The following is a 144,179-nucleotide window of genomic DNA, read 5'->3' on the forward strand; positions in this document are numbered from 1 at the left end:
AGGGATTAGAACACCTGTCAGTTTTTATTGTTGTCTTTGCCCTGATAGGGAGATTCACCCTCTCTATTTACTGTTATCATTGAAAATAAAAATGAAAATCCCAGATTTTGGGTTGACATCAGAATGCTAGTTAGAGGAGAAATCTTCTGATGGAGACACCAGTTCTAGTGATCCTGGTGACCACCTGGATTCCCTCACTTTTGAGGTATTTCTTCTTTTTCTTCTTACTTCCTGTTTTGACTATAGGAAAGGAAGTGAAGGGAAATCTCTCCAGTGGGACACAGATGGCAAAAAAGGAAAAAAAAAAACAAAGGGGGTTATAATCCTCTTTTTCTATCCAACATAGAAAACAAAGTTGTCCTTTAGGTACACTTTAACCTCATCACCACCTCCATCCACATCTCCATCATTCATCATCATATTTATAATCATCCTCATCATCACCACCGCCATCAAACTCTTCATCATCCTTACCAGCAGCATCCCCATTTTCATCATCACCTTTGCCCCATCAAATTTCTTATCATCCTTTCCATCATCACCTTCATCCTCATCACTGCCCCATCAAACTTTTCATCAGAACCATCAGTCAGTGAGCCATGTCCTTTGGCTGCCTTTCCCTAGAAAATACACTAGCCAAATGTCTTTATTGTCATCTTCACCACTATCAACAGTAACCATCATTTGTATTTCACAATTTCCTCTTTCTTATCATCATCATCCCCTTCTTCTTCATTAGCTTTAATAATTGTTATCAGCGTCATTACATCTATCATCAGCCTGCTCATCACTGCTATATCTCCTTCATAATCAACATCATCTACTCAATCACCACAACCATCATTATAATGATGAATTATAATGTGAATGATTATAATTATCAACCATTATTTTCATCTTTGTTGTCAACTATCCACTTTCTTATTTTCTTCATCAAAAATCATCCTCCACCCTTATCATCCCTCTTCCTTACTATCGTCTCATCACTCATACCTGTGTGATTATTATTACTAGATTACTAGATCCTCATCATCATGATCATCACTAGACATGTGCGGTCCATTTAGTTCTGAGTCAAAATTCGGACAAAATATTTGTTATTCAGAAATTCGGATTTATCCGAATTTTCAAATTACAATAGTTATGAATTTAAACAAATTCAAAATAATGAAATAACATTTCAGACAAAATTTTAATCAAAAATTAAATCAAATTTGAAAACAAATTTGAAAAACAAACATATTGCTGACTATTGCTGATCCCCATCAAATACTATGGGGCAGGGACGGACTGACCATTTGGAAACTCGGGCACTGCCTGAGGGCCCGGGGTCAGTAGGGGGCCCCATGAGATGCCCCTGGTACCTTTTTCATAGGCTTTTTTCAGTTTGGGCAAGGACACAGGGGCCCCATGATCCCCTATTGCCTGGGGGCCCCATGAGTTGTCAGTCCGCCCCTGCTATGGGGTTTATTTACTAACGCTGGTGCACTCAGAATCTGGTGCAGCTCTGCATGCTAGCCAATTAGCTTCTAACCTCAGCTTCTTCTATTAAGCTTTAGCAATAAAACCTGTAAGCTGATTGATTTCTATGCAGCAGTGCACAAGATTCTGAGTGAACCAGCTTTAGTAAATAAACCTCACGTGTATTAGTGTTAGAATATAGCCGTCTTCCAAAATTTGACTTTCGACAAGAATAGAATAGAAAAGAATAGAATTGAAAATAAAAGAACAGAATAGAATAAAACAGAAAAGAACAGAAAATAAAGGAATAGGATAAACTAAAGCAAAATAGAATAGAATAAAGTAGAATATAAAATAAAGGAATGGAATAGAATAGACACGAATAGAAAAAAAAAGAACATAATAGAAATGAATAGAAAGAATATAGCCTGGTTCCTTGTTGTCTGTATTTGTATGACATTTTCATTTGGACTCATGGCAAAATGTCCCTCTTCTTTGTAAATGTATTTTGAATGTCCTACGTTTGTTACAAACTTTGGAAAATCTATAAAATGTTTGAACAAGAAAGAATATAGCCATCTTCCAAAATTCCAATTTCGAAAAGAAAAGAATAGATTAAAACAGAACAGAATAGAATAGCGAATGAATAGAATAAAATAGAAGTAGAAATAGAATAGAAAATAAAAAGAACAGAATAGAATAAATATAACCGTCTTCCGAAATTCGAATAGACTAGAACAAGCTATTCTTCGCAATGAATTTGGATCATTTTGATATTTTCCATTAGAATTTGATTCAAATACATTGAATCCATTGGCAAAATTTGAATCTGGTCAAAAACTAGTAAAATTAGTAACTTAACAAATGAACCTGAAACTAATAAAAAAATTTTTTCGTTCTGCACATGGGTAATCACCACAATTGTAAGCACTTTATTTATTATAGGTACCTATATAGTGCTGTCAATTTACGCAGCACTTTACATATGTATTGTACATTCACATCAGTCCCTAACCCTCAAGGGGCGTACAATCTAAGGTCCCTAACTCACATTCATACATACACATACTAGGGACAATTTAGACAGGAGCCAATTAACGTACCCACGTCTTTGGAGTGTGGGAGGAAACTGGAGTATCCGGAGGAAACCCATGCAGGCACAGGGAGAACATGCAAACTCCAGGCAGGAGGTGCCATGGTTGGGATCTGAACCAATGACCCTAGTACTGCCAGGCGGAAGTGCTAACCATTTAGCCACTGTGCTGCCCCACTTTGATTCACCATCACTATCATAACCAGCATTATAGTTGGATAAAGATCTCAAATATAATTTCCGAAATCTATAATTTACATTCTGATTATCACAACAAATACATTTGCCTACTAACATCAACTTACCTTTTTCTGGGTTATCTTATATTTGCTATTTAACACGTAAACCCCTTTATCCACGGCGACCAGTCCCACCTTGGACTTGTGGTCACATTTCATTCTGAGTTTCACAGAAGCTCCAGGGAGTTGAATCGCATTGTCTCGATCCCTTTCGCCCGACACTGTCAGCTGTGAAAGAGACCACTTTTTAGACGCCTTGCAATAAATTTACCAAAAGCACTCTCTGGTCACACAATCAATAATATGTTAAAGGAGATAGAAACTCTAATGATCCGGAATAAATAGTGGATAATATATATAAAGTGCTTATTGATACCCAAATAAAGGGCTAATTATGATGTCATAAATAATGGTGGATAATCAAAGAAATGAATAAATAATTATAAACGTCCAAACAAATGGAATTAGCCACTTCCTGTCCGGACACTTTTACCCCCTTCCTGACCAGGGCAATTTTCAGCTTTCAGCGCTATCACACTTTGAATGACAATTGCGCGGTCATGCAATACTGTACCCATATGAATTTTTTACCTTTTTTGAGACAGATAAAGCTTTATTTTGGTGGTATTTATTCACTGCTGGGATTTTTATTTTTTTTTGCTATGTAAATGAAAAAGTCCAAAAATTTTGAAAAAAAGTGGGTTTTTTTTATAATATTTTGCAAATAAATAATATTTCATCATAAACCTTGGCCAAAATTTATTCCGTTATTTTTTTAGTAAAACAAAAAAATCCAAATTAGTTTATAACCAAAAATTATAATTTTTATACATTTTTTTTTTACATTTTTATTTTATTTTTTTTATATTATTATTTTTTATTTTTATTTTTTTTTTACATACTGTCACCCTAGCAGTACAGTGTCACCATGGTGACACTGTACTACTTGTGGGGGGTGATGAAGGTTTTTTTTTTTACACTGATTGCTTTTACACCCATATAGGATGTAAAAGCAATAATTTCTCTCTCTGTCTGCATTCTTGCAGTCATTGAGAAGTACTGAGTGAGCTGTGATTGGTCACAGCTTGTCACATGGTACAAGGCTGTTGTGAATAGCCTTGTACCATGTGACCTCTGTGATCATTCACAGATTTCACACGTAGTAAGCAATGATGTCACAAGTGACATCTTGCTTACTACTTTGCATGTGATCACTGATTGGCCAATCAGTGATCACTTGATTGGGACCTCGTACAGAGGTCCCGTCCAACGATCAGTGTTTCACTGTGTCCGGAGGACACAGCGGGCACCGGATCGCGGTGCTGCGCGCTCCCAGGGAGTGCGCACAGCTAGAAAAGGCGGGTGCCGTTTATGAACGGCAACCCGCCCCTGGACTGCCACCGCCCTGCCGTTTATAGACAGCAGGCGGACAGCAAGTAGTTAAGATAAATAAAAGTTCCAATAAATATCAGTAATCTGGATAAAGATAAATGTTGTTATCCCAGTTGTATGCAATCAAATATTCTGGTGACATGCGGGGTATAGTAAAAATGCACACTCACCAGATGCGCATTTTAAATGCACAGTATGTTAATATGTGGTAATCAGCCAGAGGCCCCCTCTATGGTAGGATGGAATACAACCTGGGACCACCCCAGACTTCGTCTGGGGTGGTAAGATGTCAGCCAGAGGTCCCCTTTAAGGTAAGCTGGAATATGGCCTGATGTGGATCTCCCTCCTCTGGACACTGGGATGGTCACCTGGGTTCCTGAGAAATTAAATGCTCGGTGCAGAGCAAAAAAAATGATGGTGCCCACAGTGTAGTAATTTGGTATTAATATAGGATTTAATGTGCAGAGATTAAAATCCAGAAAAGTATCCGAATGAATAGGAATACATGCAGCTTAAAGCTGCCTAATACCCTGACCAGCTGGTAGGCAAAGATGGCCGCTGGACCTCTGTGATCCGGCGGCGTGATGTCACAGCGTGCAAAAAGTCAACAGTTGCTATAGAAAAGGCAAGAATTTTCTACCGCAGCTAAACACAGCCGCATGTAAAAGCACGTAAACGCTTGTAATCGCAGATGAACTCAGTGTACAAACGCAAGTGATCTCTGTTGACTGCGTCCAGGAGCGATGTACCGCACCTATCTGTACATAGGCGCAGTTAATCGCAGTGAAAAGAAAAAGTCAACAGTTGCTTCAGAAAAGGTAAGAATTTTCTACCGCAGCTAAACGCAGCCGCATGTAAAAGCATGTAAACGCACGTAATTGCAGATGAACGCAATGTACAAATGCAAGTGATCTCTGTGCCAGGAGTGTTGGAATTTCGAAATAAAAAAACATGCATTTACAAGCGGCAGAAAAACTGCTTAGGCCTTAGACACTGATCCGCCCCAAAAACACAACAAAAACGCATAGGCATTTTTACCGCGCTTTCTGAGTATTTTTAACCTCCCTAGCGGTCTGATTATGTCCGTATTTCTGTGCTCAAAGCGGTACATTTTTTTGCATGGAAATATGTATTTTTTTTATTGTAGGCCTGTAATTTTTAGGAATAACTCACTGAAATCTGTCCGAACAAGAGTCTAGTAAACATCCCGGGGATGATAAAATTTAAAACACAAAATCATAAATTATAATATAATAAATAATCATAAAAATAATAATATAATAATAATACATTTAATTCAATAATATATTCAAACCAAAAACACTGAAATGTGAAATATAGCGCCAAGTTCGCACATCACTGAGCAAAGTCGCAGAATCATTTTCAGTGTCTGATGATGAATTTCCCCCACGAATCATTATCACTCAATTCTGCAAGTGGTTCTGATTTACTATCGCTGTTCTCTAGCCGGTCTAAAACCGCTTTTGACCTAAAGGGACGCTTTTTGGACGCCATGGACGTTTCTCAGTTTCCAGGCAGAAAGAACAGTAAAAATGCAGGCAGGGCGCCGGACAAAGCACTCGGGACAAAATGTATGTGAAATGGTTTGATACAGTAATGGTTTACTATGTGATTTTAGTGTATTTAGTGAATGTCAATTTTTGTCATTTTCAGATTTCCCGCCAGTTCCGTCCCCCGTATGTCCCGATGTCGCAGGTGACAGTACCCAGAAGACAGATGTTGGCATCCACCGGAGGACATTACCGGGGACACTGCAGGGGGGACATCGCGGGAGCGCAGGACAAGGTAAGTGCAGAAGAGATCCCGGAGCAACGCTGCAGGGTATTCCCGAGTGTAGCTCGGTGTTATTGCTTGTGGTGCTGAAACTTTACCCCGAGCTACACTCGGGAATACTGCCAGGGGGGCTACAGGACATGTGGCTTCTCAGAGGCGTTTTTGAGGCGCTTTTCAGGCGTTTTCCATTGATTTCAATAGGAAGAGGCGTTTTGGGGGATATGGAGGGTGGGAAGAAGGGTGGGGAAGTGAAAATGTGTTGCAAAGAGAACTTAGGTATTGGGGATGTACCTGTGATGTGTATTTCTGTTTTATTTTTTATTATGATAGAGAACCATGAGGGAGAAAAACGGAAGTAAGAGGATGTGGACAGGAATATGAGGAGGGTGGGAAGAAGGGTGGAGAAGGGAAAATGTGTTGCAAAGGGATCTCAGGTGTTGGGAATGTACCTGTGTTGCACATTTCAATTTTATTTTTTATTATCTCATAGATCTTCTTCTTTGTATCAGAAAAATGTCATAAATAAATAAATAATAATGAAAAAAAAATTGCTCCAAAAACACTTCTCAGAGGCATTTTTGAGGCGCTTTTCAGGCGTTTTCCATTGATTTCAATAGGAAGAGGCGTTTTGGGGGCGTTTTTTTAAACTCCCCAGGAATAGGGTAGTGTATCATTTAGTCAGTGCGGCTAAGTGCTTGATCCCCAAATTTTGGCAAGTCTCAGAGCTACCAAGAGTAAAAGACTGGATACACAGAGTGGAAAATATCTATAGGTTGGAGGAGTTACATCATATTGAGGTGGATACATTAGATACATTTAGGAAAACATGGGAGTATCTGGTTAAATTTGAAAACATCTAAAAAATATCTGGAATTAATTGCAGTCTAGGTGGAATGTATTAGAGGAAGTCTAACTGAGATCCCGAGAGAAAGAAAGGATGTAAGATGGAGGGGTATAGGAATGGATAGAGAACCATGAGGGAGGAAAACGGAAGAGGATGTGGACAGGGATATGGAGGGTGGGAAGAAGGGTGGGGAAGTGAAAATGTGTTGCAAAGGGAACTCAGGTATTGGGGATGTACCTGTGATGTGTATTTCTGTTTTATTTGTTATTATGTCATAGATCTTCTTCTTTGTATCAGAAAAATTTAATAAATAAATAATGAAAAAAAAACCCTCCTCCACAAACGCTTCTCAGGGGCGTTTTTGAAGCGCTTTTCAGGCGTTTTCCATTGATTTCAATAGGAAGAGGCGTTTTTGGGGCATTTTTTTAAACTCCCCAGGAATAAATAAATAATAATGAAAAAAAAATTGCTCCAAAAACAATTCTCAGGGGCATTTTTGATGCGCTTCTCAGGCGTTTTTCATTGATTTCAAGGATATTCACAGGAATATGAGGAGAGTGGGAAGAAAGGTGGAGAAGTGAAAATGTGTTGCAAAGAGAACTTAGGTATTGGGGATGTACCTGTGATGTGTATTTCTGTTTTATTTTTTATTATGTCATAGATCTTCTTTGTATCAGAAAAATGTAATAAATAAATAAATAATGAAAAAAAAAAAACCTGCTCCACAAATGCTTCTCAGGGGCATTTTTGAGGCGCTTTTCAGGTGGTTTCAATTGATTTCAATAGGAAGAGGCGTTTTTGGGGCATTTTTTTTTACTCCTCAGGAATAAATAGATAATGGAAAAAAAAATTGGTTCAAAAACAATTCTCAGGGGCATTTTTGATGCGCTTTTCAGGCGTTTTTCCTTGATTTCAAGGATATTCACAGGAATATGAGGAGGGTGGGAAGAAGGGTGGGGATGTGAAAATGTGTTGCAAAGAGAACTTAGGTATTGGGGATGTACCTGTGATGTGTATTTCCGTTTTATTTTTATTATGTAATAGATGTTCTTCTTTGTATCAGAAAAAAAATGAATAAATAAATAATAATGAAAAAAAAAAACTGCTCCAAAAACGCTTCTCAGAGGAGGTTTTGAGACGCTTTTAAGGCGTTTTTGGGGTGTTTTTTTGAACTCCCTAAACATGCCCCAAAAGATGCTGCAAGCAGGAATATTTACACCGTACCACAAGCGCAACGCCTCAGTCTGAAAACACATAGATATACATTCACATACACAGAGAAGCACTTTTCTTGAGCTTTTCAGGTGCTTTTTTTAACCCAAAAACACTTGACAAACTCCTCAGTGTGAAAGCATACTTAGGTTTCTAAAGGCGGGGGGAGTGGAGGCGGGTCTTTGGATCATATGACCGCTGTGATTGGCTGTCACAGCGGTGACATGATTGGAAAGCTCCTGATCGCAGTATGCATCAGGAGCTTACTAATCACCACTAGCTACCATGCTGAGAGCATGCTGGGAGCGCGCTCTTGGCATGGTAAGTAGTTTTAACAGGGCGCATATTTGCGGCCACTAGGTGTTAAGACCCACCCGCCAAGCATATATGCGGCTGGCTAAGGGCTAAACTTGGGTTTACATTGGCAAATACGTACAGGCGTACCTCGGTTTATGAATGCCTCAGTTAACGTAATTTTTGGTTTACAAATGAAAATCCATTGAAAACAATGCCTCGGTTTATGAACTTTTTTTGCAATATGGATTAATTGGTTTTCAATGCATTTGCAAATTTTTTTTAACCACTTCCTGTCCAGACACTTTTACCCCCTTCCTGTCCAGGGCAATTTTCAGCTTTCAGCGCTATCACACTTTGCATGACAATTGCGCGGTCATGCAATACTGTACCCATATGAATTTTTTACCATTTTTTTGAGACAGATAAATCTTTATTTTGGTGGTATTTATTCACCGCTGGGATTTTTATTTTTTTTACTATGTAAATGAAAAAGTCCAAAAATTTTGAAAAAAAGTGTTTTTTTTAAATAAAATTTTGCAAATAAATAATATTTCATCATAAATCTTTGCCAAAATTTATTCCGTTATTTTTTTAGTAAAAAAAAAAAAAATTATAATTTTTAAACATTTTTTTTTTACATTTTTATTTTATTTATTTTTTTTACATACTGTCACCCTAGCAGTACAGTGTCACCATGGTGACACTGTACTACTTGTGGGGGGTGGTGAAGATTTTTTTTTTTTTTTTACAGTGATTGCTTTTACACCCATATAGGATGTAAAAGCAATCATTTCTCTTTCTCTCTGTCTGCATTCTTGCACTCATTGAGAAGTACTGAGTGAGCTGTGATTGGTCACAGCTTGTCACATGGTACAAGGCTGTTGTGAATAGCCTTGTACCATGTGACCTCTGTGATCATTCATAGATTTCACACGTAGTAAGCAATGATGTCAGAAGTGACATCTTGCTTACTACTTTGCATGTGATCACTGATTGGCCAATCGGTGATCACATGATCGGGACCTCGTACAGAGGTCCCGTCCGACGATCGGTGTTTCACTGTGTCCGGAGGACACAGCGGACACCGGATCGCGGTGGTGCGCGCTCCCAGGGAGCGCGCACAACTAGAAAAGGCTAGTTTAGGAATGGCAACCCGCCCCTGGACTGCCACCGCCCTGCCGTTTATAAACAGCAGGCGGACGGCAAGAGGTTAATCATGTCCCTGTACAGTACTATGTCTTTAAAGTGCACTTTATAAATAGTTTTGTACAGATAAGACTTTTTTTTTACTTTTTTTCTGACCTCCAGAATGGATTAATTGGTTTTCAATGCATTTACAAATTTTTTTTTATCATGTCCCTGTACAGTATTTATGCCTTTAAAGTGCACTTTATAAAGAGTTTTGAACAGATAAAATACTTTTTTTTACATTTTTCTGACCTCTAGAACGAATGAATTGGTTTTCAATACATTCCTATGGGAAACCGCGTTTCGGTCTACAAATTTTTCGCAATACAAAAAGTACTGCAGAATGCATTAAATTCATAAACCGAGGTACGCCTGTATATATTGACAACAAAATGTTTAAATTGTCAATGCTTAAAACTTTTTTTAGAGTTCCTGGGGAAAAGCAATATATATAACGATTTTCAAGTTAGAATGATTTCATGATCTGCTGTTATCACAGATGATGATGCCAAACCAATTTGATCTGTAGTTGCCACCTACGACATTCTTACCGTTCCCATGCAGGTATCTGCTACATCTATCCAGACGGAGTCAGCTACGATCTCACGGCCTGCTCCAGTTGTGACCACATAATAGGCCAATATACGGAAAGATGGGATGAAATCTGATGTTATTGGCAGCAGCAAAGTCACAAGGGATTGGCCTTGTGATCTCTCTTGTTTTCCAGTTTTCATTATTCTACCTTTGTTTACTATCTGTAGGATGAAAAAAATACATAAGTATATTTTTTATTCAAATTCAAAATCACAAATTGGAAACCCAATTCCAAATCACAAATTAATACAACAGACAAAATTAAAAGGAATATAGCGAGCGCTTATTAAAATCAGCTGCTAGAACACTCCAAGGAATCACCAGACCTCATATCATAAGTATTAAAAATATAGTGCAGCGCTGTAATATAGATATGTAAACAAATAAGTGAGCATAAAGTTCATAAAATCTTCATAAATGCAAAAAAAACTCTTGTAGAAAAACTTGCAGTGAGAATCTTCTCTATATCAAAATAGGTGACTGGAACCCTATAGATAAAATGCGCACTCACCAACCGTGCATTAAATATGCGCATGTATATGACCATCTATCAGGTAATCAGCCAGACACAAGGACCATCCCTCCCAGGTGGATCATCAGGCTTGGGTGTAGTGATATGTAGCAAGGTCCAGAGAACACTCAAAGCCAGTAAGTGAAGGTGGATGAGCTCCCTCTTCTGGATACAAGATGCACTAGGAACCAGCTGCTATAGATCTGAAACCCTCGGAGAGAGGGTTAAAAACAGAGAGGGAGTGCCAATAGTGTAGTAGGTTCAAACGGATTTATTAGGTTACAGATAGAGTAACAACCAGGGGTACATGTGTACATATACTGCCAGTATTAGAGCAATAAAAGAACATGTACTGACCCGGCACAGTAAGAAGCCGCCGGACCTCCTTGTGGTCACGGCGGTGCAGAAAGTCACACGTGGTGTTGGCTCCTCCTGAGGCCTTTCGTGCTACGGCACATCATCAGAGGGGTGACGCCATCAGCAGTGTGACTGAAATGATTCTTCTTAAAAAGCGGAGTTTGCGCATGCGCACACGAACCACCGCCATTTTCCCGAGGCGTGGGAAGAACTGCGCATGCGCGCCTTACTAGCCGCCATTTTGCCGTGGATCTCAAACAACGATCTGTGTGCCTACACCAGGGGTGTCCAAACTTTTTTCAAAGAGGGCCAGATTGGATGAAGTGAACATGATGGAGGGCCGAACATTTTTCCGAACATTCTTTGAACCATTACAATTAAATGCAAATAAATTATTTTATGCCAAGTTAATAACAAACCACATACTTTTCATTTCATAACATTAAGATCAACTGACAGCTGAGTTTTCACAATGTATTGAAAATAAATTAAAAAAAACTTACTTGCACTAATGTGAAGGGTGAAAAAGGTAGCTGGAGCTGAAGTCTCTGCTCGGCAGCCGGGAGGGGAAGAGAAACACACTTCACGCTGGAAGCCCGGCCCTGACGTCACCGCCCTCTGTCGCTCCCAGCGCGGCGCAGTCACGCATGCGCACTGCTCTCAAGCAGAAGACTGTCTGCCACAGAAGGGAGGGCCGTGCGACAGCCGCATTGACACAGACCAGGGAGAACGCGCCGCAGTCAGGCATGCGCACTGCCCTCTGCTCTCAAGCAGAAGATTGTCTGCCATAGAAGGGAGGGGAAGAGGAACACACTTCACGCTGGAAGCCCGGCCCTGACGTCACCGCCCTCTGTCGCTCCCAGCGCGGCACAGTCACGCATGCGCACTGCTCTCAAGCAGAAGACTGTCTGCCACAGAAGGGAGGGCCGTGCGACAGCCGCATTGACACAGACCAGGGAGAACGCGCCGCAGTCAGGCATGCGCACTGCCCTCTGCTCTCAAGCAGAAGATTGTCTGCCATAGAAGGGAGGGCCGTGGGAGGGCCACATTACACAGAGCAGGGAGGGCTGTTGGAGGGCCGTATTAAACCGACCCCCGGGCCGTAAATGGCCCGCGGGCCGGACTTTGGACATGCCTGGCCTACACAGATGTTAGGAAAAATGCTAAATGATAGCAGGGCACATTGGATCAGTGCCGATTTCCCAGGGGAGGTGGAATGCAGTATTTAAACAGCGATATTTAGATATGTTAAAGGAGTGAATATATCAATACCCCGCTCCCTCTGGACATGCTGAGAGCATTTAGGTATTCTAACAATACTCTGCTCCCTATGGATATACCGGGAGCACTTAACCCTTAACATTCCAAACAGGAATACATGTTAGATATTACATCTACTATTTCATCCATGGCATAAGGTGCATTAAATCATAAAAATCATATTTAATTATATACAATGATAAAGATAAAAATACAAAAAATGCCAATCGACATCAAAAATCAAATAGAAAAATAGAAATAGAAAAAATATACAAAATTAGAAAACATTTTTAAAAAGCATAATTTTGTTAAATAGCATTCTGTGGCGTGCAGTAAAAAATATATATAAATAATTCACACCCATCGGGTTTTATGAATTAGACACCTTATACCCCCACGGTCATAATATAGAGGTCGATATCAATTGTTTTATAGCTAATAGCTAGAGTGTGAATTATTTATATATATTTTTTACTGCACGCCACAGAATGCTATTTAACAAAATTTACCTATGTGGCCTTGATTGGATAGTTTATGACTTCTATTATTTTGGTGAGCATTTTATGTTTTTAACTTTATTTGCATTTTGTATCATAATATATTCTTTATAATTTTAACATTTTATGATTATTTTTCTTCCTATATACTTATTTATGATATTTGTGACATTGTTTCTGATAAGTATTATATGAGGATTTTTTATCACTTTCATATATCCGAGCACCTTATGTCATGGATGACACCATAGATGCTGTGATCATCTTACTATGAGAATATACAGTATTTTCCCTGTTTGGAGAATTAAGGGCGGCGGATCGTGCGCTTATGCTTTTTAAATTTTTTTGATAATTTTGTATATTTTTTCTATTTCTATTTTTCTATTTGATTTTTGATGTCGATTGGCATTTTTTGTATTTTTATCTTTATCATTGCATATAATTAAATATGATTTTTATGATTTAATGCACCTTATGCCATGGATGAAATAGTAGATGTAATATCTAACATGTATTCCTGTTTGGAATGTTAAGGGTTAAGTGCTCCCGGTATATCCATAGGGAGCAGAGTATTGTTAGAATACCTAAATGCTCTCAGCATGTCCAGAGGGAGCGGGGTATTGATATATTCACTCCTTTAACATATCTAAATATCGCTGTTTAAATACTGCATTCCACCTCCCCTGGGAAATCGGCACTGATCCAATGTGCCCTGCTATCATTTAGCATTTTTCCTAACATCTGTGTAGGCACACAGATCGTTGTTTGAGATCCACGGCAAAATGGCGGCTAGTAAGGAGCGCATGCGTAGTTCTTCCCACGCCTCGGGAAAATGGCGGTGGTTCGTGTGCGCATGCGCGAACTCCACTTTTTAAGAAGAATCATTTCAGTCACACTGCTGATGGCGTCACCCCCCTGATGATGTGCCGTAGCACGAAAGGCCTCAGGAGGAGCCAACACCACGTGTGACTTTCTGCATCGCCGTGACCACAAGGAGGTCCGGCGGCTTCTTACTGTGCCGGGTCAGTACATGTTTTTTTTATTGCTCTAATACTGGCAGTATATGTACACATGTACCCCTGGTTGTTACTCTATCTGTGACCTAATAAATCCGTTTGAACCTACTACACTATTAGCACTCCCTCTCTGTTTTTAACCCTCTCTCCAAGGGTTTCAGATCTATAGCAGCTGGTTCCTAGTGCATCTTGTATCCAGAAGAGGGAGCTCATCCACCTTCACTTACTGGCTTTGAGTGTTCTCTGGAGCTTGCTACATATCACTACACCCAAGCCTGATGATCCACCTGGGAGGGATGGTCCTTGTGCCTGGCTAATTACCTGATAGATGGTCATATACATGCGCATATTTAATGCGCGGTTGGTGAGTGCGCATTTTATCTATACGGTTCCAGTCACCTATTTTGATATAGAGAAGATTCTCACTGCAAGTTTTTCTACAAGAGTTTTTTTTGCATTTATGAAGATTTTATGAACTTTATGCTCACTTATTTGTTTACATATCTATTTACATATCTATATTACAGCACTGCACTATATTTTTAACACAAATTAATACGCTTAGAACGAATATTTTGGTTAGCACCACATAAGTTTAGGAAAAAAAGCTCTTGGAAAAATTGGGCAGCTCTTGGAATATTGGCGCTGGCCTAAAAAGTTGTGCCACCACTGGTCCTTTGACAATTCTTTGATTAGTAGAAGAAACTTTTCTTTCAGGGGTGGCAGCAACCTTCCCACTGTCTAGTTTGCCTTTCAGCAAATTCATGGCACTTTCTATGGAACTTTTGCCAAAGACAATCTGGCCATAAAAGCTGACCTGAAGGAGAGAGGTTAAATAAAAATTGACATTCAGTTACAGACGTTGTTAGACTGGATCATCCAGTAGAATGTGAAAAGCACAATGTCACCTCCAATCTATTTCCCAACTCCATTACAGTTGTCTTATGCACACACAACTGACTTTCATGCCTCTTACCATTTTCTATGCAATATAAAATATATGTTAAAATGAAAAAGAAGCAACAAAGAGGTTGGATTTTTGGGCACATCCACCCATAACTTGGTGACAACCTCCAAAAACTGAAGTATTCATTACAGCTATCCATCCAACCTCTTGTTGCCCAAGACAAATGCAGCACCATTTTCCTAATTAAATTAAATAAAATTGTTTGGTTAATCCATACAGTAATTCAACAAAGACCTGTGTTCAGATAAGTAATGATAAGCAACCAGCAAGATTGAAGTTCTTCAGCTACTAGAGCACAATGGGGCACTATCCACTCTCAGCTGAACCCCACCATTGGTCGTGAGACTTACTAATAGTGAGGTGAAGGCTGTAGGTGCCTAACCCTTCTCCGCGCTACCAAACTTGTTTTTTGTCACACTCTGTTCCCCCATTGGTGAGATTTCCCCTTAGTTGCTGTTCTTTATGACACCCATCAATTACACAGAAGGTGATGGAGTGCAGACAACAACTAAAACTTAACTGAGGGTCTACCACTTCTATTTAAAGTCTGAATGAATTAATTCCTTATATGTCACAATATACAGCAAAAGTATAATTTTATAAAGTGCTCCATCCTTTATCATTAAAGGTCAGTGCTTAAGCTCCAGTCCATGGACTTGGCCTAGGCTGAGATGATGCCCCCATTCTACTGCAGGCCGTAGGAAGCATTTCCTTGGTCATATCTCCCTCAGAGATCAGACCATATTTTGTAATTTTGTATACAAAGGAGCACGGATGAGCTCTTGTCCATAATGGGCATGGTATTTAAATATTATTAATTTGCGGACCATACTGGCATGTCACTGGAATTCAAGTGGTTATATTGGGATGATGCCCACAGCTGCAGGCTTCATCGCGGTATCATTTTTTAGAGTCGACAGTCAGCTCTCTTGTAAAAGCAATCTAAGTGGCTAACTAGACACTGGATTGCTTTTACCAGCAGCAGGAGGGGACATCCCCCCCATCTCATGGCTTTCTTGGGCTGTCTCATCCCACCTGTACACCCGGTTGACCACATGGCACTTCTGCCGAACAAAGACCAGCGCCACCAATACTGTGAAGCGAAAACAAACAAAGAGCGCACCAACCTTGCGCATTACCTCAGTAAGCCAAAATGTATTAATTACAGAATAATACTCACAAACACTGAAGTATATCATGCATGTAAGTCCTCAAAGGGACTAAGGATAAAAGCAGCCTGCGCGAGTCCCATCAGAGGAGTGGACACTCAGGGAACAGCTGACGCATTTCAAAGGACGAACCTTCTTCATCAGAGCTTAACTGAACAATGAGTGATCACTCCTATATATACTCTATGTCAGAGACCGCCGCGGCTCCGTCCCTGGCGCATACGCACTAGCGGCGGCTCACGCCGGGACACAAGCACCAGGTCCCGGCGGGCCGTGGCTAGTTCTAGAGTGTTACGGATCCACCAGGTGGTGCCTCTGGCGGCCCACTAGACGGAATCACCCGGAGCGTGGAGTCTAAGTCCCGGTCTGCGTTTTCACCAGGGCCCCTGATGGTGGGGATGGACTTGGAGCAGAACCAGGACCAGGTCACGACCTCCGAGCAATACCACCAGTGGCAGAGGAAGCCTCCGGGGATGAGTGTAAACCAGAAGAGAGCCAGATGTGAGGAGGCCGGCAGGACCAGGCAGGATAAACCGGCGTTTGTTACCATGGGGAATGGCGAGGTACAGAGACGGCAGACAGAGAGTGGTGGGGTCACACGCAGGGTCAGTATCGAAGTCAGTCCACAGAATGGTCAAACAAGCCGGGGGTCGGGATAGGAGAAGGCAGCGTAGTCAGGGGCAATCCGGGTCAAACTCAGGAGAAGGCAGCGTAGTCAGATAATCCAGGTCAGGGCTGGAGCAGGCAGAAGGTCAAACAATCCGGGTCTATAATCACAGGGCACAGGAAACTTCAGCTAACAGGTCAGACCTTGCGGCAATTTGTGACAGTGCAGGGCATCTTTAAATATCGCGCCCTGCACTGTCATTGGCCGCCCAAGACGTGCCCGCGGCTCCTACTGCACATGCGCGGCATCCTGTCAGCCACGGCCCGCCGGGACCTGGTGCTTGTGTCCCGGCGTGAGCTGCCGCTAGTGTGCATGCATCGGGGACGGAGCCGCGGCGGTCCCTGACATAGAGTATATATAGGAGTGATCACTCATTGTTCAGTTAAGCTCTGATGAAGAAGGTTCGTCCTTCGAAACGCGTCAGGTGTTCCCTGAGTGTCCACTCCTATGATGGGACTTGCGCAAGCTGCTTTTATCCTTAGTCCCTTTGAGGACTTACATGCATTATATACTTCAGTGTTTGTGAGTATAAATCTGTAATTAATACATTTTGGCTTACTGAGGTAATGCGCAAGGTTGGTGCGCTCTTTGTTTGTTTTCGCTTCACAGTATTGGTCGGGCTTCCCCAGCCTTGTTTGGAGCTGCACAACCCCATCTGCACTGTTGGTAAATACGTCCAAGTCCTGACTCCCTCTACCTACCCCGTGTTGGGTCATAGAGCGCAAGAGAGTTTGTTTTCTTTCTAAAGACCAGCACCACTCTGTTCACCTCTATGTATTAGAGAAACCGCCACATACATCACTTCCGGTTTCCCTAGATGTAAATGGCGCCATTTTTAACAATGAAAAGCATTTGATCACACCGATCTTAGTGTGATCAAATGCTTTTAAGGGCAGAGGGTCTATAAGACCCCTGAATCTCTCCATAAAGAGTACCTGTCACTGCCTATTGCTGTCACAAGGGATGTCTGCATATTTAGTGACAGCAATAAAAGTCATAAAAAAAAGTGTAAAAAAAAAAAAAGTAAATCATTTAAAAAAAACAAACAGCGAACATCCTACACACTGTGAATGTCAGATCATGGGCAGTAATTCTAGCATGAGGCATCCTGTATAAATATAAAGTAGTAACCTGTAAAGGCTTTTTATGGACAGTAAAATTTATGTCGTTTGATGCCATTGCCCAGGTGGGCACAATTTTAATAGACTAAATGCAATTTCTCCTGCGCTCCGGGACCCAGGCCGGTGGTGAGTAGATCAAATCCCAACAAAGCAACCACCGGGGCATACAAGGTCGTGCAGCTCCAAACCAAGGCTGGGGAAGCCCGAACAGAACTGTGAAGTAAAACAAGAAGAAGCGCACCAACCTTGCGCATTACCTCAATAACCAAAATTTATTTAGTAAAAGAATGGTACTCACAAACAGTGAATAAAAACAGGCATGTAAGTCCTCCCAGGGACTTCAAAGGCAAGAGGCCAGGGCGAATCCCATCATGGGGGTAGCCACTCAGTACAGCTGACGCTGTCAGGGCCTGGACTTGAACCTGGGGCTTCTACTGTGTCAGGCAGTAACTCTTCTCACTGAGCTACCTAGGATGCTGGACAACACTTTGCCTCATCTATTGGATAATCCTACCTTGTGTCTTGTTTGCTCTTGAACCTTGAACTCCTTGCTCCTCCCATGAACTTCCTATATAAGCCATGTCCTTGGACTTCCTCCTTGCCAGATTATTGTGCCTTTCCAGACAATATCCTGCTACTGTTCCTGCTGCTGTCTACACCTCCGCTACTGATCTTTGGCTTGTTCCTGACCACGATTTTGTCTCATCCTAATGTACTACGATTGATCTGCTACCATTTGTGACCGACCCTTGGCTTGTGACCGACTATGCTTTCGTCTGATCCCTAACCTGTTGATCCGCTATTGGTTCCCAGTCTGCTCATTCCCTGGTGGGGTGATCCTGAGATCTGCGACCTGGTATTAACACGCAGCCTAATCTATCTCCACCATTAGGAGCTCTGGTGAATACCGGTTAATACTTAGACCCCGCACCTCAGGTGAGCCTGCGTCATTCCCAGGGGGATCCACTGGTGTACCTATCCTGCTGGTTCCAGGTAAGCCTTTTACTGCTGTAGCAACTGGTCTCTGAACCTGACCATACACCGTGACAGACGCATTTCGAAGGTCATGCCTACTTCCTCAGAGCTTCCTGCAGCTCCCTGGGAGGACTTACATGCCTGTTTTTATTCGCTGTTTGTGAGTACCATTCTTTTACTAAATACATTTTGGTTATTGAGGTAATGCGCAAGGTTGGTGCGCTTCTTCTTGTTTTACTTCACGGTCCTTGGGCACAATTTTAAAGCATGGCATGTTTGGTACCTATTTACTCTGTGTATCATCATCTTTTATATTTTTCCAAAAACTTGGGAAATTACATTAAAATTCAAAAAAGTGTATTTTTTTTTTTAAATTGTGCTTCAAAAATTGCTGCGCAAATACTGTGTGACATACAAAAGTTGCAACACCCACCAATTTATTCTCTAGGGCCTCTGGTTTAAAAAATATATATAATTTTTGAGAGTTCTAAGAATTTTTTTTTAGTAAACAATACAGATTGTTACATGTAAATAAAGTGCTACAAAAGGCTTGGTCTTCAAGTAGCTAATAATACACATGACACAGATGGTATTTAAAGAAATCTTACTATGTAATTAAAATGGGTGATCTGGCTCTGAACTGCTGGGTCAGTGTTCCGGATAACAAAGTTGATAGCAGCATTTTCACCAATTTTCAGTTCTCCACCGCCAACACCGAGATGCAGATAATTACCACCACGTGGTCGGTATGCAGAGGCGGTCATGGACGCAGTGGCTTGTAGGTTAGGCGCTAATCTTGGATCATCTGTTCTTACCTTACAATTGAAAAAACAATCAAGACAAAACATTTAAAAAGGATGAACAAGGATTCCAAGTAAAATAAAAAGCTAAAGATCAAAAGGAAAAACAACTATGGCCAAAACCTTTTCATTTTGCTGGCTGTGTCTCTATTGAACGGTTTCTCCTCATCTCCTTTTCCAGAGACACAACAGGAAGTAAGGGGAAATCTCCAAATAGTGAAATTTCCTCTTTGACAGTTTTCATCAGAACAGGTGTCCCTATTGGAAGATTTCCATTCGCCTCATTTTCCTAGGAAAAAAATGCTGGATTTTCCTGGTGTCCTGATTTTGTCCTGGTGAGATTGGTTAGCAGGACAAATTGAGGAATGATTCTCCCTGATGGCAATAAACTTCTGAAAGAGGTTCTAACCCTTCTCCACTTTATCTAAATATTTTTACTAGGGATACACTTTTCAATATTGTTTAGAGAATCTTCCTTTTAAGTAATCACACTGATTTTATTATATTATTGGTTCTCTATAAAAAATTTCCAGCAATCGTGTAGCTTTTCCATCAACACATTCTTGGTTTCTGATAGGCAGTGTGCCCAAGAACAGTTTCAGAACCCCACAGGCTTGCGATATAGGCGTGATATGAATTTAAAGCCCATAGGCGTGATATGAATATTGCCCAGTTTGGCCATTTTTGGCTAGATCAGGTGATCCCCTTATGCCTACAAAACATAACCACTGCATGACCATTTATATAAAACCATTTATAACTCTGCCCAAAATTACATCACCAATCTTGTCTCCAAATATCACCCAAACCGTACTCTCCGCTCCTCCCAGGACCTCCTGTTCTCTAGCTCCCTTGTCTCCTCCTCCCATGATCATCTCCAGGACTTCTCCAGAGCCTCCCCCATCCTCTGGAACTCTCTACCCCAATCTATCAGACTATCGCCTTCTCTACCCACTTTTAGGCTATCTCTGAAAACCTCTCTCTTCAGGGAAGCCTATCCTGCCTTCAGCTAATAACGGAATCTTCTACTCCTTCTACCAGTCCATCCCCCACAGTTATTACATTTTGTACCACTAGCCCCTCCCTCTTAGATTGTAAGCTCCAAGGAGCAGAGCCCTCCTATCCCTCTTGTATTGAACTGTATTGTTGCTGTACTGTCTCTCATTATATTTTAAAGTGCTGAGCAAACTGTTGGCGCTATATAAATCCTGTATAATAATAATAATGACCATACTGAAGAGAAAACCCGATCCAGTATATTGTTAGCCAACCAATGTGGTCAGTGTCTGGGGGCACAACTTTGCTTTTTCTGTCTTCTATCTTCATAGCAGTAAACATGACATTCAGGAGGCCAAAATGGTACACATGGCAAGTTTTTTTTCTGGTTCAGCCCAGCGGGCTTAATGAAAAAAAAACTGAGCAGCTCGTGAGGAGGTCCTTGTACTAACTGCAATTTTCAGTACAATGTACCATCCCCCCCTCTGCCAGAACACAGCGATCAGAACTTGTAGCCATTGGCTGAGAGCGCTGATCAGAATGCCGATTGGCTGCTGTTTTTTCCAGCATGCTCATTCAACAGAAGCTGGTCGTGAGATCGGCTCCTGTCAAACAAGGACCTGTACAAACAGGTCGTTTGTCAGCCGGTATCTACTGTACTGATGATATTTCAGACAATATTTGGCACGTGTGTCTGGAGCTTTAGAGTGGTCAGATTGTACATGGATGTCTGGACACCCTAGAATGACCATGGACACCTCTAGGCTGGGTTACTAGGCAGGATTTTTGCACCATAATGTCTAAATTCCAGGCTAGTGCTCAATCTTACGATGTTTCTTGATCTGCTGGTACATTAGAGAAGTACTGAACATAAACTGTTTGTCAGAGCTCTGTCCACAGCAGAGGTACTTGGAGACCTGGCACTCATTAGCTCAGCTTGGCACCAGATGGCCTTTATAAGGAAGCCCATCACTCCCTCAAATTGGTGGTTGATCTCAGGCTCCCCAGTACCATTGTCTGTGTTCCCTTGCTACTGTGATCTCCTGTTACCAATTTAGCTTGTTCTTGGACCTGTCTTCTCTGCCTGACTCCTGATCTGACCCTTGCTTGGCTAACGGATATTCTCACCTGCTCTCCTGATCTGACCCTTGCTTGGCTAACGGATATTCTCACCTGCTCTCCTGATCTGACCTCAGCTTGGCTAATAGATATTCTCACTTGCTCTCCTGATCTGACCTCGGCTTGGCTAATAGATATTCTCACTTGCTCTCCTGATCTGACCTCGGCTTGGCTAATAGATATTCTCACCTGTTCTCCTGATCTGACCTCGGCTTGGCTAATAGATATTCTCACCTGCTCTCCTGATCTGACCTTGGCTAATAGATATTCTCACCTGCTCTCCTGATCTGACCTTGGCTAATAGATATTCTCACCTGCTCTCCTGATCTGACCTCGGCTAATAGATATTCTCACTCGCTCTCCTGATCTGACCTCGGCTTGGCTAATAGATATTCTCACTCACTCTCCAGTGTATGACCCTAGCTATTGACTATGTCTGCTCCAATCTCCACTTGGCATCTGACCTTGGCCTTGAACCAACTACTCACGGGCGCCACCTGTCTGCAGACACCGTTCCGGTGCATCAGCTGTGCTCCTGGGTGTACCTCTGACAAGCACTCCTACAGGCGACCCATGCTACTTTGGGCCTGACTCCTTCTGTCCCATATCCAGGGGAGTCTGGAACTTAGCCGCAAGGGAAGCCCTCTCTCCATTGGCCTCTAACACCAGGTATGTGATACTGCTAAACTGAACTGAAAACAAATTACACTGTTTTGGACTCTGGGATCTTAGGATACACCAATTAGCCCCACTTCAAAGTGTATATATATTTTCAAGCAATGGTCTACACTTTCACTTCTCATGAGTTAGTTCTCCCAGAACACTGGCTTGGCAGTAACAACATGATTTAAAAATGAGGACGTTTGGGTGATTTACTAATAAGCCTGATATATTTCTGGATAGATGGTTTGGGTCTACTGTGTGCAATCTGAAGCATAATCAATGTTAATCTTTATACAGTAAGTCATTTAATGGTTTTGCTATAGGATGGTAATTACAAAACAGATCCCAGTGGTTGTTAATCTGAGTTCATTTATATATTTATTTATTTTAATTTAAGTTATACCATAAATGTCTACATTATTGTGTTCTGAAACCACTAAACAAGACCCAAACCATTGTGTAAAAAATTTGATTGTTACCGTTATTTCAAGCGAGCTTATATCACGAGGGGCATTGATGGTCAGCCGGACAGTTCCATCTTTCAGTGTAACCCCTCTCACTGACCCTGGTTCCACCACCACAGGGACACGTTCTGCTGGAGTCCCATCTGGGTTGGTCACAAACACCTAGAATAGATGACAAATGTACTGAAACACAACAAATCTTGCTAAACAAGCAATCTCTAATATTAACCCAGCCATCAGCAATGATACCATGCTAACACCAGGAAAACATTTCTACTTCAATTTACAATGTGCCAAAATATTACAAGACCAACAGTAATCTGGACACCATGAGAATTTAAAGGGCCACTATAATGGTTTGGAATCAGTTTGTAATGTGCTATTTTATGGTTTATAAGTTTGAAAACTGTTGGATTCTATTTTTGTAGCTATAATCAAAGTTTAATTCACAAATAAACAGCACTGGGTTTAGCTAAAGAGACAGTATGGCAGAGTAGCTTTGCTAAAATGGTTTGCCGTCAATTTGGTTTTAGGTGTTTCTTTAGAGTTCATAAGTCTGTAAACTCTTGATTTCTCTTTTTTTGGTATCTGTACAATCTTTAATTCACATATAAACTGTAATACATTACAAAGGCTTGCCAGAGCACTAGGGTTTAGCTAAAGAAACAGTAGAGCAGAGTAGCTTGCTTTGCTTATACAATAAACCTCTGATATATTGTCTTACCATTAGATCCATAGGCATTGCAGGTTTGAAATATTTGGATGTTTTGGTGTAGAGAACTTTATACGGGGAGTACACCATATGGATATCACAAAGCTCACTTTCCAGCATATCGCTGCCTGCAATTAAAACACACCACTGATGTCAAAATAAATTAGCTATATTGACCTAGGAAACTACTAAGCAACTTATTCCCTCCCTGGTTATATCTCACCTTGACTATTGTAACTCCCTCCTCATTGGCCAACCTCATCGCAGGCTATCCCCTCTTTAGTCTACCATGAATGCTGCTGCCAGACTCCTCCACCTTACTAACCGTTCCATATCTGCCACCCCTCTCTGCCAATCCCTCCACTGGCTTCTACTCAGTGTCCTCCACCCCTCTCTGCCAATCCCTCCACTGGCTTCCCATTGGCCAACGGATAAAATTCAAAAAATTAACAATAACATACAAAGCCTTTTATAATTCTGCCCCAAATTACATCACCAATCTTGTCTCCAAATATCACCCAAACTGTACTCTTCGCACAACCTCCTGCTCTCTAGCTCCCTTGTCTCCTCCTCCCATGATTGTCTCCAGGACTTCTCCAGAGCTTCCCCCATCCTCTGGAACTCTCTGCCCCAATTTATCAGACTATCGCCTACTCTGCTCACTTCTCTGAAAACCTATCTCTTCAGGGAAGCCCTGCCCTCAGCTAATAGTGGAATCTTCTATTCCTCCTACGAGTCCATCCCCCACAGTTACTACCTTTTGTACCACTAGCCCCTCCCTCTTAGATTGTAAGCTGGGACCTCCTATCCCTCTTGTATTGAACTGTATTGTTACTGTATTGTCTCCCGTTATATTGTAAAGCGCTGAGCAAACTGTTGGCGTTATATAAATCCTGTATAATAATATAATAATTAAGCTAAATTAATGCATGTAAATAGCTTCTTCAAAAGTAAAAAAGGTACTTTAGCAAATAGGAATACCATAGTATGTACCTTGAGTAAGAGCTCTGAGGCTGCTGACATCACATCCAAGACAGCAGCACCCAGCAGCAGTCTCAGGTCTTTTGGTTGCTTGCACAATGGAGGATTTTACAGGTAAATAAAATATATAACATTCACAGATGAGAAGACTGTTGTTGAAATGAACAGTCTGGGGACAGGATCCTTTTAGAAAAGGAATTACTTTAAATACTTAGTAGATGGGGCAATAACCTACAGCCCACAATGTAAAAATTGCAAATCCCCTTTTTGATTGTGCACTCAATGTTTCCCTAGCAGGAAAAAGTTTTACGAGGCTGGGTTACTGGCCCAGTGCCTAACCTTTCCTGTTTCTCAACACTGGCTTGGGACTGGCTATGGCAGAGCAATTTCTATACCCACTGCCCCACACTCCAGCAACATTTGAAAGATCGTAATGAAAATCACTCAAAAATGGAATGCATTTCATCATAGATCCCTATGGAAAATTCTGGACATCACCTACAGAGACCGAATCACAAAGTGCTATGCAGAAGCTAGAAGATATTGTCACCAATTAGAGTCTATGGCTGCCCAAATATATTCTGCACCTACCCAACTACCACACACTCAAAATCGCAATGTGCTGGATGCCACTATTTAGAAGAAAGCAGACATAAGGACAACTGCTGACAACCTGGTGGTCCACCTTTTAAACAGACCTGGAAACCATCAAGGTTCCATGGGCCAGCAAAACTTGAAAGATCGTAATGAAAATCACTCAAAAACAGAATGCACATCACCATAGATGCCTATGGAAAATTCTGGACATCACCTACAGAGACCGAATCACAAAGTGCTATGCAGAAGCTAGAAGATATTGTCACCAATTAGAGTCCATGGCTGCCCGAATATATTCTGCACCTACCCAATACCGCATACTCAAAATCTCAATGTGCTGGATGCCACTATTTAGAAGAAAGCAGACATAAGGACAACTGCTGACAACCTGGTGGTCCACCTTTTAAACAGACCTGGAAACCATCGAGATTCCATGTGACGAGGCTGAATCAGCCGCAGATGACAGAATCAATGGAATGCCCAATGTGCCAAATTGCATAGAAGGAAATAAGTCTAAGTCTACTGTATGTAGGCCTCTTTGTTTGGACAACTTCATTCCCTTATATATTCCAGAAAGCATTTCCAGGCATTGTAAACTCCAAAACTGATATTTCATATTTGGGTAGACAGAGTTGAATCTCCCACCTGAGTCAGTGATGACCGTAACGGATGCACACAGCTTCCATTGAAGCATGTCCTTCTCCTGCTGGAAGTACTTCACTAGGTCTTCTCTTCTTAGAGAAGTTGAGCCTTCACCATCCTGTATCTGGAATTAGACCGGCCAAAGCAAAGTTGTATTTAGTCAACTGTAATAAATACCATTTGACAATTGATCTGGAAATAAGCAATTCATAAACAAATAAAGCTCACCTGAGATTTGAAAAGGGTTTCTCCTGTGAACATTATGACCCTGCCCAGGGGCGGTCTGACCATTTGGAAACTCGGGCACCGCCCGAGGGCCTGGGGTCAGTAGGGGGCCCCATGAGATGCCCCTGGTACCTTTTTCATAGACTTTTTTGAGTTTGGGCAAGAATACAGGGGCCCCATGATCCCCTATTGCCTGGGGGCCCCATGAGTTGTCAGTCCGCCCCTGACCCTGCCCATTCAGGACAAACTGATAAGGTCTTTGTAGAGATATTCTCCTTGCCAGACCTCTCCTGCCACTCCTGCTTAAAATTCCTAATAGTGTTGGCTAGTGTTCGATGCTAAGGGTAGTGGTGACATGAACTGCCTCCTGTTCATATGACAGTGCTTGGGTGCAAAAATTGGCTGCCAGATCTGAGCACTATCACATTGAAGGGGACACATGCTCCCCCATAACCATGAAAGCACCGGGGACAGGGGTGGACTGACAAATCATGGGGCCCCCAGGCAATAAGAGATCATGGGGCCCCTGTGTCCTTGCCCAAACTCAAAAAAGCCTATGAAAACTGTACCAGGGGCATCTCATGGGGCCCCCTACTGACCCCGGGCCCTCGGGCAGTGCCCGAGTTTCCAAATGGTCAGTCCGCCCCTGACCGGGGATTATCTCCAGCTGCACAGGAGTGACAAGGGAGCTCTGGAAAGGTGAGTATCAGGGATTTGATGCACAGCAGAGATTAGCACTGGTGGGGGGTTTGTTGGGGAGACGTGATTTTTTTTCTAGAGGGAGATTTTTGCTAGTGGGTGATTTTCCTGGGGGAGGGGGAATTTCAATTTGAGCTCAGAATAAAAACAGATATTTCTTCCTGTGGGGGAGGTTTGCCCATATATTGTCAAAAAATGGCAGTTTGTTGTTGTCATGATTGTCCATTTATTGTCTGCCTGTCACAATCATATGTATATTGCCAGGTTTGATCTCCACATATTGCCACAATTGCCAGTTTGTTGCTGCCCCATGTAGTAGTTAGGATTGCCCGTATGTTTCCCCCATATAGTCACAATTGCCCATTTGCTGCCTCCATATTGTCATGTTTGAGCTTCAGTTTCCAGCATGACCATTGCATGCCTGAGTATTGTAACAATTGCCTATTTGCTGACTATATATTGTCAGTTGATTAAACGTTGCCTGAGTATTGTATACTCTTGTCCATTTGGGGTCCAATCCATTATGCTCCCCAATCCGCAGATCCAATCCATCCTGCGGGGATCGTCGGCATGCAACCTATACGGGGGTGACACCGGACCCGCTCCACGAAAAGGTAAGTTGTAAAGAAAGCCAACGATCCCCGTAGGATGGATCGGATCCATTCTGCGGGGATCGTCGGCTTGCTTTACAACTTACCTTTTCGTGGAACGGGTCCGGTGTCACCCCGTGCTGTAGGTGTCACCCGGTGCCACGCGCCCCCCCCCCCGCACCTGCCCCGGGACGCCACTGCTTGTATGGCAACTTATTTGCGGCACCTGCTGCTCCCCAGGAGTGGAAAAGCCCCGGGGCATACTCATACGCAGGGGCGGACTGACCATTTGGAAACTCGGGCACTGCCCGAGGGCCCGGGGTCAGTAGGGGGCCCCATGAGATGCCCCTGATACCTTTTTCATAGGCTTTTTTGAGTTTGGGCAAGGACACAGGGGTCCCATGATCCCCTATTGCCCGGGAGCCCCATGAGTTTTCAGTCCGCCCCTGCTCATACGCACACTTTTTATATACATGGAATATATTTAGAGAAATAAAACTGAAGGTTCAATTGGGCTTTAACAGAATAAGAACCAATACCGGAATCCTTCTTAAGGTATTTGGTAGACTTTTCTTTTCACCATCTCTCGACAACGAGAACAGCACATAGGCCATACCATCCAAAGGCTTCCCATAGAGATAACTAATAAAAGACAAAAAAGAATATATTTCAGAATAGAGAGTTGCTGTACAGATATCACCCATCACTAGAACATACAGATATAACATGCGCTCTACATTTGTGCTCACTTTGCGTGGATCTCAACTCTGAATTCTGGATCGTTGATGTAGAAAAATTTTTTATCTGTGATTATTTTCACTTCAAAACTTGGTAGAACTGAAATACCAAATAAAAAAAAATATTTTATTTTGACCCCCTGTTCATTCATTTCATTTGTATAAATGGCAGTTTAATGTTGCATTGAAATTTTACATTTCATTTAAAATGAAGCTGGTGTAAGCTTAAGAAGGGATTAACACACTCATTTAATAATCTTTCTCCAAAACCACACACGTGCGTGGTGGAGGAAGTGAATCGGGATAGACATGTTTGTTTTGTTCCCAATCAAAATTTGGATGAATTTTTCGTCATTCAGAGATTCGGATTTATCCGAATTACAATAGCTACGAATTTAAACGAATTCAAAATAACAAAACAAAATTTTGGTAGACATTTGAATGGAAATCGAATTTGAATTAAAAACAAGAATAGAATAAAATAGAATTGAAAATACAGGAATAGAAAAGAATAGAATATAAATTAATAAAATAGAGTAAATATAGAACAGAATAGAAAATAAAAGAATAGAGTAAAATAGAGTAGAAAATAAAGGAATATAATAGAAAAGAATAGAATATAATATAAAAGAATAAAATCGTATAGAATAGAGTAAAAAAAAGAACAGAATAGGATAGGAAATAAAAGAATAGACTATAAAAGAATACATAATATAAAATAATAAAATAGAATAGAGTAAAAAAGAACCGAATAGAAAATAAATGAACATAATAAAATAGAGTAGAAAATAAAGGAATAAAAAATAATATAATATAAAAGTGTAAAATAGTATAGAACAGAGTAAAAAAAGAACAGAATAGGATAGAAAATAAACGAATAGACTATAAAAGAATAGAATATGATATAAATAATAAAATAGTATAGAACAGAGTAAAAAAGAACAGAATAGAAAATAAAAACATAATAAAATAGAGTAGAAAATAAAACAGAATAAGATAGAATAGAAAAAAAGGAATAGAATAGAAAAAAATAGAATAGAATATAAAAGAATAAAATAGTATAGAATAGAGTAAAAAAAAAAACCTATTAGAATAGAATATCAAAGAATAGAATAAAATTGTGTAGAAAATAAAGGAAAAGAATAGAATAGAAAATAAAAGAATAGAGTAAAACAAAACAGAATAGAAAATCAAAGAATAGAACAAAATAGAGTAGAAAATAAAGGAATAGAATGGAAAAGAATAGAACAGAAAATAAAATAATTTACTAAACTTTATTACATAATTAAAACATCATTAAAATCACAGAAGAAAACATCAGTTTCCATATCACGTTTGGTGCACCAAGCGCGTGTTCACAGTTCCATCATGGCGTAGCAGATCAACACATTTGGAGATATTCTCACTCTTTCATGATCCATGCCTAATATTAACAGATGATACGGCTGTACAAAGATGATAGCGACAGATAAACATGTAAACCTGCACCACACACATCATACATAAAAATATTCACATACCGCGGTCATTTCACAAAAATGGCAATTGATGTCTGGAGAGTAGAGAAGAGCAAAAAAGAAAAAAAAAAAAAAAAGGGGTGGGGGTTCCATTTAGGTAGTTCCCCTCCCCCCTTTGTTTCTTATTCTCCCCTGTTCCTCTCTTCCCTCCAGATATAAGGGCATGGACACTGAAGAAGTAAGAGTAACATGAAACGTATAGATCCACTACGCCATTTTGAAACTGTAAAAATAATAATGATGTTTTAATTATACAATACAAATGTTTACCTTTTAATAGCGTGGTATGTTATCTTTAAAGCACATTTAAAATCCCAAACACACCCTCTCCACCACTAGCTTATGTGGTTTTGTAGAACGGTTATTACATTTGAAAGTAAGGGATGGTGCCAAAAGAGGTGAATACAGGATGGTTTTACCCCCCCCCCCCCCCCCAACAAATTTTAGGACTAACACACTACTCTAGCCAAAAGAGATTTTTTTTTTTTGGATCATATAGATTACCAGAGATTTTTAGCTTCTGTCAGGTTTTTTAATACTGTCTGTGACTTTCTGGTCTGGTGACCCTCGTTCCCATCATTCATTCTCCTGACGTCCACAAGAAGGTGAGGGTTAGCCTCCCCCAACAGGGGCCCTATAAAACATTATAACTAGACACACTTTATAATTCCTCCCAGCTCCATCAGTAATGAAAAAATAAAGTATCGTCTCTAGAACTAACCGCAACAAACATAACCAAATACGTTTTTTTAATTGCCTCCAGTATAGAAACACACGCAGCTTAGAAATGTTCATATTATATCTTTTCAAAATTCTTTAAAATTTTCAAATTTAAAATGTTCAAATGAATGAAGTTTTTCCTGAAAGTTATTTTTCTAAATTTCAAATTCTTGCTGGGAAATATGTATAATCAGAATGAAAACCACATTGGAAATAATCTAAAGTGTTATGTTTTAGAAGGCACACATATATACACTATATTGCCAAAAGTACTGGGCCCGCCCTCCAAATCATTGGATTGAGCAGGGGCGGACCGACCATTTGGAAACTCGGGCACTGCCCGAGGGCCTGGGGTCAGTAGGGGCCCCCATAAGATGCCACTGGTACCTTTTTCATAGGCTTTTGTGAGTTTGGGCAAGGACACAGGGGCCCCATGATCCCCTATTGCCCGGGGCCCCATGAGTTGTCAGTCCACCCCTGGATTCGGGTATTCCAATCACCTCCATGGCCACAGGTGTATAAAATTATCACCTAGGCATGCAGACTTCTTCTACAAACATTTGTGAAAGAATGGGTCACCACCTGTGCAATAAGTCCATCCGTGACATTTCCTGGCTACTAAATATTCCACGCTCAACTGTTAGTGGGATTATAACAAAGTGGAAGCAACTGGGAACAATCAGCGCATGCTGAAGCACACAGTGCGCAGAAGTCGCCAACTGTCTGCAGAGTCAATAGCTAAAGACCTCCAAACTTCATGTGGCCTTCAGATTAGCCCAACAACAGTGTGTAGAGAGCTTCATGGAATGGGTTTCCATGGCCGAGCAGATGCAGCCAAGCCTTACATCACCAAGTGCAATGCAAAGTGTCAAATGCAGTGGTGTAAAGCACGCCGCCACTAGACTCTAGGGCAGTGGAGATGTGTTCTCTGGAGTGACCAATCACACTTCTCTGTCTGGAAATTCAATGGACGTGTCTGGGTTTGGCAGTTGCCAGGAGAACGGTACTTGCCTGACTGCATTGTGCCAAGTGTAAAGTTTGGTGGAGGGGGGATTATGGTGTGGGATTTTTTTTTCAGGGGCTGGGCTTGGCCCCCTAGTTCCAGTGAAGGGAACTCTGAAGGCGTCAGCATACCAGGACATTTTGGACAATTTCATGCTCCCAACTTTGTGGGAACAGTTTGGGGATGGCCCCTTCCTGTTCCAACATGACTGCGCACCAGTGCACAAAGCAAGGTCCATACAGACATGGAGGAGCGAGTTTGGGGTGGAGGAACTTGACTGGCCTGCACAGAGTCCTGACCTCAACCTGATAGAACACCTTTGGGATGACTTAGAGTGGAGACTGTGAGCCAGGCCTCCTCCCCCGACATCAGTGCCTGACCTCACAAATGTGCTTCTGGAAGAATGGTCCAACCTTCCCATAGACACCCTCCTAAACCTTGTGGATGTCCTTCCTAGAAAAGTTAAAGCTGTTATAGCTGCGAAGTGTGGGCCCAGGGGTGTATTTACTACAAGACAAACAAGGCACTTGCCTAGGGCGGCATTTTTCAGGGGGGCAGCACCTCCTCCCAAAAGAAGGGATGAAATAAAGGAAAACGCGCCTCATGGGAACCTGGTGGAATCCGAGAGAGGCTGTGAACTGCTTGATGGTGTACAGGGGCGGACTGACCATTTGGAAACTCGGGCACTGCCCGAGGGCCCGGGGTCAGGGGGCCCCATGAGATGCCCATGGTACCTTTTTTCATAGGCTTTTTTGAGTTTGGGAAAGGACACAGGGGCCCCATGATCCCCTATTTCCCGGGAGCCCCATGAGTTGTCAGTCCGCCCCTGATGGTGTATGTAGAGTCTGGCTCTCATTCCCGGGGATGTCCGGAGCTATGAAGATGAGTGTCTCTCTATCACTGGGGGGGAGGGAGGTAGTGGAAGGCTCTCCCGAGTGGGGGGCAGGGGTGTTTTTGGTCAATGTCAGGCTCTCTGCGGAAGGGGGAAGGGGAGGTTGCGTTTGTCGTGTCCGTGGGGGCAAACAATTTTTGTGTACAAAACCTAAATACACCACTGGGTAGGCCAACTCAATTTTGAACCCTATGGACTAAGACTGGGATGCCATTAAAGTTCATGTGCGTGGAAAGGCCGGCCGACCAATACTTTTGGCAATATAGTGAATATATATATATATATAATCTCCAGAAGTGCTGCACTCCTTCAATGCCAAGCAGCAGTTTACTTATTGCAACAATAGCCAAAACCTACAATTGTATCCTAATATACAGTACAGAAGCTATTGTTGAGAAAAATTGATTGCTACTTGGCACTGAAGGTGTGCAGTACTTTTGTCAATTTTATTAGGGAGGGGCAAAACTAATTGATTTCAATCCAAAGGGAGGCTTTGCTAACACGTCCAAAAATAGATTGCAAACTTTATTGTGAATCTCATTAAAGTCAATGGGAGGCACATCTTGAAAAATCAATTCTTTCCATTTTCTAGGCTAATAAGCAAGGGGTTGTCAAAAGCATAGGAAGCTTGGCATTGCCAAAGGGGACATCTGCCAATGCAAAAATAAAGAGTTTAAAAGTAACGGGGAGCAGCTCTTTTAACCACTTCAAGACACTTTCACCCCCTTTCCTGTCCAGGTCAATTTTCAGCTTTCAGTGCTATCACATTTTGAATGATAATTGCGCGGTCATGCAACACTACCTATATAAATGTTTTTACATTTTTTTTGAGACAGATAAAACTTTATTTTGGTGGTATTTATTCACCACTGGGATTTTTATTTTTTTGCTATATAAATGAAAGTCCAAAAATTTTGAAAAAAAGTATTTCTTGTACAATTTTGCAATAAATAATCTTTCTTCATAAATCTTGGCAAAAATGTATTCAATTGTTTTTTTTAGGAAAAACCCCAAATTAGTTTATAACCAAAAAATTATAATTTTTCTAATTTTTTTTTACATTATTATTTAATTTTTTTATATTATTATTAGAGATGAGCGAATTATTCAAAAATTCGATTCGGCTGATTCGCCGAATTTGCGGGAGAAATTTGATTCGATGCAAATTTATTCGCCGCAAATTTAACTTATTTAAAGGGTTTCTAGGCTTCAGAGAGCCTTTATATTAGTGCAGAACACTGTACCTTTAATTTAAATGCCCTTGGAGTCTGCTGGGGAAGAGAAATAATACTGACAGTCAGTATGACATGCAGATGAGTGCCGTCGATCTTAGAATCACCGCACACTTCACTCATTTGGGCAGTCACGGGGCACGACGAAGAAGAATGAAAAGAAGAATGAAAAGAAGAAGAATGAAAAGAAGAATGAAAAGAAGAAGAATGAAAAGAAGAAGAATGAAAAGAAGAAGAATGAGAAGAATGAAAAGAAGAAGAATGAAAAGAAGAAGAAGAAGAATGAAAAGAAGAAGAATGAAAAGAAGAAGAATGAAAAGAAGAATGAAAAGAAGAAGAATGAAAAGAAGAAGAAGAATGAAAAGAAGAAGAAGAATGAAAAGAAGAAGAAGAATGAAAAGAAGAAGAAGAATGAGAAGAAGAAGAAGAATGAGAAGAAGAAGAAGAATGAGAAGAAGAAGAAGAATGAGAAGAAGAAGAAGAATGAGAAGAAGAAGAAGAAGAATGAGAAGAAGAAGAAGAATGAGAAGAAGAAGAAGAAGAATGAAAAGAAGAAGAAGAATGAGAAGAAGAAGAAGAAGAAGAATGAAAAGAAGAAGAATGAAAAGAAGAAGAATGAAAAGAAGAAGAATGAGAAGAATGAAAAGAAGAAGAAGAAGAATGAAAAGAAGAAGAATGAGAAGAATGAAAAGAAGAAGAAGAATGAAAAGAAGAAGAATGAAAAGAAGAAGAATGAAAAGAAGAAGAATGAGAAGAATGAAAAGAAGAAGAAGAAGAATGAAAAGAAGAAGAATGAGAAGAATGAAAAGAAGAAGAATGAGAAGAATGAAAAGAAGAAGAATGAAAAGAAGAAGAATGAAAAGAAGAAGAATGAAAAGAAGAAGAATGAAAAGAAGAAGAATGAAAAGAAGAAGAATGAAAAGAAGAATGAAAAGAAGAAGAAGAATGAAAAGAAGAAGAATGAGAAGAAGAATGAAAAGAAGAAGAATGAGAAGAATGAAAAGAAGAAGAAGAAGAATGAAAAGAAGAAGAATGAAAAGAAGAAGAATGAAAAGAAGAAGAATGAAAAGAAGAAGAATGAAAAGAAGAAGAATGAAAAGAAGAATGAAAAGAAGAAGAAGAAGAAGAATGAAAAGAAGAAGAAGAATGAAAAGAAGAAGAATGAGAAGAAGAATGAAAAGAAGAAGAAGAATGAAAAGAAGAAGAAGAAGAAGAAGAAGAAGAAGAAGAATGAAAAGAAGAAGAAGAAGAAGAAGAAGAAGAAGAAGAATGAAAAGAAGAAGAAGAAGAAGAATGAAAAGAAGAATTCCAGTACAGCAAAAAGTGTATCTGCAGAGAGCTCCGCTATTTCTGACAGTTCTCTGACAGTTCTGACAGTTCATTTACAGCGGTTGAAACATTGTATCTATTTATTTCCGAATAAAAACATCTGTATCCTAAATGGAAACAAATAGATACAATGTTTCAACCGCTGTAAATGAACTGTCAGAAATAGCGGAGCTCTCTGCAGTGACACTTTTGCCGGCTGATCGGGAAAAATTCGATTCGTGCACCCGAAGTTTGCTAAAATTCGGATTCGATGCGAATCGAATTTTTCCTGATATTCGAAACGAATTCCACTTTGCCAGGTTCGATTCGCTCATCTCTAATTATTATATATGTTTTTTTTTAACATACTGTCACCCTAGCAGTACAGTGTCACCATACACTGATTGCTTTTACACCCATAAAGGCTGTAAAAGCAATCATTTCTCCTTCTCTCTGGCTGCATTCTTGCAGCCATTGAGAAATATTGTGTGAGCTGAGATTTTTGAGTCTTCCTGTCATTGTGTAACTGCCTGCCGGTACGAGGTGCAAGCAGATAGATACACTGACAGTCTGCAGGAGCCTGAGATTGCACCGCCAATCTGCTGATATTTATGGGCTCCAAAAATAATAATAATATACTGTAAATGAAAAAGTCCAAGAATTTTGAAAAAAAGTGTTTTTCTTATGAAATTTTGCAAATAAATAATAGTTCATCATAAATCTTAGCCAAAATGTATTCTGTTATCTTTTTAGTAAAAAAAAAAATTTAAAACTTTTTTTTTACTTTTTTTATTTTCTTTTTTTATATTATTATTTATGTTTTGTTTTTTGTTTTTTTAACATACTGTCACCCTAGCAGATACTAGCAGACACTGTACTACTTGTGGGGGGTGATGAAGATTTTTTTTTTTTTTACACTGATTGCTTTTATACCCATAAAGGCTGTGATTTTTGAGTCTTCCTGTCATTGTGTAACTGCTTGCCGGTACGAGGTGCAAGCAGATAGATACACTGACAGTCTGCAGGAGCCTGAGATTGCACCGCCAATCTGCTGATATTTATGGGCTCTAAAAATAATAATAATAATAATAATGATAATAAATGCACTTTTTTGACCTGCACAAAAAATGCGCATTTATTACTTTTTTTTTAGAAAGGTGAGCTTATCCTTTAAATAACATGCTTGATTGGTGGTCTACAGCAAAAATGACATTTAGAAAGAGAGAAAATACTTTTGCTACTAAATGACATTTTCCTGCTAGCTTGGCTTTTTTTTATCTAAAGGACTTTGCCAAACATTTGGTGTTTTTTTACTTTTTAATTTTTTTTTTGTGCATAAGTACCATTTACTAATTTACATATGTGGGGAAGCTGATGTCTTGGTGCCCCCATATTTCAAAGGAGGCTTCCAGATACTGATATGCACTTCCCTCTCAGACTCAAAGATCCACCAGGGTAAGGCTGTGGGGAAGAGGCTCTCGTCCCCGTCAAGATTTGTCTGTTATTAGAATACCCCCCTTTTTTTTTAGTTTTGCCAGTTTATTTTTTTGCTGTCTGTGTCCCATTTCAAAGATTTCTCTTCACTTCCTGCCCTAGAGACACAACAGGAAGTGAGGAGATATCTACAAACTGAGGGTAATGCTACCCTTGAAGAGTTGTTGCTTGAACAGGTGTCCCTGTTTGAAGATTTTCACTTCACCTCCTGTTCTGATGACAACTGTAAAATTTTGTATTTTTCCATCACTTTCTGACAGTGGTGGCCAAGAGAAATAGAGAAGGTAAATCTACCTATTGAAATCACAGAGACCAAGAAAATGCAGACAGTAAACTTTCCCTATTCTATTCGAAACCAAAGAAAAAAAAATAGCTCAACTGGGGGCGGACTGACCATTCCAGCACTCGGGCACTGCCCGAGGGCCAGGGGTCAGTAGGGGGCCCCATGAAATGCCCCTGGTACCTTTTTTTTATAGGCTATTTTGAGTGTGGGCGAGGACATAGGGCCCCGTGATCCTCTATTGCCCGGGGGCCCCATGAGTTGTCAGTCCGCCCCAGGGGCGGACTGACAACTCAAGGGGCTCCCGGGCAATAGGGGATCATGGGGCCCCTGTGTCCTTGCCCAAACTCAAAAAAGCCTATGAAAAAGGTACCAGGGGCATCTCATGGGGCCTCCTACTGACCCCGGGCCCTCGGGCAGTGCCCACGTTTCCAAATGGTCAGTCCGCCCCTGGTCTGCCCCTGAGCTCAACATATACTTTAATGCTCAACCTCACCTTCCCTACCAATGCTGGAGAGATCATAACATTATGATGGAATGTGGTATGTTGTTGGTTTGCTACTTTGACTGACAAGCTACACACTAACCTCTAAAATTCTTTTTTTTTTTTCATTTTCTTCTCATCCAGCTCATAATAAATGAAAACAAATTAATAAAACCCATAAAGGATATGATCTTACCATATTCTTTTACATCAAAATGTGCACTGAAGTTATGTATAAGGGTGTCTTCAAACTTTGCAGCCACGGTCCAAGTTCCAAAACTGAAAAGCATTAGGGATAAGACTGTAAGTTATCGGCGACTTACACATTACTGCCTGATCAACCTTTCCAGGAAGACAGAGTATGAGGGACATTGGTATGTAAATGTTCTCAATGTTTAGGACTCCACATCTAGATTCATATTATTTAAGCCCCATTGATACTAGTGAAGCAAGACAACTCAACCTGAATCGTGCAATTCTTCGCATGAAATGCTTGTCATACTTATGATGCCATTCATTGGTAATGGGACTCCAGAGGCACCAAGCAAGAAGTGTGGTCATGCATGTAGTGTTTACCCCCAAAGGGGTTGCTGGAAATAGCTTAGGTCTTCCTTGCCTATTCAGAGGCTGCCAACCCAGGAACCAACTCCAGAACACACCAACAAAACTCAGGCTCTGTCTAGGAGCGTCTTTTTGAAAATGTATTGCCATACTTGAACACAGGCATTCAGAGGGATGAGGGTGCAGGATACAGGCATTAGAGGACAGATTCTCAAGCAAAGTCCTTCAGTAGGGGCATTAAGTAATGAATGAGGTAGAGGGGACAGCCACCTCTGGCGTCTAACCCTCAAAGCGCAGACACATCTGAAGTTCTAGGCAAAAGGTCCTACTCAATCATAATGTCCAAAGACAGCTCTCTAACCAGCTTCTATGCAGCACTTTTCAGTAAAAGGGGTCCTTCTCCAGACCATCTTCCTAAGGTAGTATCTTCCATCAAGTTTCTTTCAGTCCAGGTTCCTCCAGGTCTTCAACCAAGCACATGCTGATTCCTGATAACAACAGCTCTTCAATAACTCAGACTGCCCACCAAGAACAGAGGCCCCAGGAGAAAGAGGGAGCTCTGAGCAGACCCTCCAAAACAATTGTCCTCTCCCCAGTCACACCTTCTGGGCCAGATTCCCAGGGATGTATGAGATCAGATAAATATTCATATCCCAGTGGCTGACCCTCCTACTCTATTTCTGGAATCAACTAACCACCAGGCTTATGGAGAGTTGACCAGATGTAGAAAATAAATTGCTGCTCAGCTGAGTACAGCAAAGCCAAAAACAAAATTAAACCCTCCCAAGGCAGGGCACTACATTAAAAAATGTACAAGAGCATGTGGTACTAAGGTCACAGAAGGGAAACTCAAAAAGGTACATGAGCTTCGATGCCACATTAGTAGCGCTCAGGGCAGTCCATTGAAATGAATGGACTGTCCTACTTGTGAAGCAAGGCAATCTACAAAAATGTGCAAATATATGATACCTGAAGTCAAATTACATTAGTTTGAATGGGTCCTTAAAGCTGACCTCTAGCTTTCCCTTCAATCTTGCGTCTTGCACAGTTGTACAGGCTCCTCTATTTTACTGAAATTGCTTACTTACGACATAGACATCAGTAACTATCTAAAGAAGTCCTAAACCTTTCTTACTCTATTGAAAAAAAGAAAAAAAAATGGACTATATTTTCCCCAAAAAACTAGTCATGTGTGCAGGACTGCAAGATTGTGAAAGTGATTTTAGATTTTGAAAGTTTCAGTCCGGTCCTTTTATAATACAAATTTTACTATACACGGTGATATATGAATACATGGTAGAATATTCAAAGACATATCAGAACTGTAAAGGAGCCGCAGATAAGACTGAACATGGTGAACAAGAAGAAAAATATTACACTACAGCAGTGTTTCTCAACTCCAGTCCTCATGGACCCCCAACAGGTCATGTTTTCAGGATTTCCCTCAGATGAAACAGCTGTGGTAATTACTAAGGCAGTGAAACTGATCAAATCACCTGTGCAAAATAATGGAAATCCTGAAAACATGACCTGTTGGGGATCCATGAGGACTGGAGTTGAGAAACACTGCACTACAGGCACTGGAATTCCCAGGTGATCACCAGCACTGGTTGTTGGCAACAATAGTCTGCTGCTATCACAAACTCCATATTGTAAAATGGAAACCGCTTGCCACATAGAAGCCTCTAGATCAGGGGTGTCCAAACTATGGCCCTCCAGCTGTTGAAGTACTACAAGTCCCATCATGCCTCTGCCTCTGGGTGTCTTGTCTGTGGATGTCAGAGTCTTGCAAGGCCTCATGGAACATGCAGTTCCTCAACACCTGGAGGGCCATAGTTTGGACACCCCTGCTCTAGATAGTTTATTACATCATTCGACACACAAGTAAATCCATCTGATATACAGCCAATCTCTCAACGCATTTCAGTCAATCAAGAGCTTAATCATGGGGTCATGATGAAGCTGTTGATTGAGTGAAACACGTTGAGGAATTGCTTGAAAATATAAAAGAATATTCAAAGACATATCAGGACTTTATAAGTATCCCACATAAAACTGCCTTATGGGGAACAAGCAGAAAAATATTCCAGAAGAAAAATATTTCACGAAGGTACTGGAATCCCCAGGTGATCACCAGCACTGGGAGATGGCTCAGATAGTCATTGGCCGTTATCAAAGTCTAAGTAAACTCCACATAGAGAAACGGAAACTGCTCACCACATAGAATGAAGTTTATTATGTCATTCAGCACACAAGTAAATCCAATCAATATGCAGGCAATCCTTCAACGTGTTTCTTTCAGTCAAGAGCTTAATCATGGGGTCATGACTAAGCTCTTGATTGAGTGAAATACATTGAGGGATTGCTTGTATATTGTGCAAATGTATTTTTGTGCTGAAAGACTTCATAAATTATCATGAGGGTTCTATGTGGAGAGCAGTTCCCTTTTCAAATGTTGAGTTTGCTTAGACTATCATAGTTGTCTAAGGGGGGGGACATTGAGAGGGAGCAACTGTAAACAAGTGGTAGTACAGATCTAAGCGGATTAGGAATGCTTAGACCCATCCCTGTTTGGACTGCAGATTAGAAAATTCAGGTCTACTGCCCTTCAAGACAACTGAGTATATTTGAGGACTAGATGGACAGAAACACAAATCCTTTGACAGGCAAAAGAGCTTCCTTATATCTCTGTATTTATCGCATTGCATAAAGTGTCACCAAACCAAATGCTGTATTACATGCTGTTCATAGTCATTCATTATGGTATTCATTTTGTATATTCTGTAAAAAACCTGGTTGGTTCTGCTGTTCTCTGTCTACCTTTCCTGTCCATGTCCCCACTGCAGTTGGGAATTTTGCAAAACAGTGTTGGCAGCTAGTACACATGCTCACTGTATTTGTACCCTGAGCATTTCCTGCCTATCACATCTGAGCAGCCCATGTGACTATAGAGTCACACATGTAGGTATATACACAGTGGTAAAGGAAAGCCCACTCCCACCCTCCTCCTCCATTCCCTTATACACAGTGGTAAATGACAGCCCACTCCCACCCTCCTCCATTCCCGTATACACAGTGGTAAATGACAGCCCACTCCCTCCCTCCTCCTCCATTCCCTTATACACAGTGGTAAATGACAGCCCACTCCCACCCTCCTCCATTCCTGTATACACAGTGGTAAATGACAGCCCACTCCCTCACTACTCCTCCATTCCCGTATACACAGTGGTAAATGACAGCCCACTCCCACCCTCCTCCATTCCTGTATACACAGTGGTAAATGACAGCCCACTCCCTCACTACTCCTCCATTCCCATATACACAGTGGTAAATGACAGCCCACTCCCTCCCTCCTCCTCCATTCCCGTATGCACAGTGGTAAATGACAGCCCACTCCCTCCCTCCTCCTCCATTCCCGTATGCACAGTGGTAAATGACAGCCCACTCCCTCCCTCCTCCTCCATTCCCGTATGCACAGTGGCAAATGACAGCCCACGCCCTCCTTCCTCCTCCATTACCGTATACACAGTGGTAAATGACAGCCCACTCCCTCCCTCCTCCTCCATTCCCGTATGCACAGTGGTAAATGACAGCCCACGCCCTCCTTCCTCCTCCATTACCGTATACACAGTGGTAAATGACAGCCCACTCCCTCACTATTCCTCCATTCCCTTATACACAGTGGTAAATGACAGCCCACGCCCTCCCTCCTCCTCCATTTCCGTATACACAGTGGTAAATGACAGCCCACTCCCTCCCTCCTCCTCCATTCCCGTATACACAGTGGTAAATGACAGCCCACTCCTCCTCCATTCCCACTCACCAGATAAACACAATGGGGGTGGGATATTACATCTTGATTTATGGAGGCTTCACCTCCCTGTTATTCTAAAACACAGGCTGGAGGGGCGTGACACAGCCTTTGACTAGCAGAAATCTGTCCACACCATATTATTGCCAAAAATCATAAAGTATTTGATTTTGAATATATATTTGTATGACAATCTAAAACAGTCTATTGATTTTAATTATTAATTTTAACTTTTTTTAACATGACCAGCAACAGAGGACTAAAAGCTCCTCCGGCCACTGTTTACCTGAAGAAAGGCTGCGAAAGAGCTGGGCCATGTAACAGCTGTATCTTAGGAAAAAGGCACTTAGGTTTTTTTCTAATGAAATAGTTACAGTGCCATCATTCATATCCAGAAAAGAAGGGATAATGTAAATTAAACAGTGTGTGTTTAGTATGACTGTAACTTAGCACATTTAAGGTGAGCCATTTATTTGTCAATGTAGCTGCCTATGCGGAATATTAAACTGTTTAGCTTATATGCTATTGCCTTCGGAAGAGTTTGGTGATGGACACATAAAGTTCTCACCTGGCAAGATCAGTTAGTTTGTAACTGGAGGAAATTATTCCTTCTGTGGTAGTTTGCCGGATAGTATCTCTCTTTATAATCACATTATCTGGAGTCTAAGAAGGGAGAAGAAAATGAATATTATACAGAGAAATCCAAAAAGACTGTATGAATATATGTGGTTCTCATCATCAAATATGTCAGAAGGATGAGCTGTAGAAACCAATGAGAGTCTCAGGAGAAATGACATTCATTGAATTCCAGGGCATCGAAATCTAGTTATTGGTTTACAGATGACCTAATTTATTAACCTCTTGCAGGGAACATATCATATACACTATATTCCCGAAAGTATTGGGCCAGCCCTCCAAACCACTGAATTCAGGTGTTCCAATCACCTCCATGGCTACAGGTGTATAATATCAAGCTCCTAGACATGCAGACTGCTTCTACAAACATTTTTGAAAGAATGGGTCGCTCTCAGGAGCTCAGTGAATTCAAGCGTGGTCCCGTGATAGGTTGTCACCTGTGCAATAAGTCCATCCGTGACATTCCTTTGCTATTAAATATTACACGGTCAACAGTTAGTAGGATTATAACAAAGTGGAAGCAACTGGGAACAACAGCAACTCAACCACCAAGTGGTAGGCCACGTAAAATGACAGAGAGGGGTCAGCGCATGCTGAAGCACACAGTGCGCAGAAGTCTCCAACTGTCTGCAGAGTCAATAGCTAAAGACCTTTAAACTTGGTGTGGCCTTCAGAACTAAGGTTTTGACGCTTTGCATTGCGCTTGATGATGTAAGGCTTGGATGCAGTTTCTTGGCTATGGAAACCCATTCCATGAAGCTCTCTATGCACTGTTGTTGTTCTAGTCTGAAGGCCACACAAAGTTTTGGACTTATTGCACAGGTGGCAACCTATCACGGTACCAGGCTTGAATTCACTGAGCTCCTGAGAGCAACCCAAACTTTACACTTGGCACAATGCAGTCAGGCAAGTACCGTTCTCCTGGCAAATCCCAAACCCAGACACGTCCATTGAATTTCCAGACAGAGAAGTGTGATTGGTCACTCCAGAGAACACATCTCCACTGCCCTAGAGTCCAGTGGTGGCGTGCTTTACACCACTGCATTCGACGCTTTGCATTGCACTTGGTGATGTAAGGCTTGGCTGCAGCTGCTCGGCCATGGAAACCCATTCCATGAAGCTCTCTACGCACTGTTGTGCTAATCTGAAGGCCACATGAAGTATGGAGGTCTTTAGCTATGGACTCTGCAGACAGTTGGCGACTTCTACACACTGTGCGCTTCAGTATGTGCTGATTGTACCCAGTTGCTTCCACTTTGTTATAATCCCACTAACAGTTGAGCGTGGAATATTTAGTAGCCAGGAAATGTCACGGATGGACTTATTGCACGGGTGGCAACCTATCTCAGTACCACGCTTGAATTCACTGAGCGACCCATTCTTTCACAAATGTTTGTAGAAGCAGTCTGCATGCCTAGGTGCTTAATATTATACACCTGTGGCTATGGAGGTGATTGGAACATCTGAATCCAATGATTTGAAGGGATGTCCCAATACTTTTGGCAACATAGTCTATGTTTAAGCCATAATGCCCGAGTTAAGGCTCATTTTAACTATGGTCCTAAGTAGGAGCACATATAGCAGTAGATAGATTAAAAGCAGGTGTGCCTTGAGGGAGCCCACTCCTCCTTAAAGGCACAGGGACACATGTGATGCTCAGCAAGAACATAATTTACATTAGGGACGAGGAGATGCCTTTGCTATCATTATGCTCTTGCTGGGCTCACATGCAGGCTCAAGGGTGGTTATCCTACAGTATAGTTTTTTTCAGTGTTCTGAAGCACGAATACTGCATGGGACTGAAGACGTTTCCAATCATTGCTGGTTGCACTGAATCAGGAAGACAGGGTGAGAATTACAGGCCTGGAGCTTGCACCTTTACAAAACAGTTAAAGCGTAATTTAGGGTTGCCACCTCATCTCTTTAACCACTTCCAGTCCGGACACTTTTACCCCCTTCCTGTCCAGGCCATTTTCAGCTTTCAGCGTTATCACACTTTGAATGACAATTGCGCGGTCATGCAACACTGTACCCATATTAATTTTTTTAGCATGTTTTGAGACAGATAAAGCTTTTATTTGGTGGTATTTATTCACCACTGGGATTTTTTTTTTTTTTTTTTTGCTATGTACTGTAAATGAAAGTCCAAAAATTTGGAAAAAAAAGTGTTTTTCTTATAAAATTTTGCAAATAAATAATATTTCATCATAAATCTTAGCCAAAATGTATTCTGTTATCTTTTTAGTAAAAAAAAATGTAAAACTTTTTTTTTACTTTTTTTTTTTTTTATATTACTATTTGTTTTTTTATTTGTTTTTTACATACTGTCACCCTTGCAGATACTAACAGACACTGTACTACTTGTGGGGGGTGATGAAGATTTTTTTTTTTTTTACACTGATTGCTTTTACACACATTAAGGCTGTAAAAACAACCATTTCTCCTTCTCTCTGGCTGCATTCTTGCAGCCATTGAGAAATACTGTGAGCTGTGATTGGTCACAGCTTGTCACATGGTACAAGGCTGTTGTGAATAGCCTTGTACCATGTGATCTCTGTGATCATTCACAGATTTCTCACGTAGTAAGCAATGATGTCAGAAGTGACATCTTGCTTACTACTCTGCATGTGATCACTGATTGGCCAATCAGTGATCACATGATTGGGACCTCGCACAGAGGTCCCGTTCGATGATCGGTGTTCCACTGTGTCCGGAGGAGCACGGGATCGTGGTGCTGCGCGCTCCCAGGGAGCGCGCACAAGCAGGGGGTGGGGAGACCATTTATAAATGGCCACCTGCCCCTGCACTGCTCCCGTCTGGCTGTTTATATACAACGGCCGGACGGGAGGTAGTTGAAACCGAAAACATATTAATTGGCTGATGGCTGATCAAAGTGGTAATTAAACTCACCTAGTCCTTTATGTGAACTAAATTAGCCTCTGAATCTGTATATTTAATATGTGTTCAGTTTTAAAGGGATTGGGTGGCAGTCCTAGCGTAACCCCACTTTTGTTCAGAAAAAAACATTCCCCTCTGGGTGATCTATGTACATTGCAAGGATTGTAATACACTTTTTTGCTAATTCCTACCTTTTGCTATTCTAAAGAAAGAGGTGGATGTTTGTCCATGTACAAAATGAATGTGAATGGGAATGGTTCCTAATTATCAATCAGTTGCTGCTCTTGCAGGGCTCAAATGAGGAAAAGTGCAGGGACTGCATCCCTTTAGATGGGATTTCCTTTTAGGAGTATCTCACCAAAAATGAAATTTTTTGTAGGAGATTCCTGAAATTTGACTTGTATCTTAGTGCAAGCTTCTGAAAAAAATCATGGATCCAATCACACAAGCAGGAAATGATGTTGCTGGGGGGCGTTCTGTACACATTTTTTGTACAGAACACTTCCAGGTATATTGCATTTTATAGAAGATTACAGTGCTGCTGATTGAAAAGGACAGGTCATTTTTTTAATAACATTCAATTGCAATATGACTTGTATCGCAATTCTATACACTATTCATTTTTTTTTTTTTGTGTGCTATTTTTTTCCCACAAAGTGGAGTTACCCTTTAAGCAATGGTAGCTTCCATATTTCCATCCTTAGCCACTTTAAAAGGTGTATTTCATTTTATGTTTAAGTGGCTGCCCAGTTCTAAGTACCTTGTAGAAAATAAAGGAATATTAACCACTTCCCGTCTGGCCCATAAATGGCCGGACGGTGGCAGTGCAGGGTCCGTTGGCCGTTTATAACCGCCTCCCCACCCCTTGCTTGTGCGCGCTCTGTGGGAGCGTGCAGCACCGCGGTCCGGTGCCTACTGTGTCCTCCGGACACAGTGGAACACCGATCGTCGTACGGGACCTCTGTGAGATCCCGATCATGTGATCACTGATTGGCCAATCAGCGGTCACATGCAGAGTAGTAAGCAAGATGTCACTTCTGACATTGCTTACTACATGTGAAATCTGTGAATGATCACAGAGGTCACATGGTACAAGGCTATTCACAACAGCTTTGTACCATGTGACAAGCTGTGACCAATCACAGCTCATACAGTAGTTCTCAATGGCTGTAAGAATGCAGCCAGAGAGAAGGCGAAATGATTGCTTTTACAGCCTTTATGGGTGTAAAAGCAATCAGTTTAAAAAAAAAAAAATCTTCATCACCCCCCACCATGGTGACACTGTACTGCTAGGGTGACAGTATGTAAAAAAAAAAAAAAAAAAAAAAAAAATAATATAAAAAAATAAAGTAAAAAAAAGTGTTTTAAAATTATAACTTTTGGTTATAAACTAATTTGGGTTACTTTTTTTATTTTACTAAAAAGATAATGGAATAAATTTTGGTCAAGATTTATAATGAAATACTATTTATTTGCAAAATTTTATAAGAAAAACACTTTTTTTTTCAAAATTTTTGGACTTTTTCATTTACATAGCAAAAAAAATTTAAATCCCCCGTAGTGAATAAATACCACCAAAATAAAGCTTTATCTGTCTAAAAAAAATGCTAAAAAATTCATATGGGTACAGTGTTGCATGACCGTGCAATTGTCATTCAATGTGTGATAGCACTGAAATGCTGAAAATTGGCCTGGACAGGAAGGGGGTAAAAGTGTCCGGACCTGAAGTGGTTAATATATAACTTAAAAACATGTATATGTTATACAATGATTACATGATAATATAACAAATGCAAGCTTGAATATGGACAGAGAGAACAGGACCTACCAGGACTTCTATGACTATCGGTTTGTCTAGAGGCTTCAGGTCTGGGGTCATGCTGTAGATCCGGTAAAGAACTTAATAAAAAGAGAAAAGTACATGTTATACAGTAGGTACCGCATTTGAATGCTATATTGTATAATTTAGAGACAGTGAAAAAAATCCCAGGGTACAATAATAGGCATTACTAATGATAATAGTTATACCCAAGTAGCTGAAAGTGTATCTAAAGAACCATAGAACAATGATGTAATAAATTGGAGCTTACCAGTCCTTATATGTGGTGGCTGCGTTATTTTCTCTTTTCAATGCTCACTCACTGTACTCTACCAAATGTTCGCTTAGGACAGAAAGTGTGTTAGGACTACCAAATTCCTTCCCATCTCCTCATCTCCATAAAAGGAGAGGCAAGGGGTTGAGAGTTTGGGTTGTTGTCCAAAGAGGTGAACTGGCAGAGATGATAACATTGAGATTTCAGTGTGAACCAATAAAGGATATTGTGTGCCACTCAGGATATAAGGGATAGTAATCCTGTGCCCACCACTATGAATGCTGGCCAAACATCGGTGTAACAAATGGTGTATCCCATTTGCCTCATATCTATGCAGACCGGCTTGTATTAAGGTAAAAGTCACACCCCAGGCTTCCGCCAGGCCATGCCCCCAACGCATTTCGCTCTGCCCCTCGGAGCTTAGTCATGGGGATCACTGGATATCTGTCAGGATAAACTTTTTTTTTCACTTATCAGACAGATAAACTGTAGCAAAAGTCATTTAAATTCTATATTTAAAAGACCAAAAGGGAGTAATAAAAAAAAAAAAAGTTCATGGTTAGGGTTTACATACAAGTGAAACTCGAAAAATTAGAATATGGTGCAAAAGTTCATTTATTTCAGTAACTTAAAAGGTGAAACTAATATATGAGACTCATACATGCAAAGAAAGATAGTTCAAGCCGTGATTTGTCATAATTGTGGTGATTATGGCTTACAGCTCATGAAAACCCCAAATCCACAATCTCAGAAAATGAGAATATTGTGAAAAGGTGCAATATTCTCGGCTCAAAGTGTCCCACTCTAATCAGCTAATTAAGCCATAACACCTGCAAAGGGTTCCTGAGCCTTTAAATGGTCTCTCAGTCTGGTTCAGTAGGAATCGCAATCATGGGAAAGACTGCTGACCTGACAGTTGTGCAGAAAACCATCATTGACACCCTCCATAAGGAGGGAAAGCCTCAAAAGGTAATTGCAAAAGAAGTTGGATGTTCCCAAAGTGCTGTATCAAAGCACATTAATAGAAAGTTATGTGGAAGGGAAAAGTGTGGAAAGAAAAAGGTGCACAAGCAGCAGGGATGACTGCAGCCTGGAGAGGATTGTCAGGAAAAGGCCATTCAAAAGTGTTGGAGACTTTCACAAAGAGTGGTCTGAGGCTGGAGTCAGTGCATCAAGAGCCACCACACACAGAGGGATCCTGGACATGGGCTTCAAATGTCGTATTCCTCTTGTCAAGCCGCTCCTGAACAACAAAACAATGTCAGAAGCGTCTTACCTGGGCTAAAGAAAAACAGACCTGGTCTGTTGCTCAGTGGTCCGAAGTCCTCTTTTCTGATGAGAGCAACTTTTGCATCTCATTTGGAAACAAAGGACCCCCGAGTATGGAGGAAGAATGGAGAGGCCCAAGGACCCCGAGTATGGAGGAAGAATGGAGAGGCCCAAGGACCCCGAGTATGGAGGAAGAATGGAGAGGCACACACTGCAAGATGCTTGAAGTCCAGTGTGAAGTTTTCACAGTCTGTGTTGATTTGGGGAGCCATGTCATCTGCTGGTGTTGGTCCACTGTGCTTCATTAAGTCCAGGGTCAATGCAGCCATCTACCAGGAGATTTTGGAGCACTTCATGCTTCCTTCCACAGACGAGCTTTATGGGGATGCTGACTTCATTTTCCAGCAGGTCTTGGCACCTGCCCACACACTGCCAAAAGCACCAAAACCTTGGTTCAATGACCGTGGGATTACTGTGCTTGATTGGCCAGCAAACTCGCCTGACCTGAACCCCATAGAAAATCTATGGGGCATTGCCAAGAGAAGATGAGAGACTTGAGACCAAACAATGCAGAAGAGCTGAAGGCCGCTATTGAAGCATCCTGGTCTTCCAGAACACCTCAGCAGTGCCACAGGCTGATAGCTTCCATGCCACACAGCATTGAGGCAGTAATTGCTGCAAAAGGGGCCCAAACCAAGTACTGAGTACATATGCATGCTTATACTTTTCAGAGGTCCAATATTGTTCTATGTACAATCCTTGTTTTATTGATTGCATGCAATATTCTCATTTTCTGAGATTGTAGATTTGGGGTTTTCATGAGCTGTAAGCCATAATCATCACAATGATGACAAATCACGGCTTGAACTATCTTACTTTGCATGTAATGAGTCTATCTCATATATTAGTTTCACCTTTTAAATTGCTGCACTGAAATAAATTAACTTTTGCACGATATTCTAATTTTTCGAGTTTCACCTGTAGAGTTTAAGTAGGGTGGTGCAATTCCAAATAACTGAACAGGGGTTAATTTACTAAAGTCAAGCAAGTTGTTCACTTTGCAAGGCAAGTTGCATTTTGCAAGAAAATTTGCTCCAAAGCTTAATAATCAAGGTGGAGCTTCACTTTGTAAAGGATACCCAATCACATGCAAGGAAGATAAAAAAAACCCTGCATTTCTGCTGGCAAATGATTGGATGATAGAAGTCATCAGAGCTTCCTCTCATTTACTAAGCTTTGGAGCAAATTCCCTTGCAGAGTGCACAGTATATTTGCCTTTAGTCAGGGCTGCTATTCTAAGAGAATAGATGCAGGGACTCCCTCTTTATGAGTCACTTCTTGTCTCTGCCCCCTACCCACCTCTGAGCACTGTCTCTTGGTTCCACCCCTACCCACCTCCGAGCACTATCCCTTGGTTCCACCCCCTACCCACCTCCGAGCACTGTCCCTTTGTTCCACCCCCTACCCATCTCTGAACACTGTTCCTTGGTTCCACCCCCTACCCACCTCCGAGCACTGTCCCTTGGTTCCATCCCCTACCCACCTCTGAGCACTGTCCCTTGGTTCCACCCCCTACCCACCTCTGAGCACTGTCCCTTGGTTCCACCCCTTACTCATCTCCCAATACTGTTCCTTACAACGAATACAGAGTCGAGTATCATTTTGTTTGTCATTTGCTATGTAACTTATATGGAATTTGGTAATGATAACAATAAAAACAATTCCCCCCAGCAACAGTAGATCCCACCAGCAACAATATACCCCCTCAACAAAATACCCCCCCCCGGCAGCAACAGACCCAGCAGCAACAACAGATCCCCCAGCAGCCAGCATCAATAAACACTCCAGCAGCCAGCAACAATAGAACACTCCCTCAACAGTAGATCCTTTCCAGCAACAATTGAGTCCCCAGCAACAATAGACTGTCACACAAAAATAGATCCTCTCCAGTGACAATAGATCCCCCAGCAGCCAGCAGAACAAATCTTCCAGCACACCCCAGCACCCCTAGATGCAGTGCTGGAGGTGCCAGAACTGTGCTCCTGCTGAAAAAATGCCCAGGGGCGGACTGACAATTTGAGTACTCGGGCACTGCCCGAGGGCCCGGGGTCAGTAGGGGGCCCCATAAGATGCCCCTGGTACCTTTTCATAGGCTTTTTTGGGTGTGGTTTGAGTGTGCACGAGGACACAGGGGCCCCATGATCCCGTATTGCCGGGCAGCCCCATGAGTTGTCAGTCCGCCCCTGGCTCTGCCTTTAGTAAATCAACCCTATTGTGTTCACTGGCTGAATATTTTTTTAAATTGTATAACTTACATTAGCACACTGTATGTAATGGTTTCAGATTGCATTAGTGTTACATATTATTTGGGGTTGTTCTGTAACTTAAATTTCCAAAGAAGTACTAGACTTTAGACACTTGCCTAATAATGTGCTGTTTGAAAAAGTTATCTATGAGGACTTAGAATCAACAAGCAAGTTTGAAAAGCTCAGATGGTTTGGCAAATAATTTTTTAAAGGTCAAGGCAACACTTTGCACTGCAATTAGAGATGTCAAGAGCTACTATGATCCCCAGGGCAACCTTTCCGGGTTCCTATAGGCCCTCTGCATTCTTTAACCACTTCCACTCCGGACACTTTCACCCCCTTCCTGTCCAGGCCAATTTTCAGCTTTCAGCGCTATCACACTTTGACAATTGTGCGGTCATGCAACACTATACCCATATTAATTTTTTAGCATTTTTTTGAGACCGACAAAACTTTATTTTGGTGGTATTTATTCACCACTGGGATTTTTATTTTTATTTTTTGCTATATAAATGAAAAAGTCCAAACATTTTGAGAAAAAGTGTTTTTCTTATAATATTTTGCAAATAAATTATTTTTCTTCATAAATCTTGTCCAAAATGTATTCAGCTACCTTTTTTAGTAAAAAAAGTAACCCAAATTAGTTTACAACCAAAAATTATAATTAAAAAAAAAAGGTTTTACATATTTATTGTATTTCTTATATTATTATTTATGTTTTTTTAAAACATACTGTCACCCTAGCAGTACAGTGTCACCATATTGACACTATACTACTTGTGGGGGGTGATGAAGATTTTATTTTATTTTTTTTACACTGATTGCTTTTACACCCATAAAGGCTGTAAAAGCAATCATTTCTCTTTCTCTCTGGCTGCATTCTTGCAGCCATTGAGAAATACTGTGTGAGCTGTGATTGGCCACAGCTTGTCACATGGTACAAGGCTGTTGTGAATAGCCCTGTACCATGTGATCTCTGTGATCATTCACAGATTTCACACATAGTAAGCAATGATGTCAGAAGTGACATCTTGCTAATTACTATTCATGTGATCACTGATTGGCCAATCAGTGATCACATGATCAGGACCTCACACAGAGGTCCTGTACAGCGATCGGTGTTCCGCTGTGTGCTCCGGATCGCGGTGCCGTGCACTGCCATGGAGCGCGCACAGGCTAAAATGGCGGGTGCCATTTATGAACGGGAACTCGCCCCTGCACTGCTCCCGTACGGCCCATGTATATAAACAGTTAAGTGGTTAAACATCCTTGGTCTGGAAAGAGCAAGGAAAAATGATGTTGTTGTCTATGTTCCAGCTGCGATCGTTTCCCCTGCTTCTTGTGTGGTAACCAGGACAGTAAGTCAGGAACAATCTCACCATTTGGAATACAGATTGCAGTAGGATTCTGAGAAAGGTTCTTACCCATTCCAGCTCTGTCCAAAAACAGTTTTAAAAAAATTCCCCTGTAATCTCCACACAAACCCCTATAATACTAAGGGGGGGGGATTCACTAAATCTGGTGCACGCAGCATCTGGTGCAGCTGTGCATATTAGCCAATCAGCTTCTAACTTCAGCTTGTCCAATTAAGCTTTAACAATAAAACCTGGAAGCTGATTGGTTGCTATGCATTACCAGACTTTGCACTCTCCAGTTTTAGTAAATAACCCCCCTAAAGCTCTCTGTAATCCAGATTCTCACTCTACCTCTCACTGTAACCACAGCCCCAGGCCTTTTCTGTAACCCTCACACTAATCCTCTCTATAGCCCAGCCTTTCTCGAACTTTTTAACATGGAGGAACCCTTGAAATAACTTTTTGGTCTAAGGGAACCTCTGCTAATAATTACTACATCAACAACTCATGGCACAATAGTGTAAATGTCTCTGAGAAGGATGCCCCTCACATGTGGTCAATGAATGTCAGTGGTTACTTATCTAAGAGGCAGAAATTGATCACTGCTCAAGGAGCCCCCAAGCAACCTCTGGAGGAACCCTAGTGTTCCATGGAACCCTGGTTGAGAGGCTACTATAACCCCAATAATAACCTTCCCTGTAACCCTAGAACCTTTGAAAATTTTTAATGCTGTCTGGAGCTCCATTAGAGATAGTCCCACCCTACTTCATCTTATGTTGTCATCTGTATAGGAATGGAGGTGAAATCTCCAGAAGGGACACAGACATAAATAAGAGCAATTAAGAAAAAAAAACACTCCCTCAAAGTCCCCCTCAAAACCATTAGGTGTCCCCTTTAAGAATACCACTGGCTTTTCTTTCCCCTGCTGTTGTATTATTTACCTGGTGATCCTGGGGTGTAGATAGGTTTGTCAGTCTGTATGAAGATGTATCCACTTTGATAGGACACCAGAACAACTTTTTCCAAGCTGCAGGGACCGGAACTTAAAATAACATAGACAAACTGCTTCTTTTCTGGGTCTTTATCCAGGTTAGTTGATGGAACCTATGGAGAAATTAAACACAGTTACATGAGGTAAAAATATAGGACAATAAAACTTGGTAACAGATAAGTCTTCATAAAAACCCATAGAAAACTCTCCTCCACAGACCAATAAAAGATGTTCCACAGCTCAGGTGTTGTTTAATCACTTATATTTTCTAGCTACAAATAAACTATCATGAATGCTTGGAAAGCTCCTTCTCTTAACGTCAATGAAGGAAAATCAAGACTCCAAGGCACCTTTGTAAATAAAAAAATTGACCGTGATCAAGAAGAGAAACATGATACATTTCTCTCAATATTGCAGCCCTGGCTGGAATACCTACTTTGAAAGTCAGGGGAGACATCCACCTTCCTATCCTTTCTCTCTCTCTCTCTCTCTCTCTCTCTCTCTCTCTCTCTCTCTCTCTCTCTCTCTCTCTCTCTCTCTCTCTCTCTCTCTCTCTCTCTCTCTCTCTCTCTCTCTCTCTCTCTCTCTTTCTCTCTCTCTTTCTCTCTCTTTCTCTCTCTTTCTCTCTCTTTCTCTTTCTTTCTCTCTCTCTCTCTCTCTCTTTCTTTCTCTCTCTCTCTCTCTCTCTCTCTCTCTCTCTCTCTTTCTCTCTCTCTCTCTCTCTCTCTCTCTCTCTCTCTCTCTCTCTCTCTCTCTCTCTCTCTCTCTCTCTCTCTCTCTCTCTCTCTTTCTCCCTCTCTCTCTCTCTCTCTCTCTCTCCCTCTCTCTCTCTCCCCTTGCCCTTCTTTACAGTTTGCTTGAATATTGTGTTTTCTATTACCACCTAGCTGCCACCTGTCCTATCCAATGTCCTTATCTTCAAGTCATTTGCTTTAGATACAGGAGGTCCTATGCATTATTGATGAGGTCATACAGGACAACATTGAGTGATTATTCCCTTTTTGTATTATTTGTTCCTTCGTATGAATGTTTCTCTAATGGTTCTGCCCTATGATGTTTGAGTGTTACTTTTGTGAATATACTCATTTTGCTATACCTTGATGTATGCCATGCTGCTGCTGTTTGGACTTGCTACTTTTGCTCTTTTGTAATTGCTCAGGTACTCGGGGGAGTCAAAGCAAAGGAATGCTGTGGTTCTGGAGCAGGTCTGTATTGCTACTCTGGAACGGAAGACTCGCCTTTGATGTAGAACATGCCGGGGGGGGGGGGAACACACTTTCCCGCCATTTGTAAACGCTATAACTTTCACTTAAACCGATTAATTTACATGTATTGGGGTTTTTTTTAGCAAAGACATGTCGCAGAATGCATTTTGGCCAAAATTTATGACGAAATTTGATTTTTACATTTTTTTTCCTGGACATCTTTTATAGCAAAAAGTCCAAAATATTGTTTTTTTTCTCAAAATTGTCAGCCTTTTTTTTATAGCGCAAAAAATAAAAAACCGCACAGGCGATCAAATACCACCGAAAGAAAGCTTTATTTGTGTGAAAAAAGTACATAAATTTCATTTATGCACCGTTTTGCATGACCGCGCAATTGTCCGTTAAACTAGCGCAGCGCTGTATAGCAAAAAAATTAAATTGCGTAAATTGCAGTATCTATACCATAGTTTGTAGACGCTATAACTTCCACACAAAGCAATCAATATACACTTATTGCTCATCAGGTGACTATGGTGCACTAATTCAACTGATAATTGCGCGGTCATGCAATGCTGCACCCAAACGAAATTTACATCCATTTTTTCACACAAATAGAGCTTTCTTTCGGTGGTATTTGATCCCCTGTGCGCTTTTTATTTTTCACGCTATAAACAAAAAAAGACCAAATATTTTGAAGAAAAACTATATTTTTTACTTTCAGCTATAAAAAATATATAGTAAACTCAAAGTTAGTTATAAATTTAGGCCAAAATGTATTCTGCTCCATGTTTTTGGTAAAAAAAATCCCAATTAGTGTCACGGATAGTGCCACCTATCTGTGACACTAATGAGGTGTCACTGATAGGTGGCACTGACTGGCATCACTGATAGGTGGCACTGACTGGCATCACTGCTGTGCACTGACTGGCATCACTGCTGTGCACTGACTGGCATCACTGCTGGGCACTGACTGGCACAACCACTGGGCACTGCTGGTCTGCACTGATGGGCACTGGTGTGTGGCACTGATGGGCACATGTGGGTGGGCACAGGTGGGTGGCACTGCTGGGCACAGATAGGTGGCACTTCTGAGCACAGGTGTGTGGCATTGCTGGGTGGCACAGGTGGGCGCACTGCTGGGTGGCACAGGTGGGCGCACTGCTGGGTGGCACAGGTGGGCGCACTGCTGGGTGGCACAGGTGGGCGCACTGCTGGGTGGCACAGGTGGGCGCACTGCTGGGCGGCACAGGTGGGCGCACTGCTGGGCGGCACAGGTGGGCGCACTGCTGGGCACAGGTGGGCGGAACTGGTGGGTGGCACTGCTGGGTACCGATCATCAGGGCACTGATCATCAGTGCCCTGATGATCGGTGCCGATCCCTGCTCTGACAACTGCCGGTTCTCGGCAGCACTTTCCTCACGCTCTGACAGCTTGAGGAAAGTGCAGCTGAGAACCGGCAATTGCATTTCCCAGTGATCAGTGTGTCATTGGACACAGCTGATCACGTGGTAAAAGGTCGCTGTGATTGGCCTTTTACCACATCACGTGATCAGCTGTGTCCGTAGGACACAGCGATCACGGAGATCGCCGGCTGCGCACCCCCGGAGTGCGTCCTGGGAGGACGTCATATGAACCCCTCCCAGAACTGGCTGGCCGCAATGTAGCTGTCATTCGGCTATCTGCGGTCGGCAGGTGGTTAAAAGACAGCAGCTACAGTTTTTGTAGCTGCTGATTTTTATTTTTTTACAGCGTGAGTGGAACTCCGCTTTAACTATATAACCAAAAGTATGTGTACACCTCAGCATCAAAATAGTGTGCGCTTGTTGGGCAACCCATTCCAAACCATGGGCATTAATATGGAGTTGGCACCCTTTTGTGTACGTAACAGCCCCTACATTTCTAGGAAGGATTTACACAAGAGTTTAGAAGGGGCTGTGTGGGAATTTGTGCCCATTTAGCCAAAAAAAAACATTTGTGAGGTCAGGTACTGACGTGGACAAGAAGACCTGGCTCCTAATCGGCAATTCAATTCATTCCCAAAAGGTGTTCAGTAGGGTTCTGATCGTGACTCTGTGCAGACCACTTACATTCCTCCACACCAATCTGGTCTTTATGGAGTTGGCTTTCTACACAGGTTACAGCAATATTGTAACAGTATATGGCCTTCCCCAAACTGTTTCCACAAGGCTGAAAGTGTAAAATTGCCTAAAAGTCTTTGAATGCTGTAGTATTAACAGTACCCGTCGCTGGAAACACCTAAAGTCAATCATTTGGAGGGATGACCATTTAGTATCTTAAGTATAATGCGACTAAGAAAACACTCACCAAGAATTTGCTTTTTCCCATAAAGCCATTGCTACTGTTGACAGAGATCTTGCCCTGAGCAATAATAAATTTCTTCTTGGGAAAATCCTGGATTAGAATATCGGCATCAAATGTAGTGCCATGTCCGTCTACTAAGAAGGTCTCCTCACTGTCCACCCGCAACACATTGGAAGTAATCAGGGTACACCTAGCGAAGTTAAAAAAAAAAATGCATGGTGTAAATCAACAAGCTTGTTATCTGTATTTAAAGGGCATGTATAGTACAAAATGCATTTAAATCCCTGGCAGAGTAAATCTTTTCTAAAAGCAGAGAACCTGTAGAAATAAATGGGGGTCGTTTACATATTTGATGTCACAGGATATGTGTGTTGTAGTTTATCAAATCTATATTTTAATTAAAGAAAATACAATTAATTTTAAATTCATTTAATTTCAATATCTTTCCCAATTTTTTGGTAAAATATAAAAATGAGGTAGTGTTAAGTAAATAAATACCATATATAGTACATGAGGCCTCAAATATGTAGGCAGCAGCGAAACTGGGAAAACTACGGTACCCAGGGGCGGACTGAAAACTCATGGGGCCCCCGGGCAGTAGGGGATCATGGGGCCCCTGTGTCCTTGCCCAAACTCAAAAAAGCCTATGAAAAAGGTACCAGGGGCGTCTCTTGGGGCCCCCTACGGACCCTGGGCCCTCGGGCAGTGCCCGAGTTTCCAAATGGTCAGTCCGCCCCTGGGCCCCTGTGTTCTTGCCCAAACTCAAAAAAGCCTATGAAAAAGGTACCAGGGGCATCTCTTGGGGCCCCCTATGGACCCTGGGCCCTCGGGCAGTGCCCGAGTTTCCAAATGGTCAGTCCGCCCCTGACGGTACCCAAAATTGTCCATAGGTGACACTTTAATAGACTTCACAGGTCATCAGTTTAGCGTTAGCATGAATGATTGCCCTAGAATTACTGCCCTCACTCCAGCATGCATAGAAATATCTAGTATGTGTTGTAAAATCATCATTTTAACCACTTGCCCTCCAAAGGATTTACTCCCCCTCCTGACCAAGCCTTTTTTTGCGATACGGTGCTGCGTTACTTTAACTCACAATTGCACGCTCATGCAACGCTGTACATAAATTAAATTTATGTCCTTTTTTCCCACAAATAGAGTTTTCTTTTAGTTGTATTTGATCACCTCTGCGTTTTTTATTTTTTGTGCTACAAACAAAAAAATACTGCCAATTTTGAAAAAATCAAATTTCGTCATAAATTTAGGCCAAAATGTGTTCTTGCTAAAAAATATCCCAATACGTGTAAATTCATTGGTTTACGTGAAAGTTATAGCGTCTACAAATGGTGGTATACATACTGTAATTTTTATTTTCATTTTTTTTTATACTAGTAATGGCGGCGATCAGTGACTTATAGCGGGACTGTAGGACTATGGCGGGCATTCTGACACTGGGGGGGAACTGACTAACTGTCACTGACATCCCAAAGACACTAATAGAGTGACAAGTGCTAATAAAAAACACCGACACTGTACTAATGACACTGGGCAGGAAGGGGTTAACATCTGGGGTAATCAAAGGGTTAAAAGGGTTAACTGTGTGCTGTTTTACTAGGGAGACATGCTGCTGTGTATTTCTCTGCTGTGCAGAGAAATACACAGCAGCAGGTTATTGCTGGCAGGAAAGAGACCTGTTTTTTACACACAGGTCTCTCCCCTGTCATTGTTTCTCAGTGATTGCCAGTGGGAAATATCCAGACCAGGGGCGGACTGACCATTTGGAAACTCGGGCACTGCCCGAGGGCCCGAGGTCAGTAGGGGGCCCCATGATATGCCCCTGGTACCTTTTTCATAGGCTTTTTTGAGCTTGGCCAAGGACACAGGGGCCCCATGATCCCCTATCACCTGGGGGACCCATGAGTTGTCAGTCCGCCCCTGCTCCAGACTGACATCTGTAGCTGCCCTGTGCACCCCTCCTACATGTATATATACCTGAAAATGCAAAATATATATATATATATATACATATACAGTATATGATTTTGCGCAGCCCTGCCACCCTGTAGCAGTACTTCTGTTATAGGGCGGAGGGGAAGCGGTTTTTGTGTGCGAACCAGATACTTGTGTTAGGGAAAGGCAGGGGAATTTTAGTTGTGTTTTTTTAATCTTTTTTAACTTTACCTTTTTAACCTTTAGTTAACTTTACTGCTGTCACAAGAGGCGGTCCATTAATACAAAGAGGCAAACAACCTCTTAGGTCAGGTTTCATAAAATGGCGGACTGTGGTCCGGATCAGGACCAAGTCATGGTCCCGTCCGGACCACCGCAGTCCTGCCATTTAGTAGCCGGCTGTTCCCCTCAGCCATCATCACCGCTGACATCCCCACAGACTGACATCGGGAGGCATGACAGTTCTGGACGAGGGTGGGAGGAGCCAAGTTAAGCAGTGGGTCACAGGGCGGCCCTAGCAACCAATCACAAGCTTGTTAAAAAGTAATGTGCAGCTCTGGTGCTCCATTCACAACTGTCCTGCCTCCCAATGTCATCTCTGGACCTGCGGTGACTCCCGTCCTCAGCCCTGTGTATGGTAGGACAGGGGAGAGGGCTATGCCACTACTGTGAAGGATGGGGAGGAAGCCGAGGTTACATATATATAAAGGGGGGGCTGAGTACAGGAGTCTGAAGGGGGGGGTGATATAAAGGGGGGCTGAGGACAGGTATGTGAAGGGGGGGTGATACTATATAAAAGGGGGCTGAGGGCTGGAATGTAAAGAAATAGGGGAGGCGATATAAAGGGGGGGCTGAGGACAGAAATGAGAGGGGTCATATGGGGGGGGTGATGTACAGAGAGATTATTGATATATTAATTAGATTTTGATATGAAAGGATGAAGGATTACATCACTGCTACCCATGTTGTGCATGTAGGCAGCCCATTCCTTATATGCAGAAATGCAGAAAAAAGAAGTCCCTGACCCTGTTTTAAATTGCGCCACACCGAGCCACGTGGTACTGCAGCACCATGTGGTTTGGCGCTCATGAAAAAGTACCACATTTGCTAATGGCGCTGAGGTGCCATTAGGAATAAAACATGATTCAGACCTCTGCAAGAGTAACAGTTTACTGACTGGACCTCCTTGGATTTTCATTCAATCCCCCCCCGCCCCTAGGTGATAGCATAGTGCAGGAAACAGGCTCTCTTTAAGGAGACGTCAAGTGTCTCTTATCATAAAGAGGCTTATAGTGCCCTGGGTGATAGCATAGCACAAGTGACAGGTTCTCTTTAAGGAGATATCAGGGGTCTAGGAATACAAAGGCTAACAACCCCCCTTGGTGATAGCATAATGCAAGTGGCAGGTTCTCTTCAAGGAGTCACCAGGGGTCTATTATCACAAAGAGTCTGACAAGCCTCCTAGGTGAAAGCATACTACAGGTTACAGGTTCCCTTCACGAAGACATCAGGGGTCTAATAACACAGAGAGCCTGAAAGCCCCTAGTTGATAGCATAGTTCAGCTAACAGGTCCTCTTCAAGGAGACATCAGGAGTCTATTATCACAAATGTGCTGACAAGTCTCCTAGGTGAAAGCATACTGCAGGTTACAGGTCCCTTTCAAGAAGACATCAGGGGTCTAATACCACAGAGAGCCTGAAAGCCTCTAGTTGATAGCATAGTGCAGGCAACAGGTCCTCTTCAAGGAGATATCAGGAGTCTATTAACACAAAGAGGCTGACAAGCCCCCTAGGTGCACAGTGCAGGTTACAGATTCTCTTCATGGACACATCAAGGATCTACTAGACCAGGGGCAGACTGACCATTCGAGCACTCGGGCACTGCCCGAGGGCCCGGGGCTGGTAGGGGGCCCCATGAAATGCCCCTGGTACCTTTTTTTTGAGTGTGGGCAAGGACACAGGGGCCCCATGATCCCCTATTGCCCAGGGGCCCCATGAGTTGTCAGTGCGCCCAGGTTCTAGACCCCTAATGTCACCCATGCACCCCGCTGCTGCTTCCTTAGTAAGATCCACCGGGATTTGACAGCTTTGAATCCAGAGTACTGAACACTTCCAGGTTCATACTATCCAGGGGAGATCAGCTAATGGAAACCCACTGATCTCCCTGTGCTCTCCATTCTGGCACCCACCATTTGGATACTGAGCTACCAGCAGGGACAGGTATGCCCAGGGGCGGACTGACCATTTGGAAACTCGGGCTCTGCCCGAGGGCCCAGGGTCAGTAGGGGGCCCCATAAAATGCCCCTGGTACCTTTTTCATAGGCTTTTTTGAGTTTGGGCAAGGACACAGGGGCCCCACGATTCCCTATTGCCCGGGGGCCCCATGAGTTGTCAGTCCGCCCCTGGGTACGCCTAGGAAATATGGTGGGTGGTGCCACATAGGGGTGGTGACACATTCCAATACACATAACAGTGACTGGGTGGCATTGCAGAAAGATGAGTACTTAGCATAAATATGTAAACAAGCATTCAGCTGCTAGGGCGTCTGTGAGTTTGTTTACATGTCGATGCTGCCGCTTTATACTCTAATAGTCACAATGGCAGCTAAAAAATATATCTATGATATCTGCATGGAGTTTGCACAGTATTTTGACAGGTAAAACATCTCCCGTATATGTACTTTATCTCCCTGCTTGGCTGTTCGGACTTCAGGATAAATGTGAATATAAATGATTTAACCAATAGCAACCTTCGTCCTTAGGGCAAATTCACATTGACTTGTGCTTGGATGTATGAAAAATGTATCTACATTTCCATCCATTTTACGCACATTTTACCGCACTCTGACGTCCATTGACATACATTTGGGCATTTGTTGACATGCATGCGCAGAGTTATGGTGTGAATAGGACACATTGGAAACAGGGGCGGACTGACCATTTGGAAACTCTGGCACTGCCCGAGGGCCCGGGGTCAGTAGGGGGCCCCATGAGATGCCCCTGGTATCTTTTTCATAGGCTTTTTTGAGTTTGGGCAAGGACACAGGGGCCCCATGATCCCCTATTGCCCGGGGGCCCCATGAGTTGTCAGTCCGCCCCTGATTGGAAATGATTGTTTTTCAGATGTCCTTCCCTTGATCTGAGTTTTTTACAGCTGCGCTAAAACACAGATCAACGCACTGATGTTCACCGGACCTTAATCCTTCCAAATGCTGATGGTGAAGATGAAGAAAAAAATGATCCTGCACAAACAGAAAATCTTGGCAAATCCTTTATTTATTTAACAAACATTTTCCCTATTCCCGTCACATAATACATTTACACCATGTGACCTTGCACAGGGTCTATTGATCGCTTTCTACAGAATTCGGTTTATTTATACATGTGTGGGAGTAATGTCCCTGTCTGGGCCAAACGCTAGCTCTTCCCAATGTCTTTTAATGTGACTAGCAGAAATCCAGAAACACTGAGAGCTTACAGTATATTATTATTTATATACTTACTTATATAGTGCTGTCAATTTACGCAGCACTTTACATATATATTGTACATTCACATCAGTCCCTAACCCTCAAGGGGTGTACAATCTAAGGACCCTAACTTACATTCATACATACACATACTAGGGACAATTTAGACAGGAGCCAATTAACCTACCAGCATGTCTTTGGAGTGTGCGAGGAAACCGGAGTACCCAGAGGAAACCCACACAGGTACAGGGAGAACATGCAAACTCCAGGCAGTTGGTGCCATGGTTTGGGATTCGAACTAACAACCCCAATACTGCCAGGCGAAAGTGCTAACCGTTTAGCCACTGTGCTGCCTGTATGATGGTATATGTACAGTATACAGTATATTCATGTCAGAACGTAGGAACTGTGAAAATTGGGAATTACATTAACCACTTTTTATACCCCCTTCCTGTCCAGGCCAATTTTCAGCTTTCAGCGCTATCACACTTTGAATGACAATTGCGCGGTCATGCAACACTGTATCCATATGAATTTTTTAGCATTTTTTTGAGACAGATAAACTTTATTTTGGTGGTATTTATTCACCACTGGGATTTTTTTTTCTTTTGCTATATAAATGAAAATGTCCAAACATTTTGAAAAAAGTGTTTTTCTGATAACATTTTGCAAATAAAAAATCTTTCTTCATAAATCATAGCCAACATTTATTCTTTTTAGTAAAAAAAAATAACCCAAATTAGTTTATAACCAAAAATTATAATTTTTCAAAAACATTTTTTACATTTTTATTTTTTTTATATTATTATTTATGTTATTTTATTTTTTTTAACATACTCTCACCCTAGCAGTACAGTGTTACCATAGTGACACTGTACTACTTTTGGGGGGTGATGAAGATTTATTTACTTTTTTTTATACTGATTGCTTTTACACCCATATAGGCTGTAAAATCAATCATTTCTCCTTCTCTCTGGCTGCATTCTTGCAGCCATTGAGAAATACTGTGTGAGCTGTGATTTGTCACATGGGACAAGGCTGTTGTGAATAGCCCTGTACCATGTGATCTCTGTGATCATTCACAGATTTCACACGTAGTAAGCAATGATGTCAGAAGTGAAATCTTGCTTACACCTATTCATGTGATCACTGATTGGTCAATCAGTGATCACATGATCGGGACCTCACACAGAGGTCCCGTACAGCGATAGGTGTCCGGAGGACACAGCAGGCACTGGATCGCGGTGCCGCACGCTCCCAGGGAGCGGGCACAGTCAAAAATGGTGGGCACCGTTTATGAACAGCAACCCGTCCCTGCATTGCCACCGTCCAGCCGTTTATATACAGCGGCCAGGCGGGAAGTGGTTAAATATAACACTTTACAGTGTAACACTTTAAAGTGGCAGCACAGTGGCTAAATGGTTAGCACTTCCATCTGGCAGCACTAGGGTTGTTGATTCAAATCCCAGCCATGGCACCTACTGACTGGAGTTTGCATGTTCTCCCTGTGCCTGTGTGGGTTTCCTCCAGGTACTCCAGTTTCCTCCCACACTCCAAAGACATGCTGGTAGGTGAATTGGCTCCTGTCTAAATTGTCCCTAGTATGTGTATGTATGAATGTGAGTTAGGGACCTTAGATTGTACACCCCTTGAGGGTTAGGGACTGATATGAATGTACAATATATATGTAAAGCGCTGCGTAAACTGGTGGTGCTATATAAGTACCTGAAATAATAATAAAGTGAAAGAACAGTGTGTTTTCTTAAGAGTTATTCTTTCAATGTTTACCTTAAATCAATCGTATTCTTTATAAAAATAAAACACATTTCTGTACAAAAGTTTCAGCATTGGCACAGCTGTCAAAAGTAATCCTTGTAACATGTGTACAATGTGTGAAATGTCATTGTCGATTTCCTATGCTTGGCAGCCCCATCTAGTGGCCATATTGTGGTATTTTCCTGAAATTCTACAATCCAGGAAAATACTGCATTCTGGCCACTAGATGGAGCTGATGAGCATAGGAAATAAGTGGAAAATGACAATTCACACATGTTAGACACATTATGGGGATTATTTGCAATGGTTGCGCAAATGCTGAGACATTTGTTCAGCAATCTTTTTTTTTTAAATAGACACCAAAGCGTCAGTAAACACAGTAAGGTTGATGTTTATTGTATCTACATGTGAAGGCTAAGTCTTCGATATGTGCCTCTTTATACAGATTATGTCTCAATATGCCTAAATTACACAAGTTCAGACCAAACCTTGGTTGTTAGGTGTTTAACAACTCAGTTAAACTCAGGGAAGGACTGACAGCTCATGGGGCCCCCGGGCAATAGGGGATCATGGGGCCCCTGTGTCCTCACCCACACTCAAAAAAAGCCTATGAAAAAGGTACCAGGGGCATCTCATGGGGCCCCCTACTGACCCCAGGCCCTCGGGCAGCGCCAGAGTTTCCAAATGGTCAGTCCGCCCCTGGTTAAACTACACCCAAATGCTAATTCACGCTATAGGCAGGGGCGTACTCAGTACAAGGCAAACAAGGCGTTTGCCTAAGACGGGATTTTTCAGGGGGGTGGTGGAAGAAGGGACACACTTGACTGCGTATGCAGAGCCTGACTCTTGTCCCTCGGGATGTCCAGAGCTGTGAGGGTGAGTGTCCCTCTCTCTCGCCAGGTGGGGGGAAGGCATGGCAGCAGGTGTATGGGGAGCGGTGGAAGGATCTCTCAGCTGGGGGGGCGGGTATGCAGTTTGGTCGGTGCTGATTGTTGTCAGGCTCTCTCCGTGGGGGAGTTGGGGCATACACCACTGCGTATAGGTGTGTTAACATACGTTAAAGGCTGCTTTAAAATATAATGCCCGTGTGAAAGAGCCCTTACAGTAGAAGATTTTTTTTTATCTGTCATTGTCTGCGAAGTCCTCACCTTATCTTATCAAACGCAGCAATACAGAAACCATAATAATAGGAACTAGAAAAGCTACAATTTCTGGGGAAATTGTGTGAAGTGTTCTTGCCTCCACCTTTATATTGTGAGAATCACAAGACCCAGACCTACATTTTGATGTATAGTATGTCTCTGAAAATAAAAATGAAGGCACAGTCACAGTTTAGAAATTGCCCTTCAAATTTGAGGTGGCTAGAGTGCAGTTTCAGTAAATGTCAATGGGCAGCGTGAGTTGCAACCAAATGGTCATATTATGAAAACTATCAGGACTATGGCTTAGCTGTGGACATTTTTAGTGGCAGCAGGGATAGATGAACGTTTTGATATAAGATATGTGTAGGTGGGCTTGAAAATGAGGGAGTGATGGCAGTTTACAAATCATATCCTGATTTTTCAGCTCACACTCTAGCTTTTGTCAGCTCCCACTTGAACATTGGTCCCATAGGAATGAATGGCGCAATTTCACCACAAAAACGCCGATATTTCGTGAACCATTCGGCGAAACGTTCCACAAAGTAATAGCACACCAATCGGGAACAATCCGCACGTTTCGGTATATTACTGTCTATGTCGTGTAAAAACTGTGGGAGGAGTTAGGGTGGTAAATTTGGCTATAATAATAAGAATTTATAGGTGAGATCAAGGGTGGACTAACCATTTGGAAACTTGGGCACTTCCCGAGGGCCCGGGGTCAGTAGGGGGCCCCATGAGATGCCTCTGGTACCTTTTTCATAGGCTTTTTTGAGTTTCAGCAAGGACACAGGGGCCCCATGATCCCGGGGCCCCATGAGTTGTCAGTCCGCCCCTGGGTGAGATAACAGTAAGTGGTCTGCCATGCAGGAACACTTAATAAAAAAACAATCACAGCCATGGCAGCAATTAATCAATTTTCTCCTATTAAAATGGAAAAAGTAGCTGCTGATTCTATGGTATAGAAATTACATTACATAACTTGAACCATCTAGGATAAAAGCTGAGTCCATGCAGGTATTTAAGACTAGCAGACAGTTCTCTAGCGATCAATGAACTCAACATCGACAATTATCTTTATATAGTCACATTGTGCAAAGCAAAGTGAAAAAAAAAAGACTGTATCCACAGGAAACATTTATATTGTTTTTATACAACACCATGCATTCTGTTTTATTATACGCTATCTATTATTCTTACAGAACCTCTGCTAAAATCAATTCATCAGGGGACTGTGGGAAGAATGCCCCTTGCAATGCTCGTTGGGAAGAATACCCTTTACATTGGTGGCCAGTGGGAAGAATGCCCCTTACATTGGTGGCTAGTGGAAAGAATGCCCCTTGCAATGCTGGTCATTGGGAAGAATGCCCCTTACATTGGTGGTCATTGGGAAGAATGCCCCTTACATTGGTGGTCATTGGGAAGAATGCCCCTTACATTGGTGGTCATTGGAAAGAATGTCCCTTGTAATGCTGGTCGCTGGGAAGAATGTCCCTTGCAATGCTGGTCATTGGGAAGAATGCCCATTACATTGGTGGTCATTGGGAAGAATGCCCATTACATTGGTGGCCAGTGGGAAGAATGCCCCTTACATTGGTGGCCAGTGGGAAGAATGCCCCTTGCAATGCTGGTTATAGGGAAGAATGTCCCTTGCATTGTTGGTCATTGGGAAGGATGCTCCTTACATTGGTGATCAGTGGGAGGAATGCTCCTTACATTGGTGGTCCTTGGGAAGAATACTCCTTGCATTTCTGGTCAGTTGGAAGAATTCTCCTTACATTGGTGATCAGTGGGAAGAATGCCGTTACACTGGTGGTCAGTGGGAAGAATGCCTCTTACATTGGTGGTCCTTGGGAAGAATGCTCCTTGCATTGCTGGTCAGTTGGAAGAATTCTCCTTACATTGGTGGTCATTGGGAATAATGTCCCTCACATTGGTGGTCATTGGGAAGAATGGTCCTTACATTGGCAGGCAGTGGGAAGGATGCTCCTTACATTGGGGGTCAGTGGGAAGGATGCTCCTTACATTGGTGATTAGTGGGCAGAATGCTCCTTACATTGGTGGTCAGTGGAAAGAATGCTTTTTACATTGGTTGTCAATGGGAAGAATGCCCTTTACATTGTAATGCCCCCCTTGCAATAGCGATCATACATATTTCCCCCTTTTTTTTATTATAGTAAGGCTATGTCTCCACCGCCTTTTGATTCAGCTATTCGAACAGGTATGCAATAACTATCCCAGTCAACCACCAAAGGGCTGGTTATTGCTCTCTAGTTTCAATAACCAGAAGCTGTTCCATAAATCAAATTATCCACCAAAGGAAATCCTATACTGTAGCTAAAGCAATTATCTACAAAAACTTTAGGTATGGGATCAGAAATACCTAAACCTATTTTTCTCCTAAGGCTAAGCCTGTTCACAACTTTCATCTACCATTCAGGAGGTCTGAGTTAGTTAAGGTCATACTCACGATTGTGCATAGGAGGACCCAGCAAGGAAACCCAGCAGTAGGAGACACAAAGCTCTGCACCCCATGATGCCACCAGGGGTATGAGAAGCCACTGTAAGGAGGTTTTTTTTTTAAAGGGTCACTAAAGGAGGGTCTAAATAATTTTCTTTAATCAGTAACTGGAGAAACATTGTGAGATTAGGTGACAAAATAAGCAAACAAAAGCCTGCTTGACAAATACAAGAATGTCCATTGCATTGCTGGGAAATTACACTAAGCTAATACACATGAAAGAGAGTTGCTCAACACTAGAACAGCAGGGGCCCTGAACCAAAAGCCTGGAGCACAGTGGTGGTATGCAGACAGAAAAAGTAATCTCCTCTCTGTATTGAGGGCTCATTCACATTATTGACATTATTTATAAAGCAGTAAAACTATAATGCAGCTGCAGCCATGATCCCGGTATAACCACTTCCACCCAAGGCTGTATACATACAGTATAAATGGCCTAAGGGCTCAAAGTGAGCTTACAAGCTAAGGTTCTCGGTTTGATTCCCAACCAAGATACTACCTACATGGATTCTGCATGTTCTCATTTTGCTTGGTGGGGTCTCTATGTACTATGCACCCTTTACTCAGTATCTGGGCCCCCCCCCCTATTTTTTAAAGGGGGCTTCTAAATTCTAATAATGCCAGGGTTGCAGGGAAGGGACCCCATGGGTTATGCGCTGGCAAGATACCCTTCAAGACCAGACTCTTATCCTAGCATGCAGTCTCGCAGACCATGAAATGGAAGGGCAAAAAGCGTACAACCTCTGTTTTCTGGAAAACCCTCATATGGATTTTGAGGGTGAGGGGGGACCAGGGGCGGACTGACCATTTGGAAACTCGGGTACTGCCCGAGGGCCCGGGGTCAGTAGGGGGCCCCATGAGATACCCCTGGTACCTTTTTCATAGGCTTTTTTGAGTTTGGGCAAGGACACAGGGGCCCCATGATCCCCTATTGCCCCGGGGGCCCCATGAGTTGTCAGTCCACCCCTGGGGTGGACAGGCATTTTTTTTCTCTTTTTTGAGTGAGAGTTTGCCCTAAAAATCCATACTGGACCCGTAGAGTCTTGTATGAAATTTGGGAGAACCCACAGTGTTTTTTGCAGGGGTCACAGTTGACATCCATATCAGACCCTCATCAAAGATAAGAGTCTGATATGCAGTTTTAGGGGGAACACCACAATATTTATTTTTTTTTGTCGGGTGTGTTATAATCGAGGCAGACTGACCATTTGGAAACTCGGGCACTGCCCGAGGTCAGTAGGGGGCCCCATGAGATGCCCCTGGTACCTTTTTCATAGGCTTTATTGAGTTTGGGCAAGGGCACAGGGGCCCCATGATCCCCTATTGCCCGGGGGCCCCATGAGTTGGTGATTGCCGAGTATCTCAAACAGGGGAGAGACCTGTGTGTAAACAATACAGATCTCTCCCCTGTCAGCTCCTGCACACTGCTTTGTATGGCTCTGCATAGCAAAGCCATACAAAATAGTATGCTTAGAGTGGAAAGCACACAGTGAAACAGCATACAATTAACCTTTTGATCGCCCCTCATGTTAACCCCTTCCTGCCCAGTGCCATTAGTACAGTGTCAGTGCTTTTTATTAGCACTGATCACTGTATTGGTGTCACTGGGGATGTCAGTGACACCAAATCATTCTCCCCGGTGTCAGAATGCCCACTACAGTCCCAATGTAAGTCGTTGATCGCCGCCATTACTATTAAAAAAAAAAATTCCAGGATATATACCGCCATCGGTAAACGCTATAACTTTCACGTTCACCATTTAATTTAAACGTATTGGGATTTTGGTTTAGCAAAGACATGGAGCAGAATACATTTTGGCCTAAAGTTATGCCGAAATTTGATTTTTTTAATTTTTTATTGGACATGTTTAATAGCAAAAAGTAAAAAATATAATTTTTTTGAAAATTGTTGGTCTTTTTTTGTTTATGGCACAAAAAATAAAACACGCACCGGCGATCAAATGCCACCGAAAGAAAGCTCTATTTGTGGGGGGGAAAAAAAGACGTAAATTGCATTTGGGTGCATGACTGTGCAATCGTCAATTAAAGTAACACAGCGCCGTAATGGCCTGGTCAGGAAGGGGGGTAAATCCTCTGGAGGGCAAGTGGTTAAATATCACCAAAACAAAAGCACAGTAGCTAAATGGTTAGCACTTCTGCCTGGCAGCACTAGGGTCATTGGTTTGAATCCCAACCACAGCACAACCTGCCGGGAGTTTGCATGTTCTCCCTGTGCCTGCGTGGGTATTCCAGTTTTCTCCCAGACTCCAAATACATGCTGGTAGGTTAATTGGCTCTAGTATGTGTATGTATGAATGTGAGTTAGGGACCTTAGATTGTACACCCCTTGAGGGTTAGGGACTGATGTGAATGTACAATATACAGTTGCAAGAAAAAGAATGTGAACCCCTTGGGATTACGTGGAGTTTTGCATGAATTGGGCATAAAATGTGCTCTGAACATCATCTAAGTCACAACAATAGAAGAACACAGTCTGCTGAACATAATACTACACAAACATTAGATGTTGCCATGGTTTAATTGCACATAACATGTAAACAGTTTTGTGAAGAGGAGTGGTCCAAAATGACTCCAGATCGTTGTGCAGGTCTGATCTGCAACTACAGGAAACGTTTGGTTGAGGTTATTGCTGCCAAAGGAGGGTCAACCAGTTATTAAGTCCAAAGGTTCACATACTTTTTCCTCCCTGCACTGTGAATGTTTACATGTTATGTGCAATTAAACCATGGCAACATCTAATGTTTGTGTAGTATTATGTTCAGCAGACTGTGTTCTTCTATTGTTGTGACTTAGATGATGTTCAGAGCACATTTTATGCCCAATTCCTGCAAAACTCCACGTAATCCCAAGGGGTTCACATACTTTTTCTTGCAACTGTATACTATATGTAAAGCACTATGTAAATTGAAGGCACTATATAAGTACCTGTAATAAATATAAATAAATACATTTTGAAAACAAATTGGTTAAAAATAATGAAGATGATGAATAAAAAATACTTCAATTAATGAATGTATCCAAAACAAATATGAATGTAAGTTAGGGACCTTAGATTGTACACCCCTTGAGGGTTAGGGACTGATGTGAATGTACAATATATACATAAGTGCTGTATAAATTGACAGCGCTATATAAGTACCTGTAGTAATAATAAAACAAAAACTCTATTTGTGTTAAAAAAATTATATAAATTTAATTCATGTTCAGTGTTGCATGACTGCACACTTTCCAATTAAAATAGCACAGTGATGCCCTGGTCACGAAGAGGGTAAAACCTTCCGGAGGGCAAGTGGTAAAAGGGTTAGTTCATCTTTACTGACATTTTCCAAAAACACCCTATCCATTACCACATCCTCAGTACCAGGGGCGGACTGACCATTTGGAAACTCGGGCACTGCCCGAGGGACCGGGGTCAGTAGGGGGCCCCATAAGATGCCCCTGGTACCTTTTTCATAGGCTTTTCTGAGTTTGGGCAAGGACACGGGGGCCCCATGATCCCCTATTGCCCGGGGGCCCCATGAGTTGTCAGTCCACCCCTGCTCAGTACATATATATGGAATCCCCTGTTTTGTAAATAAATGCTAACTTTTCAAGCTGCTTATTCCATTGTCCTCCCCTCTCTGCCCTGTAGATGGCAGGACATACCGAACATTACATGCATGACCCTGCCAACTCATGAACAAGCAGTCAGCTTTGTTTTCCTATCCACTGACAATGCTGGTTCATGAGTTGTCGGGGCTGTACATTCAATACTCAGAATGTCCTGTCACCTGCAGGATGGAGAGTGGAAGGCAATGGAATAAGCACTTTAAAAAGTGAGGCAAGGGAGTATTTTAGGAATGGATTTACCGGAGTCTAGTGATAATGCCATGGAGGAGGGGCGAAATTCATAGACGTAATTTCCGGTCTTTCCTCTCTACATCCTGATGTCACATCCGGTGAGTGGAATGCATGCAAAACGCTGCGTTCCAGGGCCATCTTCACTGTGTCTCTTTCCATCAGAGCTGCCAATTCATACTCTGTGGAAATCTTCAGTGGCAGAGAGTATTATGATGGTCATATTCAATTGACTAAAGGCGTTTTCTATGGTTTTAAACATGTGAGTGCAATTGATGTAGTTTTTTTAGAAAATAAATTGCTTTTGACAATATTACACTATCAGTTCTTTTCTTTTTTATATTGATCAAATTGTGTGGGAAATCCTTCTACTGGAGCATCTTTCTGAACGGTGGAAGTCCCTATTGGCAGGATATTTCTATGCTGATGACACACAACTCTCTCTACTCCTCAGCTCACCCCATCAGTTTCTTCACATATTACAGATTTACTAACAAATGTATCAGACTGGATGTCACTCCACTTCTTAAAACTCAATCTATCCAAAACTGAGGTCATAATATTTCATCCCCCACACGCCTCTTCCCCTGATTTCTCGATCAGAATCAATAGCACCACTATCAACCCATCCCTGCATGTCAGGGTGCTAGGGGTAACCCTGGATTCTGAACTATCCTTTCAGGCCCACATCCAATCCCTGTCCAAAACATGCCGCCTCAACCGCCGCAACATCTCCAGAATACGCCCCTTTTTAGCCAATGATACCACAAAGCTCCTAATTCACTCCCTGGTCATCTTTCGCCTCGACTACTGCAACTCCCTCCTCATTGGATTACCTTTACACAGGCTATCCCCCCCGCCGGACCATCATGAATACTGCTGCCGGGCTCATCCATCTTACCAACTGTTCAGTGTCTGCTACCTCTCTCTGCCAATCCCTCCACTGGCCTCCATCCCTCTCTACCAATCCCTCCACTGGCTTCCACTCACCCAATGAATAAAATTCAAAATACTAACAACAACTTACAAACCAATACACAACACTGCCCCTAGCTACATCACCAACCGGGTCTCAAAATGTCAACCAAACCTCTCTCTTCGATCCTCCCAAGACCTCCTGCTCTCTAGTTCCCCTGTCACCTCCTCCCATGCTCGCCTCCAGGACTTCTCCCGAGCTTCTCCCATCCTATGGAACTCCCTACCCCAATCTCTCCGGCTGTCTCCTAATCTATCCACCTTTATACGATCCCTGAAAACCTTTTTCTTTAAAGAAGTCTATCCTGCTTCTACCTAGTAAACCGCCATTTATTTCCTCCATCAGGTCATCCCCCCCACAGCTATTACCTTTTGTATCACTCAACCCTTCCTCCTAGATTGTGATCTCTAACGAGCCGGGCCCTCTTTATCGTCTTGTACCAAATTGTATTGTAACTGTAATGTCTGCCTTCATTTTGTAAAGTGCTGAGCAAACTGCTATATAAATCCTGTATAATAATAAAAATAATAATTAATATCCAAAAGTGTAGTTGACTCTTAAGCTTTTGAGAGTCCATTACATTTGATGAGTTCAATATATGTTGGTTATCACGGACGGTGTTAATACACTGAAGTTTCTTCTGCACGTGACACATCACTACTTCTTTGGAGCACATTGGATGTAGAATATTTTCATTTTTCTTTTGCATTGGGACTTTTTTATTGTTTTGATTTGGACATTATTATGTTATATACTTATTTATGTTTATTTATATTTGTATAATATTTTTCACAGTTTTTTTTATACAAGTTTGAAAAGTGAGCATTCTTTTATAAAATGGAACTCTGCATGATTGTTGTGCTGAGGATGATGACAGATTTTTTGAAAAATGTAATTAATGGTGAACTAACCCTTTTAGGCATGAATAAAATTACACAATAGCTCACTACCCGACTCCAGTGCCTTGGATGTCAATTATTGCATGTCTCAGAGGCAAAGTTCAATGGCATGTGGTGCCATTTTGCCACTCTTATGGATATCCAAATGCTTGGTCGAATGTGGATTGCTAAGTGACCAACTACTATGGGCGTTGCACATTTATATTTCTTGTAGACACAACCAAAGGATGCAACTCTGAACCAACTCTGGGACATGTGTCCTGTCCCACTTACAGTTGTGTTCAAAATAATAGCAGTCAGACATCACTAACCGGATCAATCACTGTTTTTGGTAGAAATGATATTTCTACATGGCAAATAATTTCCTAGCAGGTGTAGTAGAGTAATAGAAATCCAACAGACCCAACAGTCATGACATGCATGCTGCTGATTCTGTGTCATTGAATCACTCATTGAAAGGGGCATGTTCAAAATAATAGCAGTGTGGAGTTCTATTAGTGAGGTCATTCATTATTTGAAAAACAGGTGGCAAATATTGCCCTTATTTAAGGAAGGAAGGCAGCAAATGTTGTACATGCTGGTTACAGTGCATTTCTCTCTGAAATTCTGAGGAAAATGGGTCGTTCCAGACATTGTTCAGAAGAACAGCGTACCTTGATTAAAAAGTTGATTGGAGAGGGGAAAACATAAAGAAGTGCAGAAAATGATAGGCTGCTCAGCTAAAATGATCGCAAATGCTTTAAAATGGCAACAAAAACCTAAAAGACGTAGAAGAAAGCGAAAAACTACCATTTGAATGGATAGAAGAATAGCCAAAATGGCGTGGACTGAGCCAACAATCAGCTCCAGGAAGATGAAAGAAGGTGTGACGTTCCCTGTGAGGACTGTTACAATTAGAATTATTTCTTCAGATTATTTTTTTTTATTCAGTTTTATTTAGTATTATTTTTCCTTTATTTAGTTTTATTTATTCAGTTTTATTTCTTCTGTATTATATTATGTATTGAATATTATTGCATTTATTCAGTATTATTTATTCAGTATTACTTGATTTATCTAGCATTATTTTATTTACTCAACTTTATTTTTTCAGCATGATTTTATTTATTCAGTTTGGTTTCTTTGGTATTATTTTATTTAATCAGTTTTGTTTCTTCAATATTTTATTTTCTCAAATTTGTTTTATTAGTTCAGTTTTAGTTCTTCAGTGTTATGTTATTTATTCAGTTTTGTTTCTTCAGTATTTTATTTATTCATCTTTATTTTATTTCTTCGGTTTTATTTCTACAGTATTATTTTATTTATTTAGTATTATTTCATTTCTTCAGTATTGTTTTATTTATATATTTTCTTTTTTTAGTATTATTTTTCTCTATTCAGGTCACAAAATGCCACAAAACAATGAAACAGGGAAGTCAAATGTCCTGTGAGAGATTATGTGGTAATTGGGGTTGTCGAAATATTGATGACTGTACATGTTGATTATGTTGGATTTAAATTGCCCTACTAGATGAAAAGAACCAGGAAGTTTGTAAACAAATTATATATAAAGGCGCAGCTCCTTAAAAAAATATAAATACCAACTGTGAAGCTGCCCTACTTAAAGTGAAAAATTAATTAATCACTCTAATAGTGAAAAATAAAAAGGATTTGTAAGGCCCTAACACAATTCAAAACCCCAACTGCAACACCATTATCTTTATGAATTATTGTTCATACAATAAATGATCCAATAAAGTCCATCACATGCACCATGTTCCCCACACCGTGTATAGTACTCGCACTTTGTGATAATGGATATCTTCAAATTTAACAATGCCACTCTTCCATAAATCTCCATTAGTCTTCACTAACACCCCACCATCAACCAAAAAAAACACGATAGTGTAGTATTTTTAATATAAAGGTACACTATATTGCCAAAATTATTGGGCCAAAATCATTGATTTTAGGTGTTCCAATCACCTCCATGGTCACAGGTGTATAAAATCATCACCTAGGCATGCAGACTGCTTCTACAAACATCTGTGAAAGAATGGGTCGCTCTCAGGAGCTCAGTAAATTCAAGCGTGGTACGTTAACAGGTTGCCCCCTGTGTAATATGGCCAGCCGTGACAATTCTTTGTTACTAAATATTCCACGGTCATATGTTAGTGGGATTATAACAAAGTGGAAGCAACTGGGAACAACAGCAACTCAGCCACCAAGTGGTAGGCCACGTAACATGACAGAGCGGGGTCAGCGCATGCTGAGGGGCACGGCGCAGAAGTCGCCAACTGTCTGCAGAGTCAATAGCTAAAGACCTCCAAACTTCATGTGGCCTTCAGATTAGCACAACAACAGTGCGTAGAGAGCTTCATGGAATGGGTTTCCATGGCCGAGCAGCTGCATCCAAGCCTTACATCACCAAGTGCAATGCAAAGCGTTGGATACAGTGGTGGATTCTAGAGCAGTAGAGATGTATTCTCTGGAGTGTCACGCTTCATGCTTCTTTGTCTGGCAATCTGAAGGACATGTCTGGGTTTGTGGGTTGCAAGGAGAACAGTACTTCCTTACTGCATTGTGCTAAATGTAAAGGTTGGTGGAGAGGGATTATGGTGTGGGGTTATTTTAGGGGTTGGGCTTGGCCCCCTAGTTTCAGTGAAGGGAACTCTTAAGGCGTCAGCATACCAAGACATTTTGGACAATTTCATGCTCCCAACTTTGTGGGAGGAGTTTGGGGATGGCCCCTTTCTGTTCCAACATGACTGCGCACCAGTGCACAAAGCAAGATCCATAAAGACATGGAGGAGCCAGTTTGGGGTGGAGGAACTTGACTGTCCTGCACAGAGTCCTGACCTCAACCCCATAGAACACCTTTGAGATGAATTAGAGAGGGGACTGCAAGCCAGGCCTCCTCCCCCGACATCAGAGCCTGACCTCACAAATGTGCTTCTGGAAGAATGGTCCAACCTTCCCATAGATACCCTCCTAAACCTTGTGGACGGCCTTCCCAGAAGAGTTGAAGGTGCAATCGCTGCAAAGGGCGGGGCCAACTCAATATTGAACCCTACGGACTAAGACTGGGATGCCATTAACGTTCATATGCTTGTAAAGGCCGGCCAACCAATACATTTGACAATATAGTGTATACAAGGTAAAAAATATTGCACTCACTTAAGTTTGTGCCCAATCTTGGCACTAATGTAAACAGCCTTTCAGAATAAAGCAGCACCTCGGGCTCAGTGTGCGTTTTCACCAGCAGGAAAATATGGGCTGGCCTTGATGTCAACCGGAACCGGACATGACGATTGCCTCGAGGCCCCCTACTAGTTCCACTAACCGCATTCTCTGAAAACCACAGGGGACTTCCTGAAGTTGCAGTCAGTGAAACTAGTAGAGGCCTCATGGAAGTTGCCACTTTCGGTTCTGGTGCAATAGAGGTGGCGCAGTTGCAACATTTGTTATCAAGGCACAGAAGACTGCTATACACGGTGTGGGGAACATGGTGCATGTGATGGACTTTATTAGACCATTTATTGAATGGACAATAACTTAGTAAGAAAATGGTGTTGCAGTAGCGGTTTATAGAATCGCACTTCGTATGCGTTTCTGTATGCACATTTTTGACGTGTTCCGGTGTGTTTTTGATGCATTCAAGTTAATTTTTTATCCTCTATTTTTCTTCAACTTAAATAAGAATATGTGTGATCCAGTGCATTTTTGGTGCTTTTTTATGTGTTTTACTGCTTTCCAGTTCATTGCAGAAAATATGCAGCATGTTGTAATTTTATTTCTGGAACTAGAACCCGCCATTTTCGGACGAAAGCTGTATACTAACGATCAGATTATCGTATGATCACTTAGAAAGCAGGATTTTTCTTACGATTTTCTGATCACGTGTACTAGGCTTTATAGCCACCCTCCTTTTTTTTGCCATCTGTGTCTCATTGGAGACATTTTCCTTCACTTTATGTCCCACAGCCAAAACAAGAGGGGAGGAAAGCCCTGGCTGCCACCAGGGTCATCAGAACTTATGTCCCCATTGGAAGGTTTTCCCTCTATTTCTGTTCTACCGACAACCAGGGGCGGACTGACAACTCATGGGGCCCCTGGGCAATAGGGGATCATGGGGCCCCTGTGTCCTTGCCCAAACTCAAAAAAGCTTATGAAAAAGGTACCAGGGGCATCCCATGTGGCCCCCTACTGACCCCGGGCCCTCGGGCAGTGCCCGAGTTTCTAAATGGTCAGTCCGCCCCTGCCAACAACTCAAAATTTTTGTTTTCTTTCACTTTCACTCTTGGTGATATCAGTAAAACAGGACAAATAGGGCGGGTGAATCTCCCTAATGAGGGGCACATACAGCAACAAAAACCTGGCAAATATTTTAATCCCTCTCCATTCTATCCAAAATTTAACCCCCCAAAATGTGCCTTCAGTTATACTTTGACTCTCCAGCATCTACTAAGCACTTAAATGTCACATTTATAGTAGGTGGACTTACCTTACATGATATGCCTTTACCCAAAAAAGAATGCCATTCCAAATCCAATCATAAAAAATAACCTACTGGCAGGGGCAACTCATGTGGATCCCAGGCAATAGGGGATCATGAGGCCCCTGTGTCCTTGCCCAAATCAAAAAAGCCTATGAAAAAGGTACCAGGGGCATCTCATAGGGCCCCCTACTAACCCCGGGCCCTCTGGCAGTGCCCGAGTTTCCAAATGGTCAGTCTGCCCCTGCCTACTGGTAATATTCAGAGTTGCATTGAATATTTACTGAACATGATAGAGAGAAAACAGGTGGCGCACACACCTAGTGCATTATCCAAGGTTTATTGTAGGAATGAAATAATAAAAACATACTCACAGACGAAGCATGTATCTAAAAAGCATAGAAAAATGACAATGGCCACAACAGCGGGCAAGGTGTTCTCACTGTCAGTGCAGTCAAATGGCTAATGTTTCGTCTGTGAGTATGTTTTTATTATTTCATTCCTACAATAAACCTTGGATAATGCACTAGGTGTGTGCGCCACCTGTTTTCTCTCTATCCATGGGCTGATTTCCTCGTCTGAGGAGGGCTGCACCCCTGGAACATTTCCTTTGGTTGTCGCTGTCCTGGTACCCTTGGCTTCCCTTTTGGCTGTGCATATCCTGAGGCGCTGGAGAGTACATACGATTTACTGAACATGAAGTTACAGCTGTGTTTGCAGAGCAGCTCTGATTACTGGCAGTGACCCAAGAAAGGATCTAAATCTAACTATCTCTGCTTGCTTCATATTTACTCATTACACAGCTATCTTGAGATAAGAGAAGAGAACACAAAAAACACAGAGATGGTGCATATCTTGTTTTTGACTTATTTTGCATGGAGAATAATTTACAGGGATAGGCAATTGTTACAAGGACATCACACATAAAACTGTTATCCTATAGTGCAAAGATTTTCTAGGAATCCAATTTTGTCAGTAATTCATTTTAGTCAGCTGTTCTGACTCAAACCCAGAGTTCGAGTGAAACCCTGGGTAAAGATGGTAGGTGTTCAGGCTGGAAATTTTGTTTTATTGTGAAAATCTTTCGACCAGCCAACATTTTTTTTTTATAAAAGTACAAAAAATAAATAAATAAACAAACACAGCATCTTCACATTACTTCATGTGCATGGCAAAGGAAAAACAATATTATAGTCCCAAAGACTTATAAAAAAAAACATGCAATGATCTTTAGGGTCACATGAACTGCACATATACAGTATATAGCCTTTATGGCCGTATTAGAATATAGCATTTCAAAGCTACTGCACTACTTCAAACACACAAAACATTATTTAGACCAAGGAATGTAGATCTTAGGGTCCATGTAGCCTTTTTTCAAAATCCAACTCTGTCAAAATCTAAGGGCGGTGAATGGAGAGAGGAAGACAGGATAGTTACCAACACCTAGAGATCAACAAGCAGCAACTACGGGCCGGATATTCCTCCACGCCTTTATCCAGACCCCTCGTTGCGACCTGCCTTTCTCGAGACCCCAAATCTTTCCCACCTCACCAAGGATGTCACGTACCACCACCGGGACCGGAAGAACTTTTTGCCTTATGGATACCTGACACAGTGCGTTCCTTGTGAAATACGACTAAACTGACTAAATAAAGCGTGTCCAAATCAAAACCCTTCCGGTCTTGCAATGCCCCATATACCCACTCTGCATAAGACATGCAGTGCAGGAAAGGGACGTCAAGAGCCTTCCCACCCTCTTTATAGACTTCTACATTGAAAGGGCACTGAAGCAAGAAGTAGTCCATAGATTCCACTTCACCCCGACACTCTACTCTCGGACAACCAGGGTCATCCAGAGAGCGGTACTTCAATTTTCGCCTCACGTAGAGTCTGCCATGGAACCTGAGCCAGGCCTGGTCCTTAAATTTGAAGGGAATCCGCTCAGAAATTAACAAACGCAGGCTACAGTTACCTCAACTGTGATCAAAAGTGTGCACACAATTACTAAATGGTTTAGTTGGTATTTTCTCTGAGAAGTATTACCCAGTAGTGTAACTAGGTACCTCCAAGACATGAGATCCTAGCCTGATCCTATTTTATATTGACATGAGCTTCAGATTTTGACAGAAATAGGATATGGTCCTAATTTTGCCTGTTCGGTGGTCTGGGGATGCCCTTAACCTGCTTGTGAAGTAGGTTCTGTGCATTGTTGCACTCAACTACTGCGCCGCAACTTGGCTTCTGGTTTTGGCACAGTAGTTCAGTGCAAAATCCCTGTTTGGAAATAAAAAAAAAAACAGACATTTAAGAGGCAACAGTATTACCTCCTGAATGCCTGGAAGGCTACCATTCCACCATGAATTAAAGAGGGGTGGTAGAGAACTTATCATTTCACCCCAGGAGGTTATATCCAGTTCCCAACTGCACTATAACCAATAGACAGCTACAGTCGGCTAGTTCTGGGAAGGCGCCCAAGAACGTCATCCCAGAACCATGCCCCTTGCGTGCCTGCTGAGGCGTGCACTGAGTGTCCTTAGGACACAGCTGATTATGGATCCAGGTAAAGGGCCAATAAGAGCAGCCTTTTAGCATGTGATCAGCTGTGTTCAATCACACTGTGTAAACTGGAAATGGTTATCAGCAGTGCTCTCCTCACAATGACAGCACATGAGGAGAGGAGAACCGTTAAGCAGCATTCCTTAGAGGGAACATCCACACTGATCATCAAGGCACTGATTATCAGTGTAGCCCCATCTGTGCCCATCAGTGCTTGCTGTTAGTGCCCATCAGTGCCTTGTATCAGTGCCTGCTATCAGTGCTGGCTATCAGTGTCCATCAGTGCTGTCTAATAGTACCCACCAGTGTTTCCAATAGTGCCCACCAGTGCTTGCATTTAGTGTCCATCAGTGCTTTGTATCAGTACCTGTTGTCAGTGCTGGCTATCAGTGCCCATCAGTGCTGGTTGTCAGTGCCCATCAGTGCTGGCTATCAGTGCTGGCCATCAGTGCCGCATGTCAGTGCTGCCTATCAGTGCCCATCAGTGTCGCCTATCAATGCCCATCAGTGCCCATCATTTCCGCATATCGGTGCAGCCTCATCAATGCCTCCTCATCAGTGTCCATCAGTGCAGCCTCATCAGTGCCAATCAGTACAGCCTATCAGTGCCCATCAGTGCAGCCTATCAGTGCCCATCAGTGCAGCCTCATCAGCGCACATCAGTAAAGGAGAAAAATCACTTATTTACAAAACTTTATAACAGAAACTAAGAAAAACTTCTTGTTTCAAAATTTTTGGTCTCTTTGGTTTATTTAGCAAAAAATAAAAAACCCAGAGGTGATTAAATACCACCAAAAGAAAGCTCTATTTGTCTCAAAAAAAGATAAAAATTTTGTTTGGGTACAGTGTTGCATGATCGTGCAATTGTCATACAAAGTGCAACATTGCTGAAAGCTGAAAATTGGCCTTGGCAGGAAGGGGATAAAAGTGTCTGGTAGAGAAGTGGATATAAGAACCTGGTTGGAGGAGTCAGGGGGCTTCAAGAAGGGAAACCACAGAGAAGGCAACACACACCATGTTAGCAGGCATGGGACACATGGTTGCCCCTTCTGCTTGTCCACCTCTCGATATTCTGGGAGAAAGTTCCCTTACTTTTTTTTACATCATATCAGCCCAGGCAGTACCATTCATGGCAAGGATGGAGAAAGGAGAGAACCTTATTGTGGATATGGACAAGAATCTGTTTAGTGCTGAGCATACTTACTCCTAAGCCTTACTATCCTTTCACCCTAGGAGGTTATAGAAGGACCTGGTTGGAGAAGTCAGGGGAATGCAGAAGGAAAAACACAGAGAAGGCAACACACACCATGTGAGCAGACAGAGGGGTTTGTGGTTGCCCTTTCTGGTTGCCATGCCCTCGGTAATCTAGGAGCAATTTCCCCCACCTTGTTGGCGCTGTATCAGCCCAGGCAGTACCACTCATGGCAAGGATGCAGAAAGCACATTATTATGAGACTTCGACAAGTACCTGACCAGTGATGAGCATACTTATTCTAAGCATGAGACTATGCGTGTTCAACAACTATTTATGAAGTAATTTGTATTTCCTTATAAAAATGTCTTTACTGATTCCAACTATTTGGACTTTGTATATAGTTACTTATTCCAATGAATGTTAAAGGGATAACATGCCATAACTGACAGAAGAATTGTCCAGGATTCAAAGAAAAACACACAGGCAACCTCAAAAGAAATACAGGCTGCTCTGGAAAAAGATGGTGTGGTTGTTTTTAAGGAGTACAATACGGTGATACTTGAACAAAAATAAGCTGTTTGGTTGAGGTGCCATAAAGAAGCTTTTATTGCATCAATGCCACAAAAAAGCCCGGTTACAATATGCCTGACAACACCTTGACATGCCTAACCGGGCCTTTTTGTGTCATTGATGCAGTAAAGGCTTCTTTCTGGCACCTCCACCATGCAGCTCATTTTTGTTCAAGTGTCATCATATTGTGCTCCTTCAAAACAACCACACCATCTTTTTCCAGAGCATCCTGTATTTTTCTTGTAGTTACCTATGGGTTTCCCTTTGTATCCCGAACAATTCTTCTGGCAGTTATGGCTGCAATCTTTCTTGGTCTACCTGTCCTTGGCTTGCTATCAAGAGATCCTCAAACTTTCCACTTCTTAATAGGTGATTTAACAGTACTGATTGGCATAGTCAAGGTTTTGGATATCTTTTTATGTCCTTTTCCATCTTTATAAAGTTCCATTACCTTGTTATGCAGGATGTAGGACAGTTCTTTTCTGCTCCCCATGGCTCAGTATCAAGCCTAGTCAGTGCTTCCACGTAAGAGCTAACAAACTCATTGACTATTTATACACTGACACTAATTGCAATTTAAAAAGCCACAGATGTGGGACATTAACCTCTAATTGGCATTTTAACCCGTGTGTGTCCCCTTGTGTGTCTGTACCAAGGCCAAACATTCCAGGGGAGGGAAACTTTTGATCATGGCCATTTGGGTGATTTCTGTTATTATGATTAAAAAGGAGCCAAACAACTATGTGATAATAAATGGCTTCATATGATCATCATTCTTCAATAAAAGAGCATTTTTGGGCATGACCAGTCATATTTTCAATATCAATGCCAAAATGTCACAATTTCTGCCAGGGTGTGCAAACTTTTGAGCACAACTGTAGGTCTTTCCCAGGCACTGGTTACCCGAGGAAGGTCCCATAGTGCACCTGGAGTCACAGTAATTGCATCTGGGTCACAGAAAGGTACAAATGGCACTCGGTCACTCCCAGAAGATTGATACTACTAGAGCTGTTATCGAAAATGCAGCTACTGCTTACAGAGGGAGTGCCCAGACTACTAGGATTTGACGCAACAGGAGAAATACACTACAAAAGGGAACTGAACAAGGCGACTACTGAAAGAATCTCAGGCCAGATGGGCAACCCATGCAAGGGATGTGACAACAATGGAAACTCAGAAGTTTTAGACCCATCAGCAGATGGCAGCATAAACTTCGCACCATAGTCCGACTGGTAGTGATGGACTGGATGTTGGTGTTGAATGTAAGTTTGAGTGGAACATCGGCCATTCGTGTGTTCAGCGCACACACGAACGATAAGGGCGTTCAGGGGGCTATTCGCCAACCAAGCGCCACAATGCACTGCGCTATCTCCAGGGGCGGACTGACCATTTGGAAGCTCGGACACTGCCCGAGGGCCTGGGGTCAGTAGGGGGCCCCATGAGATGCCCCTGGTACCTTTTTCATAGGCTTTTTTGAGTTTGGGCAAGGACACAGGGGCCCCATGATCCCCTATTGCCCGGGGACCCCATGAGTTATCAGTCCACCCCTGGCTATCTCAGTGCATTGTGATTGGCCAAAGCAATCCACCTGACCACAGGTCAGGTGCAATGCTTCGGCCAATCACAGCACATTTGGGCAGAGCTAGCAGTGACATCACCTCTAGCTCCGCCCAATTATTTGCATCCGACCGGCAAATGTCAGATTGCGGCAAGTGCTCGGCGGGGGTGGACGGGTCGGTAGGCGTCGGGTCTTTTTTATTTCAGTGAGTTGGCATTGTTGTGACATCGCTAGATGTGTGATTGATGATGGGTTATAATAATGGAACCATTTTTTTGGCTTTTTTTTTTAATAAAGGACTGGTCAAAAACTTTTGTTTTGTTTTTTGTTGAATAAAGGATTTTTTCAAAAGACTGGGCTCTTTATTTTTTACTATGTTTAACCCTTTAGTGAATGGGTATGGGTACCCCTTACTCATTCATAAGGGGGGGCAGCATCAGGGTACTCCTTAAAGGAGTACCCTGATGCTAATGAGCTCTCCTGCCTGCAGATCCCACAACCACCAGACCAGGGTTGTGGGGAAGAGGCCTTTGTCTCCATCCCCATATGGCCGAGGGCACGTGGCCTGGTAAGCCGCAGAGAGGGGGGAACGCTCGTTCTCTCCTCCTTTATTGGCCTGCCAAGCCTGTGCCTGGATCAAGGTTCTGGTAGGGATTTAGAGAGGACCCCACCCTTTTTTCCCCATTTGTTGGGGGTGGGGTTCCCCTTAAACATCCTACCGTGCCTAAAAGGGCCTGGTATGGCTTTTAGGGGGAACCCCACATACTTTTTTTTTGTACTGTGGGGTCCCTCCTAACCTTCCTACCAGACCTAAAGGGTTTGGTATGGATTGGGGGGGGCCCCACACTGTTTTTTTTTTTTTTTTATGTAAAATGTCAGTCCTGCTACAGGCAGGTCCTATACATTGTGCAGATGTGCAACTTTGCATGATATTTAACCGCATGCCGCCCAGCCACTGTACATATACGGCAGCAGGGCGGCACTCACAGGCAAAACCACGTTTTAAAACGTGAGTTTTGTAAACAAATAGGGGGCGCGCGCGAGGCACGCTGCCGCCCTATTTGTCCCGGATCACCGCCGCAGATGTCAGTTGCCGGGTCACAGCCGCTCATTAGCGGCTATGTCCCGGCGATCGGCGGTAAACGGTGACAGAGAGCACAGCTGCAGTAGCTGTGCTGTCTGTCACCTCTCTGTCAGCTCGAGGATGAGCTGATCGAGAAAGAATAGTTTCACTTTCTCGATCAGCCTTTTCCCACCCAGTACACACCCCCGCCCCCTAGTAAAACACTCCCCTCACTCCTATAACCCTTCCCTGCAAAATAAAGTTAACCCCTTCCTCCCCATTGCCATTAGTACAGTGTCAGTGTTTTTTTTTTTTGCACTGATCACTGTATTAGTGTTTTTGGGGATGTCAGTGACCCCAAGTCAGTACCCCCCAATGTCAGAATGTCCACCGCAGTCCAGCAGTCCCGCCATAAGTCCCTGATCGCCGCCACAATTCGCTGATCGCCGCCATTATTAGTATAAAAAAACCCCTAAAAATCCCAGTATCTTTCCCGCCATTTGTAAACGCTATAACTTTCACGTAATCCAATTAATTTACACGTATTGGGTTTTTTTTTAGCAAAGACATGTCGCAGAATGCATTTTGGCAGAAATTTATGACTAAATTTGATTTTTGCATTTTTTTTTTACTGGACATGTTTTATAGCAAAAAGTCCAAAATATTGTTTTTTTTTCCTCAAAATTGTCAGCCTTTTTTTTTTATAGCGCAAAAAATAAAAACCGCACAGGCAATCAAATAACACCGAAAGAAAGCTCAATTTGTGGGGGAAAAAAGGATGTAAATTTCATTTATGTACCGTATTGCATGACCGCGCAATTGTCCGTTAAGCTAGCGCAGCGCTATATAGCAGAAAAATGACGTAAATTGCAGTATTTATACCATAGTTTGTAGACGCTATAACTTCCACACAAAGCAATCAATATACACTTATTGGGATTTTTTTTACCAAAAACATGGAGCAGAATACATTTTGGCCTAAATTTATAACCAACTTTGAGTTTGCTATATATTTTTTATAGCTGAAAATAAAAAATATTGTTTTTCTTAAAAATTTTTGGCGTTTTTTTGTTTATAGCGTGAAAAATAAAAAGCGCACAGGTGATCAAATTACACTGAAAGAAAGCTCTATTTGTGTGAAAAAAAGAACGTAAATTTCTTTTGGGTGCAGCATTGCATGACCGCGCAATTATCAGTTGAATTAGTGCAGCGCGGAGTAGCAAAAAGAGGCCTGGTCATTAAGGGGGGTAAATCCTCTGGAGGGCAAGTAGTTAAAGGAATTTTTCATTTACTTTTTTACTTTAGGAATGAAAAATGACTGCCCCTTTAAAAACGGTACTTTTTTTTTTCACTGATACATGTCCCTCTGGGCAGTACCCGAGTCCCCGTACCCCTTTTATCATCAATAACTTGCATATAAGCCTTCAAAATGGGAACTTTTGAATTTACGAGTTCGAGTCCCTTGGCCTGCATTAAGTTCGAAGTTCGCAGTCAAACATTCATTAGGTTCGAATGTTCCACCGCATACCGAACAACCTCAGCCCAGTACTGCCAAATGGGTAGCAGGAAGGGAATCAGCAGAGTCCAAATGAGCAGCAGACAGGGAATCAACAGTCTGGTTGGATGGCAGGTGTCACTGTCAGGGGTCAGGCTTGGAGACCATCAATTATAAATATAGCTAAACCACAGCGCAAAAGTTAATAAAATAATACATAATAAATTTGAGCAGTGAAATAAATATATGTGAATATATAAAAAAATGTATAAATAAAAGTCCAATGTCCCAAATCAATAGTGAAAAAAATGTGCTCCAATCAAAAAACAGTGCTGAAAAAAACTACAACGTTAAATTAAAATTTTAGTTAAATTAGTTTAACCCCTTGCCTGCCGGGCACTTCTACCCCCTTCCTGCCCAGGCCAATTTCCAGTTCTCAGCGCTCTCACACTTTGAGTGACAATTGCGCAGTCATGCAACACTGTACCCATATGAAATTTTTATCATTTTCTGTGACAGTAAGAGCTTTATTTTGGTGGTATTTAATCACCTCGAGGTTTTTTATTTTTTCTTAAACCAAAAACCTCTGAAAATATTGAAAAAAATATATTTTTTCTTAGTTTTTGTTGTAAAATTTTGTAAATAAGTGATTTTTCTCCTTCACTGATGTGCGCTAATGAGGCTGCAGTGATGGGCACTGATAGGCTGCACTGATGGACACTGATAGCTGGCACTGATGGGCACTGATGAGGAGGCACTGGCAGGTGGCACTGATAGGCATTGACAGGCATCACTGATGGGCACTGAAAGGCAGCACTGATATATGGCACTGATAGACGGCGCTGACTGGCACTGATAGGCGGCACTGACTGGCACTGATAGGAGGCACTGACGTGCACTGATAGGCGGCACTGATGCGCACTGATAGGTGGCACTGATGGACACTGATAGGTGGCACTGATGGGCACTGATGAGGAGGCACTGGTAGGTGGCACTGATGGGCATTGACAGGCATCACTGATGGGCACTGAAAGGCAGCACTGATATATGGCACTGATAGGCGGCCCTGACTGGCACTGATAGGTGGCACTGACTGGCACTGTTAGGCGGCACTGACGGGCACTGATAGGCGGCACTGATGCACACTGATAGGCGGCACTGACTGGCACTGATAGGCGGCACTGACCGGCACTGATAGGTGGCACTGATTGGCAGCACTGATAGGTGGCACTGACTGGCACTGATGGGTGACACTGAAAGCCAGCTCAGATGGGCACTGATATGTAGCATTGATGTGGCACTGATTGGCACTGTTCAGCACTGGCAGCTGGCACTGATGGGCACTGACAGGTGGCACTTCTGGGGCCACACTGATCATCAGGGCACACTGATCATCAGTGCTCTGATGATCAGTGTACATGTCCCCTCCGCGGAATGCCGATTACCGACTCTCCTCTCCTCTGTCAGTGTGACAGCTCGAGGAAAGAAATGCAGATAACCGGCATTTCCCTGTTTACATGTGATCAGCTGTGATTGGACACAGCTGATCACATGACCGAGCCGACATCTTCGGCTCTTTCCGTGGATTGGTGATCCGCTGTGTCCGAGGGACACAACGCACCACCGATCTCCACGCTGCGCACTCCTGGAGCCGCGCATGCATGGTGAGAATGGGAGGACGTCATATAACGTCCTCCCAGAACGAGAGAACCGCCTTGCGCCCATCATTGGACTATATGGCGGGCTGGAAGTGGTTAATTTGTTTTCGTAATTCATTTAATTTTTTCATTCGATTCAACAGAATTTGGAAAATTCCACTTGGCATTTGAATTAGAATTGGCATTCAAGTTCTTCTTTATTCGAAATTTGAATTTCGAAAGATGGTTTTATTCTTTCTATTCTTTTCTAATTTATTAAAAGTTTAATTTATTCTATTAGAAAAATCCAATTTTGGTAGATGATTATATTATTTCTTTTATTTCTATTTTAATCTATTGTCTTCTAGTCAACTCTATTCTAATCTATTGGTTTTTTGATTCTATTCTATTTTTTTCCATTCTATTCAAATTCAAATTTATTCTATTCGAAATTAGAATAGCGGAAGTTATATTCATTCTATTTTATTGTATTCTACTGTTTTTTTTTCTATTCTGTTCTTTTCTATTCTATTTTTTTATTTTCTATTCTTTTGTATTCTAAGCTATTCAAATTAATTGCATTCAAAAGTCGAATTTTAGAAGACAGGTATTTTTTTTTTATTCTATTCTATTGAATTCTATTTCATTGTTATTTTCTATTCTATTTTATTCTATTCTATTTTATTCTTTTATATTCTATTCTAATCTATTCTTTTACAATTTGAATTTATTCTATTTAAAATGTGAATTTCAGAAGACACTTATATTCTTTCTATTTTATTCTATTCTATTGCTTTTTTTATATTCTAATCTATTCTATTTTATTTGAATTTGAACTTATTCTAGTGGAAATTCGGAAGCCAGTTATATTTTTTCTGTTCTATTCTAATCTAATCTATTTTTTTGTATTCTAATCTTATCTATTCTAATCTATTCTATTCTTTTATATTCTATTCTCTTATTTTCTATTCTTTTTTTATTCTAAGCTATTCAAATTATTTGAATTCGAAAGTTGAATTTTAGAAGACAGTTATATTCTTTCTATTTTATTCTATTCTATTGAATTCTATTCCATTGTTATTTTCTATTCTATTTTATTCTTGTATATTCTATTCTAATCTATTCCATTCAAATCTGAATTTATTCTATTTAAAATTTTAATCTCAGAAGACAGTTATATTCTTTCTATTTTATTCTATTCTATTGCTTTTTTCTATTCTAATCTATTCTATTTTATTCGAATTTGAACTTATTCTATTGGAAACTCAGAAGACAGTTATATTCTTTCTATTTTATTTTATTCTAATCTAATCTATTTTTTTCTATTCTATTCTAATCTTATCTATTCTGTTCTATTCGATTCAATTATTTTATCTTTTATTATTATATTGTCGGTTATATTCTTTTCTTCTCTATTCTAATCTATTTTATTCTTTTATGTTCTATTATATTCTTTTCCTATTCAAATTCAAGTCAAATTTGGTTCAAATTACTTTTAAATTTTATTTAATTATTTCAGATTCATTACTATTGTCATTTGGAGACATTCAAATGTCCGAATAACAAAAAAATGTGTTCGAATTTGGAACGAAACAAACTGCACATGCCTGCTTGAAGTCCTGTCATTTGTTTTTGACCTGAAGACCTTGCACCTTGAGGAGACTCTTGTGTGCTTGTTTGCTGGAAATTGTAAACTGACCACTTTGGACTCTGAGCTCCACCACGAGCAGGGACCTGTGTACATGGTTCTATGTAATCTGTGAAGTGACAGCTTTGCACATAATAAGATAGATGGTCTATTTATTTATTTCAGGTACTTATATAGCGCCGTCAATTTACACAGCACTTTACATATATATTGTACATTCACATCAGCCCCTAACCCTGAAGGGGTGTACAATCGAAGGTCCCTAACTCACATTCATACATACACATACTAGGGACAATTTAGACAGGAGCCAATTAACCTACCAGCATGTCTTTGGAGTGTGGGAGGAAACCGGATTACCTGGAGGAATCCCACACAGGCACAGGGAGAACATGTAAACTCCAGGCAGGTGGTGCTTTGGCTGGGATTCGAACCAACGACCCTAGTACTGCCAGGCCAATGTTCATTTATTTTGAATGAAAACGATCACTTACTGACTGAACAGATCTGCTAGCCCTGTAGTTTTCTATTAGATATGATTCTTTCATTGAATCAGTCATAATAAAAGATGATTGTATTTGTACATGTACAGTATATCCAGATTTAGACTACACACTTTGCAATGATTTTCAGTCTTTATTCCGTTGCATAATGTTGGAGCAGCAGATATTTAGCTGTTGTGCAGTAATGTGACTGATGCAGGCAGGATGAGTCCCACTTCAAAGAACTGATGTATAATGTCTATTAAAGCGGTATTAAAGTGATTGTAAAGGTTCTGATTTTTTTTTCTGCTCTGTGTAATGGTTTTGCACAGAGCAGCCCCCATCCTCTTCTTCTCAGGTCCCCATCCTCTTCTTCTTAATGCCCCTCCCTCCTGAGCAAGCTGCTTGCTCTGGGGGCACTCGTGCATGCTCACTCCTGAGCCCCACTCTGTGTGTCTATGAGACACATGGCCCCGCCCCCCACACACACACCGTCTCCACACTGGCTATGATTGATAGCAGTGGAAGCCAGTGGCTCCCACTGCTGTGTCTCAATGAGGTGGCAGCAGTGGGAGGATTTTTAATCTCATTCTAATTTCGTGCACATTGCTGGATCGGGATTGGGCTCAGGTGAGTATAAGGGGGAAACTAAGGGGGGCAGCTGCCATTTTAGGGAGTAGAACCACTTTAAACCCAAAAGAAAACATTTATTATATTGCAGCTTACTAATTCTTAGATGTGATAGCTGCATTTGTTTTCTTTGTTAGGCTTTCTATCTTCTATTTTCATCTGGTGATCCGGCCGGCAAGTCTGTTGTTTTTTTATAAGTTAAAGTAATTCTAAAAGCTTATTTTTTTATAAAGAAAAAACAACAAAAATGTCTATACTTACCTGCTGTGTGCAGTGGAATTGCACAGAGCAGCCTGGGTCCTCCTCTTCTCGGGTCCCCTGCAGCCTCTCCTGGTCCCTCTCTCCTGTCGGGTGCCTCCACAGCAAAAAGCTCACTATGGAGGCACCCGCTGCTCCGTGTGTCCATTCACACATGAAGCCGCAGCTTGGTCCCGCCCCCTCTTCTCATTGGCTCACTGAGTGTGATTGACAGCAAAGGGAGCCAATGGCTCCTGCTTTTGTATCAGCCAATCAGAAAAGGGAATCCTGGGATAGCCGAGACTCCAGTGCACATAGATGGATCGAGATGGGGCTTAGGTGAGTATTGACGGGGAGGGGATGCTGTACACAGAGGGTTTCAGCCTTTAGGGTTCATGTACACTGCAGCTGATAAACTGAAGTTTAGGAGCTGTTCAGCATTTTTTTCAGCAGCCCCTGAACTCTCCCCAATGTTATCCTATGTGTCCATGTACACATCATCGTTTACAGGCAGTTGAGTTTACAGATGTTTTTTTAAACACAGAAAACTTGCATTCAGCAGTGGATTTTATCAGCGTTTCAAATGCAAAAAGTTTGTAAACGCTTGTAAATGCGGCTAACCACGTTTATAGGTGTTTGCGTTTGAAATTTTTTTTAACTCTTCCATTTCCGGATGCTGTCCAGAGCCTTTTTTCATCATGAAAAATGCATGCAAATGGACCCGGTACACCAAACTATGGGGTTCCGCAGGAAAGAAAATATGTTAGACACGGCTGCAATAATTTCTGCACAGAAATGAGCCGGAACACATCCAAACACCACAAAAAAAAAACAATTACTGCTCTCTCTGCTTCTGCTCTCTCTATTTCTCTCAAAATGTCTGAAATAGTTAATTTTTTTACTGTTTTTCAGTGCATTCTGGGCATTTTGGAAGGTCTCCTGAGGTTATCTTTAAAAAACGCTTCTAAACGCAAACTCTCATAAACGCTCATAAACGCTGTATGCAAACGCGGATAAACAGACATTTTTTAACCTACGTTTTCCAGCAGTCAGTTTCCATCGTTCAGAAGTGTTCTGTGTACATGGGGCCTTACAACCACTTTAAGCTCTCCAGCAGGGGTGATTAAAATAATCAGCTTTTATTTATTTATTTAAAACTTTTATCCCAAAGGGGAAAAAAACAGTTTACTGTAACTGATTATAAAGTGTGAGCTTGGCTTCAGTTTGTTAATGTATTCAAATTTGCTAATACATTTATCACTCCCATCCCCCCTAAACTGACATTGCTGCTCTCTGCTGTGTCCTGGCTCATTATTCCAGAGCGGTGTCTCACTAATACAGGAGGCGTGTTACTGACCAGATCATCAAGTGAAAACAGAGGGAAGAAAGCCAATGAAAAGAAAACTGATGAAGCCACCACATCTAATGATTGGTAAGCTGCAATATTTAAAATTTTGGGTTTAATAGCCCTTTAAACTTTAGACATGTGAAAGACTTGGAAAGGGGGGGGTTACAAGATAAGGATTTTGTTATTTGTTTTTTTAAGTTGAAGTGACAATAAAGCTCCTTTTTTTTTTAAATAACAAACATGTCTATACTTACCTGCTCTGTGCAGTGGTTTTGCACAGAGCAGCCCCGATCCTCTTCTTTTTGGGTCCCCGCTGGTGCTCCGGGCACCTCCCCGTTGAGCAGTGCCCCCAGGGCAAGCCGCTCGCCCTAGGGGCACTGCTGCGTACTCATTCCCGAGCTGCTGCTCTATACATGCATAAGACACATGGGGGTTTATTTACTAAAGCTGGAGAGTCCAAAATCAGACTCCCTTCTGCATAGAAACCAATCAGCTTCCAGGTTTCATTGCCAAAGCTTCATTGAAAAAGCTGAGGTTAGAAGCTGATTGGTTTCTGTGCAGAAGGGAGTCTGATTTTGGACTCTCCAGCTTTAGTATATAAACCCCATAGAGTCGTGGCTTGTCCCCCCCAACTCTGTCCTCATTGGTTCACTGACTGTGATTGACAGCAGCAGGAGCCACTGGGCTGTCTCAGCCAATGAGGAGGAAGAGTCCCCAGACTGCAGAGGCTGTCGACAACGTCACTGGATCAGAGGGAGCTCAGGTAAAGATTGGGGGGGCACTGCACACAGAATTTCTTTTACCTTCATGCGTAGAATGCTTGAAGGTAAAAAACATTCAGCCTTTAGAACCACTTTAATTAACAAAAGCAATTTTAAATGGGAAATATTTTGTCTTTTTTTAATGTCTTTAAAATATAGAAAACACCAGCAGGTGTGTGCTAGACCCACCAGGACCCAAAACTTAAAGCAGAACTCCATACAAATTTCATGCCAACTGAACAACTAAAAGACCACCTCCAAGCATTTTTTAAAATATGATACCCTGTAAGTATAATATAATGAAGAGGTTTTGGCTTTAATACTCACCTCCTCTCTGGTGTTTGCACCAACATCACTTCATTTCCACCGCTAGATGTCCTCATTTTTCTGGGTTGAATGATGCTCAGTGTCATCCAACCCACTTCCTGTGTGTACAGCAGGGTGTCAGAGACCCACCCTCTAGAAGGCATCACCTTGGCACCCTACACTTACAGAACAATGCTGCTGAGGCATCAGTGATGAAGAAGGGACCCCCCTTCAAAATGCGTCAGCGTCACTCTGAGAACTTCCCCTTCAGATGGCATTCTAATGGGTCTCCTTATCGTAGGATGCGCTTTTGGATTTTATATGCCTGTTTTATTACTACTTTTGTGAGTATATCTCCTAAATCAATAAATCTACTAACTGTTTACTAAGGTAATGCGCAAGGTTGGTGCACTCTGTTTTTGTTCTCCAATACAGTTTGTATCAAGCTTCCCCAGCTTTGTATTGGAGCTGCACAGCCTTTGATTGGTCTGGGACGAACTTCCATACACCCTTATACTATTGATCCATCGGCCCTCTACCAGGGGCGGACTGACAACTCATGGGGCCCCCGGGCAATAGGGGATCATAGGACCCCTGTGTCCTTGCCCACACTCAAATCACACTCAAAAAAGCCTATGAAAGGTACCAGGGGCATCTCATGGGGCCACCTACTAAGCCTGGGCCCTCGGACAGTGCCCGGGTGCTCAAATGGTCAGTCCGCCCCTGCCCTCTACTGATCTGGGTCCCTGAGCGCAGGAGGTGTTGTATCTGACCAAGTGCCTGAGAAGAAGTGAAGCGGAAGAGGATCCTGCAGGTCACATGACCAGCTTGAAGACATCCAATAAAAGTTAAATACAGGGGTCAGGCGTGGACGCCATGTTTCTTTCCTGAGTGCTTCTTTAACGAGTGTTGTAAGAGTTTCAACATCACTTCTATCACTTTCTCATCATGTCTTTCACAGGTAAATGTCTGTCTGCTGAAATATGCATCTGTACAAACCCCTTGCTGTGTAGAACTGATAATTAACACTGCTATGCTTGTAGTAAATATCTGCTTGCAACATTCTTTAACCTCCTAGATGCCGAGCGCACGCAAATATGTGGCCTCTTGGCGTCTGGTCCTTGACGCCGAGCAGCCGCATATTTGTGTACCATTTGAAAATACATATGTGCTGAGAACGCGTGCCCGGCACGCTCCCAGCACATATGTCCTTGACTGATGGAAAGGTCCCGGTCTCCTTTTGTGATTGGGACCTTTTCCGATCATGTGACCGCCGTGACAGCGAATCACGGCGGTCACATGACTCTAAAACCCCGCCCCACCTCCCGGCTTCTGAAACTTTTAAAGGCCCTGGAGGCGCTGGCGCAAAGGGGTTAAACTTGTCTATATAATTGGTGATTTGATTCTTACCTCCTTTTGCCTTCAGTGATCTAAGAATCAATGACCTCTTATGACTTTGGTCTATATCTGGTCTGGTGTTTTTGTTTTTTTTGACAATTTCCTCTCCTATTCAAGTGTCTGTTATCAGATCCTAATTTCATCAATTGACAAATGTTTTCCAGCCCCATCTCCCTATAAATATAGTTCAGCTTATGGGGAATCGCTGAGTGTTTCAACAAGTGTTGTAGCTGTTTCAACACAGCAGTATAACTAAAGCTGTATGAAGATACAACCAGAAATCTGCCCCACTCTGTAAAGACGGCAAACATACCAACATTTGATATTTAATTTCTTATTAAGGGCTCATGTACACGAGCAGCTGCTGAACTTGAGTTTAGGAGCTTTTAGCGTTTTTTTGCCAAAGCTCCTAAACTCAACTCCATAAAAGCCTATGTGTCCATGCACACATAGGCTTTTAGCAGAGTTTAGCAGCTGCCACGTTTAGGTGAGGCTAAATATCCCTCTCCTGAACGCAGAAATATCACGTTCAGGAGAGGAACGTTTTGACCGTCGGCCGTGGTTTTGCAGTTTCCCAGCGGTCAGGGTAGGCTTGTATTCACAGAGCCTTAGTCTGGTTCCCACTCTCTTCCCACTAATATACTCCTTCTACTCTTCCTTCTTGTTGGGAATGCAACAGCATGTACTATATACAGTGTGTTAATATCACTTGACCAGTAGATGGCACTGTACACTAAGGTTACCAGTTGTGCATATCTGAAAACTTGTTGGTTCTCTCTCTTCTCTCTCTCTCTTCAAAACCAAGATGTCTGCTGTTACAGTCTGCTTAAATGCTTTGTGTGTTTGCAACTTAAGCCACACAAGTAAACCAAGTTCTGCCTCATCACAAGCTACCAGTGTCTTCTCTAACACATAACCAATACTTCTCACATTAGTATTCCCTGTCCTCAAATTGTCCCTACTTTACCCCTCCTCTCTACCCCACAACTTCCACATCTTACTCTCACTCCTACCCTCTCCCTATTACTGCACCCATCACCTCTTGCAAATACTGAACCTACATGCTGATCTAAACACCAGGGCAATGAGATACAGAATGTGCGTTCATACACATCCCACTGCCATCTTACTTTTCCCACCCTCCTTCTTCTCCTAATCTCCATTTCCCCAAATCATGGCCTCCATTTTCTAACCCCATTTCTGGCAACCTTCATCTTTTGGTAATAGCTACAATCTAATTAGTTTAATTTCTTTCCCCTGCTTTCAAAAACCAGCCCCAATCTCATTTGCCCTCTGGACATCCCACTCTGTCTGTAACAGATGTTCACATCTGTGCATGACCTTTTTATCTACCATTGAAACCTGAAACCTGGCTTCAAGATTCTGACTCGGCTTCTCCTGCTGCCCTCTCCCATGGTGGCCTCCACAGGACTCACTCACCCAAACCCAGTGGTCAGAAAGAAGGTGGAGTTGGATTCCTTCTATTCCCACAGACCACCTTCCAAGTCCTTCCAACCTTACCTCTGTATCCCTCTCTTCTTTCCAGACGCACTGTATTCGTCTGTTTTCTCCAATTTCTCTAAGGATTGCAGTAATTTATCAGCTTTAATAAATTCAAAATACTAACAACAACATACAAAGCCATTCACAACTGTGCCTTGAGCTACATCACCAATCTTGTCTTCAAATATCACCCAAACTGTCCTCTCTGCTCCTCTCAGGTTCTCCTGCTCTCAAGCTCCTTTGTCTCCTCCTCCCATGCTCCTCTCCAGGACTTCTCCAGGGCCTCTCCCATCCTCTGGAACTCTCTAGCTCAATTTGTCCAGCTATCTCCTAATCAGGATGCTTTAAGGTGATCCCTGAAAACAAAATGATTATCACTTCCGTCAGCTCATCCCCCACAGTTATAATAACTATTTGTATCACTTGCCTCACGCTTTTAGATTGTAAGTTCTTATGAGCAGGGCCCTCCCTACCCTCTTGTCTTTTATGTTTTGTAACTGTACTGTCTCCCTTGTTATATTGTAAAGCCCAGAGAAAGCTGTTGGTGCTATATAAATTCTGTATAATAATAATTTTATATATATATATATATAACCTCATGTCCAATCACTATCAAAGTCATGCAGGCTCCACCTCCGCAACATCTCCAAGATACGCACGTTCCTCACCCCAGACACTACTAAACAACTCATACACTTCCTCATCATCTCACGCCTGGACTACTGCAACTCCCTTTTCACTGGCCTACCCAAACAAATGCTATCCCCACTCCAGTCTATCCTGAACTCAGCGGCTGGACTCATCCACCTCACCAACCGCTCCACTTCTGCCACCCCCCTTCTGCCAATCCCTTCATTGGCACCCGATTGCCCAGCGCATTAAATTCAAATTACTAACTCTGACCTACAAAGCCATTCACAACGCTGCCCCAAACTACCTAACTGACCTGATACCCAAATACCACCCTACCCGTGCCCTTCGCTCCTCACAGGACCTCCTATTCTCCAGCTCCCTGGTCTCCTCCTCCCACGCCCGACTGCAGGACTTCTCCATGACTTCCCCATCCTCTGGAACTCCCTACCCCAATCCATCAGACTTTCACCTACCCTCCTCACCTTCAGGCGCACCCTGAAAACCCATCTCTTCAGGGAAGCCTACCCCACCCTCACCTAACAACCAATCTCCTCCACCACTCCTACCACTCCATCCCCCACAGCCACTTCCTCCTGTACCACTATCCCCTCCCTCCTAGATTGTAAGCTCGAATGAGCAGGGCCCTTGAACCCCTCATGTATTGTATTGTACTGTATTGTCTCATGTACTGTCCCCCACTATAATGTACAGCGCTGAGCAAACCCTTTGGCGCTATATAAATGCTGTATAATAATAATAATAATATTGTATATATACAGTACTGTGCAAAAGTTTTAGCCAGGTGCAAAACAAATTTGGTAAATTAGGAATACTTTCAAAAATAGAAGCGTTCATAGTTAATTTTTTATTAATTAACAAAATGAAAATAAAATTAACAGAAGAGAAATTCATATCAAATCAATATTTGGTGTGACCACCCTTGGCCTTCAAAGCAGCATCAATTCTTTTTGGTACACTTGCATGCAGTTGTCGAAGGAACTCGGCAGGTAGGTTGTTCCAAACATCTTTGAGAGGGAACTAACCACAGATCTTCTTTGGATGTAGGCTGCCTCAAATCCTTCTGTCACTTCATGTAATCCCAGTCAATGATGTTGAGATCAAGGCTCTGTGGGGGGCCAAACCATCACTTCCAGGACTCATTGTTCTTCTTTATGCTGAAGATAGTTGTTAATGATATTGGCTGTATGTTTTGGGTTTTTATCCTGCTGTAGAAAAAATTGGGGGCCAGTCACATGCCTCCCCAATGGTATGGCATGATGGATAAGTATCTGTCTGTATTCGTCTCCACTGAGGACACCATGCTTCACTGTTGCCTGCAGACACTCATTATTGTACTGTTCTCCAGCCCTTTGTGAACAAACTGCCTCCGGCTACAGCCAAATATTTCACATTTTATCTCATCAGTCCAGAGCACCTGCTGCTATTTTTCTATCAAACTAAAATAGGGTGAGTTTGCGCAATTTCAGAATAGCAGCTAGCACACAAGGCAATCCTCAACACCTAAAAAATGAAAAAAATAAAAGGTATGCAGCGCTAAATAATAGAGCAAACATCGGTATAACCAGAGTCACTGTAAATAGATAAGACGATGTAAACCATCAATCAAACATAAATAGTCCCAAATGTGATAAAAAGGTAAAGGTGAAAGATGGGCAATGCCACAGTAGTAATAAGTATATTTCAAATCCAGTCAGGCTTGTGGAAGAATCCGGTAAATTAATGCGCTTACCACAAAGACATACAGACTGAGCATTGTATGCATATCGGTGGACATCCGGGCCTGGTCAGCAAACAGAACTGCATCTGGTCACCATGTAAGACCCCCAGGAATGGTGGGAAACACTCTCAAGGGTCATCTCAGGTTTCGCTGGCAGGTCCAACGGAGTCCACTCCTAATCGTTCTCCTCCAAATCGCTCCACCTTGATGGGGCTCGTAAATAACGAGCCAAGGGCAAAATGGTAATAATGGTGAAGTATGTCTTTTATTGGGTAAAAAACAAATGGTATATTAGGGAACTCACATGAATCAATGAAACCAGGTCTAAAAGATAAGTTCCCTGGTGGCTAGTGGCTCCCTGGTGGTTTAATGGCGTCAGTTGAGTGGATCCCCTAACATGTTTCGAGCCACGCTCGCTATTTTTCTATGTTTTCGTGCATCGTTGAGTCACTTAGCCTTGTTGCCCCATAGACATATATACAGTTGTGACCAAAATTATTCAACCCCCAATGCTGTAAAGGGGTTTAGGGACTATAGTGTACATTTGGAATTGTATTCAGAATCAAATCCTACAAGGACGTTGTAACTACCCAAATGCAACTAAAATGACATCAATTGTTTATGTAATACAGTAGTAAATGGTTCTTATGTGGTTTCTTCATTGCCACAATTATTCAACCCCTTAAAGACTACCACTCTGAAGAACAGAGGTTCATACAGGTGCTTTCCATCAGGTATTGAAAACACCTGTGGATGTCACCGAGCAGCAATCAAGCATAATAAGCACCAATTAGGCAGCTTTAAAATGACTGTGATACTCAGCTCCTTCTAGACATTTACTGGTGTGGTTACAAACATGGTGAAGGCAAGAGAATTGTCCAGGAAGACAAGAGAAGAGGTGATTTCTCTTCACAGGAAGGGCAATGGCTATAAGAAGATTGCAAAGATGTTAAACATACCAAGAGACACCTTAGGAAGCATCATTCGCAAATTCAAGGCAAAGGGCACTGTTGAAACGCTACCTGGTCGTGGCAGAAAGAAGATGCTGACTTCGACTGCTGTGCGCTACCTGAAGCGTAGAGTGGAGAGAAGTCCCCGTGTGACTGCTGAGGAACTGAGAAAAGATTTGTCAGATGTGGGTACAGAAGTTTCAGCCCAGACAATAAGACGCACACTGCGTAATGAAGGCCTCCGTGCCAGAACTCCCAGGCGTACCCCCTTGCTGTCTCCAAAGAATAAGAAGAGTCGACTGCAGTATGCCAAAAGCCATGTGGACAAACCACAAAAGTTGTGGGATAGTGTTCTGTGGACTGATGAAACAAAATTAGAACTGTTTGGGCCCATGGATCAACGCTATGTTTGGAGGAGGAAGAACAAGGCCTATGATGAAAAGAACACCTTGCCTACTGTGAAGCATGGTGGAGGGTCAATCATGCTTTGGGGCTGTTTTGCTTCTGCAGGTACAGGGAAGCTTCAGCGTGTGCAAGGTACCATGAATTCTCTTCAGTACCAGGAGATATTGGATGGAAACGTGATGCAGTCCGTCACACACCTGAGGCTTGGGAGACGTTGGACCTTTCAACAGGACAATGATCCCAAGCATACCTCCAAGTCCACTAGAGCATGGTTGCAGAGGAAAGGCTGGAACATTTTGGAGTGGCCATCGCAGTCACCAGACTTAAATCCGATTGAGAACCTCTGGTGGGACTTAAAGAAAGCAGTTGCAGTGCGCAAGCCTAAGAATGTGACTGAACTGGAGGCCTTTGCCCATGAAGAATGGGCGAAGATACCCGTAGATCGCTGCAAGACACTTGTGTCAAGCTATGCTTCACGTTTAAAAGCTGTTATAACTGTAAAAGGATGCTGTACTAAGTACTAAGATTGAATGTCACTTGGGGGTTGAATAAAACTGATAATGCTGTGAGCACAGAAAAGACATTTGTGGTTATTTCATTATAACTGTTATGTTATATTTGTCTGACCTACAAGTGCCTCTTTAATGTAAATGTAAGCAAGATGACTGAATGATCAAAAGCAATGTCAAACTGGCCAAAACACTCAATTTCAGTGGGGGTTGAATAATTTTGGTCACAACTGTACTTATTTGTCCTTGCTGGGCTCTTCTGGTCCTATTTGGAAGAGTGTTATTTATTAGCTTGTTTTATGGTGTCCTGGATTCAGCCTTGGATTAGAAGGCTGGAACATTTTATAGGACTTTAGTCTTTCCCGAGAATCAACATCGGCCTAATTTTAGCACGTATATACACTGTGCGGTATCACTGGTAATGAGAGAGTTCACTGACCAGACACAACATTTTGTAAAAGGCAGATGCAGTAACTTTGTATATGATTGCACTCAAGGTTACTACATTGATTTCTATTTTCCTGTGAAATGTTGTCTCCCTTCACCACCCATGCAGCCAAGTTTTAAAGGCTTATCCAATAAGTCAAAGTGCAAAGTTAGACAATCCATAACTTACTGTACGTTCTCAGTCAACCCAGTTCATTTGTGGTTCGCAGACCTGGTGAACTAATACAAACAAAAAAAATAAAATGTGTGGTCTGATGCCACCCAGTAGTGCCCCTCCATCCCTAATATACACTATATTGCAATATATATTGGCACACCCCTCCAAATCATTGGGATCAGGTGTTCCAATCACCTCCATGGTCACAGGTGTATAAAATCAAGCACCTAGGCATGCAGACTGCTTCTACAAATATTTGTGCAAGAATGGGTCGCTCTCAGGAGCTCAGTGACTCCAAGAGTGGTATCGTGATAGGTGGCCACCTGTGCAATAAGTCCATCCATGACATTTCCTTGTTACTAAATATTCCACGCTCAACTGTTAGTGGGATTATAACAAAGTGGACGCAACTGGGAACAACAGCAACTCAGCCACCAAGTGGTAGGCCCCGTCACATGACAGAGCGGGGTCAGCACATGCTGAAGTGCACAGTGCATAGAAGTCCCAACTGTCTGCAGAGTCAATAGCTAAAGACCTCCAAACTTCATGTGGCCTTCAGATTAGCACAACAACAGTGTGTAGAGAGCTTCATGGAATGGGTTTCCATGGCTGAGCAGCTGCATCTAAGCCTTCCATCACCAAGTGCAATGCAAAGCATCGGATGTAGTGGTGTAAAGCACGCCACCACTGGACTCTAGAGCAGTGCAGACGTGTTCTCTGGAGTGACCAGTCACACTTCTCCTTAATTCGATGGACGCGTTTGGGTTTTCCAGGAGAACAGTATTTGCTTGACTGTATTGAGCTAAGTGTAAAATTTGGTGGAGGGGGAATGATGGTGTGGGGTTGTTTTTCAGGGGTTGGGCTTGGCCTCTTAGTTCCAGTGAAGGGAACTCTTAAGGCATCAGCATACCAAGACATTTTGGACAATTTCATGCTCCCAACTTTGTGGGAACAGTTTGGGGACGGCCCCTTCCTGTTCCAACATGACTGCGCACCAGTCCATAAAGACATGGATGAGCAGGTTTGGGGTGGAGGAACTTGACTGGCCTGCAGAGAGTCCTGACCTCAACCCCATAGAACACCTTTGGGATGAATTAGAGTGTCCCCCGACATCAGTGCCTGACCTCACAAATGTGCTTCTGGAAGAATGGTCAAACCTTCCCATAGACACCCTCCTAAACCTTGTGGACAGCTTTCCCAGAAGAGTTGAAGCTGTTATAGCTGCAAAGGGCGGGGCCAACTCAATACTGAACCCTATGGACTAAGACTGGGATGCTATTAAAGTTCATATGCATGTAAAGGCAGGTGTCCCAATACGTTTGGCAATATAGTGTATATCCATAGAAAACATGAGTTTGCCCTGGGACTTTAAGTAAGGTGCAAAACACACAGCTATTGAATACATGGTAGACAAGGTTCACAATTTATTAATGAATAAATACAGTTCTTGTCACACTACATAGAACACAGATATCAAGCTGAACTGTAAAATTATACATATCATACATAATTAAACTTCAATGTATAATTGGATGAAAAATTGCATTGTTAAAAACTTGACACGTTTCTTAAGTTAATGCTTACTTCCTCAGGAGTAAATGCACATAATGGACGCCTGTAAAGTATAACATCAGTAAAGAATATATAGCACAATAGATAATAAATAATGTCATTGAAACCTCTGGAGCCACCAAAAAGGGTGTTTTTTATGAACTAATAAAAAAATTCACCACTATAGCAACCAATTATCACTAATATAGTTCTTGGCTTTGAACTGGGGTCAGGTGACTTAAAATGGCCAATAATGGGAATTTTCTTATATACCAACCCCCTATATATAACAGGAAGAGTTCCAAGCAGCCTTTTGGCAGTTTGTTTTGGAGTAGATAAGAGAACTGAAAGTGTGTGAATAGGGAGAGATAGCTGTGCCAATTGACCTTGACCGTGATTTCCATATGGCATTTTCTTGCGATCAAAAATGAATAAAGTGGTTAAAGAAGAAGTGGAACACTCTATGGGATCCATTTATGAAAAAAAAAAAAATTACATTTTGCAAACCCAATGCTTGACTCCTGCTGAATTACATCTCCCAGTCTCTGCCACAATATAAGCAAGGGGCAGGATCTTTGAGTGACATCATTGACCATATCTAGACATAAACATATTTGGTCAATAATCTCATGGGGATCCCGCGACATCATTAGTTGACCATTAAAATCCATACCCCTATGGGTTTTGTTGTTTTTTTTTAATTGTGTTCCCCTTAAAATCTATTCCAGGCTTAAAGGGTCCGTTATGGAATTTGGGGGAACTGCATGCCATTTTTCATAGGGTCGTCATAAAATTCCATGTCAGACTTAAAGTGCCTGCTTTGAATTTTGGGGGGAGGACTATATGCTGTTTTTTTTCTCATTAAACTATCCTCACTATTTGCTTACATTCACCTGTCAGTTGTGAATCCCCAGCTGACTGTTGAATGTGCCAGGTGGGGAGTCACTGGTTTTTAGGCTGCCACTGGGTGCTGGCTCCCTAACAACCTGGAGGAAGCTGTCACATCTAGTAGTGGTAATAATACGTCTGCCACATGTTTCACTTCACTCTGCAGCTGGAGGTTCGTTCAGTTGAACACATATTCATTTTGCCTGGTATTGTAGGATCTACTCCAGTCTGAACAATCCAAAACTGAAACTTTGGACCCCAAAAATTACCAACATACTGGCCAGTGGATAGGGTTTGGAGAGACTAATGGACATTTAGTTCCCAGTGCCACCTCTTAGTTATGACCTCCCTGATTTTAGGGTTTGTGACAGATTCATTAGGTCCTCCAGTTGTTTACACTGTTATACAATATTAATATCTATCACTGGTCATTTGTTCACTGTCATTGCATATTCATTTATTGATTTGCTCTGTGTGTTGCACAAATAAATATTCCTTAGCCTCGTTGTGTCATTGCCATCCAGAGTCAGGGAACCCAAACATCAGTGGCTCCTTTGGGGATACGTGCTACACATGGGGGTTTGTCTGGAATTTACTGTTATGTGAGTAAAGAATGATGGCTACCACCAGGGGCGGACTGACCATTTGGAAACCCATTTGCACAACTGTAGGTCTTTCCCGGGCACTGGTTACCCGAGGAAGGTCCCATAGTGCACCTGGAGTCACAGTAATTGCATCTGGGTCACAGAAAGGTACAAATGGCACTCGGCCACCCCCAGAAGATTGATACTACTAGAGCTGTTATCAAAAATGCAGTTACTGCTTACAGAGGGAGTGTCCAGACTACTAGGTTTTGACGCAACAGGAGCAATACACTACAAAAGGGAACTGAACAAGGCGACTACTGAAAGAATCTCAGGCCAGATGGGCAACCCATGCAAGGGATGTGACAGCAATGGAAACTCAGAAGTATTAGACCCATCAGCAGATGGCAGCATAAACTTGGCACCATAGTCCGACTGGTAGTGATGGACTGGATGTTGGTGTTGAACGTAAGTTTGAGTGGAACATTGGCCATTCGTGTATTCAGCACACACACGAACGATAAGGGCGTTCAGGGGGCTATTTGCCAACAGTGCGCCACAATGCACTGCGCTATCTCCAGGGGCGGACTGACCATTTGGAAACTCGGGCACTGCCCGGGGGCCCGGGGTCAGTAGGGGGCCCCATGAGATGCCCCTGGTACCTTTTTCCATAGGCTTTTTTGAGTTTGGGCAAGGACACAGGGGCCCTATGATCCCCTATTGCCCGGGGCTCCATGAGTTGTCAGTCCGCCCCTGGCTACCACACGCCCAGGAGCCACCATGGACTCAGGCAAAGAGCGTAGTTCTAAATGTCCCTGGAGTATTCTGAGAAGAAGAACTGATTTGCCAGGCTTTGAAATCTTTAGCTCCAGAACAACGGGTGTCTATGTTGGAAAATAAAGTGGACCAGTCAAACTCCCAAGCCCACATGCTGTTAAAATGAGTAAGAGGAATCCCAGCCTGCTTCCAAGGAGTTAATCTACAGTTGACTGATAAAATTGAGGCTCATCTAATTCAGCTGAAAATGCCAGACACTAGCCCAGAGAGCACAGACACAAGAGACTTCTCTATCAGCACCCATGGCTATGATGAGGCCTGAATTCACTGATGCTCTGGCAGAATTTGTGCCAGAAGTGTAGTCCAGCATACAGGTGAAACTCGAAAAATTAGAATATTGTGCAAAAGTTGATTTATTTCAGTAATGCAACTTAAAAGGTGAAACTAATATATGAGATAGACTCATTACATGCAAAGCAAGATAGTTCAAGCCGTGATTTGTCATCATTGTGATGATTATGGCTTACAGCTCATGAAAACCCCAAATTCACAATCTCAGAAAATTAGAATATAACATGCAATCAATAAAACAAGGATTGTACATAGAACAATATCGGACCTCTGAAAAGTAGAAGCATGCATATGTACTCAGTACTTGGTTTGGGCCCCTTTTGCAGTAATTACTGCCTCAATGCGGTGTGGCATGGAAGTTATCAGCCTGTGGCACTGCTGAGGTGTTATGGAAGACCAGGATGCTTCAACAGCAGCCTTCAGCTCTTCTGCATTGTTCAGTCTCAGGTCTCTCGTCTTTCTCTTGGCAATGCCCCATAGATTCTCTACGGGGTTTAGGTCAGGCGAGTTTGCTAGCCAATCAAGCACAGTAATCCCACGGTCATTGAACCAGGTTTTGTTGCCTTTGTCAGTGTGGGCAGGTGCCAAGTCCTGCTGGAAAATGAAGTCAGCATCCCCGTCACGTGCACAGAGATTTTACGGGAAACACTTTGGACTTATTTTTATTCATCTTTATATTTATTCATATTTATTCATAAATATTTACAAGTGTATCATTGCAATTATTGAAATTATTCACCACTGTCACTATTGGAAATTCCAGTCACTAATTATCTCGTTGACGGTACACTATATGTGTTGTGGTCACTTTAGCGCTCAATAATTTTGCGCTTCACCTTATATGCATTTGTCACTTTCAAAAATTAAGCGCTGCATTATTTATTTATTTTGTCATATTTAAGGATATAGGGGTTCATCATTAATGCTAGCTGCTTGAAATAATCGTGCGCTCGCTTGTTATTTATTTTTTATTGTAAACATATATATCAGTTTGCGCAGCCCTGCTGCCTTGTAGCAGTATTTCTGCTATAGGGCAGCGGACAAATGGTTAAACAGGGTTCTTCTGTGCCTAGAACATATACATTACAATATGTAATGTGTTTTTTTTTTTTAACTTTAATTTCCATCATTCTCCTTTCAATATTCGCACCCCTACAGTCAAAAACTGATCATCGCTTTGACCCCACTTACCGTTAGAAAATGAAACAAACAAAATTCTACAAGAATATGGCCAGATTGCCACTTAAAGGATGGAGACATATTTTATCAGGCATAAACCGGGAACACTATCTACCATCTGGACTGGGATAATGGTGCTGAGATGACACAATCATGTGGATTCTGATGCCTGCATTGTTCTTGGCTGTGCTGATAAATACCTGGCGCAAAGAAGCCCTTGCTGCAGCATTTCTCCAAGGACACTTGTGAATGATGTAACGTGCATGTGACATAAATGTACAGATTTGAGTAGGTAAGATGTGATCAGTAGCAATATGTAATCGTAACTGGAGGGACATTCCATTGTCATTAAGGATGTATATTCTGTAGGGACATTCCATTGTCATTAAGGATGTGTATTCAGTCCTTGTCATTGGGGAAATGAGGTACAATTAGCATCAATTAGGCTGAAAAGCCCGGCTTCTGGGATGTGACACCTTTTGTGTTAATAAGGTTGTCACCTTCTGGGAAAACCTGTTTGGAGGAAATGACTGCAGCCGGGTTGTCTGCCTGACATTGGAAGCTCTAAAAGGAATATACATACATCAAAGAAGTATGGTTCATCCCTCATAAAAGCTAAAATATTAGTTGCAGAGAGATGAACATACTCCCTTCTATTCGGGCACTCTGTGCGCTACATCTGCACTAAAAATCATATTTGTAGTTTAGGCAGAAGGCCAGGAAAATGCAGGAAATGGTTAGGTGGCGCTGGATGATGACAGTCGAATGGTGTTTGGTACTGCCATGATCGGACTGATGCGCTGGCGTCGGAAATCCAATCCCCGACTTGGTGTTTCAAGCCAGTCTTGGCCCAATTGAACTTGGGCAGGTCAACACCCAGAACATCCTGTGGGCGGGTGCAGGAACACCCCCAGGGTCAATTGGCCAAGGACTAATGTCCTGCCTACGTCCATATCCCCATAAATGGGGTATTGCAACCTGGGACATTTGCGATTTGTACGGAGCTGGTTCGATCGACCAACGGATTGCTGATTCTCTGACTTGCTCCAGTCGCAGGGTAAATCCTGGTAAAGTTTTACTTCTGTCTGTTATTCCCTTTTTATTTTATAGTGAATAGTCATTTGTGTGTCTTCTTGTATTTTTTGTATTTCTGTAACTTTCATATTTTGTACATATTTTATGCACTGCCCACCTCGGGAAATTAAATCTTAAAACTAATTAGTGACTTCTGTGTATTTAAGCACATGCTCATATCTTCGGAGAGATTAGATTGGAGAGATTTGATCGGATTAGATTGTATCGTATTTTAGTGCCTTTAAACGCTCGGTCAAGCTCATTGTCAATCTGCATGCAATTGCACTGTGTGTGGGCAGATAATGTGCAGATTGTAAAAGGTAACAGATCGGCCAGACGGAGATCTGTGTGTGTGTGGTGTCCCAGCAGACCGTTCTGCGGATAAACTATTGGGTGGTGGCAGGCTACCTTTTGTGGTGTGTCTGGTGGCGGGGGGGGGGGAAGTGGATAGTGGAAGGGTGATTAACACCGGGGTTCAAGATGTAGGTAGCTGGAGGGACCTTAGAAGGGTGTGTAATTACTAAGCTGGTCCTCAACTCTAATCAGTGCACCAGATTGTATGTAAGATTTGTATCTGCCAGTGTGTGGTCGACCAGCTGGATTGGAGTAGAGTCTCTCTCTGGTGGTGGCCGAAGGTAGTGCGGGCTGTGGAAGTACATCACGGTTGGTCTTATATACGATTTTATAAATTCAAAGTTAAGTCCCCTTTATTCCCTCATACCCCGTCACGGACACGCGTGCGCTCCTCGGTTAGCTAGCTGCTGTGGGCATGGCGTGTGGGGGATCCGTGACAACTTGTTACAAATATACAATGTTACAGTCTGGGAAAGAGGAAATGTTTCCTCCTGCTTGCAGCAGACTCATGGAATCATCTCAACCTGGGGAAAAATCACTTGACTGGAGTTTTTAATGTAAAAGGTGAAGCTTTAAAAAAATATTTATATAAACTGCTGTTGTATATTGTGTGAAGTTAAGGATTTATTTTTGCAGATTTGTGAAGTTACCTAAAGGTCTAATTTAAGTCCAGCCTAGCATGCAGCCCCCTGCTATTATATTTATACATGTGCAATTCGTATGTTTACTAATTGAAATTTGGACAAAATGTTTTGTTATTCGGAGAGTCAAATGTATCCGAATCTGAAAATCACAATAGTAATGAATTTCAGCTTATTCAAAATCAATTATAACTAAACAAATTATCCAAATTTGAAAATAAATTTGAATTCAAAATGAAAGCATATTGCAATAAATACAGTAAGGTTTAAAAGTGAAATAGGATGATGGCTTAGGATGCTTTAAAGAATATAATAAAATAACAGAATAGAAAATAATAGAATAGTATAAAATAGAACAAAATAAATTAGAAAATAATAGAATAGAACAAAACAGAATAACATAGAATGAAAAAGAAAAGAAAAGAATAGAATAGAATGGAAAAGAATAGAAAAGAAAAAACTGATGTGAATGTACAATATAGTGCAGCATAAATTGACAGCGCTATATAAGTACCTATAATAAATAAATAAAACAGAATATAATAGAAAACAAAATAAAGGAATAGAATAGAAAAGAATAGATAAAAATATAAAAAACAGAATAAAACAGATCATAAAAGAATAGAATAGAAAAAAATAGAATAGAAAAAAATATAGCCGTCTTCAGAAATTACAAATTTTGAATAGAATAGAAATGAATAGAATAGAAAGAATATAGCCATCTTCCGAAGCTTGAATTTCAAATAGAATACAATAAAATATATAACGGTTTTCTAAAATTTTAATTTAGAATTACGAAATTCTAATTTTGGATAGAATACAATAAAATAGAAAGAATATAGCCGTCTTCTGAAATTCGAATAGAATAAAATGGAAATAATATAGCAGTCTTCTGAAATTCTAATTTTGAATAGAACAGAATAGAATTGAAAGAATATAGCCGTCTTCCGAATTTCGAAATTCTAAGTTTGAAAAGAAAAGAATAGAATAAAATAGGAAGAACATAGCCATCTTCCGAAACTTGAATTTCAAATAGAATAGAATAAAATATATAAATGTTTTCTAAAATTCTAATTTAGAATTATGAAATTCTAATTTCGGATAGAATACAATAACATATGAATAGAAAGAATATAGCCATCTTCTGAAACATGAATTTCAAATAGAATAGAATAAAATATATAACAGTTTTCTAAAATTCGAATTTAGAATTACGAAATTCTAATTTCAGATAGAATACAATAACATATAAAAAGAATAGAACAGAATAAAATAGGAAGAATATAGCCATCTTCCGAAACTTGAATTTCGAATAGAATAGAATAAATTATATAACTGTTTTCTAAAATTCTCATTTAGAATTACGAAATTCTAATTTCGGATAGAATACAATAAAATAGAAAGAATATAGCCATCTTCTGAAATTAGAATAGAATAGAATAGAATAAAATGGAAATAATATAGCCGTCTTCTGAAATTCTAATTTTGAATAGAATAGAATAAAATTGAAAGAATATAGCCATCTTCCGAATTTTCAATTTCGAGTCAAGACGATAATAGCAAATATGAAACAAATCCAAATATGAATCATGAATATGACTAAACAAAATTAACCTCTTCACGCCAGCCGAATGTGCGGCCTCCCGGCGTCTGGACCTAGCGGTTGCACATTTGCGTTCCATTAAAAAAGAACATATGTGCTGAGAGCGCGCGCCCTGCACACTCCCAGCACACGTCCGGTACTCACGGAAAGGTCCTAATCTCCTCTTTCGATCAGGACCTTTCCCGATCATGTGACCACCATGAAGGCGTGTCACGGCAGTCACATGATCCTAAACCCCGCCCCGGCTTCTGAAACCCTTAACCTCCCTAGCGGTATGATGATTTCAGATTTTTGGTGCTGAAAGCGGTACCATTATTTTGCATGGAAATTTGGCATTTTATATTGTAGGCTGTAATTTTTAGGAATAACTCACTGAAATCTGTCTGAACAAGAGTCTAGTAAACATCCCGGGGATGATAAAACGTGAAACACGAAATCATAAATTATAATATAATAAATAATCATAAAAAATAATAATATAATAATAATAAATGTAATTCAATAATATAATCAAACCAAAAACACTGAAATTTGAAATAGAGCGCCAAGTTCGCACATCACTGAGCAAAGTCGCAGAATTGTTTTCAGTGTCTGATGATGAATTTCCCCCACGAATCATTATCACTCAATTCTGCAAGTGGTTCTGATTTACTATCGCTGTTCTCTAGCCGGTCTAAAACCGCTTTTGACCTAAAGGGACACTTTTTGGACGCCATGGACGTTTCTCAGTTTCCAGGCAGAAAGAACAGTAAAAATGCAGGCAGGGCGCAGGACAAAGCACTCGGGACAAAATGTATGTGAAATGGTTTGATACAGTAATGTTTTACTATGTGATTTTAGTGAATGTCACTTTTTGTCATTTTCAAATTTCCCGCCGTTCCGTCCCCCGTACGTCCCGACGCCCACAGGGAACGGAACACAGATGACAGATGCCGGCATCCGCCGGATTACATTACAGGGGACACTGCAGGGGGGACATTGCGGGAGCGCAGGACAAGGTAAGTGATCGAGGGATCCCGGAGCAGCGCCGCATGGTAAGCCCGAGTGTAGCTCGGGGTTACTGCTTGTGGTACTGAAACTTTACCCCGAGCTACACTCGGGAATATCGCCAGGGGGGTTAAAGGGCCGGAAGGCGCCGGCGCCAAGGGGTTAACTTAATGAATAAATTCAAAATGAAACAAATTTTTCTGTTGTGCACACCTCTAATTATATCAATCCCAGCCCCTACGCCATTCAACATTTCATACCTCCTCTACCCCACAAAGAAATCTGGGAATTTGAGAGTAGCTGCAACTTTCTTAGCCCCCTGTTAATGCAGTTTCGTGAATGAAGGTCCATAGATACGTAGAATAGAACACTTTTATTGCATACAAAATACACCACTTAAACAAATGTAGTTACAAGTAAGACCATAGGTATACATTCTAAAAGATTGAGCGGGTCAACGTTCAATGTACAATGGAGAACACACAACATCTGACATAAAAATGTTTTATTGACTTAGAAAATGTGACAAGAATGTAGTAAAGCACTGAAGAGGAATGAGGGGGGGGGGGGTTCAGGGGATATCCAGGTTCACTTTATGATGGACAGCCATTAAGCTCCAGATTATCAGACAGTATGAAGAAGGCATCACATATGTCCTCATTCTCCGGATCCTGGCATTCTCTGTTGTTTGGCCACCACTCGATCCAAGTGTCTTTCCCGATGATGTAGGAGTATCTGAAGAGAATTATAAAAAACAAATAGGTCAACTCCACCCAAAACTACCATATAAAATCCTAAAACCTATGCTGATTAGGAAATAGGGTGATATCTCTTCTGTAATTCACAGTTGAACCCAACTGCAACGGCCATTTCAAAGACAAAGGATGATGGTATGTTCCCCCGACAGAGAAACCATATTGAAAAATAAGGCTGACCATACACTATACAATTTTCTGTTCAATTTCTGCCCATTTCCTTTAGATTTACCTTCAGCTATGTGGTGCAAGGGCCTGCTTAATGGGATACAATTGAAAGTGCTGTTTAGGTTTGACCTCCTATTATATGGTTTTTGGTAAATCTAAACCAAAAATCTCAAGAGAATTGTATAATGTATGACCAGCCTACTAAGTGACATATCGGCATGGATGTCACTCCACTTCCTCAAACTCAATCTGTCCAAAACTGAGCTCTTAGTATTCCCCCCGGCCCGTGCCCCCTCCCCCGACTTCTCCATCAAGATCAATAACACAGTCATCAGTCCCTCCCCTCATGCCAGGGTACTAGGTGTAATCCTAGACTCCCATCTGTCCTTTCAGCCCCAGGTCCAATCGCTGTCCAAATCTTGTAGACTTCACCTCCGAAACATCTCCAAGATACGCCCGTTCCTAACCTGGGAAACCACTAAGCAACTTATTCACTCCCTTGTTATCTCTCACCTTGACTATTGTAACTCCCTCCTCATTGGTCTACCTCATCGCAGGCTATCCCCTCTTCAGTCTATCATGAATGCTGCTGCCAGACTCATCCACCTTACTAACCGTTCTGTATCTTCCACCCCTCTCGGCCAATCCCTCCACTGGCCTCCACTCAGTGTCCTCCATCCCTCTCTGCCAATTCCTCCATTGGCCCCCACTCAGTGTCCTCCATCCCTCTCTGCCAATTCCTCCATTGGCCTCCACTCAGTGTCCTCCACCCCTCTCTGCCAATCCCTCCACTGGCCCCCACTCAGTGTCCTCCATCCCTCTCTGCCAATTCCTCCATTGGCCTCCACTCAGTGTCCTCCACCCCTCTCTGCCAATCCCTCCACTGGCCTCCACTTAGTGTCCTCCACCCCTCTCGGCCAATCCCTCCACTGACCTCCACTCAGTGTCCCCCAGCCCTCTCTGCCAATTCCTCCATTGGCCTCCACTCAGTGTCCTGCACCCCTCTCTGCCCATCCCTCCACTGGCCTCCACTTAGTGTCCTCCACCCCTCTCTGCCAATCCCTCCACTGGCCTCCACTCAGTGTCCTCCACCCCTCTCTGCCAATCCCTCCACTGGCCTCCACTCAGTGTCCTCCACCCCTCTCTGCCAATCCCTTCACTGGCCTCCACTCAGTGTCCTCCATCCCTCTCTGCCAATCCCTCCACTGGCCTCCATCCCTCCACTGGCCTTCACCCCTCTCTGCCAATCCCTCCACTGACCTCCACTCTGTGTCCTCCACCCCTCTCTGCCAATCCCTCCACTGGCTTCCCATTGCCCAACAGATAAAATTCAAAACATTAACAATAACATATAAAGCCATTTATAACTCTGCACAAAATTACATCACTAATCTTGTCTCCAAATATCACCCAAACCGTACTCTCCGCTCCTTGCACGACCTCCTGCTCTCTAGCTCCCTTGTCTCCTCCTCCCATGCTCATTTCAAGAACTTCTCCAGAGCTTCCCCCATCCTCTGGAACTCACTACCCCAATATATCGGAGTATTGCCTACTCTGCTCACTTTTAGGCGATCTCTGAAAACCTATCTCTTCAGGGAAGCCTATCCTGCCCTCAGCTAATAAAGGAATCTTCTATTCCTCCTACCAGTCCATCCCCCATAGTTACTATCTTTTGTACCACTAGCCCCTCCCTCTTAGATTGTAAGCTCCGAGGATCAGGGCCCTCCTATCCCTCCTGTATTGAACTGTATTGTTCTGTATTGTCTCCCGTTATATTGTAAAGTGCTGAGCAAACTGTTGGCAATATATAAATCCTGTATAATAATAATAAAATTATCGTTAATTGATGTTTATTGATGCTGCTAAATTTAGTCTGAACTTAGACTGGCCATACACTATACAATTTTCTGTCCAATTTCTGCCCAATTTCCTTTAGATTTACCTTCAACTATGTAGCGCAAGGGCCGGCCTAATTGGATACCATTGAAAGTGTTGTTAGTTTTGACCTCCTATTATATGGTTTTTGGTAAATCTAAACCAAAAATCTCAAGAGAATTGTACGATGTATGGCCAGCCTTAGAAACTGTAATGGTCTGTGGTCACAAAGGAGTAAAAAACAAGATAAAATTGGTTTAGATTTATGTAAAACTGTTGTTACTTCTATTCAATGGACCAACAAAAGGTCCTTCACACTCCTAACCTTACACCATACATTACTCCAATACTTCTCTAGAGAAGCACCAATCCACTGGAATCCCTTCTGTTGCCTTCTCAGGCTGACCTCTTCCATGTACACAGCTAAACAGTTCTACTAAAGCTACCCCTTAACAATCTAATCTCCAAATGCAAACATTTCTTATATCATATGGGTCATCCAGATATGTTAACCTCCCTAGCGGTCTGATTATGTCCATATTTCTGTGCTCAAAGCGGTACATTTTTTTGCATGGAAATATGTATTTTTTTTATTGTAGGCTGTAATTTTTAGGAATAACTCACTGAAATCTGTCCAAACAAGAGTCTAGTAAACATTTAGGATAAAATTTGAAACACGAAATCACAAATTATAATTTAATAAATAATCATAAAAAATAATAATGTAATAATAATAAATGTAATTCAATAATATAATCAAACCAAAAACACTGAAATGTGAAATATAGCGCCAAGTTCGCACATCACTGAGCAAAGTCGCAGAATCGTTTTCAGTGTCTGATGATGAATTTCCCCCACGAATCATTATCACTCAATTCTGCAAGTGGTTCTGATTTACTATCGCTGTTCTATAGCTGATCTAAAACCGCTTTTGACCTAAAGGGACGCTTTTTGGACGCCATGGACGTTTCTCAGTTTCCAGGCAGAAAGAACAGTATAAATGCAGGCAGGGCGCCGGACAAAGCACTCGGGACAAAATGTATGTGAAATGGTTTGATACAGGAATGTTATACTATGTGATTTTAGTGATTTTAGTGAATTACACTTTTTGTCATTTTCAAATTTCCCGCCGTTCCGTCCCCCGTACGTCCTGACGCTCACAGGGAACAGAACCCAGATGACAGATGCCGGCATCGGCCGGATTACATTGCCAGGGACACTGCAGGAGGGACATTGCGGGAGCGCAGGACAAGGTAAGTGATCGAGGGATCGCGGAGCAACGCCGCATGGTATTCCCGAGTGTAGCTCGGGGTTACCGCTTGTGGTACTGAAACTTTACTTCGAGCTACACTCGGGAATACCGCCAGGGAGGTTAAAAGTTGAACTCCAGCCTTCCCATCAGTCTTGCACAGCTGTACAGGCTCCTCTGCTCTACTGAAATTGCTTAGTCTGATATCACTGCACACTGTGAGCTTCTCATATTACGCATTAAATGCTGCAGCAAGTCAGGTAGAGCCCACTTAATTTCCTGACTGGAGGATGTCCAGCATTTTCTAGCACTTTCCTCCCCAGCCCCACCATCCCTGTCCTGCCCCTTTCGATAAAGGATTTTAGTTCTGCCAACAATGGAGGATCAGCACCATATGTTGTTACCTAGGGAAATCTGTATGCTAGTGCAGCCTGTTTAGGATTGCCCACTCCTCTGGGATGACATTCACCCATTAATGATCAGATCAGGGCTGATAGCCTTTGAGAGGAGTACTAAGGCAATAGGAAGGGTGAAAAGATATTTTAGGAATCTATTTACAGTTAATCCATAGTCTTAAAGTATAGCATAAACCAGATTAGACATCAGCAGAGTTTTAATTGTGCCTAGAAAAATCTAACTTCTGTCCTAAATTCCTCCAGAAAAATAGATATGGTCCTTCTAAAGGTGCCTTAAGTCGCATACCTCACTGCTGATGTTGACTTTTAGTCCTGGGAGATTTGGAGTGAGATTTGGTGATGACACTACTGTGCTGCTCACTGCTCTCTGCACTGGAAAGAAAGCTGTACCTGAGGACATGCAGTGCAAGATCACTCCTACCAAGATGGCCACCTCCATACAGGGACACAGAGCAGAACAAGCACTGCAAGGCTGGCCATAGAAGGAGCAAATTTCTTTTCTGCAACCACGGGTTGCAAGCAAGAAAATCGCTAGATTCCCCCATCGACACACTCAGCGTTGACAGGGGAATCCCTCCTGTGGAGCCATTGTGTTCTCCCAGCAGAGGGGCGAGGGGAACTTTCTCACTGGCAAAACACTCAATCAACTTGGGTACATTCAGCCTGCCCACACACGGTTCAAATCGTGGCTGGTTTCTGCTGAACTGGCCAAGATTCAAACCTTCTATGGCTGGCTTAAGTAATTGTAAGTCTATAATGGAAAATAGATCAACTGAATGGAGCCTACAGCCACTATTACTGACTAATCCTTTGCCCTCTGCTTGGCTTTTTGGACACAACTTCCACGGTAAAGGTCTTCTTTAAGTTTACAAGAGGAAAAATAAGTACAAGTTTTCATTAAAGTGGAACTAAATTTGACAACTAAAAAACTGCAAGAAGGCAGCTCTTTATTGCAGAAGAGACATGCAATGTCTCTTCAACGATAACAAACACTTAGCTGCCTGCTTGCAGTTTTCTATAGCAAGCACAATGAGCTGTGTATGTGCAGCTCAGGCTGCATTCCCGGCACACTCCGACTGTGCTGGAATGACGGACTCCTGTGCTTATGTATGGGATGACATCACTCCCCCACCAGCCAATCAAGAGACTGAAAACCTGGTACCTAGAAGTAGCCTGAGAGAAGATGACTGAGGCCAGTGAGCGATTAACAGTGGCATCAATGGAATGGGGAGGTATTTCTGTGAGTTTAGTTTGGCTTTAACATACTGAAAGTCTATATATGATCAGCATTTGTACCTTTAAAAGCTGTTATGTTAATTAAGATGGCCATTCAGTAACTGAGTTATCAAAAAAGTACTTAGGATCGTTGCATTACACAAGGAGCCCATAGACATTAGATGACAGTCAACAATACAATGTCCATGAGGCAGTACACCACAGCCCTGAAGGAGCATTCTTGGGGAACACATCAATTGTGTTGTTTAGAAAATGTTTCCATGTCTGGCCACTCTGTTGCACTTTTTCTAACTTCTATAGTCATCTTAAAAATTTTAATAAATTAAAAAAATATTATAGTTGTCCTCTACACTGCAAAGGAACCTTATCTGGATTAATTGACTTTAGCCAGCCAATGCCTAAAAATCAATAATTATTAACATCCAATCAGCAAACATACAGTATTGTAGCCAATTTCAGAAAACTTATGTCGACTAGGATATTGAATGTTTATTTATGAGATATTCTATTAAAGATTAATGATTCACACAGAAGAAAACCTTTTCTGAAGGCGGCTTGGTAAAACTGAATTATTTTTAACAAGTGTGCTTTACAATGAGAGCTAGTAGATGAAGGAGCTTACCCGTTTGGTTGTTCCCAAAGATCCCCTCTGACTCCCCAGATCAGGTACTCCCGTCCTTTCTTCAAATCCAAGGATTTACGGCACTTAATGTGGCTGACAAAGTTTCGTTGTTTACCCTCAACATTCTCATCTGTACCTGTTGTCAAGAAAAGTAAACAGGAGAAATGAAGAGTACAAAACATATACAAATAGTGACTATTAGACAAGTTATTAAACACATGGAACATTTCAAACTACCAGCCTCTTGTAATTAAGAGCGTTAAGTGCTAATTTCTGGTTTTGGTTACTTGTTGCAACCAATCAAAACCAAGTAAATTTCCAATGGGCCCACCATATAATTTTATTTACAAAAAAAAAAGTAGTGTTAAATTGTTTTGAAAAATACATATTTTGGTGCTGAATTGGGCAAGATCTAGTTTTGCATTCTTTACATACCTAGCTTGATGACCTTGACTATGGTCATCACGTAATTGTCGTAGTTGTCATTTGGTTCAACATCATCCATTCGTGCCCTGTATACTGTTGAAGAAATATGTCAGCATCAGCAATTATTAAACCAGTATCAGCAACAAAAAAATAATGGTTTGGGTTTAAACCTGGTTCTCACCATAGTCCACTCCTTTTCCACAAGCTCTCTCCATCCTACCCTGTGCATCAATTTCACCTTCAAGTTGTTGCTGCAAGAAACAGTTTGCTGCAAGACAAAAATAGCTAAGGGTAAGCTATCAGGGGTCACCAACATCAATTAGTTTGTAGACATAAAGATGACTAGATACCTGTACAAAATCCATTTATCAGTAATGATGTTTGAAGAAGCAATGTCTGCAGGTGGCCCACAGAAATTAGATCACCCCCATATTGAGTAAAAAATGGCTGAATAGGACACCTTTTCATCTTATAGGTGCCATCTAATTCAGACCACCTTGAAGCTAACCATCATGGAATGGTGGTTGGAAGATCCAACTGCTCTTTTAAGAAAAAAATCACAATGTCCTTCATAAACATGGATGTTTAAAAAGTGAGCATAAACCCCTAGGCTTGGCCTTATCTCAAGGAGGCTAGTAATGGCTTGAGAAGCTATATTTTATACCATAAATCATCACTGGTTGGCCAAAAAGTGTTTCAAGTGGTGTCTAATTACATATACTGTATACAACTGTTTATTGATAACTTTTAGTCAGCTTAGGTGGCAAACCCTTCAACTTTATGGGTTTCAGTGGTTATTGTGATGCATATTCATGGTTGATCTTTACTTTTTGAAGTATAACTATTTCTTTAAGTTTTGGACAGAGTGGAGAGGGATTAGAACACCTGCTGGGTTTTTATAGCTGCCTGAGCCCGTATTAGGGAGATTGACCCTCTCTATTTGTCATGTTTACCATTATCACCGAAAAAAAAGAAAGAAAACCCCACATTTTCAACAAAACATAAATCAAGGAGAAATCTTCCAATGAGGGCACTAGTTCTGGTGACCCTGGTGACACCCTGGGATTCCCTCACTTTGGAGGAATTTCATTTCACTTCCTGTGTTGACTGTATCTAAGTGCCGGATAAGTCACTATGCAATTCAGGGACACTTACAGATGGGATTGTAATTAATCCTTTTTCCTCTAGTGCCCAGTACTGGGCCAGCTACATCACTTCCTGTTAGCAGAGTGGATCTAGTTCTCCCACAGCAGAGGATCTTGGGACCTGTAATCCTATAGTCAATGCATACTGTATTCCTGGGTGCTAGCTGAACTACACATATTAGAAAGCTGATGAACCAGAAGGATTCTGAGAGAGCAGATATATTCTAATGCAAAGGGTGGGCTCACTCTCTTGGCATGGGATTCAGAATTGGAGGCAAGGAGACTGACAGTCTCCTCAAGAGAAAGATTGTGGACCTGTGGCTGCGGGACTCTGGACAGCAATTCAGCATAGCTGTGATGCCAATTGCCACACCGGCATCACATCAGTCTTTCTCTGCACCGTGACTGTCACTGCCTAGGCGTCCAGGCTGTCAGCTGGTAACCCTACTCATCTCTGCAGACCGTCAAAAGCCTGTTAAAGAAGTCATGTTCCTAGGAGGCCGTGCTATTGACAGGATTGGTGAGCAGGCGGGTGCCCAACCTCCTTCTATCATAACTCTAGAGACACTACATGCAGACATCTTTACACAGCACAGCCAAGCTGTTTCACTTCATTGAATTACCAGTATCCAATAATGTTCATGGGCCCCACCACTGCTAGCAGAAGACAGCTGATACCACCATATTAGGAACTTTTAACATAACAGGACTCGAGCTGCAATCTCTAGTTAAAGGGACCTCTTTCTTTCTAAAGCCATTGTTGCTCAAACCAGGGTACCTACATATATTTATGCAGGAGTATAAATTTACATATTTCTTTACATACCCCTTGTAGTGCCAGTAACCCAGAGGGAGCTGATAAGCCAACAAGTCTTCTCTTTCTCTTTTTACTGCTGGTGTTACATTTAAATGGTTGAAGTTTACTTCAAATAACTGTATAATCTGTTAAATGTTACTAATTGACTGTTTCTGTTGTACCAGTGTTTCTGATTTCATGTATTAATTGGGGTCAAACCCATTATTCCTCTGGTCTACTTTGTTGAGTCTAGAGGTGTAACCAAAGAATTGTGTCTCTTGAATTATTGATGACCAGCTTTCTGTAATCAAGCCTGTATGGGACAGTTTTCCTACCTGGTGCCTTTGTTACCAGTTTAATTGTTAGCAATTCTAATGCTGCTCTTGTCCTTAAATTTGATTAATTTCTCTGATTTTCCTGGGACTTACCTTCAGCACAACGGCACACATCTGCCTGGCAGATCCTGCCCAGTAGTTTACTGCCTTCTTCAAAATGGTAGAATTTTGTGCAACGACTTTCTAGAGTAAGAAAAAAAACATACAGTACAGTTAGAAAGTAACAAAAGAAATGCAAATAAATATTCTTAATTTGATATTGACTGTTCCAATGACAACTGTCTAAAAGCGGATTTCCCATCATTTGGAGAGATTTTATTTCAATTTGTGGTTTTTTTCTAAAGCATAGCAATTGAAAGGAAATCTCAGGAATGGAACAGAGATGATCAAAAAAATGAACAGGGGATTTTAACCCTAAACTTGGCTATCCAAAATTTAAAAAAGAATAAAAAAAGTTTAGCTTCAGAGACACATGAAGTATCTGGTATTGCTTTGGAAATACCGGTGTTGGTGGCTATAGTCTTCATATACAAGTTGAACACACAAACACAAGAAGGTCCTGTGTACACAGGCGTTTGCATCAGAACTGCATTTTTTTTCCATGTTCAAACTAATACAGTAGGTACAGTGGATATAAAAAGTCTACACAACCCTGTTAAAATGTCAGGTTTCTGTGATGCAAAAAAATGAGACAAAGAAAAATAATTTCAGAACTTTTTCCACCTTTAATGTGACCTATAAACTGTACAACGCAATTGAAAAACAAACGGAAATATTTTAGGGGGGGAAGTAAACATAAAAAAACTAAAATAATGTGGTTGCATAAGTGTGCACACCCTCTTATATCTGGGGATATAGCTATATTCAGAATTAAGCAATCACATTCAAAATCATGCCATCATTTAAAGTGCCTCTGATTAACTCCAAAAAATGTTCAGCTGGTCTAGAAGCTCTTTCCTGACATTTTCTTAGTCACATCCTACAGCAAATGATATGGTCCGCAGAGAGCTTACAAAGCATCAGAGGGATCTCATTGATAAAAGGTATCAGCCAGGAGAAGGGTACAAAGGAATTCCTAAGGCGTTAGCTATACCATGGAACACAGTGAAGACAGTCATCAAGTGGAGAAATGTGTACTTCATTCATACTAGGGCCAATTTAGACAGGAGCTAATTCAGCTACCACCATGTCTTTGGAGTGTGGGAGGAAACTGGAGTACCCAGAGGAAACCCACGCACGCACAGGGAGAACATGCAAACTCCAGGCAGGTGGTGCCGTGGTTGGGATTTGAACCAATGACCCTAGTACTGCCAGGTGGAAGTGCTAACCATTTAGCCAATGTGCTGCCCAAATAGACTACTAAACTAAATACGTTCAAAAAAAGTGAGGTTTTCCCCTTAAAGTATCACAAGATAAATAGAGAGAGAGAGAGAGAGATGTTAGATAGATAGATAGATAGATAGATAGATAGATAGATAGATAGATAGATAGATAGATAGATAGATACAGTAGATAGACTGTTGGATACATATTTAGATTTCACAGTTAATGACCCGCAGATTTTAATTCCTAAATTCAATTAAAATGAATATTTCCTATAGCAATGACAGATTGTTAGCAGATTTCTTAAAGTGGAAAATTGCCACTACATTTTTCATTTCAACTCCTTTATTGGTTAAGGCAGCCTTTCCCAATGTTTTTACCCCAGAGGAACCTTTGAAATCATTTGTAGGTCTTGGGAACCACAGATAAAACCAATTCATTAGTGACCAGTGGGTAAAATTCACCTTATATTGATGGCCATTAGAAGAATCCTTCTTACAGTGATGGTCAGAATGTCACCCTTACAGACAGGAGAAAAGAGATCATTGGTGTCATACAGCTGGCTCTGCCAAGTGGCACTGGCCCTGGAACAATGAAGGTACCACCAAATGAAAGGTCAACCAGTTACAGCTCAAGGAACCCCTCGTAACCTCTGCATGAACCCCCGGGCTCCAAAAATCCCTGGTTGAGAATGGCTGAGTTAGAGTAAACAACTACAACGTGTGCCATTTACCTGGGGAATAATAGTCATACACCGTGACAGAAGCTGGCTGGACAAGACCCACTTCAAAGATCTGATGGGCATAGAATTTCACACATTCCTCCCGCTTATGAGAAATCTGAGGAAAACATAGGAAAAGTGACTAAACAGGCTACTATGACACTACAGCTGTGAAAAGTAACATATTATAAGGAATACTATTAAAAGTGAATATGCATATAGTGATTTTCTTTGAATGTATGGGCTTGAAGATAGGTTGGGTATGCCCTGGATTGCATTTCTGTAAGTAGTCTTCACACTTAAAGCATGTTTCTATTGTTCTGCCCTGCCTATCTGTACTATTTCTGTTGTTGTATTGAACTATATTGGGTTAGTATCAGGGGCGGACTGACCATTTGGAAACTCAGGCACTGCCCAAGGGCCCGGGGTCAGTAGGGGGCCCCGTGAGATGCCCCTGGTACCTTTTTCATAGCCTTTTTTGAGTTATGGCAAGGACACAGGGGCCCCATGATCCCCTATTGCCCGGGGGCCCCATGAGTTGTCAGTCCGCCCCTGGTTAGTATTGTTTGATGTATTCTTAGATCTAGTGGCAATTTTGGACCACTACAACTTGTTTGCTGATGTGATTTGGCATCTCCTGTTTAGTGCTAGTTATTTCAGTCCTAGCTAGAGCCTCCTGGTGTCTTCCTTGCTTCCTCAATCAGTGTTAATATTTTGCAGAGAAAGGGCTTAGGAAAGTCAACCTCTTCTTATACTTCAAAAAATTGAATGGGACTAAGTTATCCAATACATTTCTGGAGTCACAAATGAAATGATACTTAACCTCCCTAGCGGTCTGATTATGTCCATATTTCTGTGCTCAAAGCGGTACATTTGTTTGCATGGAAATATGTAGTTTTTTATTGTAGGCCTGTAATTTTTAGGAATAACTCACTGAAATCTGTCCGAACAAGAGTCTAGTAAACATCCCGGGTATGTTAAAATTTGAACACGAAATTATAAATTATAATTTAATAAATAATCATAAAAATAATAATATAATAATAATAAATTTAATTAAATAATGTAATCAAACCAAAAACACTGAAATTTGAAATAGAGCGCCAAGTTCGCACATCGCTGAGCAAAGTTGCAAAATCATTTTCAGTGTCTGATGACGAATTTCCCTACGAATCATTATCGATCAATTCTGCAAGTGGTTCTAATTTACTATCGCTGTTCTCTAGCCGGTCTAAAACCGCTTTTGACCTAAAGGGATGCTTTTTGGACGCCATGGACGTTTCTCAGTTTCCAGGCAGAAAGAACAGTAAAAATTCAGGCAGGGCGCAGGACAAAGCACTCGGGACAAAATGTATGTGAAATGGTTTGATATAGTAATGTTTTACTATGTGATTATAGTGTATTTAGTGAATGTCACTTTTTGTCATTTTCAAATTTCCCGCCAGTTCCGTCCCCCGTACATCCCATATGTCGCAGAGAACGGAACCCAGAAGACAGATGGAGGAGGACATTGCCGGAGACACTGCAGGAGGGACATCGCGGGAGCGCAGGACAAGGTAAGTGCAGAAGAGATCCCGGAGCAACGCTGCAGAGTATTCCCGAGTGTATCTCGGGGTTACCGCTTGTGGTGCTGAAACTTTACCCCGAGCTACACTCGGGAATACCTCCAGGGGGGTTAAAGATCTGCTATTGCTGCTGTTTAGCTTCAGTAGTGCTCCAACTTGCCAAAACATCATCCAACTTCACAGATTTCTCCATTACTCTCACTGGTCTCTACTTGATGGCAGCTTGGAAGCTAATCCTGAAACAGTGGACATCACCAACAGCCCCAGCTATAGCTGCTCTGCAAAATGAACTCAAAAATGTAATGCATAAAGAAAAGCCTGAACACAATGAACAATTCTTTTCTCTAAATAAGCACTTTTTTGTCAGGGGACAAGCCTTTATGGACTCTAAAATCAGTGCGCTAATGTCTTCTTTCCAATTCATTGAATGGTACCCTAAAGTGGAAGTAAAGTCAAGACCTAACTAATCCTAAACCTAGTCCCACCCTCATTCTAAGCCTAATCTATCTAAACCTGTAAAGAAAAGATCGCTATACTTACCTATTTTGAAGCCGCCCCAGTTTGATCTCCAGCTGCTCCTCTGTGTGCAAGAGAAAGTCGACAACAGTTGGAAAATGCCTGGGAAGTGACGTCGCCAGTAGACTTACTATGGGGCTTCCTATGTTGGCTGCCTCTCCTACACACTGAGACAGCCACTGACATCCCAGCCTGGGACGGGACCGGACCAGAGTGGCTGTAAAATAGGTATGTACAGCAAACTTTTCTTCACAACGATAGATAGATTAGGCTGAGAATATGGGTGGGAATAGGTTTAGAGTTAGGTAGGTTTTGCCTTTACTTCCACTTTAAAGCATCTCTCAGGAACTCTTTGGGAACACTCACTCTTTAACTTCTTACTCTGACAAGCTTTGGATGGCGGGATTTTCTTTTCTGAGACTTGTCTACTGAAAATTTGCTAGATTGTTGTCTCAGTTATATTGATTTTCCAAGTTTTATTGTTTGATCCCCTAGAAGTACTTGTGCTAAACTGTCACATATGGTACATTTGCCCACACCTAGCCCACCCTCCTCTTTCACCTTCCCCCATTTTTCTCTTTATCTCTTTGTTTTCTTTAATCTTATCAGCTATATCCATAGCTCCTTGGCTACCATATTTGCTTATTCCATATATTGAATAATACTGTATATGGTTTTCAACATCTATGCCTTCAACCAGGGATTAGTCTGCTATTTTATGTAGTTTCTTTTATCACCTTAGTGTATGTTTTTATTTTTTAATTTTTTTTTGCTCTTGTCACTGTTGTAATGGAACGGTTGGTTACTTCCGACTGCGCTTGGGTACTTCCGTTAGACTACTGCATCCATGTCCGAACACCGACAACAGACACCACAGCAGACCATACAAGACTAGACAACACCAATCTTGAAGTAAACCAGGAAGTAGACTAGTTTATTTTAACACAGATACAAGATATATACACTCAGGGGACAATCCCCCTCCCTGCATAATGACACAGGGTGGGGCAATCTACATTTAGTAACAAGAGACATACCAACAGACAGTCCCATCAGGAGGGAGGGCTGCTGGAGACACCCCTCACCAAGCCAATACCCATAAACACATACACCCCATAATAGGTTGCTCCCAAGCCAGACACACACTAGAACAATGGGATGCAACCACATAACATCAATCAACAACCCCCCACCCCAATATTAGGACAGATCACCCTGTACCCCTAACAGGCACAGGGTGATTTACACATAAGAGGGATATGGGGAGCTGAGATAGGGGTCTCCCCACCTCTCCAAAGTGAGCTAGGTTCCATGGGCCCCCCACCCAAAGTGACTCCCATCACAACTGTAAACTATGAATCTTTATTTTATGCCTTTTTGGTATTTGATGGATGTTTACACAATACTGTATTCTGTGTATAATTTATCCTGGAAACCTAATAACATTTCTTTAAAAAGACAGGAAAAATCATTTGTACTGCAATTATCTGAGGTAAAATTGTACTGGATTCAACTTCTGTGTCTTATTGAAGAGTCAAGCTGCCTGTGGATGGTGCTAGGTCAGCAGGTGACCATACTGTCCATATGGACTGGGTCTAAGGTTGTATGACAACTCATGTATTATTCTTTTCACCAGTAGTTATGTAAACATGTGCTACTTTGTATTGCAACCGTATGCAGCATCTGTGTTTTTGCTGTTCATCTTATGTCAATGCAAGGCTGTGACCTAGCTCAGAGTGATCAACAGACACACTTTGTGGCTTATTCTGTCATTTACTTTTCTGAGTAGTTGTTCAACAAGAACATTCACTGCATGACCTAATACTGTTATAATGGCTAAATAAAGCACCTAGAAATGTTGTATATAAAGCACAGTTGTGAAATTGTGGCATGGAAACCAAAAAAGTGTCTGCCTTCTAGCTAAGCAGACAGACAATTAAAACATGACACGCGGATATAGGTCCTCACCTTTTCCAGGTACAACAGAAGTGTACCCTTTTCTTCTGATCCCTTGTTAATCTCAAATTTGGTGATATATTTGTCCACACCTCTAGACAGCTGTGATTGAGAATAAAGTGCATAGTTAGTAAATACAAAAATTAGGTAAAACTTTTTCTTCTTCTTGGTCCAGGAAGCTCACCTTACTAAGGCTTTCAACGTCTGGAGAAAACCCAGTCATCATAGAAATGTCAATAATAGACATGGTGGCATCCCGGTCTTTCAAAAACCTGCAAAAAAGGTGGAAGTACTTGTTTTAAATAGGGGGGAAAAAGAAGGGTAAAGGAAAAGAAAGATACATTAATACATGGGAAAGCAATAGGAAAAGGAAAGAGGAGTAAGAGAAGGAAAGAAAAGAAAATGGAAAAAAGTAGGAAAAAAAAAGTGAATCAAAGGAAAGGGAATGAAAAAAAATGAAAGAGAATGGAAAGAAAACAGGAATCAAAAGAGGAAGGAAACAAAAAAGAAAAGAGAGATGTTAGAAAAGGAAAGAGATGAGAAAGGGAAACAAAAGGAAGTTAAGGAAAGGAGAAGGAAGCAAAGAAAACAGAATAGAAAGAAAAGACAAATGAAAGTGGAAGGCAAGGGTAGGAAATAGATGAAAAAGGCAAGGAAAGATAAAGGAAAGAGATGACAAAAGAAAGCAAAGGAAAGGAAAAGGAGTTAAAAGTATTGAAACAAAGGAAAGAGAATGGAAAAAAGGTAACTGAAAGTGAAAGGAAAGGGAATGAAAAGGGAAAAGTAGGAAAAAGGAAAGGAAACAAAAGAAAAAGGAAAGAGGTGACAAAGGAAAGAGGTGACAAAGGAAAGTAAGGGAAAGGGAAGAAAGGAGAAAGGAAGAAATAGGCAAACAAAGACAAAGTACAGAGCTGACAAAGGAAAGCATAGGAAAGGAAAGAGAAAGGCAGAAGGGAAAGGAAAGGGAAGAGAGAGAGAAATAAGGAAACAAAGGAAAGAGAAGGCAAATGAAAGTGTAAGGAAAGGGAAAGGAAAGAAAAGAAAAAAGAAAGAAAATACAAAGGAAAGAGGTGACAAAGGAAAGCATGGGAAAGGGAAGAAAGGGGAAAGGAAAAAAAAAAGGGCAAGAAAAGACAAAGAACAGAGCTGACAAAGGAAAGCATAGGAAAGAGAAAGGAAGAAGGGAAAGGAAAGGGAAGAGAGAGGGAAATAAGGAAACAAAGGAAAGAGAAGGCAAATGAAAGTGAAGGCAAATTAAAGTGAAAGGAAAGGGAAGGGAAGGGAAGGGAAGGGAAAGGAAGCAAAAGAAAAAGGCAAGGAAAGACAAAGAAAATCCAATGAAATGGAATGGGAAAAAAAGGAAAGTAAATAGAGTAAAAAAGCAAGGAAGGACAAAGAAAATAAAGGGAAATGGAAATGGAAGAAAAGGGAAAGGAAAGAGAAAAAAAAAGACATGGAAAGACAAATGAAAATGGCAACAAAATAAAAGCAAAGGAAAGGGAAAAAAGACGAAGTGAAAGGAAAGAGAAAAGAAAGGAATGTAGAAGGAAGTAAAGGAAATGGAATGAAAAGAGAAGGCAAGTGAAAGGAAAGTGAAGAAAAAGGAAAGACAAACTAAAGAAGTGACAATGGAAAGCAAAAGAAAGGAAAGCAAAGAGAAATGGTAGGGAGAAAAGAGGAAAGCAAAAAGGAAGAGATGGAAACAGAAAAAAAAAATAGGAAGGAGAAAGAAAAGAAGGGGAAATGAAAGGAAACACAAGGGAAGTAAAGCAAAGAGAATTGAAAGGGGATAAAAAGGAAACCATATGGTAATAAAAGGAGAGGAAAGGGAAAAAACATGAAAGGAAAGGAAAATATAGAAAAGGAAAAAAATGAGAACGCAAAAAAGAAAGTAAAGAAATAAAATGGAAAAACTAAGGAAAAGGAACTGTATAGACTTTGCAAAGTCACAATTCTGCAGACTTTAACGGTGGCTTAAAAACAGGAGCCATAGAAACAGGGGCGGAGTGACCATTTGGAAACTCGGGCACTGCCCGAGGGCTCGTGGTCAGTAGGGGGCCCCATGAGATGCCCCTGCTACCTTTTTCATAGGCTTTTTTTGAGTTTGGGCAAGGACACAGGGGCCCCATGATCTCCTATTCCCCGGGGGACCCATGAGTTGTCAGTCCGCTCCTGCATAGAAATTTCAGCCATAAGTAGGCTTGTGACCCTGTGGATCTTATAGTTTTCCCTGAGCCCCTAAAGCAAAACTAATAATATAATTCCCCTTCAGCCCAGCTATGCAATCTATTTTACATTAAATATTACAAATCCACTGAATACCAGAAATAAGGCTGACAGTGGGAGGAACTGCACTGTAAGCCAGTTTTCTATCTTGCAGAATGCAGAGAGCAGGCTCCATCCTCCTTCTTCCCAAATCACACTGCTCTGTATGGAAACAGTGGGCACTATATAGTATCTTTCCCCACAGCATGCCATCAGTTAGAAAAAATTAGAAAAAAGAAAGTACCCGCCCCCCACAAAATCAAAACTGACGAGTAGCAAAGCAGGAAAACTGTTATAACAAAAATCTATGAAAACCAAGATTCCCATGCAAGTGCAGGCCTCCTAAGGCACCTTAACCACTTCATGTCCGGACACTTTTACCTCCTTCCTGTCCAGGCCAATTTTCTGCTTTCAGTGCTATCACACTTTGAATGACAATTGCGCGGTCATGCATCACTGTACCCATATGAAATTTTTATCATTTTTTTGAGACAGATAAAACTTTATTTTGGTGGTATTTATTCACCACTGGGATTTTTATTTTTTTTTGCTATATAAATGAAAAAGTCAAAAAAGTTTGAAAAAAAGTGTTTTTCTTATAAAATTTTGCAAATAAATAATCTTTCTTCATAAATCTTGGCCAAAATGTATTCAGTTATCTTTTTAGTAAAAAAAAAAATAACCCAAATTAGTTTATAACCAAAAATTATAATTTTTCCCAAAATTTTTTTTACATTTTTATTTTATTTTTTTATATTATTATTTATGGTTTTTTTTTAAGATACTGTCACCCTAGCAGTACAGTGTCACCATAGTGACACTGTACTACTTGTGGGGGGTGATGAAGATTTTTTTTTTTTTTTTTACACTGATTGCTTTTACACCCATAAAGGCTGTAAAAGCAATCATTTCTCCTTCTCTGTGCAATACTGTGTGAGCTGTGATTGGTCACAGTTTGTCACATGGTACAAGGCTGTTGTGAATAGCGTTGTACAGGGGCGGACTGACAACTCATGGGGCCCCTGGGCGATAGGGGATTATGGGGCCCCTGTCTCCTTGCCCAAACTCAAAAAAGCCTATAAAAAAGGTACCAGGGTCATCTGATGGGGCCCCCTACTGACCCTGGGCCCTCGGGCAGTGCCCGAGTTTCCAAATGGTCAGTCCGCCCCTGGCCTTGTACCATGTGACCTCTGTGATCATTCACAGATTTCACACGTAGTAAGCAATGATGTCAGAAGTGACACCTATTCATGTGATCACTGATTGGCCAATCAGTGATCACATGATTGGGACCTCACACAGAGGTCCCAGGGAGTGCGCACAATCCAAAATGGCGGGCGCCTTTTATGAATGGCAACCCACCCCTGCACTGCCACCGTCTGGCCGTTTATATACAGCGGCTAGACAGGCAGTGGTTAAGATGTTCATTTTTATCCCCCCCCCCCCCGCCTCAGCAGCCCTGAGCTGTTATGCAAGTGATGATTTTCTGTACATCATTTCAGCTGCTTGTTCTTTTAAAAGAATCCTGCTGGATTTTTGAATAGCATCGTGTAATAAGAATATTCATACCTTGCACAGACCTCCAGTGAAATAGTTGAAATAGCCCCGTCTGGTCTCCGAACTGTAAAAAAAATATATTATTATCATTTATATTGCACCAACAGTTTACACAGAGCTTTACAACATGAGGGCAGACAGTACAATTACTCTACAATTTAAGACAGGAGGGATCAGATATCAAAAACAGATATCCGCATCCCCCCCAAAAGGTTCCAAATATGGCAGTGGAGAGGGGGGGCAAAAAAGTGGAGCTTCCACTTTTGAGTGGAACTCTGCTTTAACCACCTCCCGTCTGGCCCATGTATATAAATGACTGGACAGTGGCAGTGCAGGGTCAGGTGGCCATTTATAAATGGCCTCCCCGCGCCCTGCTTGTGCGCGCTCCCTGGGAGCGTGCAGCACCGCGATCCGGTGCCCGCTGTTCTTATCTCTAGGCTAACCTTAAGCTTGTGTTTCTTTCTGCTTTTTTTTTTTCTCAATCCCCACATATCTTCTAACATTCTGCTAAAACTTTGTAACAGTACTGCTTGGACCTTGAAGAAGGGGACACTCCCCGAAAGCTTGTCCTCAAAATTGTATGTTAGTGCAAATACAAAAAGTATCACGGACAGTACTCAATTGTTTCTGTATACAGGAAAAAACGGTTTTTCAGTCTTCCATCTTAGCTGATATGTGTGACATATGCATACAGCCAAGAACACAAAAGTAATTGTGCATGCACAAGGTTTTACATCACTTCATCATAGTTACATAGTTAGTCTGGCTGAAAAAAGACAAAAGTCCATCCAGTCAGGGGCGGACTGACAACTCATGGGGCCCTCGGGCAATAGGGGATCATGGGGCCCCTGTGTCCTTGCCCAAACTCAAAAAAGCCTATGAAAAAGGTACCAGGGGCATCTCATGGGGCCCCCTACTGACCCAGGGCCCTCGGGCAGTGCCCGAGTTTCCAAATGGTCAGTCTGCCCCTGCATCCAGTTCAACCATAGAAAAAAAAAAATCATCTTCTGCCCAGAATAATAGTGCAGGACGTAGATGAAGACTTTGAATAATGCCTGAACTAAGATAGCGCTGGCCCCCTGGGTTGAAAGCAGCAACCCCAAATATCATGTCAAAGCCCTGTAAAAAGTATATTAAATTAGTTTTAGAGGGGAGAGATATTCCACTGAACTGAAAAAATCATAGAGCCCTTCTAAAACCCTTTCTAGACCTAGCTCTTAGCTCTGTTCAGATCTGTGATAGCACATACACCACAGCATAACAAAACCAAGGCTGTAAAGGTCACCAACGGCCACACTTACCATTTTCTTCCTCTTTAACCTTGACTGTCAAATCAAAGTTTTTGCATTGTCGTTCTTTCTCTGTCACAATGGCATGATACACTGACATGACCTGAGGGAAACACACATTTAGTTCACATGGTTTTGTATAAGGTTTTGGTAGGACCATACAGTCATAGTAACGTACGTAGAGTCAGTTCTCCTTTGCACTGGTTAGTCTTGCTGAAATATGACAATAATGGTTTGTGGAAATTGTGCTGAAGCATCTGTTCATTTAGAGGGACACTATGATCCAAAAATATTGGATTTAAAAAAAAAGAAAACATATTTACACTTGTTTTGTATAAGCCCTTCTGGATCGCCTTGGAACCTAGGCCCATGCTGTATACAGGGACTCTCCAAATTGAGATCAGGACCCTCCAACTCTTGGCACTAATCCCTGCCCCCTGGCAATGACCTGGCAAATGCAGGACCAGGCAGATGAACTCAAAATTGCCTTAGAAAAATGAGGACGTGGGGCACTAACTCTGCTGTAGGTAAGTAGCTCAAACACGTGTAGGAGTTTCTCATCAGAAGTCAGGCCTCCAGTATATCATGACCAACAGCTGGGTCCTTGGAGTAGAATCTTCAGATCATTAAAACAAAACTCCACCAGAAAAGTGAAGTTCCACCTCCCCTCCTCTATCACTTTTGGATTTTTTTTTTCTGGGAGCGGATACCTATTTCTGTCAGGTACCCACTACAACTTCCGCTCTGCTCGTGTAGGTGAGCAGAGAGGATGTTTGGCCCCCTAGCCCCTACCCACAATCGTTTGGGACACGTCACACATTCCAGGAGGCTGTGGTTCCATTCAGAAAACTCAACGTGACTTGCACATATGCGTTGGGGAGTCAGCTGTGAGCCACCAGAATACCACAGCTAGCTTCACACATGATGGCAAGAAGGGGGCACTGGGGACCTGAAGACCAGCGATGAACTGGCCCAGGTGGGGACAGCACTGGATCCCTGGATTGGTAAGTGTATGTTTATTAACCCCTTGGCGCTGGCGCCTCCTGGCCTTTTAAGGGTTCCAGAAGCCGGAAGGCGGGGCAGGGATTTAGGATCATGTGACCGCCGTGATTCGCTGTCATGGCGGTCACATGATCGGGAAAGGTCCTGATCGAAAGAGGAGATCGGTACCTTTCCGTGAGTCCTGAGCGTGTGTGCTTGGAGCGCGCAAGATGCACGTTCTCGGCACATATGTGTTTTTTTATTAGAATGCAAATGTGCATCCGCTCGGCGTCTAGGCCAAGACGCCGGGAGGCTGCACATTTGCGTTCGGCCGGCGGCAAGAGGTTAAAAGTCAGCGACTACAGTATTTGTAGCCACTGACTTTTAATTTTTGTACAAATGCCCAAAGCTCTTTTTTTAAGGAAGAAAGTGCCATATGGCTTTTATTGCCCAATTAAAGTTTTTTTTAGAAACTGCCAATGTGTTTCGGAAACTGTTTAGAAACATAGAGTGACGGCAGAAAAAAAAAAACAAGTAGTCCGTTGAGTATGCCCCATTTTGTTTTGAACTTATTTATAGTATAGTATAGTGATAAGAACAATATCTCCATATACACGGCTTCTTCATAATTTAGATTTCAGTACTGGAAAATTAAAGTGGTATGACCTTACCGTCAGTGTTCCTTGTCCTTTGCCTTTTGCGGTCACCTCAAACTTTTTGTTTAGTCGGGTCTGCAATCAAATTTAATTTGTATGAAAATTAAAAAGAAATAGTCATATGCAAAGCAAGATTACAGACTGAAACAAAGTTAATCACTTCCACTTAAATTCATGTTGTGATTGCCAGTAGTCAGCTGTGAAGAAATCTACTGCCTGACTCCAGACGTTGTCTCCCAGCTCCTGAGAGTGCATAACAGTATCAACTAACCCTTTGTAAAAGTGACACTAAATTACATCCTTATTTGCCAAAAATAATCCATACAAATCCACTAGTCAATGGCCTTGTTCTATTTTTTCCTGAAATTGTTTCTGTTTTTCTGCTTCCTTTACCCATCCTCTTGTGTTCCCAAATCTTCTTCTCTTCATTTTTCTTTTTTTGGAATGAGCAGTGCACATTAGTTGTGGTCATGTACACTGCTCAATGCACACTACAAACACCATAATCCATCTCAGGAGCAGGCAAGAAAGGGTGGCTACATTCTTACATAGAGTGGAACAATGGAGAATGAATGTAGCAACTTTCTAACAGCAAGTCAGATCACAGCAGCAAAAAAATAAATAAATATTGGAGGAGGTTTCCAAAACCTACGCTATATTGTGCCCCACTCCATGTCAGAGACCTTCCCAGCCATTGATCTTTATATCCCGAAGAAAGAATGTCCACTCATAGAGTTGCTGCACCTTTCTGATGGTACTCAGGAAATGGCATAACAGTCACATCATATCGACAAACATGCCGGAGTCACTTGACAATACACAGTCAATCACATTTAGTGGACGATCCTTAGCAGCACTTTAAGCATCCTTCTCCCTCTAACAGTTTCTCCTACACCCGGGGTCATTACTACTCACAAGAATGGGATCTCTGTAGTCATCTCCTCCATAGGTACACCCAGTACCCTCCAGGGAAATAGCCTCACTCAGGAAACTGTTGGCTTGGCCTAAAAGGCCTTTTGCAACTCACACTAGCCTCCACCTCCATAAGGGTCAGGAATTCTACAGCCGGCTCTGAGTGCAGATCTACTCCTCCGTGAACTCAAACCCTGTCCAGAGCCTCCATGTGCTGGTTATATTTGTGCTGGTATGGGATGTTTGGCTCCTATGCCCCAAATGCACTAGTGCTCATCCTAACCTGGCTTAACTCTGGACCTGGCTCACCCTTGACATCATTGCAGGAGGGTTCTAACTAAAAGGGGCTTAGTACCTGATGACACTGTCTGCTGCAACCAGACCCTATTCCAGCGCAGAGTCACCTAGTGTCAGACTGGTTAACTGTACCTGCCTACATATGCAGGTGGGTATCAAGCGAAATCAAACAAGCAGGGTCAACAGCAAAGTCAATCTGAGATGGCTTAAGAAGAAAGTTGAAAACACCAGCTAGAAAATGATAAAAGGAACCATCAGGATCCAGTGTTACTTTAATGGAGATGTAGCCAATCACAATGTAAACATGCATCTACACAACTTATGGTATAAATAGGCTACAGTCACAGGAGTAATAGAAAGTAATCAGAGGAAGAAGGAGGAGGTCCAGAACCAGCAGGGAAGCCACAGAGGCAGCAGAGTTACTCTGGCCATACACCAGTAGAATATTGTTCGTAATTCTTCTTTTTATGAATGTTTGTTAGATTTTTTTATCGTCAGTAGGTTTAAATCAACCACAATGAAAGGAAAGTTGAAGGAGCAGGATGGAAAATTTTTCTCAAATGCGGTTTATGTTTGGTAAAGTCCATTCATTCCAAAATCAAATGTTACAAACAAACAAAGTTTTGAAGTATTATGGAATGACATTTGTGAAGTTATTAAATGTAGTGAGAATTTTCATATAACGGTTCTTACAAACGTCCATTCAAAAATCAACCAGTGTATGGCCAGTTTTAAACCCAGGCAACCTTACAGAAAGATAAGTTGCCTAAAGTTTCAGGACCAACAACTGAACTATTTCCGACTGCCTGATGGACAACCAGTTTATGGACAACTGGAAGACACATGACCAGGGGCGGACTGACAACTCATGGGGCCCCCGGGCAATAGGGGTTCATGGGGCCCCTGTGTCCTTGCCCAAACTCAAAAAAGCCTATGAAAAAGGTACCAGGGGCATCTCATGGGCCCCCAACTGACCCAAGGTCCTCGGGCAGTGCCCGAGTTTCCAAATGGTCAGTCCGCCCCTGCACCTGACTGAAACAGTGAGGATGTTCCTTACAGGTTGCTCATCTCTAGTATTGCCTTATATTTTAAGCAAAATGGTTTGGTCTATTGAAAACAGCTGTCCAGTCTAGTGTTGTGAACACTGTAACTCTTACCTCAGCAGAGCGCGCAAGCATTGCGTTATCAATATTAATGCGGTACATTAAGGGTTGTTGTCTTTCAGGAAGATGTATGGACACATCCATGTCTAAAATGACGGCATTTGGCAATTCTATCTGGTACTGGGCCAAAGCTTGGAACATAACGATGGTGGCCTAAAAGACATTGAAGAAAATCAAAGTTTAGAAAACAGCAATTGCAATCAACATATGCTGGATTCGCAGTGATTGACACACAGGGATGGTTACCACCAGAAAGTGTTGGAGTTTTCTTTGGAGAAAAGGATCTGACATCCAGCTACAGAAGGGACAATGAAAGTTGTGGGTCTATAGTCTATATGCAGGCACCATCAAGTAGCTGCACTTTTCACTTGATAGACTCTTTATTTTTTTTGTGTAGTGTACCTGTTTCCCAAGCTATTGTACTTCCCACCAATTTAATGGAACCATACTTAAAAATACAATAGCAAATAATCTGAAGTGGCAGACAGGATACATTAAAGTGCATCTCTTTTTATAGAGTAGGGAATGGTTAAAACTTCTGCTATTTTGTTTTCCTTTTCTGGGACACAAACAGCAAAAAGGAAGAGGAACCCTTGCTCTCTGTATGGAAGCAGTGGTCCCTCTGCAGTGGTCCAACACTCCCACTCCACAGCCTGAGCTGGAGATCTCCAATCAGCAGGGTGAATGAGGTTGATTACAGATCTCTAGTTCTGACTCGGCTGAGTGAGTGTTGGACTTCTGCAAAGAGAGCACTGCTTCCACTCAGAGAGTAAGTGTCTTCCTCTACAAAATGATGGTAGGGGACAAAGAACTATTCAGACTGTGGCTGATTTCTAAAGAAAATGAACTGTAAGACTTAGCACATCTTTTGGTCTGATGAACCTTGAGTGCATATATACGTATATGATTTAGGCTGAAGGATGAGTTGGGCTTTAACTACTTTGTAAGAGCAAAAGAACCATTTATGCAGCTTACTTGTGTAGATCCATACACCGCTCCATAGTATCTTTGTTCAGTCAACCAGCGTACAAGATCTCCTGTGCGGTCATAGTCTTTCATTTGCAGTAGAGCAAGCAGAGCGTAAGATGTACCCTCCAGAGTAATGAATCGAGATCCTGGTTCTTCCCAATAGCTGTTATCTTTGAAGAAAAGCAGCCAGCAGAATAAATGGTGAGCATGGAATTGCAGTCATCTAGTTCAGGTCCTACACAATTACCATTTTAAAAAACTGATAACATTTCACACCTTAAAAGGAACCTGTCATGAGAGGCATAGGGGTTGATTTACTAAAACTAAAGAGTGCAAGATCAGGTGCAGCTCTGCATAAACACCAATCAGCTTCCATGTTTTATTGGCAAAGCTTAGCTGAACAAGCTGAAGTTAGAAGCTGATTGGCTACCATGCACAGCTACACCAGATTTTCACTCTCCAGTTTAAGTAAATTTATTTATTTCAGGTACTTATATAGCACTGTCAATTTTACACAGTGCTTTCCATATATACTGTACATTCACATCAGTCCCTAACCCTCAAGGGGTGTACAATCTAAGGTCTCTAACTCACATTCATACAGACACACACTAGGGACAATTTAGACAGGAGCCAATTAACCTACCAGCATGTCTTTGGAGTGTGGGAGGAAACCCACACAAACACAGGGAGAACATGCAACTCCAGGCAGGTGGTGCCATGGTTGGGATTCAAACCAGCAACCCTAGTACTGGCAGGTGGAAGTGCTAACCATTTAGCCACTGTAAATCAACACAGTCTACCATTGCAGACTTTGTCTTTTGGAAATACTGATTGCTTGGCTGTCATGCTGCTCTCTTACTTAAACTGACATGAAATAAGCATCTGGTCTTTGACTCCACTCCCACATTCCTGATTTACATGTTGTTCAATGATTTATAAAATTCTGAAGCCACACTCAGAATAACAGTTTTTTGATGGTCAGCAGCCCCCAGATTACTCTCACATCAGGTTTACATAAAATGGATTTCCAAGGAAAATCCCAGTCTCTATATCAGTGATTGTCAATTTACAAGGCATAGGGGGCCTCAACCACAGCTCTTGACATTATCAAAGGGCTGTAGATAATGTTTAGTATATGTAATGGTAGAGAGGACAATCAGAGATTGCAGAGATTCTAGGTCGTCACAAACTGCTAACATATTACAGACTAGTTTGAACACTGCAGAAAGCAATGAAGGACCTAGGACATGTTGCATGATGCTAGTGGAGATCACTATATTGGGTACCATTTTGGGAAGAATCACTCTTTCAAAAATTTATTGAAGACAGGTAAACTAATCTTGCACTGATATACAGCCAATCTATAGTATATGTAATGATGCACAGTAATATAACCTGAGTGTTTAACCAGAGGTGTTGGCATCGAATGGCTTTAGTTAGCGGGGTTAATGCCCCTTCATGGAATCCGTACATGATAATTCTGCAGCATAAAACTGCTCCATACCTCAGAACCAATCAGCAGAGTGTAAGAAATGGAAAAGAAGGAACTGTCTGACAAAGACTAGCCGGACCACTGACAACGTACTCTTTACAAAGACGCTTTAGAAGATAGGACCCCAATCACATCAATTTTCTTTTGTATATACACTATATTGCCAAAAGTATTCGGACACCACTTCAAATCATTGGATTCAGGTGTTCCAATCACCTCCATGGCCACATGTATAAAATCAAGCCTCTAGGCATGCAAACTGCTTCTACAAACATTTGTGAAAGAATGGATCGCTCTCAGGAGCTCAGTGAATTCAAGCGTGGTCCCATGATAGGTTGTCACCTGTGCAATAAGTCCATCCGTGACATTTCTTTGCTATTAAATATTTCACAATCAATTGTTCGTGGGATTATAACAAAGTGGAAGCAACTGGGAACAACAGCAACAGTCATGCAAAATGACAGAGTGGGGTCAGTGCATGCTGAATAACTGGACGCAGAAGTCGCCAACTGTCTGCAGAGTCATTAGCTAAAGACCTCCAAACTTTGTGTGGCCTTCAGATTAGCACAACAACAATGCATAGAGACCTTCATGGAATGGGTTTCCATGGCCGAGCAGCTGCATCCAAGCCTTACATCACCAAATGCAATGCAAAGGTTCGCATGCATTGGTATAAAGCACGCCACCACTGGACTCTAGAGCAGTGGAGACATGTTTCCTGGAGTGACAAATCATGCTTCTCTGTCTGGCAATCCGATATACATGTCTGGGTTTGGCTACTGCCAGGAGAAAGGTACTTGCCTGCCTTCATTGTGCCAAGTGTAAAGTTTGGTGGAGGGGGGATTATGGTGGGGTTGGGCTTGGCCCATTAGTTCCAGTGAAGGGGACCCTTAAGGCATCAGCATACCAAGACATTTTGGACAATTTCATGCTCCCAACAATGTGGGAACAGTTTGGGGATGGCCCCTTCCTGTCCCAAGATGACTGCGCACCAGTGCACAAAGCAAAGTCCATAAAGACATGGATGAGGAACTTGACTGGCCTACACAGTCTTGACCTCAAGCCCATAGAACACCTTTGGGATGAATTAGAGCGGAAACTGTGAGCCAGGCCTTCTCGTCCGACATCAGTGCCTGACCTCACAAATGCACTTCTGGAAGAATGGTCAAACATTCCCAAAGACACCCTCCTAAACCTTGTGGACGGCCTTCCCAGAAGAGTTGAAGCTGTTATAGCTGCAAAGGGCGGGGCCAACTCAATACACTATGGACTGCCATTAAAGTTCATGTGTGTGTAAAGGCAGGCGTCCCAATACTTTTGGCAATATAGTGTATGTGACTTAATAAACTGTATACAGTATATGAAAGTAAAATACCACACCGATCACACACAGAGCAGACCAAAGAGGAAACCCCTCAAGGTAGATTATGGGCATCCCCTTAAAGTGATTGTAAACCTCTGAAATAAAAAATGAACAAAACATATCCTTCTATAGTGTGTACTAGCCTCAATCCAAAGCACCCAGTGTGATTTCTGTGTGCATTCTCTGAAAACTTATTGTAGGGGTTTCAATCTTAACATAAGAGAGACTTTTTTGCTTAACCCCTTCACGCCGGCCGCACACAAATGTGCGGCCTCCTGGCGTCTGGGCCTAGACGCCGAGCGGCCGCACATTTGCGTTCATGTAACAAAAAACATATGTGCTGAGAGCGCGCGCCCTGCGCGCTCCCAGCACACTTGTGCGGTACTCACGGAAAGGTCCCGGTCCGCTCTTTCGATCGGGACCTTTCCCAATCATGTGACCGCCGTGATGACGCGTCACAGCGGTCACATGATCCCTAAACCACGCCCCACCCACCCCGCCTCCTGGCATCTGAAACTCTTAAAGGGCCGGGAGGCGCCAGCAGGAAGGGGTTAAACTATCACTGCCATTTTGTTAAAGCCTACATTGTTCTAACCTAAAGACTGACGCGTCCTTTTTTATCTTTTCATGGAGATCTGCTATACAGTTGAAATAATAGTTTAGATGACCTTCATTTTATGTTCTTGTAATGTCGTTATCTGGTCATATGTTAGTAGTTCATAACTACTATTTAATAAGAACATCCTCCTAATCTGGCCTTCAACTGGTCATCTCTACCCGTCAATCATCACAGCTGGAAGGCAACAGGTGCTTTGAACTTGTGTTATATAAGTACATCTCATTGGCTTTGTAATGTGCTAGGTAATATCTTCCTATGTCTTTGGGACCTAATCAGTGTATAAAGCAGTGTATAGCTGCCATAGAATTAGAACGATAATCTGAATTCATAGTTCTCCCACATGTGGTAAATAAACCTTTGCTTTGCATAGCAAAAAGCCTTCATTCTTTTATAAAGGGGTGAGTCCAGCCTGGACACCTGCTGTCCGCATGAGTTAATTCTGACAGATTATGCCGACACAGAAGTGATTGACAGCATAGGTTGTGCATGTTTCCCTATGATACTGTATAGAGGGGGTTTTTCCCTTCCCTCCACTTAGGTCTCAGATTACATTCAGCTCTCTGCTTTAAGCTGTGCAGTGTGTGATGTCAGGTCCCTGCCCCCTGCCTTCTGGAGCTCAGAAATACTGTGTAAAATGTGTGCTTAGGAGGATTTGTTTCAGCTCTGTGTATTACCTGAAGCTAGTCACTTCAGTGATTATATTTAAAGTGGAGTTGCACTCAACCTATCAAAAAATAAAAGTCAGCAGCTACAAAAACTATAGCTGCTGACTTTTAAAAAAACAGCCACTTACCTGTCCCTCGGTCCCGTGGTGTGTCCCCCGCAGCTCGTTTTGCCAGCCGTCCTGTATTCCAGGAGGCCGGCATCTTGATAGTGGGCACCCGGCTGTGATAGCTTGCGGCTTCACAGCCGGGTACCCACTGCACATGTGCGAGTAGCGCTGCACTTCGTGAATGGTCCTGTAGTCTTCTGGGACCTGTCATATGTCCCAAAAGACTACAGAAAGGGAGGACACCTTCCGCTTCCGATCGCCTAGGTGATCGGACTGGAAGTGGGAGCGGGTACCTGTCAAAATGGCTCCCCCCCGCTCCCCAAAGGTGCCAATCCTTAATGGACAGCAGGGGAGCAGTCCTTAAAGCGGAACTTCCCCTTTTGGGCGGAGCTCCACTTTAAGGATTTACAATCACTTCAAGGACTCTCTTACTCATTTTTTTGCATATCCATTACCTGGTCACAGAGGGCTTGCTGCTTGAATGATTTTTGTGTAGATGTAAAATCTCACTGTGTATGTACAAGATTATGTGACATCCTATATGTCTCCGTACCTTTTGCCACCGACATCAATTTTTCAGAATTTTTGATGGATCCAGCCTTTGCAAGGGCGTATGAGGCAATTGCAACTGAGTATGGTTTTTCCAGATTTGGATACAGGCCCGTCAGGAAACTAACTGCCTTTTCAATACTAAGCTCTAAGTTCTATTGAAAAGGAAAAAAAAAATAAAGGGTATGAATAGGGTGCAATGGTTCTTGAACTCATGAGGTTACTTGCCTCTCGTAACTGTTATTCCTCCCATAATTTCTACTGTGTGTTCACATTCCATCCCATACCAATTAAAGAAGCAGGTGTATTGTTATGCTGTGTGGATTTTACGAATGCACCTTATGCTATAGATTTGTTTCTACCCAATACTGTATTTATTATGGTTACACCTAAAAAATGTTTAAATATATATATTTTGGTAAATATGAAATGGAGATTTTGCATTCTCATTCTTGGCCAACAAGTGAATCATTGGGGGTCACAGATTTTGCTGTCTATCCTTATCTGCTTTGCTTAGAAGTTTACAGAGCTCAAAAGCTCAAACTGGCATTTACAAGCACAAGTGAATGAGTTACCTCCCAAGTGCAGTCCCAATGGATACTTGGGGAGGCTGTGCCTAGATAGTAATACAAATACAAGGATAAAAGCTGGAGACCCTTCAAAAACAGGTCAGCAGTGTCAGACCCCATGTTTTGACCTCAAAGGTTTCCTTCAAAAGGTACAGGTGCCATGTGATCCTGTCTCCAGAACCTAGAGCAGCAATGGGCAAACTACGGCCCGCAGGCCGTATACGGCCCGGCGGACCTTTTAATCTGGCCCGCGGAGCGTGATACTGTCAGGATGGCTGTCAGGATGTGTGTAGGTGGGGCAGCGTGACGAACATGAGGGGAGCTAGGCTCCTCTCACAGTCCACCCTGAAGACTGGAACGGCGCGGGAACACAGCGAGAGGAACGCGCGGAGCAAAGGTAAGTGAATTGACACAGGGGGGACTTGGGGACTTAATATGGGGGATGAATTAATATGGGGAATGAGTTACTATAGGGGGGATGAATTACTATAGGGGGGATGAATTACTATATGGGGGATGAATTACTATGGGGGATGAATTACTATGGGGGATGAATTACTATATGGGGGATTAATTACTATGGGGGATGAATTACTATGGGGGATGAATTACTATATGGGGGATTAATTACTATGGGGGATTAATTACTATGGGGGATTAATTACTATATGGAGGATGAATTACTATGGGGGATGAATTACTATATGGGGGATGAATTACTATGGGGGATGAATTACTATGTTCGCACATCGCTGAGAAAAGTCGTAGAATCAATTTCAGTGTCTGATGAGGAATTTCCCCCACGAATCATTATCACTCAATTCTGCAAGTGGTTCTGATTTACTATCACTGTTCTCTAGCCGGTCTAAAACCGATTTTGACATAAAGGGACGCTTTTTGGATGCCATGGACGTTTCTCAGTTTCCAGGCAGAAAGAACAGTAAAAATGCAGGCAGGGCGCAGGACAAAGCACTCGGGACAAAATGTATGTGAAATGCATTGAAACAGCAATGTTTTACTATGTAATAATCATTTTTAAAAAAATTAAATTTTTTAAAAATTTCAAATTTGCTGCCGGTTCTGGCGCCCGTGCGTCCTGATGTCGCAGGGACTGGAAAAAGGAAGCCGGGTGCCGACATTGGCTGGAGGAGATGGCCGGGGATGCTGCAGGAGACGCATCGCAGGAGCGAAGGACAAGGTAAGTGCTGCAGTGAATCCCTGAGCAACGCCGCATGGTAAGCCCGAGTGTAGCTCGGGGTCACCGCTTGTGGTACTGAAACTTTACCCCGAGCTACACTTGGGAATACCGCCAGGGAGGTTAAAATAACCTTTCCTGATGCTGGATTGTCAGCTATGAGCTAAGCAGTGTCAGTTGTATGGCTAGTTTACTTACATTTACATGTGCATTACAGGCCTCTTCACTCTCCAACATTGCGATCAGGACAAAGGCTGTGAGAGCAACATCTGGTTCTTTGGATCCTTTAAATCCACCCTATGAGAGAAAAGAGAAGAAGAATATATGAAAAGTAATGCGTGAGCCTTGCATTTTTCACTGGCAGGTAATGAAGAACACAAATCTCATTGTAGGATCTTCTCCAATATGTAATGTTGAATGATGGATTGGGTAAAATACCAGTTCATGATACTTCTTCCAAGCAATAAAGAACACTGCTTCCTTGATTAGGCCAGGATTAGGTCAGACTTTAACCTTCAAGTGTATGTCAAGCCAAAATAAAAATAAAATTTGACTGGACTAATTCTTTCATTAAGTGTTAAGTGTTCTTGCATGGCGACCACTTACTCTTATCTCACATATATATTCTTATTATTATAGCCAAATGTACCACCCTAACTCCTCCCACAGTTTTTACACTACATAGACAGTAATATACCGAAATGTGCGGATTGTTCCCGATTGGTGTGCTGTTACTTTGTGGAATGTTTCGCCGAATGGTTCACGAAATATCAGCGTTTTTGTGGTGAGATTTTCCCGTAGGAATGAATGGCAGAATGTTCAAAACTAGAGTGGGAGCTGACAAAAGCTAGAGTGTGAGCTGAAAAATCAGAACATGATTTCTAAACTGCCATCACTCCCTCATTTTCAAGTCCGCCTACACAAATCTTATATCACAACGTTCAGCTATCCCTGCTGCCACTAAAAATGTCCACAGCTAAGCCATAGTCCTGATAGTTTTTACAATATGACCATTTGTTTGCAACTCATGCCGCCCATTGACCTTTTCACAGTTACTCAAGCCACTCCACCCAGTTACTCCTTCCACTCCAGTTGTAGACTACTGGTGGAGGCAAGAACACTTCACACAATTTCCCCAGAAATTGTAGCTTTTTGGGTTGATGATGTTATTTCACTACTCATCCAATGCGCTTCTCCGAGTGTCAAAAACATACCCTGCCATTTTTAGCCAAACTGGCAACCCAGTCACCTTAATCCAATCACCGTGGAATGTGTCAAAGCATACATACATTATCCAATCCCCATGGCCCCACAAACTCTGGGATAGTTTATTGTTAGGGATGGGCTGAACACCCCCCTGTTCATTTCGCGGTCGAACATGCAAACTTATAGAATGTTCCATCGCAAACTCCGAACACAAACAATTTACTGAGCGGTATCTTACCGCTCAGTTACTAAAATATTGCATGAGTTATATTGTGAAGTCATGCGGTATTTTAGTAGTGAAACATTCATTATTCTTTCAGCTGTCAGTGGGGTTCCCCGCTGACAGCTGAATGTATAAAGAATTGTTGGCATTGCCGACAATTACATTTTTTTTTTTTTAAAAACCACGTGGGGTCCCCATTCCCATCCATACCAAGCACTTCGGGTCTGGTGTGGATTTTTAGGGGAACCCCCACACCAAAATTTAGAAAAAAATGGTGTGGGGGTCCCCCCAAAATCCATACCAGACCCTTATCTAAGCATGCAGCCCGCTAGGTCAGGAAAGGGTGGGAAACAGTAAGCGCCCCCCCTACTGAGCCATACCAGGCCACATGCCCTCAACTTGGGGGGGGTGCTTTGGGGCTGGGGGCTCCCCCCAAAGCACCTTGTCCCCATGTTGATGG

General features: G+C 42.0%; 2 protein-coding genes across 2 annotated transcripts in view; both read right to left on the reverse strand.

Moving 5' to 3' along the window:
* Window positions 1-2,859: 2,859 nt before the first annotated feature.
* LOC149442410 (venom factor-like) lies at window positions 2,860-67,150 on the reverse strand (the record flags this gene model as incomplete). The annotated part of the gene is made up of 14 exons (XM_089656127.1): window positions 67,061-67,150; window positions 56,260-56,446; window positions 52,680-52,842; window positions 46,544-46,614; window positions 41,750-41,844; window positions 37,006-37,088; window positions 27,892-27,979; window positions 27,682-27,784; window positions 25,632-25,752; window positions 23,421-23,536; window positions 22,712-22,858; window positions 19,263-19,469; window positions 10,072-10,275; window positions 2,860-3,021 (listed from the first exon to the last, which is right to left on the reverse strand). Coding segments are annotated over exons 1-14 (1,812 nt in total), but the record flags the coding sequence as incomplete, so codon positions are not given.
* Window positions 67,151-110,889: 43,739 nt separating this feature from the next.
* Window positions 110,890-144,179, reverse strand: part of C3 (complement C3) — a 151,937-nt gene continuing 118,647 nt past the window's right edge. Inside the window, exons 27-41 of the mRNA XM_089656129.1 lie at window positions 142,489-142,587; window positions 140,531-140,681; window positions 135,735-135,898; window positions 134,754-134,912; window positions 132,403-132,462; window positions 130,763-130,853; window positions 129,474-129,525; window positions 125,824-125,911; window positions 125,652-125,741; window positions 121,615-121,720; window positions 119,652-119,741; window positions 117,464-117,550; window positions 117,292-117,375; window positions 116,857-116,992; window positions 110,890-111,270 (exon numbers count right to left, since the gene is read on the reverse strand). Of these exons, the coding sequence (XP_089512255.1) occupies window positions 111,129-111,270; window positions 116,857-116,992; window positions 117,292-117,375; window positions 117,464-117,550; window positions 119,652-119,741; window positions 121,615-121,720; window positions 125,652-125,741; window positions 125,824-125,911; window positions 129,474-129,525; window positions 130,763-130,853; window positions 132,403-132,462; window positions 134,754-134,912; window positions 135,735-135,898; window positions 140,531-140,681; window positions 142,489-142,587 (1,599 nt within the window). The 3' untranslated portion in view covers window positions 110,890-111,128. The remainder of the gene's footprint in view (window positions 111,271-116,856; window positions 116,993-117,291; window positions 117,376-117,463; window positions 117,551-119,651; window positions 119,742-121,614; window positions 121,721-125,651; window positions 125,742-125,823; window positions 125,912-129,473; window positions 129,526-130,762; window positions 130,854-132,402; window positions 132,463-134,753; window positions 134,913-135,734; window positions 135,899-140,530; window positions 140,682-142,488; window positions 142,588-144,179) is intronic.

Source organism: Staurois parvus, unplaced genomic scaffold (assembly GCF_062004578.1).
Source record: "Staurois parvus isolate SC_StPar_1 unplaced genomic scaffold, SC_StPar_1.0 ptg000887l, whole genome shotgun sequence".
Lineage (NCBI taxonomy): Eukaryota > Metazoa > Chordata > Amphibia > Anura > Ranidae > Staurois > Staurois parvus.